General features: G+C 41.2%; 2 protein-coding genes across 4 annotated transcripts; one reads left to right on the plus strand and one right to left on the minus strand.

Annotated features, from left to right (window-relative positions):
- Positions 1–51442: 51442 nt before the first annotated feature.
- tacr1a (tachykinin receptor 1a) lies at positions 51443–120494 on the minus strand. Of its 3 annotated transcripts, none has more exons than XM_085367086.1 (6): positions 119706–120494; positions 100524–100718; positions 69564–69714; positions 66634–66830; positions 62150–62539; positions 51443–53851 (listed from the first exon to the last, which is right to left on the minus strand). In XM_085367086.1, the coding sequence occupies exons 1-5, from the start codon at positions 120107–120109 to the stop codon at positions 62194–62196; spliced, it is 1293 nt and encodes a 430-aa protein (XP_085223212.1). In that variant the 5' UTR covers positions 120110–120494; the 3' UTR covers positions 51443–53851; positions 62150–62193. The 3 variants fall into 3 exon arrangements, with proteins under 3 accessions (XP_085223212.1, XP_085223213.1, XP_085223211.1); XM_085367087.1 differs by lacking the exon at positions 51443–53851 and having other exon boundaries at positions 58292–62539; positions 119706–119871; positions 119954–120013; XM_085367085.1 differs by lacking the exon at positions 51443–53851 and having other exon boundaries at positions 58292–62539.
- On the plus strand, positions 97046–100389 carry LOC146620824 (uncharacterized). The gene is made up of 2 exons (XM_085367667.1): positions 97046–98863; positions 100363–100389. Exons 1-2 carry the CDS (start codon positions 97046–97048, stop codon positions 100387–100389), a joined length of 1845 nt encoding a protein of 614 aa, XP_085223793.1.
- Positions 120495–143035: the final 22541 nt, after the last annotated feature.

Consider the following 143035-nt stretch of genomic DNA (forward strand, 5'->3'; position numbering starts at 1 on the left):
TTATAATTAACTAAGTGGATAATGGTAAAAAAGCTAACATCAGTAAAGAGTTTTGTCAGTATTTATGAATCTATCATGCAACACATAGCTTTTTTTTTAAGTTTTAAAGTGAGAACATATATTTGATGGTTCTTCCTTCTGTGTTTTTGTGTCAGTCCCAGTTTTTTTACTTGATGTTAGATCAGGGGAATTTGCCCCTCCTTTCAGTTGCTAATGTGTCTTCAGTAAAGGTTCACACTAACCTGGAGATTTTACAGGATGCATAAAGCAGCAACAGGTCTGCAGATGTTGCAAAAACTAACACTCACCCTAACAGCCTCAGCTGGAAAAATCAATGCTTATGTTAGGCTCCTCTTCATCAAATTCAGCTCAGCCTTTCACACCACCATTCCCGGTGGAGAGCTGAGGTTGCTCGGGTTGGACACGTGTAAATGGATCCTGGACTTCCTGATTGAGAGGCAGACTATTTGAGTGAGCAGCCGCATATCTGACACAATCTCAGTAAGCAAAGGTTCAACTCAGGGCTGCGTTGTGAGTCTCCTGTTCTTTACCCTGCTGACCCATGTCTGTATGGCCAGTTTCACCACCTTGTTATCATCATGCTGATGAAACTACAGTTGTCCTAACCACCTCTTCCAATGCACAATTGAAAGTGTTATCACCTACTGTATTACATCCTGTCTTTTTGGACATCTGCATGATATCCAAAGAGAAAAAGCTGGAAAAGCCTGTGAAAAACAGCAGGGAAGATCACTTGTCACCCTCACACCCACCCACTCTTCAAATATAGCACACTGTTCACTGTGTGAATATGTGTCCCTTCTAGTGTTGTTCTGCATGCCCCTGTTTTTCTGTCTCTGTGTCAGTATGTACATGTGTGTGTTTACCTTTTCTCCCACCTGGTTTCTGCTTTCTTTGAGTAACTCACCTGTTTGCAATCTGCTGATTAACTCAGCTGCAGCTCATCAGAGGATTAAAGCTGGCTGAGCACCAACTCGTTAGTCACCAGATTGACAAGCCAGGTAACGTGCTCGGCCTCAGTTCTGTCCATCTGTTCATTTTGTGCAAGGTTAACTATTGTTTCTGTCCAGTCCTCTTGTAGTGTGTGTGTGCCTGCCCACGAACAACCTGGCAAACCCCACCACTTCACCCTCAAAACAATGTTAGCTTGTTTTATCCTCTACTTGTAACCGGAAAACATTACCATTGCTCAGCTTTGCTGGTCCATTCTTCAGTCTGTTTGGGATATTTATTTCATATTGTGATGTTTTTACTCTTCTTTTAATATATTTGTACACTCTGTTTAGTGTATGATATGCGGTATTTCATAATGGTAAGTAAATGCAGGAGATATTCAATTTAAATTAGATTTAAGCACCAAAAGAGGGCTGGTGCTTGCAAAAGTCATTAGCTTTATTCCTTTGTTCAGCTCTTACATTTAAATTCTCATCTAATCATTTGGAATTGAAATCCCTGAACTCCATCGGGGGTGCTACACTGACGTCTGCAACCTCTTCTGATTCTGTCTTATTCCTCACCAGCTGCACCTTCTTCACTCATCGAATAGCCGACTGTGCTATCTGTCAGTGCATATGCTTCATGCTACTGTACGTTATTCTGGTTTTTGTTTTGTTTGCCTGGTGTCTTAGACATCATTTATCTTCTCCCTCACCTGTAGATCTGTCTAGTCCTTCTCTAGCCCCCACTTTCCAACCCTTGCTTGGACAGCTCTTCTGCCAATGACTTTAACACTCCAGCTCTCTCTTTTTCATTTCAGCCTAACTCCCTGTTCTCTGAATTTTGCTCTGGTTGGTTTTTTGTAGGAAACCCCTGCTCCGCCTTAACGCATTGCGTGACTTTAACCTCAGGCTTAACTCTCCAGCTGTCAGTTGGAGTTGGCAAGTAAACCGCAGCCACTTTATAATAAACAACATTTTTTCATGCCCTATGATTGTTTGCTCTTGCGTTGATTAGTTCGGTGCTTTGCGTCACAGAGGAAACATTTTAAGTTGTTATAGGCCCACACTTTCTTGTTGTTGTATGCCTACCCTTGCAGTACTCCTGTCTATGTTCTTCATCTACCAGATTATCCCACCTCAAATACTTCCTTTGAAAGTCCCCTTGTCCTCTTTCCTTCTGTCTAGATGATATGCCGAACACCTTCTTAGCAGAACCTATCACAGCTCTGTGCAACATTCTTCCTTATTCTACTTAAACCATCTAATCCGTGGCTTCACCGTCACTCTTTTCCCTTTCTTTTTTACCCCCCAAAATCATCCTACAGACTACCAAGCAATGCTGCCTAGCTATACCCTCCCCTGACATCAACTTGCAATCTAGCTAAATGTTCGCTTCAGTTTTCCCTTTGCCCCTGGTCGTGGTTGTGTTTCTTCCCCATGTGCTCTCAGTCAGCGTTTCCTGGAGTTTAATTATGACTGGATGCATAATTTGATTTTCCCTCATGGATTTACCCAGAAAGCTGATTCTGTTCATCTGGACATTGCACTTTCAGTGGGAGAAGTGTTTCATCATTCATCCAAGGGTCCTCTTAAGTCTTGTGAACTTACTGTGTGGACTTGTGAATTTATGGACTTTACATCAAACACATTAAAAGGTTTGTTGATCTTGTGAATCACCTGCCTTCTTCTTAGAGTCTGCGTTTGGGTAACTCAAGCTCACTTACGTCTTGATGCATGCTCAAACATCTAGGTAAGTAAATCTCCAAAAGTTGATTCAGTTCATCTGGACAGAATCAATTGAAAGAGTGCCCACAACTACAGGCCAGTGGACACTCTTTCAATGATGAGGATGTACACACCCTGGACAGGGAGGAACGCTGGTTTGAGCGCGGAGTCAAAGAGGCCATTTATGTGAAAAGGGAATGACCATCTCTGAATCGAGGAGGGGGCCTAATGGTACATCTTTTGCCATCATACAATGATGTGATTGCAGACATTCCCCAACTCTCTGTGAATGGTACTCATGACCATTGATCAGTGGTCTTTGATCAGTGGTTGTTGATCAATGGTCATGAGAATTTGCATAATTATAATTAAGGAACTGACCTCCCAATCCATTGTTCCTTCAGTGGGCTGGTTTCAGTCATTATGCAAATGTACTGTTTATAAGATCGGGGAAACCTGCAGGCAGCTGAGACTGAAGAAGTCACTTGGATGAGTGACGAAACGTTTCTCCCACTGAAAACGCTACGTCCAGATGAACAGAATCAACCTTTTAGGATTTCCTTTAAAACCTGAAATGATCCTTTAAAAACTGCACTTTGAATTTACTTGGGTATCTTTGACTAATATTATAATTTGCTGATCTACATATGAAAAGTTTACAATAATAGCCATAACTTCATTAATCATTAAGCATGATCATTAGATGAACCAGATGAATAGAATCAACTTAAATCTAACATTTTTTTCTAATTACTATATAGTATAATAAACATATTACCAAGGTTTATGAAAATATTTAATGAATGCTAATATTATGTAAAGAGTTCTTGAACCCAAGAGCAGAATTTCATACCCAGTGAATCAAATCTTCAGTTTCTGTGAAAAGAAACACTTTTTCAAAGAAAAGAGGCTACAGCAGGTCATTAAACTGATCTACTGTAGCCTGATGAGCTACTCTGATCAGTACATGTTGGCGAAATGTCAACATAATGACTGCATGATTAACTCTGGACACCAATAGTATTAAATCAGAAGAAAACTATCCGTGCAGTGTTGAAGTATGCAAGAAGGAAATATCAATCAAAAAGAATGTGGCTAAGTTTTCTTAAAACTTAAAACTTAGCCAGGTCAGCAGACGCAGCATCGAGCATCATCTTCTCCTGAATCAAAGGAGAGGAGCATAGCTCTCAGGTCACTGTTTTTCTGAAAACTGGAGTTGATTAACACTGCCTGTGTGAAGGATCTCTACTCCTTCACTCTGAGCAACCTCCCAGCTGGCCTTTTGTAATCAGGATCACGGTCTTTACCTCTGTATGCCCTCCCACAAGCTATGCTCTTAACGCTGATCGTCAGCATCATCTCCTTGATCTTTTCCTCGCTCTGTGCCGTCTCTGTATTGATCTTAAGTAAAGAAAAACTTTCTCCAAAACTTGTTGGACCTACTGCAGCGATCTGAGATTTAATGGGATGGCAATCTAAGTAATTTCTGCCAACACTTACATCATGTATGCACTAGACAGGTGAACGCTTGCTTGCCCAAAGATCAGCTGTCAATTGGAAATTGAGTCCTTGACTGGCGTCATGTTTTTATTTGTGGCTTCAGCAAATCTATGCGAATGATTCCTTTGAAAGTATCCAGTATAATCACTAACAGGCTCACTGTCAAATTTTTGAGGGACATATTGACACAGCATGTCAGTCTTTGCTTTTATAAGTGAAATTCTTCTTTGCTTCAAGTTTCCCTTCAGCCAGTCACTGCTGTCAGAGAAAACATGCTGCTATTATTGGCTGTCTTGGGGTAGACATAACTGACAGACCTGAACTGATTATAACTCACGTACATCCCAGAAAATGGTACCTGCTGCACATATTTTAAATAAATCTAATGCCAGTCACCCAGCAGCCTAGGGAGGGTTCAGGTCAGCTTACCCAGCTTCAGCTGTAATATTTATTAAAAGGTTCATAGTCACACTGTCACAAACAGTTTAGCTCAGAGCTCCGGGAAATGTTGATGTAAACTCCACTGACCTTTCATAAACATGAATGCAATCAGTGTTGGCAAATGTGATAGTCAACTTGGTATACAGCCAGTGACCATGGTGACCCCTTTGGATACACATAGACAACTGCACTCTGTGTTGACCATGCTCAGAATCTTAGTTGTTTTATTTATTGCACCCCCCCCCAAAAAAAATGTTTTTGTGTTTTTGTACAAATCTAGTTTTTATTTTCCATAATTCCATAGGTCTATCAGAAAATCTGTTAATTCTTTGAAGATTCTAAGATTTATGATCAGCATTTGTACTGCAGCCAGCTGCTGTATACTGGGCTTCACCTTTGCTTATTCAAGTCTGTTAACTGGACACCTTAAGTTGTTTGTACTATTGTTGCCTTTTGGAAAAATGTTCAGTGTAAATATCTGACAGATAATTTGGCAACTCCTCCAAACAGTGTTTAGCTCCAGTTTTGTTAAGAATTTCTCATATTTTATTTGTTACTTTATTTGTTTAGGGGGGGTTGCCCTACTATTGTAGTAGTTGTGGGAGTCTCCTAGTGGGTGCGTGATTCTAGCGGCAGCCATTCCATGCTGCTCATGTTCTGTTTTCAGGTGAAACCATACCGTTGTAACGCATGTATGTACGGACCGAGTAGAGCCGTGGAGGCCTGGCTTGTATGGCTGACAACGAATAAAGGTCTGTTGTTTGATTTAACTGACTGGCTTCAAGTTATCCAGCCAGCCTTCCTCCACACCACATGCCCGCTGGACCTGCTAGCCACTCCTTCCTCGCCAGACTGCTGTTACACTAGCAGGTATCCTTGTCAGTGTTTTGCACTTGCAAACTAAGCTAGCTAGTTGTAGCTGGTAACTTAGCACCACATGTGGCAAAAGTACAGACATTCTGTACTTCAGTAGAAGTACAGATACCTGTGTTAAAAATAGTCCAGTAAAAGTTGATGTACTGAAGCAACTTCTTTACTGAGGTAAGAGTGAAAAAGTACAGGCTCCGCAATGTACTCAAAGTAGGAAAGCACAAAGTAGCTCATTGAGGACAATTATAACCATTTTTGTACAAAGGTAATCAGAACCTTGTAGAATATTAATATAATAATAAAATAATGTTTGTACATGAGAATATAAATGTTATTCAAATCTAAATTCTGATTCTAATGAATGTACTTAGCTTTAATTTTTATATAGGACAGCTGCAGTGAAAGATAATTTAAAAAATAACTATTGTCTGTTGTCTACATGGTAGACTTTGCCTCCACAACTAAACAGTAAAATGAGAACAGGCAGGGGGATTCAGTCGGTGAGCGACCCCTAAGATTTGCGTAGTGGCTCCACGTGGGTGGGGGTGGGGGGTTAGAAATCAATCATTTCTAACGTGAGCTTCAGTAGGTTTTCTTAGTGTATATGTTGTGATCAGCTGACCTTAACACAACTGAATTCAGCCAGATGTATGCAGATGTTTCACTGCTATCTTGGCTGATTTCCATCACCTACACTGACACCACACTGTTTATACTGTCTTTATACTAGACAGTATACAGTTGGAATGAAGCTGGAATTCAGTGAGTTAATCTAAGCATCATCAGATTAATTGCAAATTCATCTCTGATATACTGGATCTAACCTAGCACTGTGCAGCAGTCCAACACAGAGCTTTACTCTGAATTCACCACATTAATGCAAACTAATCTGTTTATCCTGCACAAAACTTCCCAGTATTTTCATGCAACATGTGTTAGTATCACTTCATTTGTTTTGCAGTATGTTTCACAACACGTCATATAGAAATCCAATATATGATTAAAATGATCATATGTAGAATGGTATATTTGTACTTTGTTACTTACCACCTCTGCTTTGCACTACATAATCATACAGTGACTCAAATATGGTGACATTTCACAGTTGCAAATGCAAATAACCTCTCTAGAGATTTGAAAGTTTCCTGTTCTGTTAATTGATTGCGGTTTCTTGTAAAGGTCTCAGTGCATTTCAAAAGAACATTGCATGTGTGTTCTACAGTTTGTCTAGAAAGATTGCACGTCATTGACTCTGAATGACTGAAAGGCTGTCTCGACTTCCCTCCTTGACATCTGTGGCTTGCCGTGTATTTGTTTGTGTGTCAGACACTTTAAGAAAGTCACTTTTATGATGTGCTCGGCTGTACATGTGGGAAGTGGCAAAGGTTGCAGCTTGAAGAATGAAAAACCAAAGCTATTCAGTTTGCCCCTTTGGATGTCTGACCAATTGCTATATAAAGTGGGCATGCTTGTCAGATTGTCTGCTTCAGGAAGGATGATTCAGACGATGTTGAAGCACTTCATAGGCCCTATACTGACATCTTAGCAATCTCTTGTTTCTTTGTGGTGTCAGAAAAGCACTTCTTGTTCAGACTGAAACCCACTTGTTACTGTAAATGACCCATATCATGAATAAGATCTTCCTTCAATCATTCACTGTTCCCAGACATTCTTTTGTATGATTTGTATTAGAGTTTAGCGAGAGATTTTGAACATCTTTCACACCCACGCTTACATACACGCCTTACTTACAGTCCACATTATATTCGCTGCCTTTATTGGGCCCAGCCACTATTTTCCTGTCTCTCCACAGATGTTGTATGGGGTTAGAGCTTTGGCTGGGCCGCTCGCCCCAAACACAAATCATTTTTGGCTCCACTTTCAGATAGCAGATCATCACCTCCCTGTATTTTACTGATTTCACCTGATTGGGCTCATATTTCTGGGTGCCTGGGCTTTGCCTGACATGGTGCTTGAAGTTCTGCACACACGGTTAAATTTTGACCTCGTCAGACTACAAAACATTAAAGGCAAACTCTCAGCACTGTTCGTAGTCAACCAGAAATATTGGGCTGAGAAGAAGACACTGGACACATACACAAATTTAGGAGATTTATTAACAAAGGCAGAATGAAAGTAACAGTAGAGGATGGATATTCTTTCACTCTATTCAATGAAAAATAGAGCAGCGGGCAAGCGCAGGGAAGGATCGTTCAAGTGATGCTGACAGGATGATGGTGGATATATAGAAGAGGATCACAAGAAGAAAAAAGCAAATGTCAGTAAGTCTGATGATAAGCTGCTATTACCATAAAGTGCTTCTAATAATGTGGGTAACTGCGACACATAAACAAAACTGATAAAGATAATTAAACAAACATAATGAGCACATATTAGAACATGGGTAAATGAGACACACTGTTTTATTAGTTGTTTCATTATGACTGGAGTCTGAGTCACATTGTCAGAGGAGCAATACAGCATTGTTTTTTTTTTTTTGTTTTTTTTCTGCCTGTCCCATTTGGTTCTTTAGCCGTCAGAATTGTTGTCTGAAGACCAACAAGGATACCCAATGGATTTACTTTGCCAAATGGATCATCGTGGCATTGCCGTATTGGTCCATTTGGTCGATCTTTGTTTTTATTATTCATTATATTTTATTTTCAGATGTTACAGACGGGACAGACATGAGTGAGGGATAGGAAAGAGAAAGAAAGAGGAAGGAAAGGAAAAACAGAAGGGGAGAGGGACAGTGAGAAAGGGGGGGAGAAAAAAAAATAAAAATCTCCTGGATCACCTGTTGAGAGAAGAATAGAAAACAAGCAAAAAAGACAAAAAAACAACAAAACAAAGCAACATACTAAACACAACACCATCGCATTAATCTAGCTAAGTGTAAACAGCAGTAAATACTAAATATTCAATGTTGTTGTGCAGCACGCAGGACAGATGTGCTTCGAAGTAGCAGCCAAGAAAGGTGTAATTTGGGTCTACGAGCAGTGAACACCCGTGTGCATACCTGTGTGGATCAGCGTGCTTGTATTCCAAAGGTTTCTCCATGTAATACAGCATTGTTGACTGCTGATCTATGAATTTGCAACTATATTGCATGACTTCAGTCAGATGGACTCTGTTGGTTTCTTTTGAAACTTTAAATATTATGTGTTTATGTGACTAAGTTTAAGTCTTGCCAGACAGAAGAAGGCACTTGGATGTGAGATGAAATGTTTCTCACTGAAAACAATATGTTCAGATGAACAGAATCAAGTTGTTGGGATTTCCTTAGCTGGATGATTAGCATGCATCTGCTGATGTTTGTTGAGCTGATAGAAATATTGCATTTGGAATTACATTTAAAAACCATTACTCCCTTTATGCTCGCTCCAGCCAGAAATCAGCAGGAAGACACAATCTCACTGAGTGAAAGGGACAAGCGAGGGAAAAATAGGTATATAGTGCTGGGAAGCATTGTATTCATACAATTCACATTTTGTGAATTTCTCCACGATGCAAACAGATTTTTCATTGGGTTGTGGAACATTTTATAAACAGGACTTTACCCCAAGGAATGGGGTCATTTGGTAGAATCCAACTGAATGATATTTAAACAAAGAGGTTTTTGAGAGTTTATAAGAAAATCAAAGAATATTTCCACATGGTTTCTGCTGCTAGTTGACTTCTTCCACCTCCAAAGTTCTGAATGTATGAATTTGACATCTGCTGTTAGTAAGAAGTGTCTTCCCCATGTATGTTTTTGCAGCGGCACCAGATCTGACATTAATAATCATACCGTAGCTGCACACACTGTATTTCCCTCGTTTTAAAATTAATCAAAGCACTTTGAATTGTAAAGTTAAAGTGAAAAAGCCAATAAAACGTTGAGCTTGACATAAGAGGTGCTTCTGCTGGGTAGCTAATTTATATAATTGGTTCGTGTGTATTTTCCACATCAGTAGAGCACTGTATAATCCTTGGAATTACAATGTAAATGAACAAAAGAATCACCCTAAGATGAGACCTAAGGACTTCAAATGACAGCAGTAGGGGATGCTTCCTTTTAGGCACATTTAAGTTCTGTCACAGTGGAAACCATTAGCAGGCCTGATGCATTTCCATGAAGTCACTGAAAGCTTTTGATTAATGTAATTGGCTTGACTTCACTTGTTGCACTTTTATGAATGTATAATATCAAGGGAAGAGCTGCTGGTTGCTCTAATCCTTCACCAGCTTTTATCAAAAACAATATAATGTATATAGTTTTTTTTAAATAATGAGGTATTTAATTTGTTTTGTTTTATATAAAAACAGATTGTCAGCAGGTATGCTACAATTAGCAGACAGAACTCTCACCAAAAGCCCGGAGTTTAATTGAAACTGTGAGTTCTTTTATTTTCATGATGAGAGTTACATGAAAATACTTCACTATCCTGACACTACAATTATGGCTAATAAGCCTAGTTTAGCATAAATTCAAAAGAGTACGAGCTGGCCTAGCCCTGTCTAGTCAAAGCAGACCTCAGGAAGTCACATGCTTACAGTGTCCAAAGTTTCTTTTTCCCCCAATAGCTACATTATTATCTTACACCTGTTACTTTGTAGTTTTTCACACACTTAGAAGGCTTTAACCTCTGAAATCTAACACATATATATTTAAATAGAGATTGAGAGTGGATTGTGTGTTGTATCTGAGACCATCTGTTACTCCAAGAAGCCTCATTTGGTATCAAACTTCACAGAGGATTGAATTTTTCTAAAGATTTCACAAATTATACACTTCTTCATTTAATGACAGACTGATAATGGATCAATATGTTCTTTGTAGTCTTGCAGGGTAAAAATGAGGACATTCAGTTAAAATCAACAGTCAAAACTGAAATGAAAGGCACGGACTTAGAGCTAAAAGGCAAAATATATTTTTTATTGCTTTTTCTTAGGAAGTACATTTGAGATGATATGGCAGGTGAGGGCCAAAGGTTGAAGGAAGCTGGTGGCTCGCAAAACCGTGCAGAGTGGGGATGAAGAGAGTGTACATGGATGGCGAACTGTCAGGGAGGGAGGCTAGCAGAGAAGCAGGCAGACAAGGAACAAGGGAAACCACAACTTAGACAAAGAGAAAGAGACATGGGGCACAGAACACAGAGCGAAAAGAATAAAAATAAGAGAAACCTGTCAGACACACAGAGAGTGGATTTTCTGCAGTGGTAAATGTGCCGTTTCTTTTTAGTTATTTTTAGAGAGATATTATTTGGATCTGCACTGAATATGAATGGGTGCTCAGCCTTGTAGTTTTTGATTAATTTTGCCTTTGAACCAAAACTGGGAGTGAAAACATACCCCTGCACCTAAGCAGTGACACAAACTGGACTCATGACACATATTTGCACTGTGGGTGGTTTTCATGGCTTTTTAAGATTGCTGGCTTAGGGAAGGTTGGTTAAAGTTTGAAAATGTTATCAGCATTTCTATATCTATTGAATGGAAGGAGGAAAACTCAAGTAAAAGTGAAAAGCGATTCCATGTCCACATTGACACCAGGCGAAATTTTAGACCCTAAAAAAATGCTTTTTGTCATTTATTAACCTTTTTTAAAGTTAGTTTAACCCTCAAACAGGATTTACTGTTTACTGTTGCTAAAAAATAATGAATCTTTATATGAGTGTGAATCATCATTGTTGACCAGTCACATAAGTCATAGTTGCAAAGCTTGTGTCAATTGTTTTCAGTGTGCCATTTTTTCTTACATCAGCCTCCGAGCTTGCAGACGACACGCAGTGGAACACAATTTTAGTCCTCATTTGAAAACTTCATGAAAACCTGCCTACCATGGGTGACAGAGGTGCACAGACCTTTTTACATTCAGAATTCATCTTTGAAGTTTTCCCATTTGCTGCAAATTATTATTTTATTGTCCCCTGGTTTAAATCTGTACTATTTTCACTGCAAATGAGCCTGTAAAATTCACAGTGCTGTAATCTGGGGACCCTGAATTCCAGACAATTCAGGCTCTGTGCTAAATGCAGACTTTACATCATGGCCCTCAGTGCTCCCCCTTCCCTCTTTTCATGTGACTAACCATCTTGAATCTTTTTCCCCTGTATGCAAATTAGTGTGTGCCAGTCCACTTCTCTTTGAGTTGCCATTTCTGTGCTTCTTCACAGTCCTGAAAATACAGGACTAAAATACAGCCTAAAAACTAAACGAGTGACTGGCAGCCTTGTGGTTGTCAAGAGGTTAAACTTCGACAGGAAATACTGGAATTTCATGATTAGTGACCTTATATACATCTCTCCTGAGTCCTAAACCAAAAGGTTATGAGGATTAATTAAAATGTTCCCATTGGATATGTTGGAGTGATATTTAGCATGCTGACTCATTTTTATTTGGCTGAGTTTAAGACATCAAAAAGTATTTAAATTCTTACCCTTTACAGGAAGGAAGTACACCCTCTATAAATGCTGTTTACATATCAGGACATAATAAAAACAGTTTTTCTAGTTTTTAGCAGGTCTTGAAATTTTGTAAATATGATCTCTGATGAACAGCGATATGAGATTTTGCACCATGTCATCATTTATTCAACAGCAATTAAGCCAAAGTGCAGAAGCAGTGTGTGGAAAACATAAATACACCATTACTGTTTCCATAGGACTTCACAGGAAAAACAGTAGCCATATGCTGCTAGTCAAATGCACTTAACTACATATGATTATTAGCATGTGTGACCACCTTGCAATTCTTCCCAGCAAATTCACCACTAGGTCAGACCATATAATGCTCAGAGAAACCAAATGGAAATTAAGAGCAGAAAACCCAGTGAGTCACTTAACTCAAAAGAAATGATGTCATATGAATTAAAGTACAGTTAATTTAATTAAAATTTTCAGCAAAATTCAGAAAAATTAACAAAAATGAAGCACGTGTAATCGAAATACAGAAAAGGTCAACGTCAAGATGTTTATCTTTATTTCATGTGCTTATTTTGAATGTTTGTTAAAAATGATTAAGATAAATGGCTGTAGGTGCAACCATCACAAATGCAGGATCACACATGATGCATTAAATTGCGCTGTGCCAAAAGAATAATCATATAATGTATGAATTCACTGAGAGTAATGCAAGACCAGTTGCTTCCACAGTTAATAGTGCACGTTCTTTTTATGCGCAGCAGATTGAAGAAATTTGTTCTCTGTTCAGGAAATGATTCCATCATGTTCAAGGTGGAGTGCATTACCAGGCTGATATGCAGTAAAAATGCCAATATCAACCTGAAAAATTGCCAGATTTGTATATAAATGATCATAACCCTCTAGTGTGTGCGTGTCCTGGCTAGAATGCGATTATGTCCTCAGCAGGGTGTTCTGCAATGCAGCTGACAGTGAAGTGCAATGATATTCTTTCAGTTTCTCTCTGGAGAGACACCTCCAACACTCAGCACTCTACCACTTATTTTAGCTCTCACACACACACCAGGTAGAGAAAACATGCAGTCACTCAAGGGCATTAGCTCACTTGGAGTTAATGCACAGCCATAAATAAAAGTATTGTGCCTGGGAAAAGCCCTTGAGATTCATCATCTGATTTTCAAGTTGGTCCGACCAAATGTTCATGGACAAAATGGAAATAGATGCACAAGCCACATTTATAATTTAGACTTGTGAGGACACTGTCATGATCCTGGATCGTTGACCTAGCGTTTTTTTTCATTTTGGTTTCATCTTGTGTTTGGTGTTTATTCTGATTCTGTATTAATTCTTTGGGTTGGTGGTCGTGTTTATTATCCCTACCTGTGTCTCCCCTCTGTGCTCCGTTCAGGTCCCTGCGTTTTTTGTTGTAAAACAGTCTGTGTGTTTCCAGTTTTACTTTGTAGGTCTGCTTCTCGTTATGTCCATTAATTTCAGCTGTGTCCACCCCTGCATGTCATCTCCTCATTACCTAGTGTGTATTTATAGTGTGTGTTGGCTTTTGTTCGTCGTCGGATTGTCTGTGTTTCATGGTGTAACGACGGCTCCCTCCCTCCCTCCGTCCACCGCTCAGGTTTGCCCTTTAGTTTTCCCAGTCTAGGTTTTTTCAGTCCTTAGTCATTTCTCACTGCCTGTTCTGTCACTCCACTGTTGTAAATAAACATCACTCTCATCACCAGTCAACTGCCTGCATTTTGAGTCCTTTTCCTCCTACACCACACGGCTCACCCCGCGGGCCGTGACAAACACGCTGCCATTCAGCCACCCTCGGTTAATGAATGTATTCCAAGTCTGCGCAAATGTTTTGCTTCATCGCAGCATGTCAGAAATAAAATGTGAGACCTTCCAGACAATTCCTTAGTTGCACAAGTATAATAATAATTGATCAACAAATCGATTTACTTTGCCTTACAGAAACCTGGTTGCAGCAGGATGATTATGTTAGTTTAAATGAATCTTATCTTAATGACCTTGTAGTACCATATCACCCTATTAGAGCACTTTGCTCTCACACTGCAGGCCTACTTCTTGTTCCTAGAGTATTTAAAAGTAGAATGGGAGGCAGAGCCTTCAGTTTTCAGGCCCCTCTTCTGTGGAACCAGCTTCCAGTTTGGATTCGGGAGACAGACACTATCTCTACTTTTAAGATTAGGCTTAAAACTTTCCTTTTTGCTAAAGCATATAGTTAGGGCTGGACCAGGTGACCCTGAATCCTCCCTTAGTTATGCTGCAATAGACATAGGCTGCCGGGGATTCCCATGATGCATTGAGTTTTTCCTTCACTCACTATGTATTAATAGACCTCTCTGCATTGAATCATATTTGTTATTAACCTCTGTCTCTCTTCCACAGCATGTCTTTCATTCTGTCTTCCTTCTCACAACCCAACCAGCCGCAGCAGATGGCCCCGCCCCTCCCTGAGCCTGGTTCTGCTGGGGGTTTCTTCCTGTTAAAAGGGAATTTTTACTTTCCCACTGTCGCCAAAGTGCTTGCTCATAGGGGGTCATATGATTGTTGGGCTTTTCTCTGTATCTATTATTGTACGATCTACTCTACAATATAAAGCGCCTTGAGGCGACTGTTGTTGTGATTTGGCGCTATATAAATAAAATTGAATCGAATCAAACAAGTAACTAGGTCAAGTCAACCAAGTTGGCAAAATACACAGACCATTATAAACCTGCTGTCTCCCCTGTTAGGAAAGAGCAACATTGAGCTAACAGTGTGTACCTGTAACTTTTAATGCCAAAATGGAACATGGCAGTTGTTGGCTTAAAGGCTTTTTCCAGTCTGGAAGAATTATTTTGTGTAAAGTAAGTATTACTCCATAACACAACTGTAGTCCCAACAATGCTAACACATGGTTTTCTTTCAGGGTGACTGATTCAAGCTAATTACAAGACTCATTAATCACCATGGAAACTTATCACATATTGTGTGTCATGGTCCTTTTGACCCAGCTGTTTGAGTTTCCTGTGTTTTAAAGATTTTTTGTATTATGGTTCATTATTAGTTTAAAGTTAGTTGGTTTTAAGTTTCTTCTATTCCCTGTTTAGTTCTTTGTTTATTAGGTTCCCTTGTGTCTCTGTCCTCTGCGTCCCTCTCTGTGTGTCTGTGTTTGTGCGTGTTCATGTGGGCGTCCCTATGTCTTGTTTCCCTCTTCTATTCCCACATTCCCCTCATCGTGTTCATCCCATCATGTCTCCCTTGTCGTCATGTTCACTCGCTCCCTCTCTTGTCTGCCTTTCCTCCACTCCTGTGTCAAGCTCATGTGTCAGTATCGCATTCCATCATTTCCTGTTTTATTTTGACAGTCTTGCGTCTCATGTTCAGTGTGTCCACTTTGCTTCGTCCTGTCTTGTCACTATGTTCATTATTCCCAGCTGTGTTTCCCGTGTGTTTCCTTCTTCGTCACCCTCACATGTATTTATGTGTTTAGCTATCTGTCATGTCTCTAGGTTTCCTCGTATCCAGCCCAGGTTTTCATTTTTAAGGTTGTCTTGTTTATTTTCTAGTTTTCCCAGTTTAGGTTTAGTTTAGTGTTGAATTGTTTTGCCCTTTGTTTTGGATTCTTTATCAGCCCCAATTAACGGCTCGCCTTCTGTTCCTCCTCACTCACGCCTCAGTGTCTGCATTTGGGTCCTCCTCCTCTCACCACACGATCTGCCATTACAGATCGTGGCATTGTGTCAACATTTCAAGCTCATAAATGTTTATTTTAGGACGTCATAAAGGAGTACACCTGATATTTTAACATATTATGAATCTAACCAAACTCAGTAATGGCAGAAAAATCTACTATGTAATATAAAGTATGATAAATATATTAACATTAAACAAGTTGTACTGGGCCCAGTTCACTAGATTGAAATGCTGCTATCTAAAACTACATGCATGACACTGCAAAAGTCTTAAACCGCCCCATATGTCTTCATATTTTGGTATTTCACCTGACCATTTTTAAAGGAATGTGGTTGTTTTGTTCGTTAAGCCATTTAACACGAGGGATGGGTACCGGTATCCGGTTCTGACATAAGCGGTAGTAACCAGACCGAAAAGCAGCGCACATTTCGGTGCTTTTTTTTTTTTCCTGAGCTGTCATACACTTTGGATTCTAGCCAATCATTTTACCTTTCCAAGGACAGTAGGCGGGCCCAGGTACGTACGTTCTTTTAGAGCAGAGCTACAGATTAAAAATGCCCAAGGCGAAGCGGTCAAAAGTCTGGCTGTACTTCACAGCAAAAGATGAAAACTCAGCAGCCTGCAACAAGTGCTTTAAGGTGATACTGTGCAAAGCAGGTAACACCTCGAGTCTGATGAAACACCTGGTGACGCATAGCGTTTTTTTTAAAAGCCGAGAAATGCACCGTATTTGATAGCTTGCTGCAAGACCGAGCACCGAGTGCGGGTGTGGTGCCTGTTACCGGTGTTGTGCCAAAAACTGATTTCCAATATTTCCGTGTATTTTTTATGTGTAATATCTTTACGTATGTTGGTAAATAGACTTTGGTGAACAGCATTTACAAAGTGGTTATATATAGAATTAAAAAATTATCTGTTTTTTCAAGTATCTTTACAACTCTGTGTTATTGTACTTCCATTATAACCAATCTGGTCCTTTATCCCCAGTTAAAATATTTTTACAGAACTATTTTAATATTTGCTGCCATTTCTGCTGTCCTTCTGGCCAACTTACTCTTACAAAAGACATACTTAATGTTAATGACATTTTTGGTAGACAATCACTTTTTGGCACAACACCGAACCCGGAGTTAGCAACATCCCCCAAGAACCCGAAGAATAGAGTCCTGGCCCCTAGCCCTGCCAGTGTAGCAGAAATGATGATGGAAGAGAGTTAATACCCTACAGCTTATGACAAAATTTGATCCGAAGTGATTGATGGCCCTAATCACGACCTTTTGACCTCCCGCCCCTCCCCCCCGGAAGCGTGTAATGAGCGTGACGAATCGCATCCGGAGAAGGGGGGTGGGAAACCCCCCGCGTGTCGAATTGCATCCTGAGAAGGGAGGGGGGAAACCTCCGGAAGCGCGTCATCTGTTGTTGGAAAAAAAAAGTTTTTAGAGGGAGGGGGAAACCTCCGGAAGCGCGCCATCTGTTGGAGGGGAATAAAAAAGCAGAGAGGTGGAGTCCGTCACAATTTCTAAGGCACAGACACAAGATGGATTTCCTTCTGCAGCCCAGCAGCGTTCCTGTGTCCGATGAGATCTGCTCTCCCAAAGAAGAAGGCTTTGAATATGACATATTCAAATACAGCATATTTACTATGGAAGGCCTCGATCCGGACCTTATGACCCTACCGGAAATACTCCGGAAGTGTCTAGTCATTTTCAGACCTGATGCGTCATGTTCCCTAAGCACAGCGGTGATGCAGCAGATGATTCTGTGATGTATAGAGAGACAGAGCGGATGTAATTTTACTTTCTTAAGCTGCACCGGCGTTTGTAATGGAAATAAAGAGTGACTTCCTGTAGAGATTTCAATAGTATTTTATTTTCCTATAATACAGACGCTGTAAAAAACCTTTAAGATACACCATAGCTTGTGATGAAAAGAAGAACTTTCTATCCGCTTGTAACCTACAGGCTGTCTATGTGTAAAAAACGAATAACTATCCCTTAGTGAATACTACTTTTCCTTTTGAGAGACTGAAAAACAAACCATAATTGCAGCGACAGGCGATCTTGTTTCACACACACACACACCCACACACACACACACACACACACACACACACACACACACACACACACACACACACACACACCCCGCAGGCCAAGGAGGAGTTTTTTTTCTTCAATACTTTAACAATAAGTTTTCTCAATAGATAGAAAATGATGACGCTGAGGAGTCAACATCCGATATTATCATTGCTTGTAACCCGGTAAATAATTTCGTACATCTCCTCCCCATAAAACAAGTCTTAGTGGGAAAAAAGCTCATATTCGAATAAGTTTATTAAAGCACCCCCCTCTGTGGGAAAGAGTCAACCATGAGGCGAGTTTTGTCAACAGGAGACGGGTTTTGTCCATTTGGTAAAACAAATATCCGCCTCAAAGTCGTAATTTTACCCTTGCAGAATGTGGAAAACAGACAGCCCTCACAGGAGGCACCCAGGGGCCCACCTCACACACCATAGTTAAAATATTTAAATTTCAACTAAATTTGTAGTAATGATCGGATTTCCTCACTTATCTACACCACACTCCTTGTCCTTGATTTCTTATCGTTTCTTATCGTTCCTCTGTCCCTTAATAGAAACCACATATATAGAAACTATCCTCCCTTTCAGTTGTCTTTTGCACTTCCATATCGCAAAGCAGTTACTGTAGGTTATTTTCTGCTTATGCATTAATGTAATTAATTAACTTATTTATCCTTAAGTAAGGTAATGACTTGAGTTCTAATGCTTTTTGTCTCTTGAGTTAGCTGTCAATGTGGGATTTTTTTCCCCTTTTGTTCAGTTAAAGCTGCCTTTCATTCTTCAACACAGCTTAAACTCTAATAGGTAAGCTTTCTTGTAATTTCTTAGTTCTGCAGGCTTCTTGAAAGACATCCGAGACTCTTCTTTGGATGCTGGCTGCCTTTTGTTTTGTTTTCTGTCAAGATGATCCCACACCGCTTCGATTATCTTGAGGTTCGAACCCTGGAGAGATCAATCCATGACTGATGCGTTGTTTCATCCAGGCATACTTTGACTACATTGGCAGTATGTTTGCGATCATTGTCGTACTGAAAAATGAAGTTGCTGCCAATCAGACACTACGTGGTAATACATGGTCGATCAAAATCTGGTGGAACTTTTCTACATTCATAATTTGATTAATTTGGATAAGAGCTCCAACAACACTGGCTGAAATCCAGCCTCAAAGCACGGTAGAGTATCCACGCTGTGTTAAAGACGGCTATAGACATTCACTGTTGTATCTCTCTTCGGACCTCTTCCGTGCATATTTCAAATTTGGATTCATTACTCCATAAGCCATATTACAGCTGATTTCTTTTTCCAGTCAATTTCTTGTGTAATTTGGCACACCTCAGCCTTATTTTTCTCTGTTCTCCTTCCTTAAGAATGGCTTATTAACAGTCACCCTTCCAACTCAGATAACTTTTGATGAGGTTTCATGAAATGTTTACAGCACTTGAGTTACTCGCCACGGCCATCCTAAATGCTAAGAACACTAAACTTTAATTCTAAATTACGTAATTAACGTTAACCAGAAAAAACAAGCCAAAGTCGAAATGTTGCTGAGCTGACCTGTGGTATGCTATGTCTTCTAAAGCACGTATAATGTAAACAGAACTGGTCTTTGCACAGAAGCCTGTGGAGCTTCATAATTAACCTCAGTGTGTGAAGAGGACTCTCCATTTAATAATAGCTGTAATAAAATGTTATGGCCGACGGTGTTAAACGCTGCACTTGGGTCTAGCAGGGAAGATTTCAACTTTTCAATACGAATGAAGGCTGAAAACTGATTAGATTAATGTCTGATGATCTTTTCTGTGCTTCTTCAAGTTTGTAACACCAAACATATTAAAGGATGATGTAAGGCTCACAGGAAGAGTTTAATTAGACACACATTTACTATTTTCTTTATACTCTTTCTTTCTTGACATGTTTAATATGCTTACTATCAGAGGAGAAAATGAACCTTGTGTAGTCTAAAAACTTTTTTATTTAATCAAACTGTAATGTTGTTGAACTCTGACGGACGTGTCTTTTAATCTTGTCAACAAATCCTTAATCATCTAAATCTGCCATTTATCATCTTGTAAAATGTTCCCTCTGCTTCTGTTGCACATCTCCCCCCGACACTCTCTGCTTCACCTGTCCTGTGCAGCTGGTTCAACCCCTGCCTGCATCCTTAAACTGGGGTGTTTAAATCTCTTTACCTCTGTTGTGAACTTCACACAAAGTTTGTGGTAACAAAATCAAACTGACGAGGATCTCGTTTGAAAAACACACACACTCACGAGACAAAATAAAAACAGACTGCTCAAAGCAAAAGCAGAGCCCTCACAGCTGGTAGTACAAACACAGTGACAACATGCGTATTAGATACCCTCAGTGCCAAAAGCATAAATATGAAAAAATGTGATCACCAAGAATATCCTAAAAATGGCATTGAGGTGCGTGTTACAGTAAAGAAAAAAAAAAAGTAGCCAAATTTTCATCGGAAAATGTTGAATTTTAGTAAAAACAATGCTCTGTAGTTTGATACTGTCGTTACAGACAAAGCAGATGTTTAAAGCCTTTGGACGCACATTTGAAACGCACTCATTCTCCTTATCAGCTGGAAACATTAAAGCCGTAAAATGACTTTTTCAAACGGATAAAAACTATTGAACAACAGCAATGTTGAGCCTGTTCCAAAATTTGAATGTACATGTGTTGAAGGTGCGGGTCTTGTTGAATTATTAAACATACATTCTTTAATTTTTCGAGCCACAAAAACAACAACTTTTAATTTTCTTCTGCTTGAGTATCGGCCTCGGGTAGCTCTACTTATCATTGCTCAATCAGTTGTCTGTTTGTGCTACTTTTTTTCAAGGAGCAGTGGATTATTGGTAAGGGTGACTTTATGTGTTTAGTTACTTAAGTGGAAGTACTGTGGATAGTTTTACCTTACATACATAGATCTACCAGTACAGCTTCTGGGGTATCTGTTTACAAAATGTTATAATCTATTCAAAGGTTCTTTGCAATTTTACATTGATAAACATTATCCTTAACACATTTGGCCCACATAAAGTACTATGGCCATCACACGGTCATTTAGAATTGTTTAAATAACTCGTGTCTTAAGTCCTTCCATCAAACAGAAAATTTAAAAAAAAAAAAAAACATGGTTCACTTTTACATCACAAAATGTTAGAAATATAAGCCGTTCATAACAACCTGAAAGGTTGGGAGTTTAAAATGCAAACCGATGGAAGCAGAAGTAGAAGACTATAATGTCTCAGAGCACACGGTGTCTATTAATGTGTAGACATGTATAAATAAGAGTTTAATAAAGATGCTTAATTTCTTAAGAAATAAACAGGTGGAGTGATCTTTATCAAAAGTGGATGTTGCATCTGTGGCTAAACCACTGTACCCAAAAAAACTTTAAAAATCTACTGTGTGTGAGGCTGTGTAAGTAAAGCTTGCCCTTCACACCTGCGTGTAATAAACCATTTGTTGGGGGTTGTGGATTTGGCACCTCAGCATTGTGAAAGTGGGGAAACATGTTTCTGGCTGTGCATAAGATTCCTCCTTACAACTTAGAATCTCAGTTCTAAATGAAATTCAGATGTTTTTTTAAGTATGGCTAATGTATTATTTGACTTCTAAGGCACACACACACACACACACACACACACACACACACACACACACACACACACACACACACACACACACACACACACAAGAACAACACAGAGAAGAAGAAGAGGGGGTCGTTTTACTACACATCATAAAAACGCAATCATTCATCTTCCAACTGTATCTTTCTGTTCTGGCTTTAGAATCATAGGTTGTTTACTGAGCCGTACTTTGGGAGTCATACTGTTGTGATACTGAGGAGAAAAGGGTAAGGTTTGATAGACTAAACCATTACACACACAAAACTTGAATAACCTAAAGAGTGTGTGAGACTGCTAGCTGTGTTGTTCAGCATTAAACTCATCTACAAATGTGTTAGTAAAGAGCGACTTGTACTTCTGTCCCATTAAGCAACGGTTTAACAAATTTCACTGCAAACTATAAAAGGAATCTGGATTTATATAGAACATAGTAGTGATGGATTAAGTGCAGGAAACACTAGTATAAGGTGTCTATTGAACAAATCTCCTTCAGCGTTCAAAATGACCAAAGTGAGGCCTACAGGCGTTTCTCTCGGTTGGTTGTGTTCAGGGAAAAAGCAGCTAAATACACTGAGATTGCTCCCCATTGTTAGTGAGTTAACTCTGGATATCTGTAGGTTTTGTCAAACTTGGAGTGAACAAAAGCAGAAAAACAGTAAAAGATGCAGACAGTGAAAGTCTGGTTTATTTCATGAACACAATGAAACATTTTACAGTCCACAGAGCAAAGTAGCATACATGATAAATAGATACACATAACATGAGAAGTAAAACTCGTCGTCTTACCACATGTTATATTCTGTAAACTTAAAATAACCACAGAAATTAGAGTTTAGTGTTTTAAAGTCATTATTAAAAACATGAGTCAACATTACTGAAGTGACGCTTTAACGATGCGTCTTATCACCGTGTTTATGATGATAAAACACGTTCTCTCGTTAGTAGATGTCAGCGCTGTCACTTGTCATGAAAATGTCCAGAGCCAGGGTTCCTCTTTAATCACCATTGATCATTAATAGGGTCACAAAAGATTTGTCACATTATCCCCATAAACAAAATTGCTTTTATAGAAATCATTGTGATACAAATATTTAGATTCTTGATTCACAATGTGCACGAACTCAAAATCTTTAGAGGTTCATATTTATAAAGTATCGCAAATAATACATTTATACCATTGTATGAGCTACACTTCTTGTAAAAACTGATTGAAAAAAGCTCCTGTCGTGACCTTCCTTCTGTGAGGACACACACACACACAGAGAGAGAGAGAGAGAGAGGGGGAAGATCATTAGGATTGGAGGCGTTTTTGGATTTTCACTTATTGTTGGCTTTACAGTCACATAAAATTCATTCCAATTTTTTTGCCTTTGCTTCAATTAAGGTGTTTCTTTAAATCTACAGCAGCTTCCTTTTCAAAAAGTTTACTGACATAGTAAGGAAGTAGCTAGGGAACTCAGTAAGTATGAGCAACAACAGCTTAGGGACTGTTTCTACAATAAAGAGGAATTCATCATCATCTGCAGTTCATCAAAAAAAAAAAAAAAAGTGCCATTAAAAACAATTCAGCAGATCCTCAAAGTATGGATACAATCTGTTTTCAGCTGTAGAGGTACGCTTCATGTACTTATCAACATGCAGTTTAGAGGCTTGCATTAGAGTGCTTTGGTACTTGGGCCTCTTTTATTTAGCACGGTTATACCATTGTGTATTTAGCTATATAAATATGCTCAAGAGTCTATTGTATGTTTGTCATGCAATTAAAAATTCAAAAATATAATTTTTAAATCAGTAACTTTGCAAATTTAGCACGGACCCTCACCCCTCCCTCCGGCTCCCACGGCCCCGCTGTCACCGTAAGACTCATACTCTTCCCCCACGTATGCTGCTATTTCCCCGCGCCCCAATAATTCTTGTCCTTTTTCTGTTGCAGCCTCCCACAGTCCCGTTTTCGGCGTTCCTGCGCAACTCATCTCCCAGTCCCTTGGTTTCTTGAGTTTCACGCGTGTTTTCCTTCTACCCTCCCGGGACACCTTCAGTTAAAATAAAGTTTATTTTCTCGTACTCCTGTGTGTGTTGGCTCTGCTTCTGGGTCCAGCTTGTGCGCTGAACTTCGGTTCATGACACTAATAGTTTTAAATAGAGCACCACAAACAACAGGTTTTCCTTTAGAAATAAACTTTTCTTGTGTTACTTCTAAAAACTACAGATTCTTAACTCTGCAACAGTTAGACAGAGTTGGTTACAGTTAGGCCCTCAACAGTCAGCAAAACAAGTCATAAAACAATAAAAGAGGCTCCCTTATCAAGAGCATCCCAGCACTGTAGTTCCATTACAATCAGTTTCCTTTATTTTATCTTATCATGTCAGAGGCCAACTGAAACCAAGTCCACCTATATAAAAACACCCCATCAGACACACAGTAGTTTCCTCAGCACTTCACAATTCCCCCAAGGTATAGCGTTTTAACTTTTTATTTTTTCGGATCCCAGACACAGCGGTGTGAGGTAGTTAGCACACAGTTTGGACGTGTAGAAAACATTGCTTGTTTGGAACACATCAGCAGAGAGGTAGAGTTCATAGCTGTTCATAAGAGTTTAATTTAATCAAACCTCATTTTACGGATCTAAGTGGCTCCTCATCACTAGCCAATTCACCATTTTATTTAAATATCTGAATTTTCGGAATGAGGATCCAAGCGGGACACAGAGGCTGCTTTAACGCACCAGAATGCAAATATAAATAAAAGCCTGACTATCCTGAGAGCCTAGCTGCAGCGAGACCTTTCTTTCACACAGATTCCTGGATGTGCGTTGGATCCGACTTTGCTACCCACACAGAGCGTTTCTGACAGTCGGGCGCTGCTTATACAATAGAGAAAAGCAACAATACACCGTGTTTCTCTGCTCCAAGGTAAGGATGTCTGTTATACCCAGCGCATAAATGTCTCTGTGTTAACGCTGATTATTCAAACCCTGTTGAAAATGTGACACATTTGTTATCCAAAAACATTTCCTCTAAATTTGCAAAGTTACTGATTTAAAAATTATATTTTTGAATTTTTAATTGCATGACAAACATACAATAGACTCTTGAGCATATTTATATAGCTAAATACACAATGGTATAACCGTGCTAAATAAAAGAGGCCCAAGTACCAAAGCACTCTAATGCAAGCCTCTAAACTGCATGTTGATAAGTACATGAAGCGTACCTCTACAGCTGAAAACAGATTGTATCCATACTTTGAGGATCTGCTGAATTGTTTTTAATGGCACTTTTTTTTTTTTTTTTTGATGAACTGCAGATGATGATGAATTCCTCTTTATTGTAGAAACAGTCCCTAAGCTGTTGTTGCTCATACTTACTGAGTTCCCTAGCTACTTCCTTACTATGTCAGTAAACTTTTTGAAAAGGAAGCTGCTGTAGATTTAAAGAAACACCTTAATTGAAGCAAAGGCAAAAAAATTGGAATGAATTTTATGTGACTGTAAAGCCAACAATAAGTGAAAATCCAAAAACGCCTCCAATCCTAATGATCTTCCCCCTCTCTCTCTCTCTCTCTCTGTGTGTGTGTGTGTCCTCACAGAAGGAAGGTCACGACAGGAGCTTTTTTCAATCAGTTTTTACAAGAAGTGTAGCTCATACAATGGTATAAATGTATTATTTGCGATACTTTATAAATATGAACCTCTAAAGATTTTGAGTTCGTGCACATTGTGAATCAAGAATCTAAATATTTGTATCACAATGATTTCTATAAAAGCAATTTTTTTTATGGGGATAATGTGACAAATCTTTTGTGACCCTATTAATGATCAATGGTGATTAAAGAGGAACCCTGGCTCTGGACATTTTCATGACAAGTGACAGCGCTGACATCTACTAATGAGAGAACATGTTTTATCATCATAAACACGGTGATAAGACGCATCGTTAAAGCGTCACTTCAGTAATGTTGACTCATGTTTTTAATAATGACTTTAAAACACTAAACTCTAATTTCTGTGGTTATTTTAAGTTTACAGAATATAACATGTGGTAAGACGACGAGTTTTACTTCTCATGTTATGTGTATCTATTTATCATGTATGCTACTTTGCTCTGTGGACTGTAAAATGTTTCATTGTGTTCATGAAATAAACCAGACTTTCACTGTCTGCATCTTTTACTGTTTTTCTGCTTTTGTTCACTCCAAGTTTGACAAAACCTACAGATATCCAGAGTTAACTCACTAACAATGGGGAGCAATCTCAGTGTATTTAGCTGCTTTTTCCCTGAACACAACCAACCGAGAGAAACGCCTGTAGGCCTCACTTTGGTCATTTTGAACGCTGAAGGAGATTTGTTCAATAGACACCTTATACTAGTGTTTCCTGCACTTAATCCATCACTACTATGTTCTATATAAATCCAGATTCCTTTTATAGTTTGCAGTGAAATTTGTTAAACCGTTGCTTAATGGGACAGAAGTACAAGTCGCTCTTTACTAACACATTTGTAGATGAGTTTAATGCTGAACAACACAGCTAGCAGTCTCACACACTCTTTAGGTTATTCAAGTTTTGTGTGTGTAATGGTTTAGTCTATCAAACCTTACCCTTTTCTCCTCAGTATCACAACAGTATGACTCCCAAAGTACGGCTCAGTAAACAACCTATGATTCTAAAGCCAGAACAGAAAGATACAGTTGGAAGATGAATGATTGCGTTTTTATGATGTGTAGTAAAACGACCCCTTCTTCTTCTTCTCTGTGTTGTTCTTGTGTGTGTGTGTGTGTGTGTGTGTGTGTGTGTGTGTGTGTGTGTGTGTGCGTGCCTTAGAAGTCAAATAATACATTAGCCATACTTAAAAAAACATCTGAATTTCATTTAGAACTGAGATTCTAAGTTGTAAGGAGGAATCTTATGCACAGCCAGAAACATGTTTCCCCACTTTCACAATGCTGAGGTGCCAAATCCACAACCCCCAACAAATGGTTTATTACACGCAGGTGTGAAGGGCAAGCTTTACTTACACAGCCTCACACACAGTAGATTTTTAAAGTTTTTTTGGGTACAGTGGTTTAGCCACAGATGCAACATCCACTTTTGATAAAGATCACGCCACCTGTTTATTTCTTAAGAAATTAAGCATCTTTATTAAACTCTTATTTATACATGTCTACACATTAATAGACACCGTGTGCTCTGAGACATTATAGTCTTCTACTTCTGCTTCCATCGGTTTGCATTTTAAACTCCCAACCTTTCAGGTTGTTATGAACGGCTTATATTTCTAACATTTTGTGATGTAAAAGTGAACCATGTTTTTTTTTTTTTTTAAATTTTCTGTTTGATGGAAGGACTTAAGACACGAGTTATTTAAACAATTCTAAATGACCGTGTGATGGCCATAGTACTTTATGTGGGCCAAATGTGTTAAGGATAATGTTTATCAATGTAAAATTGCAAAGAACCTTTGAATAGATTATAACATTTTGTAAACAGATACCCCAGAAGCTGTACTGGTAGATCTATGTATGTAAGGTAAAACTATCCACAGTACTTCCACTTAAGTAACTAAACACATAAAGTCACCCTTACCAATAATCCACTGCTCCTTGAAAAAAAGTAGCACAAACAGACAACTGATTGAGCAATGATAAGTAGAGCTACCCGAGGCCGATACTCAAGCAGAAGAAAATTAAAAGTTGTTGTTTTTGTGGCTCGAAAAATTAAAGAATGTATGTTTAATAATTCAACAAGACCCGCACCTTCAACACATGTACATTCAAATTTTGGAACAGGCTCAACATTGCTGTTGTTCAATAGTTTTTATCCGTTTGAAAAAGTCATTTTACGGCTTTAATGTTTCCAGCTGATAAGGAGAATGAGTGCGTTTCAAATGTGCGTCCAAAGGCTTTAAACATCTGCTTTGTCTGTAACGACAGTATCAAACTACAGAGCATTGTTTTTACTAAAATTCAACATTTTCCGATGAAAATTTGGCTACTTTTTTTTTTTCTTTACTGTAACACGCACCTCAATGCCATTTTTAGGATATTCTTGGTGATCACATTTTTTCATATTTATGCTTTTGGCACTGAGGGTATCTAATACGCATGTTGTCACTGTGTTTGTACTACCAGCTGTGAGGGCTCTGCTTTTGCTTTGAGCAGTCTGTTTTTATTTTGTCTCGTGAGTGTGTGTGTTTTTCAAACGAGATCCTCGTCAGTTTGATTTTGTTACCACAAACTTTGTGTGAAGTTCACAACAGAGGTAAAGAGATTTAAACACCCCAGTTTAAGGATGCAGGCAGGGGTTGAACCAGCTGCACAGGACAGGTGAAGCAGAGAGTGTCGGGGGGAGATGTGCAACAGAAGCAGAGGGAACATTTTACAAGATGATAAATGGCAGATTTAGATGATTAAGGATTTGTTGACAAGATTAAAAGACACGTCCGTCAGAGTTCAACAACATTACAGTTTGATTAAATAAAAAAGTTTTTAGACTACACAAGGTTCATTTTCTCCTCTGATAGTAAGCATATTAAACATGTCAAGAAAGAAAGAGTATAAAGAAAATAGTAAATGTGTGTCTAATTAAACTCTTCCTGTGAGCCTTACATCATCCTTTAATATGTTTGGTGTTACAAACTTGAAGAAGCACAGAAAAGATCATCAGACATTAATCTAATCAGTTTTCAGCCTTCATTCGTATTGAAAAGTTGAAATCTTCCCTGCTAGACCCAAGTGCAGCGTTTAACACCGTCGGCCATAACATTTTATTACAGCTATTATTAAATGGAGAGTCCTCTTCACACACTGAGGTTAATTATGAAGCTCCACAGGCTTCTGTGCAAAGACCAGTTCTGTTTACATTATACGTGCTTTAGAAGACATAGCATACCACAGGTCAGCTCAGCAACATTTCGACTTTGGCTTGTTTTTTCTGGTTAACGTTAATTACGTAATTTAGAATTAAAGTTTAGTGTTCTTAGCATTTAGGATGGCCGTGGCGAGTAACTCAAGTGCTGTAAACATTTCATGAAACCTCATCAAAAGTTATCTGAGTTGGAAGGGTGACTGTTAATAAGCCATTCTTAAGGAAGGAGAACAGAGAAAAATAAGGCTGAGGTGTGCCAAATTACACAAGAAATTGACTGGAAAAAGAAATCAGCTGTAATATGGCTTATGGAGTAATGAATCCAAATTTGAAATATGCACGGAAGAGGTCCGAAGAGAGATACAACAGTGAATGTCTATAGCCGTCTTTAACACAGCGTGGATACTCTACCGTGCTTTGAGGCTGGATTTCAGCCAGTGTTGTTGGAGCTCTTATCCAAATTAATCAAATTATGAATGTAGAAAAGTTCCACCAGATTTTGATCGACCATGTATTACCACGTAGTGTCTGATTGGCAGCAACTTCATTTTTCAGTACGACAATGATCGCAAACATACTGCCAATGTAGTCAAAGTATGCCTGGATGAAACAACGCATCAGTCATGGATTGATCTCTCCAGGGTTCGAACCTCAAGATAATCGAAGCGGTGTGGGATCATCTTGACAGAAAACAAAACAAAAGGCAGCCAGCATCCAAAGAAGAGTCTCGGATGTCTTTCAAGAAGCCTGCAGAACTAAGAAATTACAAGAAAGCTTACCTATTAGAGTTTAAGCTGTGTTGAAGAATGAAAGGCAGCTTTAACTGAACAAAAGGGGAAAAAAATCCCACATTGACAGCTAACTCAAGAGACAAAAAGCATTAGAACTCAAGTCATTACCTTACTTAAGGATAAATAAGTTAATTAATTACATTAATGCATAAGCAGAAAATAACCTACAGTAACTGCTTTGCGATATGGAAGTGCAAAAGACAACTGAAAGGGAGGATAGTTTCTATATATGTGGTTTCTATTAAGGGACAGAGGAACGATAAGAAACGATAAGAAATCAAGGACAAGGAGTGTGGTGTAGATAAGTGAGGAAATCCGATCATTACTACAAATTTAGTTGAAATTTAAATATTTTAACTATGGTGTGTGAGGTGGGCCCCTGGGTGCCTCCTGTGAGGGCTGTCTGTTTTCCACATTCTGCAAGGGTAAAATTACGACTTTGAGGCGGATATTTGTTTTACCAAATGGACAAAACCCGTCTCCTGTTGACAAAACTCGCCTCATGGTTGACTCTTTCCCACAGAGGGGGGTGCTTTAATAAACTTATTCGAATATGAGCTTTTTTCCCACTAAGACTTGTTTTATGGGGAGGAGATGTACGAAATTATTTACCGGGTTACAAGCAATGATAATATCGGATGTTGACTCCTCAGCGTCATCATTTTCTATCTATTGAGAAAACTTATTGTTAAAGTATTGAAGAAAAAAACTCCTCCTCGGCCCGCGGTGTGTGTGTGTGTGTGTGTGTGTGTGTGTGTGTGTGTGTGTGTGTGTGTGTGTGTGTGTGTGTGTGTGTGTGAAACAAGATCGCCTGTCGCTGCAATTATGGTTTGTTTTTCAGTCTCTCAAAAGGAAAAGTAGTATTCACTAAGGGATAGTTATTCGTTTTTTACACATAGGCAGCCTGTAGGTTACAAGCGGATAGAAAGTTCTTCTTTTCATCACAAGCTATGGTGTATCTTAAAGGTTTTTTACAGCGTCTGTATTATAGGAAAATAAAATACTATTGAAATCTCTACAGGAAGTCACTCTTTATTTCCATTACAAACGCCGGTGCAGCTTAAGAAAGTAAAATTACATCCGCTCTGTCTCTCTATACATCACAGAATCATCTGCTGCATCACCGCTGTGCTTAGGGAACATGACGCATCAGGTCTGAAAATGACTAGACACTTCCGGAGTATTTCCGGTAGGGTCATAAGGTCCGGATCGAGGCCTTCCATAGTAAATATGCTGTATTTGAATATGTCATATTCAAAGCCTTCTTCTTTGGGAGAGCAGATCTCATCGGACACAGGAACGCTGCTGGGCTGCAGAAGGAAATCCATCTTGTGTCTGTGCCTTAGAAATTGTGACGGACTCCACCTCTCTGCTTTTTTATTCCCCTCCAACAGATGGCGCGCTTCTGGAGGTTTCCCCCTCCCTCTAAAAACTTTTTTTTTCCAACAACAGATGACGCGCTTCCGGAGGTTTCCCCCCTCCCTTCTCAGGATGCAATTCGACACGCTTAGCAACAGATGGCGCGCTTCCGGGGTTCACCCCCCCTTCTCAGGATGCAATTCGACACGCGGGGGGTTTCCCACCCCCCTTCTCCGGATGCGATTCGTCACGCTCATTACACGCTTCCGGGGGGGAGGGGCGGGAGGTCAAAAGGTCGTGATTAGGGCCATCAATCACTTCGGATCAAATTTTGTCATAAGCTGTAGGGTATTAACTCTCTGATGGATGATGACGGCAGCAGCAGCCGTTCTTCTCTGCGTGAGTAGCTTAATGTTGTTCGTGTGTAATTTACGTTGAGTAGGCTAACCACGTTATTACATTAATGCACGTTAGGTGAACTAGCACCGTAGTTACATGCGGCTGTCTTCTTGTTTGATGGCAGATGCTCCCTTCACCCTGGCCAAAAAGGCTAAAATGACCAAAGAAAAAGTGGAAAACAGCTAAACATGAGAGGTTTTTGGACAAAGTTTGTGTCTTTTCCATTGATTAAGCACTGCTTCCAGCCAAGAGTGATACCATATATGCCCTATAGCTGCAGAAAAGGCTAACATTGTTATCTTTTTACAAAAAAACAGCTAAACATGAGAGGTTTTTGGACAAAGTTTGTGTTCTCCATTCTTTAAGTACCAGCACCGTTTCAAAAGTACCGGTTTGGCACCGGTATCAGATAGAACCTAAACGATACCCATCCCTATTTATCACTTAGCTATGAATTATTCAAACATAAAAACGGTACACACTAAGTCAAGGGATGAACCAGTGCTGTGTCTGTGCATAACTTAGCAAAGAATACATTTTAAATTGTGTCTTTAAGCATCTTTTTATCTTTAGTGAACAGAAAAAAGGGCAGCTAACATACAAAGAAGAACTTTGAGTGTATTTTAAGAAGCCCAGAGAACTATTAAGACTGATTAAAGACCTTACTGGAACGCTTCCTAAGAGATTTCAGGCTGTCTTGAAGAACAAAGGTGGTCATACCAAATATTAAATGTCAAGCTCCCTAGAAAGTGAAGAACAAAATGACAAGATTTGCTTTATTGTATTTTTGCATGTTTCTGTAAATTCCTTTACCATGAAAAAAAATCAAGACTTTTGCACAGTTCTGTATTTTAAAGGATTTAATACATGTAACAGATGATGATGGAACAGGTGTCCCAAAGACCATGCACACACACACATGTCACCAGCTGTAAAAGAGGAACGGTTAAAGAGACTCGGGATTTAATGAGCTGTTGGCTGAAGGTGCCACCGGGAACTGATGGAGACCCCAAAGTGTGATAATCACCCTGAGCAAGAGCACTTAACCTCATATTTCTATCTCAATTACATTTCTGGGGAGCTCTATTTCCTCCTAGACAGGCAGCAGGGTGATGCATTGTGTCACATCCAATAAGACAGCAGGAGCTTAAATAAATAAATTGCAGAGATATGTTCATCGGAAGCATATTTGTGGTATTTCAAAAAAAAAAAAAAAAAAGAAGTGAATGAGAAAACAAATACTTTTGCACCGTATGCATCAAATAAATATGTTTTAAAGGTATAATTCAGCACTATGCATGATTTAGACTGAAACCAATTTTGCTCGTGAGAATATTTTTAACATAATTTTACAGGAAGAACATTTTTCACAGCAAAAAATGTTTCTACCACAGAGGTATAATACTGTTGCAATTTTTGCAAATGTATTTACAGTGTTTTACAGTTTCCAGACCTGGGTCTGGGGTTTGCTGAGCCTTGGCCCCTGTGGGACATGGTCATGGAGGAAGAGGTTTCCCTTCACTACCACTGGATGCTGCTGCCCCTCCCTGGGATGCAGGTGCTTGCTGGTTTCAGGGTGCGTGGCTGGATCTTATTTTTAGTAAGGCCAGAAAACATTATTGCATAAGAGTGGTCTGAAAGGAAGTCACAAGCTCCAGAAATGACCTTTATTTCGTCTTTTATACGATACCTTTAAGAGCTGAGAACAACTCAAACGACTTCCTCTTTCATCCACGAACTCCTGGCAGTCATGGGTTGAAAAGACACAGTAAAAAAGAGCTTCTGTAACCACCTTTCCTGTTCTTATTGTGTTTCTTACATAAAGGTTTTGGTAAATTTCTTTACAGTTGCATGTGTCTAAGACAGATTTTTAGTTGAAGGTTCAGACTGATTGTTTCTAAATGTTGTTGTCGGGTAAACTTATTGTCCTTCATTTACCTCATCCATTTTTCTGCTGGGTTTGTTTGCTGTCAGAGTGACAGAAGTATTCCTGAATGTCCTGAAGTATTTTGTGTTGAGCCTTCCTGCCCTTATCTTCTAGAGCTGGATCTTAGATAGTTTTTAGCTTTAGGCTTCTCCCATTGACAGATGGTCTGGGATCAGTGCAATTACCGTCATGTGAAAAAGAAAGTTTTCACAGGACTCTGTGCAATGCTGTGAGTCAATAAGTTGACCATGAACCCCTCTATTCTGGAGTCAAATATGAGACCGTCTGTCTCAATGGCACAAAAAGAAAATAATCAACGTGTAGCATTGACTGAAACCTGATTAAAATGCTGTGTTGGGACCTTATGATGACTGGATATGTAAAGCGCTTTGGGGTCCTTAGGGACTAGTAAAGCGCTATATAAATACAGGCCATTTACCATTTAAGAGAGCTGTGCATAAATGGATGTGCGGAAAACTCAACAAAGCAAAACAAAGCTAGAAAGAGAAGGACAAAATTCCTCCATTGATACATTCATACAGAAAATTTCAAATTATTGCTGCTAAAGGTGGTTCTACAAGCTATTAATAGAGTGTATGCAGTTTGTTAGTGTATTTGTCATGATTCGGCTGTGTGGCAGGCAGGATGAGGACCCAAAATGCAAACTCACGGACTCAGGGGATAAACTCAAAATCACAGCTTTAATGCTGGAAGGCAGATCACAAGAAATACAAAACTTAAACCGGGAACAATAACTAACACTTGCAGAGAGACACAGGGAAATCCACGCAGCTATGAGGGAGACTACAACACAGAACTGAGGGAGACGCAGACATAAATACACAGAGGGTTAACGAGGGAAGTGGGAGCACACGGGGAACACAGCTGACACAGATAATCATAACGAGACAGGGCAGGAGTGAACACAACATGACGCATACTGACGAGAGACTGTCAAAGTAAAACAGGAAGTACAGAGGTTCAGACAGGAGGAGAGAGCACGGGGAGAACACAGACATAACAGGCTGGGGAAAACATGGAATAAAACACGAAAGGGGACAAGGGCTCATGAATACATAGAGGGGCACACAGGGGGTGAGAGTCACAAAGGGAAAGCACACAGGGAACAACATAACAGGGCAACTCCGGAAACAGAACCTAAACAGGGAACTGAATACAAAAAATACAAGAGAAGAATACTGGGCCAACACGGCCCAGGACCATGACAGTATTACGTTTTGCGAAACTTTCTGTTGGTAGTTTTTTAAAGAAGATGATTACAATCTCTAAAAAAAAAGTATCTGTAGTTCTGCTGCAGCGACTTTTGATTCTTCGGTTTTAGGGTTGCCATGCTGGATTGACTTTGATCTGTTCTTTTTTTCAACCTCCATTCAGTTTGACAGTGTTATCAGATTCCAGTGTTAAATCAGTGACCTACTCTGTAAATGTATTATTGTCAGCAGCAACTTCCTGCTGTGCTGAGCTTGGTGTTCCCTCGTGGTTGTGACAGATGCCAAGAAAATTGGGCATACTGTAGTGAACATTTATATATTTATCTGACTGACTAAAATAACTTTGGCATGCGTTTACAGCGCAACTAGCTTTGCATATCTATGACTTATTGTGATAAAGTTATTTTTATGTCCAGGTGACTGATTTAATTTATTATTGTTTTCTTTTTCTTTTTTTCTTTAGAAAATTAAATGTTAAAAAATGTAAAAGTAGAATTTACCATCTGCATTCATCCAGCAGCACTTGGTGAGATACATTTATATTACAATCTAATTAAAATATTGCTTAAAAGCAGGAGTGATGTTTGTCTTTAATATCACAGGGAGTTTCTGGTTATACTGATAGACTGTAGATGTTTCCTCCTTGAATTTCCCTTCCTTGGTTTGGGAAATGACAGGAAGCAGACGCAGTGCAGAAGTGAGCTTCTTAAAGGCTGGCAGCAGATGTGATATTTATGACCGTTTTTTAAAAAATCAGACACTGGCTGTGGTTCTCTACCAGACCACAGGCAGCGCTCAGAGAAGACTATTTCTTTTTTTTTTAAACTTTTTATTTTATTTATTTGAACAACTCACCTGTCCATTACGCATACAGTTTCTTCAGAATAACAGCATACAAAGAGAGTCACAAACTCAAGACAGTGAAATTAGAAAGAAAAAGAAACAAACAAATATATATATATGTATAAAAATATAGACACATATAGAATAATAATTAGAAAAATAAGATAAAGTAAAACAAAAGAAAAAAAAGGAAACATGCCTGTGGTGTCAAACATTTCCATCGTTCATTTCACTTTTTTTTTTGTATGCTCATCTTCATTCAGTTCAGTCTTTTTTTCCCCTTCCGTTGTACGTCAACCATTTTCCCCAGTCCTTCAAAAAGCGTTCTTCCTTTAATTTCAGTTTATATGTAAGGTTCTCCATCTCCATAATGTCCTCCACAATTGCTACCCACTGCTGCTTTCCTGGTGTTTCTGTCTTAAGCCAGTTTTTGGTGATGGCCTTCTTTGCTGCCAAAAGGAGAATCTTAGCCAGGTAACGATCCTTTACATCTACAGTACCTTCCAAGTACAAAACAAGGCAGGTTCTAGGAATAATATAACCTAATATATCACAGAGAGCCGAGTGAATTTTAACCCAGAAAGTGTGAATTTTTCTGCATTTCCAGAAAATGTGTGTATGGTCTGGTTCATCCCATCCACACAGCCTCCAACATTGTTGTTGTGTATTGGTTTGTTTATTTTTAATCTTAGGTGTAATAAAATAGCGAATTTGATTTTTCCAGATGAATTCTCTCCACCTCAATGAGTGAGTTGTATTCTTATGTTCTTTCCATGTTTCATACCACACCCTCTCAGTGATTTCTTCACTCAGCTCTCTTTCCCATTTTACTTTAACATATACAGTTGATTCCTGTCTTGATTCCATCAAACATTTGTATAGGGTGGACACTGTTTTTGGAATAACACTTTTATATGCCAGTATAATTATTTTTATAATAGGATGGATTTTGTCTTCCTCTATTTTTATGTTTTTATTAAAGTAATCTCTCACCTGTAAGTATCTGTAGAAATCCTTGTTTTTTTTTAAGTTGTATTCCCGTTTTAATTCTTCAAAACTTTTAATTTCTCCTTTTTTGATTAATAAACAAATTGCTGTGATTCCCTTTTCATTCCAATTTTTAAAACCAAGATCCAATTTTCCTGGTCTAAATTATTCATCGAAGGCTATCCATTTTAGCAAACCAAGCTCTTTGCCAATCCTGAACTCCTTTACTGTATCATACCATACATTTAATGTAAAGGATATTATCGGGTTCCTATCTTGGTCTTTAGTTACGTTATGCTGGCATTAGGTATTTTCTGTTCTGCAGCAGTTTGCCCTCTAGTGGTTGTTTTTGTGTATTTTTTTTACTCTGTAAGATCTAGCGAGAGGCAGTTTCACCTCCGTTAATCTGTTGCCATCCATGCCTTCACAAGCTGATAAGCGGCATCATCTGTGAGTAATATTGTTTGTTATCACTGAGACAACTTGTGTGCATTATTATTTGTTGTGAAGGCGTGATATAGTTTGTAGTTAGAATTTAATTTGAATGCATGTATAACCTAAGCTATTAAGGTTAAGCTAGCTCATATGTCATGTGGTTTCTTTAACGTTTTGATCATGAGTGTGATTTCATTTGATGTTTTATTCGGGCACTCACTAAGCAGATAAATATTGTGCTCATATTTTTGAATATGTGTTTGTTATACTGTATATTGAGGCAACATTTTTATTGGTTTATTTCTGGTTTTGTCAACAGTTTCACACTTTTTCCTTATTAAATCATCCAACTCAACACATTGGCCTGTTCCCTGGATTTTGATTAGGACAGTGTTTAGCTGTCTGTATAGCTGAGTCTACGTTCACGAGGACAACGCTTAGTGAGGACAGAATCAGAATCAGAATCAGAATACTTTATTGATCCCTGGGGGAAATTATTTTTTGTTACAGTGCTCCATTTTAAACCAACATTAAGACAAGACAGACAATACACTAACTAAGAATAGTACAATATATACATATATATACATACATACATACATAAGTCACTTATAAATAAATATTTGGAAAAGAAACATGTGTAGTTGTAGCAGCAAACAGTGTGTTAAGTGGATGCGTTGTACAGGGAGATGGCCACAGGCAGGAATGATTTCCTGTGTCGTTCAGTGGTGCTTTTCGGTAATCTCAGTCTCTCACTGAACGAGCTCCTGTGACTGACCAACATGTCATGGAGTGGGTGGGAGGTGTTATCCAACATTGTCTTTATCTTGGACAGCATCCGCCTCTCCGACACCACCTTGAGGGAGTCCAGCTCCATCCCCACAACATTGCTGGCCTTACGGATCAGTTTATTAAGTCTGTTGGCATCTGCGACCCTCAGCCTGCTCCCCCAGCATGCAACAGCATAGAGGATCGCACTGGCCACCACAGACTCATAGAAAATCCTCAGCATTTTCTGGCAGATGTTGAAGGACCTCAGTCGCCTCAAAAAATAGAGACGACTCTGGCCCTTCCTGTAAAGTGCTGTGGTGTTTTTAGCCCAGTCCAGTTTATTGTCAATGTGTACTCCAAGGTATTTATAGTCCTCCACAATGTCAACACTGACCCCCTGGATTGAAACAGGGGTCAAGTGTTTCCTGGTCTTCCTGAAGTCCACGATCAGTTCCTTGGTCTTTGCCACGTTGAGCTGCAGATGATTCTGCTCACACCACGTGACAAAGGAGTCGACCACAGCCCGGTACTCTGTCTCATCATCCCTGCTGATGCATCCAACCACCGCAGAGTCATCAGAAAACTTCTGAAGATGGCAGGTCTCTGTGCAGTGGCTGAAGTCTGTGGTGTAGAGGGTGAAGAGGAAGGGGGAGAGGACAGTCCCCTGTGGTGCCCCTGTGTTGCTAATCACCTTGTCAGACACACACTGTGGGAGACGTACATATTGTGGTCTTCCTGTCAGGTAATCAACAATCCAGGACACCAGAGAAGCATCCACCTGCATCGCTGCTAACTTATCACCCAGGAGGGTCGGCCTGATGGTGTTGAAAGCACTGGAAAAGTCAAAAAACATGACCCTCACAGTGCTCGCCGGCTGGTCCAGATGGGTGTAGACACGATTGAGCAGGTAGATGATGGCGTCCTCTGTTCCGAGACGAGGCTGATAAGCGAACTGAAGGGGATCCAGATGTGGTCTTACTATGGGTCGCAGCTGGTCCAGGATGAGCCTTTCCAGGGTCTTCATGATGTGGGAGGTCAGTGCCACGGGCCTGTAATCCTGGGGGCCACTGGGACGAGGCGTCTTTGGTACAGGGACGAGGCATGATGTCTTCCACATCACCGGGACCCTCTGCAGACTCAGACTCAGCATAAACAGTTTATGAAAGACTCCACACAGCTGGGGGGCACAGGCCTTGAGGACAAGGGGACTCACTCCGTCTGGTCCAGCAGACTTGCCTGAGTGAAGTCTCCTCATTTGCATCTCAACCTGGTATTGAGTGAAGGTGATGGGTGGGGGAGGGGTGTCAGGAATCTCACAGGAGGCAACATGTGAAGAGAGAGGCTGGCACAGTGGTGTGGCTCTGGATTCCAGGCTGACTGCAGGTGAGGTTGTGGGGGTGGGAGCAGACACTGTGGTGTCGAATCTATTGAAAAACAGATTCAACTCGTCGGCTCTATTCTCACCTCCCTCAGCTCCCCTGCTGTTGGTTGGCCTGAATCCAGTGATGGTCTTCATGCCCCTCCACACCTCTCTCATGCTGTTCTGCTGGAGTTTCCACTCCAGCTTCCTCCTGTAATTGTCCTTAGCCTCTCTGATCTTGTCCTTTAGTAACACCTGGACCTTCCTCACCTCCTCTTTGTTGCCCCCTCTGAAAGCCCTCTTCTTGTTGTTGAGGAGGGCTTTGATGTCCTTAGTCACCCACGGCTTGTTATTTGGGTAACAATGAACAGTCTGAGCTGGAACAATGGAGTCGGTGCAGAAAGTTATGTAGTCTGTGATACACTCAGTAAGCCCATTGATGTCCTCGGCGTGAGGCTCACAGAGTGTTTCCCAGTCGGTCACCTCGAAACAGCCCTGTAGTTCTGCTATTGCCTCCTCTGACCACCTCCTAACAGTCCTGGTGGTCTGAACATACGTATTCAGGGGTCTTTTTCATACCCATGTTTGTTTGAATTGGGACATTGAGTGTGGAGAGCTCCACATCCTTCCAGCGAGCCCCGTAATCATCACTACACCAATATGTTATCTGTGCAGCACGAAAATATTCTTTTAAAATAGGAAGCGACATTCCTCCTTTCTCCTTAGTAAGCTGTAAAGTAGTGTGACACACTGTAATGTGTGGTCACATCATGTGATTTAATTTTTGTATATCGTATAAGCTTTTAGGTGTAGTTTTGTTAAGGAAGGGCCTTAAGCTTGTGATTTTTGTTGGAGATCCAACATGTTGTGTGATCCTTAGTTACGCCACAAGGGGGCACTTCCGCCCTAGTGAGATGGTTTAGTGTGACTCTACTGCTCGTCTTCAGATCTGGCAGAAGCGAGAGAGGAAACACACTACCTGTCGTCCATCTCATGATTTATCTGTTTTTTTCAGGTTAGTAAGTAATAAGGCCACACATGTGGTCCGCATAATTTACTTGCCAAATAAGGGTAAAACCTGACCAGCAGTTTGTTTCGAGAGTAGGAGCTAGCTTAGCTCGCCACATCCTGGAGTAGCTGTTAGCTTTGTTGTTTTCTAAACTTAAGGCACCCTGTTGTAACAAAAGTACACAACGGCTCCTGTATACTTGAGTTAATGTGTTCGCAGAGACAGTTTGATGTGTTGTCACTGTTATTGTCTAAAGTTAGTGTAATAACCTATAATAATTCTGATCGCTCTGCAATGTTGATGTGGAGATTTCCACTATACAGGTACTCCATTAGTATATGGTACAGTACTGGAATGTTTGCTTTATCAAACTATGTGTGAAAAAAGTGTGATTTATAGCTCTTAGTAACAAACAACAGAGATGACTGTTTAGATTTTTGTTTATACTTTTACTATACTATTTTAGTTTATTCTGATTTTGGGCTTTGGGAATGTGAGACAGAGATGTTAAGAAGTTTTTGCAACCTGTTGTGAACACATGAATGTGTTTAAATAAAGATCTGGCAGAAGCGAGAGAGGAAACACACTACCTGTCGTCCATCTCATGATTTATCTGTTTTTTTCAGAACCAGACATAATCTGTCAGCCGCCCTCTTGCTTGGGGTGTGTTACAGATTCTTGGGGGCTCGTCCGGGATTGGCTCTCCACATTGCCATGAGCTAATCCCACAACCTACAACACCTCGTGCTGGTAAAGCTGACAGCGTGATGCCGGCTGCCCCAAAGTGAGCTGTCTGTGTGAGACAAGCTGAGACCAAGTGAGGAAGAGGGCTGGACCCAAAAGCAACCTACTACGAGAGACTGGGGAAGACGTCGTCATGGCAGACCAGGAGAGGAAAAGCCTGGTATGGGACATCAGGAAAAGCCTACTGTCGCTGTCATCCAACGAACTTTTCCAGATTACTTCTACAGTCAGCCCTGTTCCAGGCAAAGATGCTGCAGAGCTTTCCAGCGGAGACGCAGAGGGATGTTTCGAGTACATCCACGCCTTTATGTACAGTAAGAACTTGTTAGATGCTGAGGATAGGGGCATGGGAGAACTGCTAGCCCTAAAAGATGTTGTCGATGAGGTTGTTCAGTCTCAAAGTAGTGTAATCTTACCTGCTGGGTCAAGTGTAAATACAAAGCCAATGTCCCCACTTATCACTGTCCCACCTACTGCATCAGCCCAACCAGCTAACACTGATGTACTATTTTCTGATGTAACAAATGTAACCACTCCTGTAACAGCAAACGCCAAGCTAATCACTGAGACAACTAATGAACTCAGTTGTGACGTTTTACCAGAGAATGTCCAAAAGATGCTGTTAGACTATGAGGATTTGAGCCAAAAGCTTGGTAGGCTGATGCACATTCCCACACCTCAAGCTACAGCACAACCTACACTCTCAGTCCCACATCACTCTGAGACACAGATGGACGTTTCCAGACACAGAGGACCCGAACAAGTAGTATCATTGAAGGATCTGTCCTACATTCATCGCCGTGAATTCAAAGTTCAAGGAGGCCAAATTGGAGATCACTCATCTGATATCAGCTTTAACAGTGTTTGCAGACAGATAGAGGAGGGGATAAAGGACAATTTCACTGAGTCTGAGATCGTGAGAGGTGTGCTAAGGATAATAAAGCCAGGAGATTTCAAGGACATGCTGGTCAATAAAGAAGACATGACTGTGGCTGAGCTCAAGGGGTTCCTCCAGTCGCACTTAGGTGAGAGGAATAGCACAGAACTATTCCAAGAACTAATGTGTGCCAAACAAAATGAGCATGAAACCCCTCAGCAGTTCCTCTACCGTGTTATTGGACTGAAGCAAAGAATATTGTTTGGTTCAAAACAGCCAGGGACTGATATCAGGTATAGCCCAGACACAGTACAAGATGTCTTCCTACACACAGTGTATCAGGGAATAGGACACAAGTACAATGATATTCGCAGGGAGCTTAAACCTTTACTTTCAGACAACACAGTTACAGATGAGACAATCCTAAAGCATGTCATGAGGGTAACAAGTGATGAAAGTGAACGACAAAGGCGTTTGGGGTCAACACAACGCTCAAGACAAGCTGCTGCACATAGTCTACAGGTTGAGGGAGAACAGGTTAAGCAGGCAAATACAAAGAAAGACATGACAGAGCATAGAGCTAAATCAGATGAAGTACAGAAGCTTGCAGAGAAAATAGATGTGCTCACCAAACTAGTAGACACCCTAGCAGAGAAAGTGGAGAGAAGCCAGTCATACAGCTGTCTACCCCCCAAGCCACAACCAACCAGAAGAGGAAGCCGTTATGGTTGTCCAAAATGTGTGCAGGAGGGGTTACAAGATTGTAAACACTGCTTCTCTTGTGGCGAACAGGGACACAGAGCTGTGGGTTGCCTAAAAAACCCTAAGCAGCAGGGAAACGTGAACCGGTTGCTGTGGGGGGACAAACAGTAACCGGAGTTCTTCCCAAGTCCCAATTCACAGACAGAGGAGCTGAAACAGACACCACCCACAATGTGACGGGGAACAGCAGGTTCAAAACAACTATTGAAACAGCTGCTGTTAACAAAAAGCATAGCCGTGAGAGAACTGCTGCTGACCCCCTAAAAGACACGACGCCTACCAATGAACCTGTTGCCAAATTAATAGGTAGGAAAGCTTTGACTAAGTGTATTCTCAATGGCCTCGCAGTCAATGCTCTCTTGGACACTGGGCCCAAGTCAGCATAATAGACCGCCATTGGAGAGACAAGTACTTACCTGATCTTGACGTTCGTCCCCTGACTGAGTTAATTGAACTCATGGAGGATAAAAAGACACTGGAAGTGTATGCAGTGAATGGAGGGCTAATCCCCTTTGATGGCTGGGTGATCATAACCCTGAACTTACCAGGAAATGAGGACCCAGATTTATCAGTCAGTGTACCCTTCCTGGTGAGCTCGTTGCCTTTAGAAATGCCACTTTTGGGATTCAATGTGGTTGAAGTAGTGATTCAGGGAAAACCAGAAAGGCTAGCTTCCACTTTAAGTCGCCTCCTAGGTGGGGCAATGTCCATCCCTGATGACACAGCAAAGACCATTGTCCATTTTGTGCAGACAAAAAAACCTGTTTCTGCTCAGGGGCGCCTGAGAACAGGTCCGAAAGACAAAGTCATCCCAGCTGGTAGCGTAACCTGGGTAAAATGTAAAGTACCACCACAGTTTGACTCTGGCGACCCTCTAGTGCTGTTCGAACCTGAGGAAAATTGCCCACAGTTACAACAGCTAGATGTGGGTGAGGGCCTCTTAGAAGTTCAGATGGGCAGAACTCCGCATGTAAATTTGCCTTTAGGAAACCAGACAAAACATGACATTATTCTACCCCGAAAAGCTTTGATTGGCAGTATCCAGCCTATCAAGAAAATTGTTGAGACTGACTCACTCCCAAACAGAGACCTGGAGATCCAGAGTCCTACCACTGCACCACCTACTCCAAGTTGTTCCACTCTATTGTGGCATCCACCCGTTGATGTACATCACCTCACAGAGGAGCAGCAGGGAGTTGTAAGGAAAATGCTGTTTGAGGAGTCAGCTACTTTTGCAAAGGATGCTAATGATATAGGCTGTATTACAAGTCTAGAGCTGTCACTAAATCTTAAAGATGACATCCCTGTGCAAAAAGCCTACAGCTCAGTTCCAAAGCCATTATTCAATGAAGTAAAGGAGTACATCCAGGACCTTTTAGCAAAGGGCTGGATAATCAAATCAAAATCTCCTTATGCTGCCCCTGTTGTATGTGTCCGCAAAAAGGATGGCACATTACGCCTGTGCATCGACTACCGGTTACTAAACCAGAAAACCATACCTGATAGGCACCCACTGCCCCGTATCCAAGATCTGATCGATACGCTGGGGGGCCATTGCTGGTTCAGTATTCTTGACCAAGGAAAGGCATACCACCAGGGATTTATAGCAGAGGGCTCAAGGCATCTCACAGCCTTTGTAACTCCCTGGGGGTTGTATGAGTGGGTCAGAATACCCTTCGGCCTCTCCAATGCGCCTGCAGCCTTTCAGAGGAGTATGGAGGAGATGCTGGATGCATTTAGGGATGAATGTTGCATTCTCTACCTAGATGACATCCTCTGCTATGCCAAAACCTTTGAGGAGCATGTTGAGGGCGTCCGCAAAGTTTTGAAAGCACTTCAGCATCACGGTGTGAAGCTAAGGCCTGAAAAGTATGAACTCTTTCGCAGACAAGTAAGATATTTGGGTCGCCTCGTATCAGCAGAGGGTGTGCAAATTGACCCAAAGGATCTAGAGGCTGTGCAGTCACTCAGGGCCAAAACACTGCAGACTGTTGGCGATGTGAGGCGGCTCCTGGGCTTCCTCAGCTATTACCGTAGCTATATTCAGGACTTCTCACGTATCGCAAAGCCTGTGTATGAGCTTCTCCAAGCCAAGTCTGACATTTCACGAGCACCACCTCACCAGAGGAAATCCAAAGGCAGTCAGCTGTCCTCCAATACTCCTGTGGTGTGGACTGGTGAACACCAGGGGGCACTGGAGCGACTCATCGACATGCTCACCCACCCTCCAGTCCTGGCCTACCCAGACTTCCACTTACCTTTCTTGCTACACACAGATGCCTCAGAGCAAGGCCTTGGCGCTGTACTCTAGGGCTGCCACGATTAGTCGACTAGTCACGATTACGTCGACTATCAAAATCGTCGACGACTGATTTAATAGTCGACGCGTCATTTGAAGCTTTGTAAGATCCCAAAAGCAGGAATAAGTAGCAGGATTTAAGAGTGTAATAACGGACTGAAACAGAAGATGGCAGCACTGCATGTACAAGGATGCCAGCTGCCGTTAAACCCCGAAGAAGAAGAAACTGTGTCCCAGAATTCATAGTGCGGCCCAGCGCAGTTGTCAACAATGGCGGCAGCTAGTTAGTTTTAATATTACTCTTATTATTCTTTCTGGGTCACAAAATAAACGTTTAACATATTTTCAGGCGAGAATGTAGCTGTGTAAACCTCAAATATCTGCTCAGTTTATCAAGACACCACATATTTTCAAAAGCGCTCCGACGTTTTCGGAGGCGTCTGTTACCCACTAGCTCGATAGCTAGCCGGGGGCCATGAGAGCACCGGACTCCCGGCAGATCGTTTTCAAACCCACCGCCCTACTCAGGTTAAACATATACAAGTCACTTAGATAACTTAAAAATGTTATTGTTTGGCTTTTTTCAGTATTTTATTTGTTCCTGAGTAAATCGGCTGAGTTTATTAAACTCCACCGAAACAATCTGCACATTTAATTAGAATTCAATTAACTATCATCTTGTCTTTATTTTTAGTTAGCACAGACCTTAAACACTTAAAGCTGTAAGCTAATGATAGTTATATAAGAGCAGATGCTGCTGGTGCAATAAGCTGTACTTTTACGTTCAATGGATGATGATCTGATTAGTCGACTAATCGCAAAAATAATCGGTGACTAGTCGACTATCAAAATAATCGTTTGTGGCAGCCCTACTGTACTCTATCAGCAGCAAGATGGTAAGCTAAGGGTTATTGGGTATGGCTCCAGAACGCTGTCTCCAGCCGAGAAAAACTATTGCCTGCACAGTGGGAAATTAGAATTTCTGGTGCTTAAATGGGCGGTGTGTGAAAAGTTTAGAGACTACCTCTATTATGCCCCACACTTCACCATCTATACTGACAACAACCCTCTGACTTACATAATGAGCACTGCTAAGCTTAATGCTGTTGGGCATCGCTGGGTTGGGGAGTTGTCAGATTTCCGGTTTGAGATAAAATACAGACCAGGAAAGGTAAATATAGATGCTGACACGTTGTCCCGCATGCCCCTTGACATTGAGAAGTACGTGACAGCATGTACTGAGGGGCTCTCTCATGAAGTTGTGCAAACCACATGGGGTGGGGCCAAAGCAGCCCAGGAACACGATGTAGCTTGGGTCGCCATCCTGGCTCTTACTGCTAACACAAACATTGGTACTGACCGAGTACTGGCCCTAGCTAGAGAGAGGTTCTACTGGCCATTTATGAAACAGGAAGTTGAAAACTATGTCACAAGGAAGTGTCCCTGCATAAAACAAAAAAAACCGGTTGGACATGTCCGTGCCCCAATGGGCACAATCACTTCAAACTCACCTTTGGATCTTGTATGCATAGATTACCTGCACCTAGAGCCCAGCCGAGGTGGATATGAATATATCCTGGTCGTAGTAGATCATTTTACAAGGTTTGCTCAAGCATACCCGACCAAAAATAAGTCAGGCAAGACAGCAGCTGAGCGCATCTTTGGTGATTTCATCCAGCGTTTTGGATATCCCGGCAGGCTGCATCACGATCAGGGTCGTGAGTTTGAAAACGAGCTCTTTAGGACTTTAAGAGATAAAGCTGGAATTGGACACTCAAGGACCACACCGTATCACCCCCAATGTAATCCCGCCGAGAGATTTAATCGGACTCTCTTGCAGATGCTTAGGACACTCGGCGACAAAGAAAAGCAATGCTGGAAAGATCACCTTCAGCAAACAGTGCACGCTTACAATTGTACGCGGCACGAGTCAACAGGGTATTCCCCTTACTTTCTGTTGTATGGGCATCACCCCCGTCTCCCAATAGACTTGTTGTTTGGCCTGGTTGGGGAGAAAAAAACTGTGTCTCACAAACATTATGCTGAGAAGTGGGCAGAAAAGATGACTGAGGCGTACAAGATAGCCAGTGACAATAGTAAACTGTCCAGCGCACGAGGCAAATCCTACTATGACAAAAAACTCAGGGGTGTCGTCTTGCATCCTGGGGACAGGGTCCTCGTTAGAAATCTTGGTGAAAGAGGTGGGCCTGGAAAACTCAAGTCATACTGGGAAAAGAGTATCTACGTAGTCAAAGCACAAGTAGGCGACAACCCCGTGTATGTTGTCTACCGAGAAGCAGGAGATAAGGATAAGACTAGAGTGCTTCACCGTAACTTGTTACTACTTGTGAATGACTTGCCAGTTGAGGCTCCACAGCACATTCCTGAACCTACACCAAAAAGACAAACAAAATCAAACAACCTGCCAGGGGACAGAGGCAGGAGAAGGCAACAGACTGAAACAAGTGACTCAGACTCTGAAGAGAGTACTGGAAAACTCTGGTTGAGGCTCCCTGTAAAAGAAAGAGAGCCCATCAGAGGAAAGACTTACCATTGGATATCTACTGCAGAACAGCCCGACCCAGCCTCCGGTGAAGAAAACAGTCATGCGAAGGTACCTGTCAGGGAAGAAAGCTGTATTGGCCGGCCAGTCAGCCAAGATCAAGTCAATCTAGGAGACAACTTTCCAGAGGTGCTTTCACTACATGACCCAGTCCCATCAGAAAACGCAGATGATGAACTGTCAATTCCAAATGAGGATGAACTGTCTGCACGCACCCCTCCACGATGTTCTACTAGCGACATGAGAAGGTCGACTAGGGAGAGGAAACCAAGGCAGATGCTGACATACTAAACACTGGGTGAACCATCGTACCAGCCTCATCCTACAGTTGCAACGCTCTCCTCACCCTACATGCCACCATGGACAGTTCCTTATCATATTCCAACACCCACAGGCTTTACACCTCACCTTCCATATGCTTACACACCTTACATATACACACCTTTGTTATATTGAATAAGTGTATGTGTCAATGTTTTTGAGAAAAATTGAGGTTTGAATGCCAGGAGCCATTCTTATTTTGTCGGGGAGCGTGTGACACACTGTAATGTGTGGTCACATCATGTGATTTAATTTTTGTATATCGTATAAGCTTTTAGGTGTAGTTTTGTTAAGGAAGGGCCTTAAGCTTGTGATTTTTGTTGGAGATCCAACATGTGGTGTGATCCCTAGTTACGCCACAAGGGGGCACTTCCGCCCTAGTGAGATGGTTTAGTGTGACGCTACTGCTCGTCTTCAGATCTGGCAGAAGCGAGAGAGGAAACACACTACCTGTCGTCCATCTCATGATTTATCTGTTTTTTTCAGGTTAGTAAGTAATAAGGCCACACATGTGGTCCGCATAATTTACATGCCAAATAAGGGTAAAACCTGACCAGCAGTTTGTTTTGCTGGGATCTGTATTCGTCTGTTTTGCTCATTGAAATGTGTTACGATCGAGAGTAGGAGCTAGCTTAGCTCGCCACATCCTGGAGTAGCTGTTAGCTTTGTTGTTTTCTAAACTTAAGGCACCCTGTTGTAACAAAAGTACACCACGGCTCCTGTATACTTGAGTTAATGTGTTCGCAGAGACAGTTTGATGTGTTGTCACTGTTATTGTCTAAAGTTAGTGTAATAACCTATAATAATTCTGATCGCTCTGCAATGTTGATGTGGAGATTTCCACTATACAGGTACTCCATTAGTATATGGTACAGTACTGGAATGTTTGCTTTATCAAACTATGTGTGAAAAAAGTGTGATTTATAGCTCTTAGTAACAAACAACAGAGATGACTGTTTAGATTTTTGTTTATACTTTTACTATACTATTTTAGTTTATTCTGATTTTGGGCTTTGGGAATGTGAGACAGAGATGTTAAGACGTTTTTGCAACCTGTTGTGAACACATGAATGTGTTTAAATAAAGATCTGGCAGAAGCGAGAGAGGAAACACACTACCTGTCGTCCATCTCATGATTTATCTGTTTTTTTCAGAACCAGACATAATCTGTCAGCCGCCCTCTTGCTTGGGGTGTGTTACAGTAGTGTATCGTACCCTTGGCCGCTTGCCTTCCCAGACAAATCTAGGTATATACTTATCCCATTCTGAGAATTGGGTTTGAGGTATGCTTATCGGAAGAGAGAGGAATAAATATAGCAATCGTGGTAAGATATTCATCTTTATCACATTTATCCTGTCACTAAATCCTAACGGATATGTATTCCATCTTTCCATATCCTGCCTTATCCTGTTATTTATATGTCCATAGTTACTTTGATATAGTTTGGCATAGTTTTTGGTTATATTTATACCTAAATATTTAAGGGTTTTTGCCTCCCACTTTATTTCCCATTCCTTAAGATTTTGAGTTGGTATACAATTAAACATTAGAACTTGAGTTTTAAGTATATTTACTTTGTAGCCAGAAAGCGTACCAAATTTTCCTAACATTTCTGTAAGCTGCATAAAAGAGTTTGTGGGGTTTTTGAGGGCTATCAACACATCATTAGCAAACAGACTAATTACATGCTCTTGTCGGAGAAGACTATTTCTGTATCTGTGTGTGACCATCACTTCAATCCATAAAAAACCTGCAATAAGCATCCATCACTGTTGCCTAAAGAGCTGCAGGCTTTCACAGGAGACATTACATATCTGAAATGCTCAAAACTCAGTGGGTATAGGCTTTGCTATGTATAGTATTTTATACAAACTAATCTCAACAAGTTACCATGTAATAATTCAGAAGGTTATATGACCATTAGGGATGTTGCAAATCCCATTTTCATGCTTAAACTTGAAATATGAAGTATACAACTATGTAAACTATATGTATTGTTGTGAGCAAAGCAAAGCTGTGATGCAATATACACATGTAGAAAAAACACATCTGAGCATAGCTCTGAATGCTTGTGACTCTGCTTTACTTTTTCTACCTGCTTGCTTAAGTATTGGCAACTATGCAATAGCCTGTCTATCTCCTCCATACTTGTAGGAATCCTGCAGGAAAGCCTGAAGAGTACCTTTCTCACCCCATCTGTCATCACTACTCACCTGCCCTAAAACTCTCAGCATTGGAGCTCTGCCCTGATAGATTACTTACCTAAGGAAGCTCATTTGAACTTTGCTCCCACATTAATCAGCTCTTGACAAAAAGAGAAATAGCTCTGATTCCTGTTTAGTAACCTACCTAAAGACACTTACCTGAAGACTGTTGCTGCCTGTGAACTTTAGGGATTTGCATAAAAACACTAATCAAAGTCATTAACTGGTTAACTTGTGACAGTATCCTGCATTTGGGTCCTTCAGTGAAGTCTTGGCAGAATGCAGAGAAGCCACAAAATGCATAAATTCATCGACTTGATCTCACTCTGCAAGAAAGCTTTCCAAGAGTGCATGTGTGCCTGAAAGCGAGCACATGCCTTTAAAGAGGAGTTGAGATGCTGAGAGAAACTGATGCGTAATTCAGTCCTGATCATTACGGGTAATGTGAGCAAGTCTAGAGGGTGAGAGTGGACATTCGTCCAAGTGCTTGGTGTGGGAAAGAAAACTATTCATCACAAGATAGTGATTGGGTGAAAACAGCTGTCTTGTCCTTAAGTAGCTGCTGAGGGGAAAAATAGCAATCCAGTAAGTGTAGTGGTGAAGAGGAGCAGAGATAGGAGAAGATGGTAGCAGCTAGTGGAAACAGTGCTTCTTACTATTTTATTTCTCCAAGGAAAACAATCACTATTCACACAGATCCCAGAACTAGCAGATCATCAGTAGAGGTTGTATACTGAGCAACCTGGTATTCAACAATAAAATAAGTACAGAATTTTTTACTGTGTCCTCAGCATCCTTTTCTCTCTCACTTACTCTGTCTCACTCTTGCTCTCTCACTCTCTCTCCCAATTCCCTTCAGAGTGATAGTTTCTGTAACTCTGCAAACAGCTCTTATACATACAAAATTTGAACTGAGGTTGCTGTCTGCGTCTAGATCTATATAGTCTTATACCCTGAGTTAATTTATAAATAATCCCATGAACAGTAGAGGTGGACGTAACTATCATGAAGACCTGATTAGTAGATTCAATGTTACTATGTTGGTTTAAAAAATTGGATATGATACCACGGGATGGAAAGGGTGGATCTGACTGTGAAGCTGCTTGCTTACTTGCTGGCTAGAGACTTGCCTGTGTCAATAACCAATGAGCAAACCTTGGATAAACCTCCACTTTGAAACATAACAAGCCAAGATTTACAAAATAGAAATATTTTTTTATTTGATCTAGTGTGAAATGAGTGGCTGAGTTCGTAAACTTCACAGGAAGTTTGATGTGGAAGTTCGTAAACTTCCACATCATTGTCTAGGTTCTTGTTAATTCACAGAAAATGTCCCATTTCTTTTTAAAAAAAAAATTGTAATGTAAATTTTAAAAAAAGAATAAAATTTCTGTCATTTATCTAATACTTGTACTCACTAGCTGGGCCCACGTCCTCATTTTAGGTTTGACAGCATTTTAGTAGGTAAAAGTGAATGCTTTGACATGAATTGAGCTGCGGTTTGGGGAAGGCCTGGAAGGGGACTGGAGACGGCTCCCGGGCCTGGCAGATCCCCATGCACTAAATAGAAATGAAGACGTTAAAGAATTAAGAAGAAGGAGGGAGGGAGGGGCACGTAAACGAGAATGAACAGCTTGCAGAACTGGGGGACCTATATAGATGACGACCGGAATGAGCGTGTTTGGAGGCGTGGTCCCGCTCCCAAATTCCGATACATAATCTCCAATTAATATGAAGGCCTGGAGGAAAGGTCTTTATCAGTAGGGAAAGCCATAAAACCTATGGAAATCCCCCTGGATTGGTTTCTTACGTACTATGTAATAAGATTTAATGTTGCAGCCTCACATGCATGACAGGGAATCTCTTGATGCTGTTATTATTAGCATTGGTAGTGCTACTGGTCAAAAGTTCAGCTGCAGTGTGCTCTTGCTAAAGATCCAGTGCAGCACCTGACATGTTTTTATCTGACATCAACAGCACACTGAGCCTGCTGTTTCTGCTGCTTCTCATTCTTCTTCTTTGTCCTCCTCTCTCTGTCTTATCTGTAAGCTGTCATAGTGCAGGTCAAGACACACACACACACACACACACACACACACACACACACACACACACACACACACACACACACACATATAGTTACACATTGTTCTGCTTGAAATAAGCACAAATTCCCGATGACTTGTAAATTATTCTTTAATTATCCCTTTACATCAAAATTTACACCAAAATTTAGGCAAAAGCACAGATTTAAAACACCTACTGCACATTACACATTAAATGTAACCAAACATAAGGTAGTTAAAACTAGGTAGTAACAGATACACAGTCACCTTATCAGTACTCGCACTGAAAACACATACAAAAGATAAACACTTGTTTTCTGTCTTTTTTAGTAGCGAAACCATGATGGAAACACCAACACAGTGTGGCTGTGTCTGAAAAGTGCTATATCACTACTTACTGTACTTTTCAAATGCATTTCTCAGTTAAAAGTGCAATTTTCAGTCACATATGACCAAAAATACCGGATCAGGTATTTTTTCCACACACACTGTGCAGTTAGCTCTATATTTAATGCTAAAACGCTGACCTTCAGCTTTAAGACAATTTGAAGACTAAAAGAAAAACCCTGGGTAGCAGTAGACATTGTAGTTTTGTACCCTTTAGGGTGAGGGTGATTCAAATAGCTAAAAGCCAAAAGTTCTCAGTCGATTGGATGTGAATGTAATTGCCCTCAAAGTAAAACTGAGTCAGGAGTTTAAAGCATGATGCTATGCTATATTTTTCGTCATGTCAGCTCATCAGAAAAGGGCCATCATCAACAATGTGTTAATCCTTCTTTGCCATGCTGTGCGGGACACGTGGCTAGCCTCAAACTCTTTTGTTTGTCAGAAAAAATAAATGCTGGAAAAACTGGTAAAAAACAATGTACAGTTTAACTTTTAACTTTTAAAATGAGGCTCTGAATTTGGTGTAGATGTGGATCCGATGTGCATGGTTGTCTGTCTCTCTCTGAACACTTAGCAGCACAAGGCTCATGCAGGCTTCATCAACAAAATTTCACCAATGTGGTAGCTACACAAAAGTGGTGATATAAGTTCTCAGACACAGCCTGGCTTCTCTTTTTTTTTTTACCACGGGAAAGATATGTGACCATTTATATTGTAACAGGCACTGGTTCTGTAACACACAGAGCACATCTTTCCCCAGAGTCACATCTCCTCCACGGACACAGTTCAACAACATATGCGGCTGTAATGCTCCGCTGTACATTTTGTGGTGTGTTAAATGACTTTACAACACAACACACACACAGACATCACTATGCCATGGTTCAAGGTGAGTTCTCTTTACAGCTTGTACTCAAAGTGTCACATTGAAAAGGAGATTCACAAAAGAGACCACTGGAGAGGTTGGCATTTGTACAATATGAGAAAAACGCTTAAATTCAAAGCAGCAATAAACGTCTCAACACTGACACTGCAGAGGCGGTCACTGAAGTTTTACTTCCAGATGTGATGATTTCTTCTTTTATTCAGGCACATCTGCCACTATGATCTAATTTCCCCTGGTTGTGCAAACATTCTTATAGATAAGATTCATCATAATGAAGTGCACTGTGATTAATATATATATGTAAATGTAAGGCTTCTTGTATGTAAACCCCCCCAAACCACTTGATCACCGATAAGTACACTAATCTGCTCCCACCTTCATGAGCAAACACACTTGAGCATACACACATGTCACTCTTTTTATTTTATTCCCCCCATTAAGTGAGGAGTCCCACAAGCATTTGCATTGTAAAGTATGTGTGTCTGTGTGTGTGTTTAGATAGTAGCTGTAATTAGCATGATTGGAGAGTGAGGGGTGGTTAGAAACACAGGTAGAGATGGTGCTGATGAGGACATTCACCCTACCGTGTAGCCTGCCATGCGCCTCTCCTCAGCAACAAGCAGGCATCTTTTTGTCTCCATCGCTACAGCTCTCATCAGCAATGGCCGCGTGAGAGCTCTGAGTGTGTGTTGAGAGAGACACTGCGGCGCGCTCGTTTAAGGAGCGCTCGCTGAACAAAGTTGATTACACATTCATTAAAGCCCCGGCCTCTCGTTCACCCACTCCACTTGACCTGTCCAAGTGAGAGGCGGATCAGGGAGCGTACTCTGCATTCAGGACACACTGTGGATTATTTCTGGCTCTGTGCTTATGATTAGGGCACCGCAGTCACATGAAATATAAATAAATAAAAGATGATGATGATGATGATGAGATGATAAGATGGGTTTTGAACTGCAGCCTCCCAGTGCTCACTCCTGCATGCCTCTCTGGCTCAGACAGCTAATGCCACATTATAATGGATACTATGGATTTCTTGCATCCTGTTAGATTTGTGATTTGCCCCATAATTGTGTTTGGAAGGCTTACTTGGGATTTTAATTTAGTTTTCATTTTTACATCGTTAGTTAAACCAAGTTTGCACAACTGAATGGGATCCTCTGCCTACAACTGAGACAGTTCTCTGCACTAAAAAACAAAAGGGAAAAAAAATATTGGATAGTAATTCAGTAAACAGCCAAATCAAATGGACCTCAGACAATCCTTCCAAATGTTTGCAGCACTGTCCTCGTGAGGATCTTGCAATTATAGCCTGAAACGCCTAGCACCAACAAACTGAATCTAACTTATCTTTGAAACTCCTCTGGAGAAGGCCGTCTCTGTTAGAAAATCAAATTTCAGCAGGAGCATGCGGAGATTACCTCTTCACGTTTCGGTCCCCTTGCAAGGGAGACAAAAGATTAAAAGATCACAAGGCGGTTGCAGGAAAATTAAACTAATAAATAAACAAGCACACTTCTGTTACACATAAAGGACACATTCTCTGCTCGGGACTTTTACTCTGTGTTGTTTTGCCTCTTCGGATAAAACAAAATAGCCTCACAAATCACTCTTGAAACGAACTGCCCGCAGCTCACAGACGAGTCACAGGGGGTCAGTTTGTATTAAAGGTTATGAGCAACTGTTGCTAATTGGTTTATTTTCCCAATAGTGAGACTCCAGTAGGGACAGGCTAACTGTAGCCACAGGCTGTAACCACTTTGTGCAAGTGGTGCACCTCTGTAGACTGTATATGAAAGATGTAAGTAGACTCCATGTCTGAGAGGTGAAACCTGCAGTCTCTGGGATTTTGCTAACCAGTCTAAGTACCCCTTGGTATGGCTATGTGCATCTACCACTACATAAAACCAACATGTGATGTCTTATCATGCCCAATATTTAGCAAAAATACTGATATACATATTAATATTGATGGAGTATCTATTCCACTCTAACGGCTTTAAAAATATGTTTTAGCAGGATCTAATAAACTAAACCCTCCTCATAACACTGAATGATCCCCATTGCAGAACAAAAAACCCACAGCACAGGCTGGTTATGGGTAATATGTCCTTGAGATGGTCCTCATTTGTAAACAGAGTAAGAATCTGAGTTGCAGACTTGATCACTTACTGAATGAGCTCATTTGCTTCCAGTATTTTAGCTAAGGAACATTTTCTGCTCACTTCACTCACTCCAAATCATCCAACCAGGGCAGCACACATCAAGGGTGTAGGTCTTGTTTATAAGGTAATCAGGTTACTTTCATCAAATAACATCAGCCATCATGCTCTCATTCACTCCTGGCTAAGTCTGTTTGAGGTTCTTCTCCCAAAATGTAACTATGCTCTTTGGATTGACAATACACCACTGCTACCAGAATACTAAAACACATATTTCATTAAACTTTTATGATAGCATGTGGCATTTGTGGTTATTTCACAAGTTTTTTAAAATTTGCTTTACATTTTCCACATGTTCACCTCAGATGTTGGTGCTGATGAGTGTGAAAATATGACGTTATGAACCTCTGTGCAGAAGATGAATGAATAAAGATTTCCCTGTTCACTGTGAATCTCATGTCATCAGATGTTGCCTACATGTTAGCAGTGCTGTAGTGCAGCGGTCCCCAACCTTTTTTGCGCCACATACCGGTTTAATGTTAGACAATATTTTCACGGACCGGCCTTTAAGGTGTCGCGGATAAATACAACAAAATGAAAAGATACAACCAGATATAAGAATAAATGTGAATTCACTGTGTAATTGTGTAACTTTATTAGCAGCGTCCTCCTGAAATGCACCAACAACACTGAGAGCAACATCCTCCTCTCTGCCCCTTAATGCTCTCTGGTCGCTATGGTAACGCATAAATATTTCTTTCAAATAAGACACACAACTACAACACGGGAAAAGATTCAGGAAAACCGAGTTAACGGTAAAGTCCCTGAAAACCATAAATTTCACACCTGAGCCTCAACTCTCACAGCCCGGTACCAAACGACTCACGGACCAATACCGGATGGTGGCCCGGGGGGTTGGGGACCGCTGCTGTAGTGCACTCTTTAACATACTAGACACACTAGACACTGTATGTATATATGTCTTGTGCTGGACTACATCATTCTTTAAACTTGAAACACTTTAATTCTCAAGGTGAATTTATTTTGCAGCTGCTAGTATCTGATAATGTAAGGAAAGCCAGTTACATGTGAGACATTTCAATATATTGAAGTTTTATGCTTGGCCAATTTAAATGACACAGACTGCTGTCTATGAGAACAGCAGGGATCATGTTCATGTTTGACTTCTATTTTGCATAAGAAAAGTCCCAGAGATCATATAACGCTGATTTCTGGCCTTGACCATGCACACAGATATTTCTTCAGATTCTCAGACTCTGTTGATGATATTATGTACTGTAGATGATGAGATAATCAAAGTCTTCACAGCTTTACATTGACAAACATTATTCTGAAATTGTTTCACAGTTGTTTTGCAGACTGGTGAACCTGTGTGCATCTTTACTTCTGAGGAACTCTGAAGTCATGTTACTGACTTGCTGTCAATTAACCTAATTAGTTGCAAAATATTCCTCCAGCTGATTTTCACACTGCTTATCTTTTCAACCTTTTGTTGCCATCATCCCAACTGTATTTAAAAAAAATATGTTGCTGTCATCAAATTCAAAACAAATTTTCAGGCAATAAAGGCAAGTAAAATAAGTGTTTAAACTATTGAATATATTTGACATTTTACACAGCTTTCCAATTCTCTTTTGTCCTGTCTTCCTTTCCTCCCCCCAACTAGATGCAGCAGATGGCTGTCGGAGGTTGCTACATAAATAAAACTGAACTGAATTGAAATGAAATGAATTCGTTACTTTAGTTGACTCAACAGAGAAACACAATACTTGCAGCTGCAAATTGTAGTTATATCAATTTCCAGAGTGATTTCCAGTTCTTTTTCACTCAGACATGGCAGACTGAGGCCAATTAGTCAACTGATATAATGTTGAGACAGATATTTAGATATTTCAGATATTTAGGCATGGTGACTAAAATTGGCCATTATTTCTTAAAATTCAATTGAATTTTTTTTTCTATTGTGCCAAATCCCTTTAACAGTCACCTCAAAGCCCTTTATATCGTAAGAAAAAGACTATGATAATACAAGCGTGTCATCATTTGGATTTACATTTCTTTCAGTCTAAACATTGCAAGTTTATCACATGACATTTTCTTTAGTGAGAAATAACTGTGCCTGTACTGATCAGATGTAGACACTCCGTGTTGATTCTGTAAATACAGTGGCTTGATAAAGTATTTGGCCCTCTTGAACTTTTCCACATTTTGTCACATTACAGCCACAAACATGAATCAATTTTATTGGAATTCCACGTGAAAGACCAACACAAAGTGGTGTACACGTGAGAAGTGGAACGAAAATCATACATGATTCCAAACATTTTCTACAAATAAATAACTGCAAAGTGAGGTGTGCGTAATTATTCAGCCCCCTAAGTCAATACTTTGTAGAACCACCTTTTGCTGCAATTACAGCTGCCAGTCTTTTAGGGTATGTCTCTACCAGCTTTGCACATATAGAGACTGAAATCCTTGCACATTCTTCTTTGCAAAACAGCTCCAGCTCAGTCAGATTAGATGGACAGCGTTTGTGAACAGCAGTTTTCAGATCTTGCCACAGATTCTCGATTGGATTTAGACACCAGACAGGTCAGGGATAAAGTTATTGAGAAATTTAAAGCAGGCTTAGGCTACAAAAAGATTTCCCAAGCCTTGAACATCCCACGGAGCACTTTTCAAGCGATCCTTCAGAAATGGAAGGAGTATGGCACAACTGTAAACCTACCAAGACAAGGCCGTCCGCCTAAACTCACAGGCCGAACAAGGAGAGCGCTGATCAGAAATGCAGCCAAGAGGCCCATGGTGAATCTGTCCATAGGACAACTATTAGTCGTGCACTGCACAAAGTTGGCCTTTATGGAAGAGTGGCAAGAAGAAAGCCATTGTTAACAAAAAACCACAAGTCCTGTTTGCAGTTTGCCACAAGCAATGTGGGGGACACAGCAAACATGTGGAAGAAGGTGCTCTGGTCAGATGAGACCAAAATGGAACTTTTTGGCCAAAATGCAAAACGCTATGTGTGGTGGAAAAGTAACACTGCACATCACTCTGAACACACCATCCCCACTGTCAAATATGGTGGTGGCAGCATCATGCTCTGGGGGTGCTTCTCTTCAGCAGGGACAGGGAAGCTGGTCAGAGTTGATGGGAAGATGGATGGAGCCAAATACAGAGCAATCCTGGAAGAAAACCTCTTGGAGTCTGCAAAAGACTTGAGACTGGGGCGGAGCTTCAACTTCCAGCAGGACAACGACCCTAAACATAAAGCCAGGGCAACAATGGAACGGTTTAAAACAAAACATATCCATGTGTTCGAATGGCCCAGTCAAAGTCCAGATCTAAATCCAATCGAGAATCTGTGGCAAGATCTGAAAACTGCTGTTCACAAACGCTGTCCATCTAATCTGACTGAGCTGGAGCTGTTTTGCAAAGAAGAATGGGCAAGAATTTCAGTCTCTAGATGTGCAAAGCTGGTAGAGACATACCCTAAAAGACTGGCAGCTGTAATTGCAGCAAAAGGTGGTTCTACAAAGACTCAGGGGGCAGAATAATTATGCACACCCCACTTTGCAGTTATTTATTTGTAAAAAATGTTTGGAATCATGTATGATTTTCGTTCCACTTCTCACATGTACCCCACTTTGTATTGGTCTTTCACGTGGAATTCCAATAAAATTGATTCATGTTTGTGGCTGTAATGTGACAAAATGTGGAAAAGTTCGAGGGGGCCGAATACTTTTGCAAGCCACTGTATATGGCAAGCTGTGAGTAACAATGACATGTAAATGTATAAGTTTTATAATGAATTCTTTCACGTATTAGAGATGATCCATCTTTGGGCAGCACGATGAAGCAGTTAGCAGTAGAAATGTTCCTAGCAACTAAATAAACAGTTATTTAAATGAGAGAAATGATGCCTAGTCTAAAATACAGGAAACTGGGCACATTTTAAATCTAGGAAGTTAATAATTGGCCAAACAAATATTTTGTCTGTATTTTAGGAACAATGTGAAATCGTGTTTCAAATGTCACTGAAATGTACTTTGACTTGACTTGAGCACACACAGGCTCAGATTAGTTTGGCTAACCCTAGCAGTGCTAGCGGCCGCAGCCTGGGTTTCTTCCGTCCTAACCCTCCTATTCAGTGCAGAATATGGTCACACCTGGTTTCTGTTGCTTGGTTACATATCTGCTGTCAGTGCTGGCGGTCGGTTGTATTATTGAACCATCTTTGAATGGTACAACAGCACCTGCCATTGTACTTTTATAAAATAAGAATAATACATCCTGCACCTGTGTTGAACCCCATCACCACCACCACAGTCTAAATTTATCCTTGTTAGGGTAACTGGTGATTCTAAATGGTGTGTCGGTGTGAATGTGAGTACCTCACCAGTGGCTGGACAAGCACGATAATTTAATGGAAAGCTATCCTTCTTTGAATTTTCTTTCTTTTGAGTAGATTTACTAGACTGTCACTCAACATGGCTGTCCGGTATGTGTATATGAAATCTCAAAGCTATTATTCTGATGGTCTTATCACTCAACCGATGCACCTGTCTAGCTATGTTGCGTTTATTACTAGCTGCATTGCCACGGTGAAACATTGGAATGTTACACGTGTGATGACACGTCTGGTATTTGCCTTTCATTTTCCCTCCCCGCACTGAATGTGACCTTCTGTTATTCGTGCACAGTGTCCATGTTAAATGCTGTATGGTTCACTGTCAACAAGACAATGCACTGAAATTGCGATAGAATTTATTGAATCTAATGTAGTTATGTTGCTTCACAACTGCTTCTCACTTTCATGTCAGCTGACACTGGAATTTATAACAACAGGCCTTGTGTGCCGAGAATAGACCAACAATCAGGGGGGAGCATATGAGCGGTATGTGCGTCTGTACGAAAATCATTGATGGGTGTCAGCAGGTGATCACTCTCTTGTCATGTGTGCACATGTTGTGTGCACACACTGAAAACAATATCCATCTTGGAACTATATTTAACCAAGGGCTGCTGCATACTGTGTTCAGTATGTGATAGCAGTGAATTGATTCTCAGTGCAAAGCAAGTAAAAAAAAAAATGCCAATAACGGTTTACTTACTTTCAGTTTTTAAAAAAATCACTGAAATACTTCAAATGGATTCAGTCTTTCTTGCTTTGTGTGTTCTTGTCTGATAAGCGATAGCTCTGCAGTGCTGTGGATGTGCGTATCTGAGGCTGTGTGTTCGCTCTGCATCCAGCAAATATGTAAATTGTTGTGAATTTAGCTGTTAAGCACACTGCAGAATATCTGTATACAAATATCCTGCAGTGTGAACTCTTTCACAGATATAGCAGCAAGAAAACATCTTAAAATTTCATTACAGTTGTTAAAAGTATTTACAGTTTTTCTACTGTGAGAACAGTGTCACCATAGGTTTGCACCTCACTACAATTTGTTATTACAGCAGTTGTTTGTAGACATTTGAGTGTTTACTACTGTAGGAGGTAATGACAGTTTGTCCCTGTGGGCTTTTCATTTCAATTTTATTTATATAGTGACACATCACAACAACAGTTCCCTCAAGGCGCTTTTTATTATAAGGTAATGACCCTACAATAATACAAAAGAAAAGAAAAGAAAAAAAAGAAAACCCTGACAACTTCCCATTATTTGGAAGAAAAAAGGAAAAACCTTTTAACAGGAAGAAACCTCTAGCAGAATCTGTCTCCTGGAAGAGTGGCCGTCTGTCGCGATTATTAGAGGTCAGGGGGGAAGACACGACAAAGAGAGCCAGAGATGAATAATAACTAATAATTAAATGCAGAGAGATGTATAAACACATAGTGAGTGGAGAAGGTGATTGAATGTGCAAAACCCACGTAATGTACCTGATCGAGCCCTAACTATATGCTTTATCGAAAAGGAAAATTTTGTTTTTATGTCTTTTTGGGTTTTGTTTAGTGTGTGTGTGTTTTTGTTTTGTTTCAGACATTATGAAAAGCAGCAAGGCACATCACTGCACATTAAAGAGCCACAGGTAACAAGCTGCACATCCAAGGACAAAAAGTCTGCAAAGAACTTTAAACCTGATACTAACTTGTGTCCTGTTGTAGCTGGATTACATTTTGGACTGACAGCTTAAACAGTATTTGAAACAACTGTCCAGTGACACCTCATGCAAAGGAAGTTAAAGTTCACTTCGCCCATCTTAACAATGGAGCCTACCCATATAATGTACCAGATTCAGCCCAAAACAGTGTAGGGAGAAAACGATAAAGCTAACATAGAAATACAAGAAAATAAAAGACCATAACAGACAAAGTGAAACTAAAGTGGTTTGCTGGATTACCCCAGGGAATGTCCAGAACTGAAAGCCCAATAAATCTGATTTTAAGGTGAACAATTGCTTGAAAAGATCATTTTATGTTGGTGCCAGCTACAAAAAAGTTTTTTAAAAAATGTTTTACACTCTGAAAGCAGTGCCTGTCTTTCAGTTCACCAATGAATCGTTATGTATCTGATGGAGGAGGAGCATGTTAAACAGACTAAAATAATGTACTGGTTCTGCAGAACACTCGATCATTTCTTTTCCAGATTGTGTTGAACAGATTTAATGGTGGGCTCACATCATTTAAGGGTTCATATTGGGCATGTGGGGTTTTTAGCTAAATGTTTGCCTTCTCTTGAAACAGCAGCCTCTTTAGCATCTGAAGCGCCTCTGTTTTTCAGAAATGGTGCTGCCAGCTGCTGAAGTCAATGCGTAGCCTGATGACGGGGGAGTCCTACACTGCTGGTGTTTATGCTGATTGCCAGAACTTTTCAGCAACACCTGCAGAGGATCTTTTGAGCACTTCTTCAATCAGACAGGCGCTTGCTCTGCATGTTGAACTGCTCATGAAGTCCTGCTCAGTGAGACAGAGCTGGCAAGTTCAGAGTAGATTTTCCTTTGTTGTTTACAGTTTTTATCTCCCCTTGTGGGAGACCCTTTGAACTAAAATCCCACATCTGCCTGTGTTTCAGTGTCTGTTAGAGAACTCCTGTGTAAAACAGGTTGCCTTCACTTTTTTCAAAACTTTGTCTCTTCGGAGAAAACCCCTCTGTTAAAAGGAGAAGCCGCCGTTTTTACAGCAGTGTATTGGCATCGTGTGACAGCTTCACTCTAAAATAGACTGTGAGAAGTCACACAGCCTGCGTGATCGAGCATGTGTGAACCTGAGATGACTGGGGTGACATGCAGAAGCTGTGAGCAATGGAGGCGCTAGCGTCGGCTTCAGTTTAGCTTTTTGAAACTGACATGTGCTCTTGTTGTTGAAGCTCGAGCCATTCTGGCACCTGACAAATCCTACGAATGCCAGCTGACCATTAGCTCTGAATTGGATAACTAAGTGAAACTACAGTTCTGTGAACAGGGACAATATTTCCCAGCATTGCATTCCAGCAAAATGGAAATGGAAATGTGTTCATTAAAAACTCACATTCACCAGCAGACAAACTCACATATTCCTGCTGTACTTTTCATAAACACACGCAGGCAAAAGCAGCAACGTGATCGCTCAACTTACATTCTTTTCCTGCTGTCCAGCAAAATGCTGCCTGCACTTGAAGTCTATTCCTCCAGGTTGCTACTGGAGTAGAAACTCGACATCTCTGATACTGTTTTGGAGACACTCCAGGATGATGAACCATTTGAGGTGAGGTCCAGGGAGGAGCTGTGTGGTCTGGCCTCAACCACAGCCCCGCCAGGCCCTGGGCCTCCTATAACTTTCACCTTGGGCTGCTCTACATCGTCCCCAACCTGTAGAATAGTAGACACGGTGGTCTCCATCCTGCTGGCCTTGTAAACACTTGTCTGGGTCTGAAGATAGCGGGTGGACTTGAGTTCGAGGCCTTCATAGGAGCCTTGAGGGACGCAGGGGCAGCAGTGGAATGCTTGTTTAAAACCAGCTCGAAACCTGTGGAGGAAATACACAAATAAATCTGTTCTCCTGTGATTTGGCTGCACGATGACTCAGAGGTTTACACTGTTGCTTCACCCCAAGAGAACCCTGGGTTCAAACCTGGATAGCCCCCTTTCCCTTATTGACATCTATCATCCCCTCATAAATAAAATCATCATTTACAAACTGCATTCTTTACTCTGGTGATCTCTGCCTAATATTAAAATTTGTTTAATAATCTAAAACATGTTAATGTGAAAAAAATAACAAATCAAAACCCTGAAATCTATTATCTGCTATTTTGTTTTAATGTCTGACCAGGAGTGACAACTTGGGAAAGTTACAAAAGAAGATGACAAACATACAAAACTATCACCAGTTTAGCTCTGCAGAGTTTTTTCATCTTCAGCTAACTGTTTGCAAATGGCCTGGTTTTGTTTGATCCCTGTGTGTGGATGAAGCCAGGAGTACAGTGCCAGGCAGTGGCAGCACAGTAAGCAGGGTGGTGTTATAACTGAGACACTCAGAGTCAAACTGGTGTTGTAACTATTCAACGTTACCTCTCTGTGAAGCCCCAGTAAAAACTCAGTGAAGCATTTAGCAGCTAAAGAGATATTTCCACACAGGAGTTGGTTAGAGAGTGAATATTAGACCTAAATTGGTCAGATGGACTGAGAAACAGCTCTAAATAGAAGCTAATGAAGCTCTCTGTGGATTCTGGTTGTGTAAACAGAACGGTGACACATTACTCATTCCAACTTTATAATGAAATTTGTGTAGCTTGTTGTACAGCCTCCAAGTAAACAAAAAGTCATTTAATGCAGGTTTAAAGGACACAGCTGGTTCATTTTTTCCTCATCTTCTTACTGGTAAACTACAGTACAACAATAACATCCATCCATGAAACCCATATGCTCTAGATATTTTAAATGTAAAGGAAACTGTAAATCTGAGTTATTAACATTTTATCTGTGGTACAATTGTATGCCAAAGACACTAGAACATCATGTGTGTGTACAAACAAAAGATCATCTGTCAATGGCACTTCGGGCATGAAGCTAACAGCAGATGTAAAACTGTAACAGTTTAACACACATGCGCAGTGAACGTCCAAATGTTACTGTTCATTAACACATTTGCAGGTGTTACAAAAAAGACTAAAAATAAATCAAAACACTGACAGAAGACACGATGGAAGTATTTTGCGATTTAGATGAGAAAAGCCTGACATGAAACATCTTCAGTAGACAAACACAACCAAATGTGAAGCCAAGACAGAGAGAGAAGAATGAAGGGAAAGGCAACATGTCTGTCGCTGAGAGCGAGCGATAAGAAAGAGACTGATAAAAAAACACTCACATTGGTTATGCATATGAGCTCAGGGAGACAAAAACCACCAGTGACTAAATCAGAATCAGAGAATCAGAAAGGGGTTTATTGCCAAATGTTGAGCAGGTTTACAACATTAGGAAATTGCTGCGGTGCTTCAGTGCAAACATAGTGTCATAAAAATATAAAAATAAGAATAAGAATTAAAAGTGCTACGTAGAAAGATATGTGCATGAGATATACATGAGATATATACATGAGAATAAGAATTAAGAGTGCTACGTAGAAAGATATATACATTAGTGCAGGTGGTGATCAGTGCCAAACATGGAATGATGCAGTGACACAGCGTAGGGTCATGTGATAGTGGCGGGGACAGTCATATGGTTATTGTTCATGTGTCCAACAGCAGAGGGGAAGAAACTGTTCTTATGGCGAGAGGTTCTGGTGCGAATGGACCGGAGCCTCCTGCCTGAGGGGAGCAGGTCAAACAGACTGTGTCCAGGGTGAGAAGGGTCAGCTGAGATCCGAGCTGCACGCCGCAATGTCCTGGAGGTGTACAGGTCCTGCAGAGATGGGAGTCTGCAGCCAATCACCTTCTCAGCAGAGCGCACAACACACTGCAGTCTCTGTTTGTCCCTGATAGTGGCTCCAGCGTACCACACGGTGATGGAGGAGGTGAGGATGGACTCGATGATAGCAGTGTAGAATTGCATCATCGTCCGTGTTGGCAGGTTGAATTTCTTCAGCTGCCTCAGGAAGTACATCCTCTGCTGGGCTTTCTTGATGACGGAGGTGATGGTGGGCTCCCACTTCAGGTCCTGGGTGATGGTGGTACCCAGGAAGCGGAATGAGTCCACAGAGGTGATGGGGGTGTCAGTCAGGATGATGGGGGGGAGTGGGGCTGTGTGCTTCCTGAAGTCCACAATAATCTCCACTGTCTTCTGGGCATTCAGCACCAGGTTGTTGTGGCTGCACCAGGACACCAGACGTTCAACCTCTCTCCTGTAGGCAGACTCATCCCCGTCCGAGATGAGCCCAATAATGGTGGTGTCATCTGCAAACTTGATTAGCTTGACAGACTGGTGGGTGGAGGTGCAGCAGTTGGTGTACAGGGAGAAGAGCAGAGGAGAAAGAACACAGCCCTGAGGGGAGCCGGTGCTGATGGTCCGGGAGTCTGAGACATTCTTTCCCAGCCTCACATGCTGCTTCCTGTCCGTCAGGAAGTCAGTGATCCACCGGCAGATGGGATCAGGCACATTCATCTGGTAAAGCTTGCCTCGGAGATGGTCTGGAAGGATGGTGTTGAAGGCAGAGCTGAAGTCCACAAACAGGATCCTGGCGTAGGTTCCTGGGGAGTCCAGATGCTGAAGGATGAAGTGTAGGGCCATGTTAATGGCGTCGTCTACAGACCTGTTGGCTCTATATGCAAACTGTAGGGGATCCAGGAGGGGGGCCGTGAGGGTCTTGAGATGGGAGAGAACTAGGCGCTCAAATGACTTCATGACCACAGATGTCAGAGCCACGGGTCTGTAGTCATTTAGTCCAGTGATCCTAGGTTTCTTGGGGACAGGGATTATGGTAGAGGACTTGAAGCAGGCAGGCACATGACATGCCTGCAGTGAAAAGTTGAAAATGCCAGAAAACACTGGGGCCAGCTCGTTTGCACAGTGTCTGAGGGTGGCAGGAGACACACCGTCTGGGCCGGGAGCTTTCCGAGCATTCAGATTCTTAAACTGCTTCCTCACATCTGCTTCATGAATATGAAGAGTTGTGGTGGGAGGAGGTGGTGTGAAATCCTCTTTTTAGAGGATTAAACCTATAAACCTCACCTCAGCCCACACATTTTCATTTTTGGGACTTGGGAGGTAAAATACTCAAGTGTGAAATCGCATTTCTCTGAAAGCTCAAAGGCAATTAGCAGGTTACAGCAATGGCGGACAATGGAAGATGCTTCATTAAAGAAGCATCTTCCACTGTCTTTGTGAATGATGATTCATTCGCAAAGTCAAATATTTTAGATCGATAGAAAAGATAGGATAGCTTATTTCGAACATGTCAATGTAAGTAAAATAACAAGAGAGAAGCCAGGAGTACCAGGCAGTGTTAACCAGCAAAAACTGCTATAAACTTAAAAATTGTTGACAGTCACATTAGCTTAAGTGTGTACCATTATAAAGGAGTGTCTGGTGTTTAAAATTTGCTATGTTTTTTGATGAGGTTTATTGCCCATACTAAGTAATTTTGATATAAAAATAATGTAGCCTGAGCTTTTCAAAAATCCAAAGCCTACATTGTCATGGGGGGCTTATTGTTTTTTCCCTTATTTTCTCAAACTTTTTGGTTAAGTTGCACGTGGAGTTTTAACTCCATCCCTTGGAGCTGTGATCCTTCTGTGATGCTTAAAACTCTAAGTTTTCAATCTCAATTGGGCTAGATAATGGCTTAGAGCAGACTAACGAGGCATTAATGGAAAAAACAAAAGCTGTTTAGAACGCACTGTGTGCTACTCTTGTCAGCCACATCTCAATCCAAATCAATGACTTTAATGTACTTGAATAAGAAAATTGCATTATGAGGTTGCTGTCCACAAGTTTGAAGCAAAAGATGGATGCTGTCATGTCAGTCTTAACCAGAATCTTTGAGGAATGTCTCACAGCTGAGCCTATGACAGGAAAAATAAAGACAGTTCTAAACCTCAGTATTTGATATGTGGAACTAATAAGATGCCCTGTTGGTGAAGTAGTTGCATGCATAATGGTTTGGAGGTGCTAACTAACCTGTCATTTAAGCAGCAGTAGATAATGGGGTTGTACATGGTAGAGCTCATGGCCAACCACATGATACCAAGGTAGACCTGCTGGATGTATGTTTCCTCAAACATTTCGGGGAAGAACTGGTGCAGCAGGAAGTAGACATGGTAGGGCAGCCAGCAGATGGCAAAAGTACATACCACCACAATCATCATCTTCACCACCTGTTGAATACATGATTACGCAGTTATGTTTTGTAGATTTCTCCAGTGTGAACATGATTCTCAGTCAGACAAAGATTAATGTCAGACCAATTACAAATTGGTATCCTTAAGGAGCCTTAAGGTCATTATTATTAAAATAAGATTTCAGCAAAAATCATCCATTCATCTAAAAAGGAACCCCAGGTTACTCACGATGAATGTATCATGAGTAACTTGGGGTTCATTTTCTTGTTCAATGACACAAAGGAATGGAGGAGCCAGAGATCATTCCATTAACCTCCCAATTGATAGATGTTCTTTGGGCCAAAGCTCATTTAAGATAGAGCAGAAAATTTGTCTGTGGACAGAAGAATCAAAATTCAACATTCATTTTTGGAAAAATGCCTGTGAGAGGAACCATCTGACGTGGTCTCTATTCAAAAGCCTATATTTCTGATGGTATGAGGGTACATAAGTCCCTATGACAGGGGTCGGCAACCTGCGGCTCCCGAGCCGCATGCAGCTCTTTAGTCCTTATAGTGCGGCTCTGCGTGGTTTGGGAAAATAAATTAGAAGCATTTAGCTGAAGTGTATTTTATTTATGTTAGTTCATTTTTAACTTGTAGTTCTAAATTGGAAGATTATTGTGATATTGAAATATAAAAATAAAATTATATTCTATTATTTTTTTCATCGCTCAAAATAAGCGTCACACTCGCGAAAGCCGGTTTACCCGCCGAAACGCCGTGCATTTATCGAGACTTTCAACCCCAGGTAGGCCAATTATGGAGCTTCGGATCCACATTATGTCAGCAGCTGTTCTCCACCGTGAACTATGTTAAAAACAAACGCCACTCACGCCTCACAGATGACAGCTTACAGTCCTGCGTAAAGATGAAAGTGACTTCGTACAGCCCCGATTTGCAGACGCTGTGCGCAGAGGTTCAGGAGCAGAAGTCCCATTGCAAACATATCACGGCAGACCCGACGATGTTTCCATGAACATGCTTTTCAGCATCTCTTTACTGACCACTTTTCACACGGTTGCTGTACGCACACAGCCGGCTGTAGCTTTTCAGCTCACAGCCCGACACACACCAACACAACAGCAGAGAGAGCACAGACGTTAAGGCAGCGAGGCGTGATTGCGGGTGCCGCTCAGGTGCGTCCGCCTCCCCTGCAGCGGTGTTGCACACCACACCTCGCCACACACATTAACCAATTAAAATACATATTTAGGCAGAATTTTGCAAATATCTATTTTTCATTTTTCAGCAGCATAGTGCTTTTTTTTTCCAATTATTTTTTAAAAGTCAGGTCAAGGCTCCAAAAGCCCAAAGGCGATATAAGGGTGGCGGCTCACAACAGTTTTTGTTTGCTACATGGATCATTTTAGTTCAGCTGGGTGTCTTTCCTTTTGTTATATTTCTTTAAGAGTTCAAAATGTGTTAATTACATAAATAAAATGTAATTTTCTCTGTAGCACTTCATGGATTTCATAAGCAACACACCTTAGTTGTTCACACAAAGCATAAAGGTAAAAAACAATATATACAGTGTTATCTTCATTTTAGATGTAGTATAGTAAAGTATTTGCGGCTCCGAGTGTTTTCTTTTGCGTGGAAACCGGGTCCAAATGGCTCTTTGGGTGTTAAAGGTTGCTGACCCCTGCCCTATGACATTGAAAGCTTGCACATTTAATACATTTTATATGTTCTAGTGTGAATTAAATTTGAGTTTTTGCGATTAGCAAATCGCCACATTCTGATTTTATCGATATTTTACACAGTGTAGTAACTTTTGAGAATTTTGAGTTTATAGAGTCATAGATGAACTCAATATGCTGTCTAACACCCAGAGGAAATCCACACAGACACCCCCATTGAGGCTCCCCATGATTAGCAAGAGCAGTTCCCCAAATAAGAGAGTGAGCCAGTAAAACGTGTCTCAGAAAACCAGTACTCACAACAGTGTTACAGCAGGTATTGTCAGTTTCCGGCTTCATTTGTTATCTCTTAATGATGAGATTACAAACTGCACTGCATCGATTGTTTCCACTGAGAACTCAGCATTCACCAATGTCATTTTAACAAGACATTGGCCAGCAGAGCCAACAAATCTGTTTGTGCAGAAAATTCTGAGCTACTTTGAAATCTTTCTGGGGCAAAATAAAAATATAATAGATCATGAGACACGGTCAGCGCTGCCAAGACAGACAGTGCTCACTGGCATTTAAGAGAGAATAAACAGATGATAATTTGACACATTAATCACTCTCTATTTTAAAAAATGCCAACTCTAGCATATGCACTGCTAGCATGCTAAACTTTAGCAGAAGTTGGCACTGACCACAAAGAACTCCTGAGGGTGTAGTTATTGAGAATGCAATTAGCTCAGCAGGTTTTGGAGAAATGAAAGTGATCTCATATTTGCTGTTAAAGACGGTGGCTCACCAAAGTGACAAAAGAATTTACCGCGGAGGAGTCGTGGTTTTCTACACCTAATGAGCAAGAAGAAGAGCTAATGGTGAAAAGAGTGGATTAAGAGACTGCAGTTGGTTAAATTAGCAAAAAGTGGTCTGAAAAAAAAAAACAGTCTAAGATAGAAGAAAGGACTGAGAACTCAGATTCAGGTGTGTGATGCTATGATGATTTTTTTTATTACACGAGGAGACATCAGTCACATCCTGCTCAGGGCTGCAGAGCACAAAAATATTCTGATTACATTAGTGGTGAAATCCAGTAGGCAGGTTACCTTGCGTTTGGCAGTCAGCTGCTCCTTGTAGCGGTCAGAGGAGTCCCCAGGGATCTCACTGGCCCAGAGTGTCAGTCCCACCACCAGGTAAGCACAACCCATCAGCAGCAGTGGAAATGAATATATGAGGATGACCACACACACGTAGTACCTACAAACACATATTCTATATTATTACAAAAATATTTATCTATTCAAATAAAGTCAATAAGTAAATGCATTTGTAAAAGCAGACACATTGGCATGTATTGCATGGTAAATGGAAAAACTGTAGAGCAGCCAGGATTAAAGTATGACTAACTGACTCCCAGCCACTCCAGCACAAATTAGTCAAGACAAGGCACAAGATGTGATACCATATGCTGAACTCATATGTTTTATCAATCAGTCAACAATTCAATTTCAGTTCAATTCAATTTTATTTATACAGAGCCAAAACACAACAACAGTCGTGTCAAGGTGTTTTATATTGTAGGTTAGACCCTAGAACATAGGTGTCAAACTCTGGCCCGCGGGCCAAATTTGGCCCGCAGCCTAATTACATTTGGCCCGCGAAGCCATACCAAATTACTATTAGAGCTGGCCTACTGGTATTATACAGCTAATATATATATTGTTTAGTATTAAGCTTTGCTTGTTCCATATTCAGGTTTCCAGCAAAACGTATTTGAGTCCATAAGAAAATATTCATTCTTATATCTGGAGGAAGATTTTTTTTTCAATAAATATTAATGTTAGCCCACGACTTTGTTCCAGTTTTGGCCCACTGTGTATTTGAGTTTGACACCCCTGCCCTAGAATAATACATAGAGTCAACAGCAGTCAATACTCCAGAAACTTGCACTTTGAAGTAGGATTTGGAGCAAGAACTTCATCTTATGCTGCATAACTAACCTGCCCTGGTACCTGTTGGATCAAAAAGTGAAAGAACTGGATTTTGTAATCTGACTTAGTCCTAGACTCTGGCATGCGGGTGCAGAGTCACATAAGTGTACCTTTTGGATGCACTTATTCAGACCAATTCTTTGTGCTGTCCTTGCCTAAAGAGTTTGAAGCTGGCAGCTCTGTTCTTGGAATGGACTCGAAAGCTTTATTTGTATCAACAGACAAAGTAGTGCTCAATTTGTGCATTATTCCAGAGTGAGGCTTGAAGTGAACCCATTACTACTGTTGGTGAATTAAAATAATTTCCCTTAAAAAAAAAAAAGGTTATAAGAGTCCATAAGAGTGCAGCTCAAGGAACACCTAAGATGCTGCTCAGTAGCCTCAAACTCCCAGGCCTCTAGTAGAGGACCAGAGATTGAGGAGTACAGACATAGAGATGCAATCGCCCACTTCTCATCAGCCAAAGTAATGGCTATGACTGTCAACCTGCTGAAGTTCAAACTGAGCATCAGATTGGGGAAGAAAGGTGACTTAAATAACTCTAGACTCTGCATGGTTGTTGGTGCCTGACGAGCTGGTCTGAATATTTCAGAAACTGCTGACCTACTGTGACTTTTCCACAAAATCATCCCAAAGTTTACAGAGACTGGTCTGAAAAAGAGGAAATAGCTCCCTGGGTGAAAATGCCTCGTTGGTGTTAGAGCCTGGAGACGAATGGCCAGATAAGAAGGCAACAGCAGCTGAAACAACTTGTTTCTCCCAGTTTATACATACATTTAACAGGAAACAAGATAATGTATAATAGGTCCTGTTTCACAGCTTAAGTTACCTCCTTTGGTTTGCAAGAGTCAGGAGTTGATGTTACAAATATATCTTTTAATGAAATCCTGCCTTCATGCACCACCTGTCTTTCCTTAAATGTTCTTTAATTTATCATGAAACTGGTACACAGCTGCTGTTAAAGTGAATTGTTAAATGTTGTCATTTTTATGCTTACCACCTCTACATTGTTTCAAACTCTGTGATCAAGGCATTCCTTTGTCCCCCTCCCCAGCCTCTCGATGTTCTGGGGGGAGGCTGTAGTGTTTTATTACAAGCACATCCCATGTGAAGGATTTGGGCTAGAGGCAGGTGATGAGCATTATGCTCCACCGCCTGGTTCTGACCAAGGCTTCCCTCGTTAGTGAGTTAAAGACCGGTTGAAGATGTTCTGTTATGTCTTGTGTTCTTCATGAGGAATAAGTCTCTAAACTAGCGGGGCATATGGAAACACAGACCCAACATTTATTTAGCCATTATATCTCGAGCATGCAGCTATCCGTGAGTTCAGTTTCTTCTTCGCACCTCATATGGGCAACAGCTTTTCTGCATCCTGATTCATGTGTGTGAGACTTTTGTAACATCAGCATCATATTTTTGTTTTGGCGAAAAGCAGGTGATTGTGTCTGACGTCCTGGTGTGTGTGAGTTACAGAGAGGTGTGAAAGTATGTGAGTGAAGCGGTATCCAGCTGGGGCAGACATGATTCTGCAGGTCACCTGCCCAGTGGACAAAAGAAATAAAATAGTTGTGTTGATGAAATATGAATGATAACATGAAGAGTGTTTGGTGTTTCTCAGCCTGAAGCAACTGCAATGCTACTTTCTGTTTTTAAGGAAGGATAGTTTAAAAAAAAAGAAAGACAGAGATGTGTGTTGTTTAAACAGTGATGAGAATAATGAAAACATGATGAGAGAGGTACATAAAACACACACAAACAGAAAATGCATTAACCATACTAACCCTACATGCATGTATATATACAATGAAACTCATGAAGACCAGACAGCATCTTAAGCATGAGATTCTGTTTGTCATCTTGTCCAAGTCACTAGTAAGATGAAAATGATACATAGAGTAGTGGACTGAATATTATAGGAGCACAGATGTTTGCACCACATAGGGAGAAATCAGAATGCTCATGAGGGGTCTTGAATGAGTGAGCTGAGTGAGCTGATTGTTGAGTTTCTGGTGTGTGAAGAAGTTTTAACATGGCGCACATTTGGTTACATGAGAAGAAACTTATTATGTGATGAGACAACAGGGTTATGCTGTATGTTGTGTGTGGCTGATTGGATGAATGTTTGAGATTAAACTGGTTGATGAATTAGGATTGGTATGATTCCCCCCCTCCCGAGATGAAGAACACGTGTCATGATTTAACAAGGCCTTTCCTTTCTTTTCCTGTCTTTTCTTTTCTTTCTTTTATTGTTTTTATTTTGTTACTTTCATAGTGCACTGAAAGTTTTGTTTAATTTCTCTGTCATCTAAGCAGATCTGAACATTGAATAGGAAGAACTACTACATGTTGTTGCGAACGGTTGCAAAGTGAGTTTCTCCAAAATTAAAATGGGCTCAGGAGAAAGCCACTTATTTGGGACAATTAGGAAGCGAGTCCCTTTTTCTATAAGGATTCAACGAGGAAATCCAGTATAAATTTTTTTCTTTTCGAAAGGTCGTCATTTTGCTGAAGGTGGAAACGAAATGCGACGATAGATTCCGCTATCAGCAAAGAAAGAATTAATGAATTAATGATGAGTGAAAATAAAAAAGATGGGGAACTGACTGACTGATAAAAGCTGACAAAAGCTGACAAGAATTGACTGACTTAACACCACTATGTGAACTTAACCCCCACGCTGATGTGACAAAGGTGTGGATGTATCTCTGTGTGTGTCTCTTATTGCAGGAGCAATAGGAGACCACAGGAGGAAACCTGGGTCACATGACTATGTGAACTCTGCAAATTTAACCTTTTTAGTTGTAATTTTTCTGGGTTTTTGAATTTATCAAGGGTGTTATTCACCACCTTGTGTTGCTCACAGAGCTCACTGTGAGAAAGAGTGTATACACCTGCGCAGCGATAACATTTACATTTCTTTTCTACAGTAGAGGATTAATCATGTGATTTGATCATGTGATTTACAGCAGGACACGCAACTTAATGTTTTTCTACTACAGGATTACTGAGTTTTTGTGTGAAGAAAACTGTGGTTACAGGCTATTTGTTGGTGATGAAATTACACTGTGTTGTTGAGAAAATGTTGTGAATGTTACAGGGGAGAAGTGAATACAGTGTGACACATACTGTGTTTAAAACCAGTGTTACTTCTTTTTACAGCAGAGTGTTAACTTTATGACCTTTTACAGTACCTCTGTAATCTGGATGGCCTACACCTGACCACCAGTATAATGTTGTTTGTTTTTGTTGTTCTAATGTTTGTTTTTCCTTTAAGAGCGCTTGTAAAGGATTCAGCACAGACAGACAAGTGATAATTGAACAGATGTGCAGTGGTTACAGAATAGTTACATGGGGCTCATTATCTGACCACTATTGAACTTATGGTGAGTGACAAACTTAAGGAAAGTCACTGATTACAATGTGGAATGACGTTGAGATTACAATGATTTGGAGCAAATTATGGAAAAAGTAGGGGTTTAATGAGTTTAGAATAAACCTGCAATGATACTTGTCTCTGTGATGCTGAATACTTTATTACACTTATGAGCTACAGTTGGTTGCAAATGTGAAGTTTGTTTTAACTTAAAGACTTTGTCTTCTAGGATACAGGCTCCGGGTGGAGCTGGGAGTTAAATAAGTTTAACATTTAACCACTGACTAATGTTTTGAAACAGAAAAACTTGAGGAAGATAACTAAGGTGTACGACGTGCTCTGCCTTAAATCATCCGCGGCGTTGGAACATGAGAAACTGAGGGATGAAGGGAGTGTGCCAAGCTCCAAAAGTGACAGCGCAGAGGAGGTCCAGCGATGGACTTGTGGTTCTGTGAACAGCACAAATGCCGGTGACTGTGAAATAACTAACAGCACTTTTCCCAAAAATGAAGCCAGTAACTTACTATCCTAAAAGATTAGCTCTAGTTGCTTATGCTTTACCTCCGTGTGTGAGATCAGTATGTGCAGCAGCTCAAGCTGTACAATGTTCTGGAAAATAGTTTTATTTTACCCTTTTGACACTGTTAGTTCTACACGAAGTAGATGTCTACTACTGCAGACTAAAATTACATTTCTGTCAGCTGCAAGACACTTGTCTTTAATGTTACTGCTACTCTTACAACCGCACATAACCATAAAGCGGTGCACAATTCTGAATCCGTCAACCCTTTTGCCAACGAAGGAAGTGTAGAGAGCACGTGGAGACGGAGTGTAAGCCAAGAAATGACTTAATAGATGTGCCACTTGTTGAGGGAAAGGTTTGGTTTGTTGATGGTTTGAGCTTTACAACAGCAGAGTGACAGGCTAAAATAGGTTTTATTGTAGTAGACAGCAGAGGTGTGGACTCGAGTCACATGACTTGGACTCGAGTCAGACTCGAGTCATTAATTTTATGACTTTAGACTTGACTTGAAAAAATGTTCTAAGACTTGTGACTTGACTTGGACTTTTACACCAATGACTTGGGACTTGAATTGGACTTGAACCGGTTTACTTGAAAAGACTTGATATTTTACCCCAAATATAAAATTTAACTTGCATATTATATAGAGATTGAAAATGTGACGTCATTCACGGGTAGAACCGCAAAGGATTCTGGGAACTCGTGGCAAGCGGTACTAGCGCACGCTTTCAATTAAAATCAGTTATACAGCGATAAAAAGAAACACAAAAATGTCAAGAAGCTGTTGTATTATTAACTGCAATAGCCGGTCGCATGACAGCCACGAGAAGCCGACGGGTAAAGAGATCGGTTGTTATCGGATTACGTCGTTGAAGAGAAATTGTTCAAGCCATGTTTCCGAAGTAACAAAGACGCGACTGGATTGCAGCCATTCAAAGATCAAATATAACGTCCCAGAACACTCCAGCTCACAGGTTAGTCTGCTCCAAGCATTTACACAAAGGTCAGTCTGCTGTTGTAGTTAATACGTCATTTTTCTTAGCATAATTGGTGATATAGGTTACAAGCAAGTCTGGCGCTGAACAGAAATTGTCGCGCTATGCTCCTTTATTTATTGTGCATAAATAGTAAATTATCCTGACACAATATTGCGTTTCGCTTCTGTTATTATGGTACACTGACAAAAACATATACTTTTATTCACAGGATAAAACAGGTTTTTTGTATCACCAATTGTCCAGTACGATTACAGCATACAGTATTATTGTCACTGCTACATTTCTGTGATGCTACCAGAAATTATTTCCACTACTAATTAATTACCGTTGAGCTCAAAGGTCCTATTAATAAACGGTTAACGAATGTGTATTTATGACGACAATTTGTGAGACTGGTAAACTTATGATACGTACGATGGTCTTTCGTTCTACACGGTGCATTTCAAGGTCCTGTACCCATCCGTCGGTAAACTGTACCTGGGCTTGTTGCAGTGACCTGAAGTTACTAAACTTCATGAGTGTATGCACTCACTCCAAGAACCGTATGATTATAAATATGCATATAAATATGCTAAGATGAGATAGCTGACTTCATCTAACTAGCAAATGTTGTCCAGGCTACGTTGGTGATACAGTTTTTTTTAATGTGTATGATATTTTTGTCATGCGATTTTAAAGCTGGTCCTACAACCGCATCCAAGAATAACATGCAGCTTATCTCAGAACTGTCGGTGAAAATTATTCTTGGAGCTAGGTTTAATTGAGCTGCATTTTAAAGAGGTGCAATTTCACAATTTGTGTATATTTTCTAAGTTCACTATTTTGTCATGTGTTGAGAAAAACACAGATTTTAAAATTACACTGTCTAATATTTACATTTAGCATATAACTGCAACATTATTTTTTCGTTGTTTTTTTTTAAAGACTCGAAAGGACTTGAAATTCAAAGTTTCAGACTTGTGACTTGACTCGGACTTTTACACCAGTGACTTGAGACTCGATTCTGACTTGCCTGACATTACTTGAGACTTGACTTGAGACTTGAGGATAAAGACTTGAGACTTACTTGAGACTTGCAAAACAATGACTTGGTCCCACCTCTGGTAGACAGTGAGAAAGTTATCTGTGCAGGACAATTAGCATGTTTCATATCTGCTCAAGCAGCAGAAATAGTAATTTTTACAGAAGCGTTTAAAGCTGCAGAGAGACAAATTGTGACAATATACACTGATAGCCAATATGCATTTGCTACATTACATTTCTTTGCAGCGCAGTGGGCAAGACAAGGTATGACAGCCTAGAACATGCCAAATTCTTGCAAAATCTGCTGGAAGCAATAATATTGCCCAGTAGAATTGCCATTTGTAATTGTGCAGCACACACATGAGGGAAAGATCCAGTTGCATTAGGGAATGCTTTTGCAGATAAGATTGCAAAAGAGACAGTTTTAGGAGCACATGGCGTTCACATTTTTGCAGTGCAACACCGGCAGACATTGCCTATTATACGAGATGCATTGGCAGACATGCAGGCCCACTGCAGGCCCACCAGCTTGCAGGATGATGTTTATTATCTGTGTGATAAACCAATACTGCCTAAGAATTTATATAGGACTGCTTCTATTTTGAGCCATGGGCCGTGCCATGTCCCAACAGGAGGGATGATGGGAGAAGTAGAGCAACATTTTCATATTCTAGGATTTAATGCTTTAAAAAAAATTGCAGGTCATGTATGATATGTTGCAAGCACAATTCTCAGGGTAATTTGAGACCTAAGAGAGGGAAATTCCCCAGACCCAGTCACCCATTTCAAGTTATTCACAAGGACTTTATAGAGCTGTCCAACTGTAATAACTGTAAGTACTGTCTAGTGATAGTGTGCCCTTTTTCAAAGTGGGAAAGGGAAGCAGATGCCATTTCGGTTGCCAAAAGCAATATGTAAGAATATCGTCCCGGGACATGGGATTCCAGAGACTATTTATAGTGATAATGGCCCACACTTTGTAAATGAAATGATTGGGTTAATGACACAGCATCTAAAACATCATTGTTCATATCACCCACAAAGTGCAGGGTTGTTAGAGAGAACTAATGGGATAGTAAAGCTAAGACTTAGGGAAACAATGGAAGAGACAGGCAGGACATGGTTAGACTGTATAGAATTAGTTAAGATGTGCATGAGGATTACTCCAACATAGAACGGTCTGACACTCTTTGAGATTATATATGGTAGACTATTTAGGGCTCCAGTTTTCAGTAGTGATGATAGAAAAGCAGAAGAAAGAGCACATTAGCAGATTGGATGCTTAAAATGTTAAAAAGTGAAGAAGTCATGAGAACAAATGATCTGCCAGATGATTCTGTTTCTCCACAGGAACAGAGTCTGAAGTCTGGAGATTGGATGCTGATAAAGGCCATGGAGAGGAAGTGTTGATCCAGTCCACGGTGGGAAGGTCCCTATCAGGTGCTGCTGACGACGCCCACAGCAGTGAAGATTGCAGAGAGAAACACTTGGATACATCAAGCGCACTGCAAGAAGGTAACACACTTCCTGGCCGACTTTGGGTAATGGTGAAAAGTCCAGGGTACAAAGGGGGGAGAATATCTCTAGGACCTCTCGTCTCAATCCTGGTGAAGAAACCAACAGATCCAGAATCCAACTTAGAATGGCTAAGGAATGTGCTGTGCACCTTCTTGAGCCTGTTGACCCTGAGTGGATTAACAGGAGCGCACTGGTAAATGGTAAATGGCCTGTATTTATATAGCGCTTTACTAGTCCCTAAGGACCCCAAAGCGCTTTACATATCCAGTCATCCACCCATTCACACACACATTCACACACTGGTGATGGCAAGCTACATTGTAGCCACAGCCACCCTGGGGCGCACTGACAGAGGCGAGGCTGCCGCACACTGGCGCCACCGGGCCCTCTGACCACCACCAGTAGGCAACGGGTGAAGTGTCTTGCCCAAGGACACAACGACCAAGACTGTCCAAGCCAGGGCTCGAACCGGCAACCTTCCGATTACAAGGTGAACTCCCAAATCTTGAGCCACGATCGCCCCGCCACTGGGACAGAGCAAACCACACCCAGTACCCACATGGGTTTTCAACCAACTACTGGTGGCAGTTTATGAACACAACTGCTCACATAAACAAGAAGACCAATTATTATGCTTGTGATGCCACTGTCTACACATTCTTCTGGGCTGTGGCCAAGGCTGGACTGGGACAAAAAATCGGCCCGGGCATTTTGACTAGAGACCGGCCCACCAGGATAAAGATTGAAAATGTGACGTCATTCAGGGGTAAAACCGCAAAGGATTCTGGGAACTTGTGGCAAGCGGTACTAGCGCACGCAGGCTTTCAATTGAGCTCAGTTACACAGCGATAAAAAGAAACCCAAAAAATGGCAAGAAGCTGTTGTGTTATTAACTGCAATAGCCGGTCGCATGACAGCCACGGGAAGCCGACGGGTAAAGAGATCGTTTTTTTTTATCGGATTACGTCGTTGAAGAGAAATTTTTTAAGCCATGTTTCCGAAGTAAGAGCCGACGGATGGTCTGGATATACCAAATATAACGTCTCAGAACACTCCAGCTCACATGTTAGTCTGCTCCAAGCATTTCCACAGAGGTCAGTCTTCTGTTGTAGTTAATACGTCATTTTTCTTAACATAATTGGTGATATAGGTTACAAGCAAGTCTGGCGCTGAACAGAAATTGTCGCGCTATGCTCCTTTATTTATTGTGCATAATTAGTGAATTGTCCTGACACAATATTGCGTTTTGCTTCTGTTATTACCATGGTACATTGACAAAAACATATGCTTTTATTCACAGGATAAAACAGTTGTTTTGTATCACTAATTGTCCAGTACGATTACAGCATACAATATTATTGTCACTGCTACATTTCTGTAATGCTACCAGAAATTATTTCCATTACTAATTAATTGCGGTTGAGCTCAAAGGTTATATTAATAAACGGTTAACGAATGTGTATTTATGACGACGATTTGTGAGACTGGTAAACTTACCTTTGTTCGTACGATGGTCTTTCATTCTACACGGTGCATTTCAAGGTCCTGTACCCATCCGTCGGTAAACTGTACCTGGGCTTGTTGCAGTGACCTGAAGTTACTAAACTTCATGAGTGTATGCACTCACTCCAAGAACCATATAATTATAAATCTGAGCGTGGTGAAAGTTGGGCAGCACGCTAACGTCTTTGGTCCACTCTGTGTGCTCGTAAGGGTCTGACCCTTTCACTCCTTTGATTTTTTCCTCGTATCTTTTCTTTGTCTTTTCGTCGAGTCTGTCTTTGTACGGACCGGCATTGTTCTCCTTTTGTTTTGTACATTCCTTTTTTGTGCGGCAAAGAAAAAACAAGAAGGCATTGAAACCGGAGAATGAACGTTTTGCGGTGCTGCAAATGCTTGCATTTGATGCGGTCGTTGGATTGTTTTGCCACGAGTTCCCGGCATGCAATGCGCGAAAATCACGTGATTGTTAAACAAGCGGGAGGGTGCATCCGGCCTCCTCGGCTGTAATTGGTCCAGCCCAGAGTCGATCATGACTAATTGGCCAATCCAACACCTTTCATTATATATACCCTGAAAAAAAAAATCCATCGGCCCATAAAAACAAAAAATTGTCAGCGGCCCACCGGGCAAATGCCCGGTATGCCCGATGGCCAGTCCAGCTATGGCTGTGGCCATATAGCATCACAGAGAGAGAGATAGTTTGTTTGCTTGCCTTAGCAACACACCCAGTACAAGGCTCTAGAGTGCGACCAATTTGGTCGCAAATGCGACCAAATTTTTCAGTGGTGCGACTAAACAAAAATTTTTGGTTGCACCTGTGCGACCAACTGTTCGGATAGCAAAAAAAAAAAAAAATCTGCAACCTTCCCTGTGGTCAACAACAGACACACATTTTGCCCCTATCGTGGACTAAACCAATCAGAGATAGTCAGGGGCGGGACCTCTCTGATTGACCGTGGTCCAGTTGAAAGTGCAGGTGGAAGTGGGAGGTGAGTAGCTTGAATAAAGCGATATCAATTCATTAAATCCTGAATCGACTTTTAAATATAACTGTGTTTTGCCAGAAACGCCAGATTCTCAGATTAAAGCTCACAAAACCATTTCAACAACAACCAAACAGCAAATGAGAGCAGGTACACGGATTCCACACAAAGACGTAAAGACAGAACGGACAGACGCAACTTTGTCTTTCTCGGCTTTCTCACCCGACGGCCTGTAGACGGACACACAGTCGGAGCTTAGCGATCCTGATGCGTCCGGTCCGCGCTGTGTTTACGTCTTTTTGCGCTGATTCTGAGCTGCAGGTTTTGTCTCTCTCCAACCAAAATTTACCGAGCCAACAGCAAAAGAAGCAGCAAACTGCGCTTCACATTTGATCAATGTCGTCATGAATTTTGCTGTTTTGCTTCCACGACTTCATGCACAGCTAGCTCTCGCTCTACAGTGGGGCAAAAAAGTATTTAGTCAGCCACCGATTGTGCAAGTTCCCCCACTTAAAATGATGACAGAGGTCAGTAATTTGCACCAGAGGTACACTTCAACTGTGAGAGACAGAATGTGAAAAAAAAATCCATGAATTCACATGGTAGGATTTGTAAAGAATTTATTCGTAAATTAGGGTGGAAAATAAGTATTTGGTCACCTCAAACAAGGAAAATCTCTGGCTCTCACAGACCTGTAACGTCTTCTGTAAGAAGCTTTTCTGTCCCCCACTCGTTACCTGTATGAATGGCACCTGTTTGAACTCATCATCTGTATAAAAGACACCTGTCCACAGCCTCAAACAGACTCCAAACTCCGCCATGGCCAAGACCAAAGAGCTTTCGAAGGACACCAGGAAAAGTATTGTAGACCTGCACCAGACTGGGAAGAGTGAATCTACAATAGGCAAGCAGCTTGGTGTGAAAAAGGAGCAATCATCAGAAAATGGAAGACATACAAGACCACTGATAATCTCCCTCGATCTGGGGCTCCACGCAAGATCTCATCCCGTGGGGTCAAAATGATCATGAGAACGGTGAGCAAAGATCCCAGAACCACACGGGGGGACCTGGTGAATGACCAGCAGACAGCTGGGACCAAAGTAACAAAGGTCACCATCAGTAACACACTACAACGGCAGGGAATCAAATCCCGCAGTGCCAGACGTGTTCCGCTGCTGAAGCCAGTGCATGTCCAGGCCCGTCTGAAGTTTGCCAGAGAGCACATGGATGATACAGCAGAGTATTGGGAGAATGTCATGTGGTCAGATGAAACCAAAGTAGAACTTTTTGGTATAAACTCAACTCGTCGTGTTTGGAGGAAGAAGAATACTGAGTTGCATCCCAAGAACACCATACCTACTGTGAAGCATGGGGGTGGAAACATCATGCTATGGGGCTGTTTTTCTGCCAAGGGGACAGGACGACTGATCCGTGTTAAGGACAGAATGAATGGGGCCATGTATCGTGAGATTTTGACCCAAAACCTCCTTCCATCAGTGAGAACTTTGAAGATGAAACGAGGCTGGGTCTTCCAACATGACAATGATCCAAAACACACCGCCCGGGCAACAAAGGAGTGGCTCCGTAAGAAGCATTTGAAAGTCCTGGAGTGGCCTAGCCAGTCTCCAGACCTCAACCCCATAGAAAATCTGTGGCGGGAGTTGAAAGTCCGTGTTGCTCGGCGACAGCCCCAAAACATCACTGCTCTCGAGAAGATCTGCATGGAGGAATGGGCCAAAATACCAGCTACTGTGTGTGCAAACCTGGTAAAGACCTATAGTAAACGTTTGACCTCTGTTATTGCCAACAAAGGTTATGTTACAAAGTATTGAGTTGTATTTTTGTTATTGACCAAATACTTATTTTCCACCCTGATTTACGAATAAATTCTTTACAAATCCTACCATGTGGATTCATGGATTTTTTTTTCACATTCTGTCTCTCACAGTTGAAGTGTACCTCTGGTGCAAATTACTGACCTCTGTCATCATTTTAGGTGGGGGAACTTGCACAATCGGTGGCTGACTAAATACTTTTTTGCCCCACTGTATCTCTCTCTGTACTTCAAGAACAGCTTCCCGTCTCCAATCTCTGTTTTCTGTATTATTCATTCGCTTATTACCCACCAGTCTACCGTTGTTTACAGCGCTGTGGCTGCTGTCTTTTTCTTTTCTTTTTTTCACTTAAATGACCTCAGACAAGAAAGCCTATTTTTTCTGTTATTCAATACTGAAGAAATTTAAACTTTATATGCAGAACATTGTAGAATATTTTTAAGGTTATCTGCTATAAAAAGCCAGACCAGGAAAATCTCCTTCATGTTTTTCTGTGTTTTATTCTCAGTTACTTTCACACAAAGGCATCTGCTGTGATGTTCACAATTCTGAAGAAGTCAGTACTGATAAATGATCAGAATTATAATATTTCTGACTGTCTGAGGCTAAGTTGAATTGAATCGGGACTTTGAAAACCAGAATCGAATGGATTATAGAAATCAGTGATGATACCCAGCCCTAGAGAGCAGCCTAGGCACGACAGAAGTGGATGTAGCTGTAATAGGAAAAGAACTGTTGCTAACTTTTCTGTTAAGTTAAGGCCTGATCCTTCTGAAATTCATAGCCAGTGCTCTGACACGGTGTCATCAATCTTTGAATGCTGAAAAAGCACAGTGTATCCAGAAAATACAGGGTGGGCCATATAAATGGCCCACCCTGTATATAGCGCCAAATCACAGCAACAGTTGCCTCAAAGTACTTTATAGTGCAAGATACCATCATATTTTGGTGAATACAGACGTAAACACATGAAATATTTCCTCTGCTTATTATGTCTGGCGTCAGTTCTCGATTTTTTGAGCATAATAGCTTGCTAAATCCCTGAATGAAAATGCATGTTAAAGGTAATAATCATTTCTAAATCATAAGGTAACTATCTTTACATATCTGTTTGAACAAGGCAAAATTCAATTAAAATTCACATATTAAAATTTACAGCCTCTCTTTAGCTATAATGTCATAAGCATTCACGTCAGTAAGACTTGTCAGTGCCACCCTGGGTAAAGATGTCAAGGTGAGCTTTCTGACTCACAGACGTAAATGGCCTCCCATTGTGTTTCAAAACTGTCTTCATGTGGTGCTTTTTTATTCAAAGAGCCTTGGCCTCCCATTGTGTTTCAAAACTGTCTTCATGTGGTGCTTTTTTATTCAAAGAGCCTTCAGAGACTTTACATCATTGCCAAAAATGGCACCAGATGCATATGGCATATGCACTCATTCTGAAGCGGTCCTTCATACGGTCTCCCCTCTCTAGACAATGAATTATGATGCAGACATGTAAAGCAAGCAAGGATCTGACTGAATCACTCACTTAAGCTTCAGATTAGCATACTTGAAATGGCTTTAAATTTATTACTACATCCAGCTTCACAGAAAAAAAAGCTTCCTATGCTTACATTTTGGCTCTACATTGTGTAAATAACCAGTGTAGTGAAATGTAATGAAATCACTCAATGAAATAAAATGACTCAAGCAATCCACTAATGTTAATGTCAAATGTGGTGGTCGGAGGGCCCGGTGGCGCCAGTGTCCGGCAGCCTCGCCTCAGTCAGTGCGCTCTAGGGCAGCTGCGGCTACAGTGTAGCCAGTGTGTGAATGTGTGTGTGAATGGGTGGATGACTGAATGTAGTGTAAAGCGCTTTGGGGTCCATAGAGACTAAGTAAAGCGCTATACAAATACAGGCCTTTTTTTTAACCATTTAATAAATGAGAGTCCACAGAGACATAATTTAGATACCCAAAACTAACAAAGTAGCTACACAAAGTCAGGTTTATCCATTAAAGCTGATTTTACTTTTCTGTTTATTTTTGAACTTCTTAGTTTTCATTTTTTAAAATGTTTGGTCTTTTTTCACTATGATGATTTTCCCTCATCACCACATTCAAACCTTCTCATTTCTTGTATGCTTATGATTATGGTCATGATTCTTGTTGAATCCCTAGCTATTACTGTTCCAGTGACACTGGCTGGCGATACCCTGTTAACCAACAGCTTTTAGCACAAGGAATATTTCCCGAAACGATTGCATGTGGTTGCTCAAGACGTCTGGCAGTCGATGTGAAATCGACAGCTAAAGACTCAGTAATAGGGACCTAGAGATTGTTTAAGTGAGTATTTTTTTCTGGAGGTCACCATGGGGTTGCTAGCTGGTCTTCAGGCCTATGTGACTAGGTTTTTTTCCTGTTAGCTTCCAAACTGAAGGTAAGAAATAAAGTCATAACATGCTTAAAACTAGCTTAAATAGCTACTACAGACTATGTACAAAAGAAAACATAAGAATATGGAGAATAAAGCTAAAGCATAAGTGCCTTATAACTGAATTATGTCTAAACAGAGATGTACCTGTTAGAAAAGAAGACCGACTGTGCAGATGGTTTATGGGAATTTACCATTTGGCTTACTTGATCCTTAGCCCCAGTTAAACCTTTTCTGATTATTATTGCTAGGTTAAAGTCTTAGTGGATAATGTTTGGATCTTCAGAGTCAAAAGAGATGGCAATGTTAGTTTTGTACTGTCTCAGTGTGGAGTGTCCTTTGGTTTCACAGTGAAGAGCCACCCTCAATTTATCACACCCTCTTTCAAAACACTAAAACACTTTAAGACAGAGGACTGAAGTGAACTACTATGCGAGAACTATTTCTATCATTGAAATTTATGGCTTCCACAATTTGAACACAGTTCAGCTTTTACATCTCTAGTCTGTCCTACTGGTGTTAGGGAAAAGTGTTAAAAGGTTACTTTAATTAAACAATCTTCTTTATATCTGGACATGTTGGAATTGTGTAACTAACTTCATAATATTCATTCTTTTACATTTATATTTTCTGTCAAACTGGGGCCTAACATGGAGGCTACATTAGCTTTAGAAAGCTGCAAATGTAATTTTAATGATTTTGTCCATTTTATATTAAAGAAAACAGTGAATACTCAGTAGCTGATATATAGACTCACGAATCCACACGTTGCATGGTTCTGTCATTCTGCACCATTTTGGCTTTGATGAATACACCACAAGATTTTAGAAAATTAACTTACAGTTTGATATTTATGTCCAGTGCTCAGAGCAGAAGTAATTATCTGGTTAATAGTTGTGTAATTCTGGCAGGTGAACCAACTGTGGGTCAGCGTTTAAAACCTCCCCACGTGTTAATATGTTGTGGTATTTTCCCCCATTTTAGATTTCTTTTCACTCAGTTACAGAATGGTAAATGGCCTGTATTTGTATAGCGCTTTACTTGGTCCCTAAGGGCCCCAAAGCGCTTTACACATTCAGTCATCCACCCATTCACGCACGCATTCACACACTGGTGATGGCAAGCTACATTGTAGCCACATCCACCCTGGGGTGCACTGACAGAGGCCGGACACTGGCGCCACCGGGCCCTCTGACCACCACCAGTAGGCAACGGGTGAAGTAAATAACCGAGACTGTCCAAACCGGGGCTCGAACCCGGCAACCTTCGGGCAACCTTCTGATTACAAGACGAACTGCCAAATCTTGAGCCACGGTCAAGATTGTGTTCATTGCAATGGCTGCCGACAAATCACAAAAGAAAATCGGTGTCGATATTCCAGAAATAAAATCATTTGTGTGGCTTAAATGCTCATTGTTGGCTGGTTTTTTGCTGCAGACAGGAAGGAAAAAATCTGTCTGTGACATCATTTCTTGACACACATATTCTCTAAAGGTGTGAAAGCTTGTGCTGGTGCTCACAAACACCAGCTACTATCTATGTGTGCTGTTGCTGTTTATATATTGCAGTTATCTGGGCATTATCGACTTAGTATTTCAGCAGCAGTAATAGATAAATGTTGTGGGTTCTGAGGAGAGTCTTATAGCAGAAAGCCGCCAAGATTAAGCAGCATTACACACATAATGGAAATGTCTGATATACACTCAGTGCATATGCTCCTTTATCGGGTCAGTAAAATATTTAACAGGCCTGGTTCTCTCTGTGTTGCCAGATTTTGTATTTTGGTTTTTCTTTGTTTCTGTTCCCCCTGATCTTTGGTTGTTTTACCTTCTGTCTTTGTGGTTGAGGAACTGTAAGCAGCGACCCCAGAACTGTGTATATTTGCAGTAACATGACTCAGGAAAGGTGATTTAGTGCTTCATTTATTATCTCTTGTTGCGGAGGACACACTGAAGCATCTCTTATGAACATGAAGGAGGTAATGCAGTCCCACAATTCATAACATCAATTAATACTCAACAGTAAATCACAAAAAGTGTTGCAAGTCGTGCCACTCTGCCGCTGAGGTTTTGAACCTTCAGCAGCAGGTAACATTAAACCCACAGGTGTACCTTGAACATTGAAAAATTGAAAAAGCAGTTGCTCCCTAAACCTAATAATTGGTTGGGCTTCAGTCAAGCGTTTATGATAACTGTCAGTGAGTCTTTCCTCTGACTGTGAAGGAACTATGGCCCACTTTTCTTTGCACATTTCTTTTAAGTCACACTGGTTTTCAAGCAGGAATAAACCGTTTAAAGTTACACCAAAGCATCTTAATTGGATATAACTCCAGACTTTGACTAGACCACTCCAAAAGATGAATTTTGTTTTATTTTTTTTAGCCATTCATGTGTTTTGGTGTACTACATGTACTTGAGCTGTCAGACATTCTCCCTCAGGATGTTGTGGTAGAAAGAAGAACTCTTAATCTCAGCAGGTTATCCTGAAGCAGCAAAGCAGACCCAGACCATCACACCACCATGTTTGACTGTTGGTATGATCTCCTTTTTATGAAATGCTATGTTAGTTTTATGCCAGATGTAACGAGACTCAAACCTTCCAAAAAGTTCAACTTTTTGCCAACTATTTTCCCCAAAGTCTTGGGGTTCCTCAAGATGATCAGCAAATGTGAGACAAGCTTTTTTGTTCTTTTTATCTCATGGATACCATTTTTGTCCAGTGAACACTCAGTCTAACTGAGACTGAGAATTTCCAAGCATAATTGTGGTTGGTCACAGTTAACTCATAATTTAACAAGACTGGGGCTATTTCACAGGGTGAGGTAGGTTTGAATAGCCGCTTTTCTTTAAAAAGTCTTGATGCATGCTCAATCATCCAGGTAAGTAAATCCTAAAAGGTTGATTCTGTTCATCTGGACGTAGCGTTTTCAGTGGGAGAAACGTTTCATCACTCATCCAAGTGACTTCTTCAGTCTCAGCTGATTGCACGTTTCCCCAACCTTATAAACAGTACATTGCACAATGATACTTGATAATTAGACATCAGGGAAACCAAATAACCTCTGGCTAAATGGATGGCACAACACAGAAGAGCTATCTCGTCAGGCCAGGACTCTGCAGTCTATTTACACCTACAGGCCAGTGGACACTCTTTCAATGATGAGGATGTACACATCCTGAATGGGGAGAAACCCTGGTTTGAGTGCAGAGTCAAGGAGGCCATTTACGTGAAAAGGGAAAGACCATCTCTGAATCGAGGAGGGGGCCTAAGCGTACATCTTTCGCCATCTTAAAATGCTGTGATTGTAGCCATTCCCCAACTCGCTGTGAATGGTACTCATGGCCATTGATCAGTGGTCTTTGATCAGTGGTTGTTGATCAATGGTCATGACGATTTGCATATTAATGATCAACCTTTTAGGATTTCCTTTAAAACCTGAAATGATCCTTTAAAAACTGCACTTTGAATTTACTTGGGTATCTTTGACTAATATTATAATTTGCTGATCTACATATGAAAAGTTTACAATAATAGCCATAGCTTCATTAATCATTAAGCATGATCATTAATCAAGTTCAACTTTAGTCACAAAAAGCCCAAATAAATGGCAGGATTTACACTGGATCATCTCTACATGAAGGTAGAGAAGGAAAGAAGATACGACGAACAAATAATCTAGAAATAAATATGAAATCTTTTTTACTTTGACCTTGTGAGAACCTATGGACTAAACACATCTTTTTTTTTTTTGACTATTTCATTTATTTTTCAGCTTCTGCAATTCCCTGAATGTTTCTACCTGTTTCTCATTTCCCAATCATCGCTATAGTCTTTTCCTTCTTTGACAGATTATCTGTGGTTTTTCTCTTCTCAGTATTTGGTACTTTTGTTGTCATTTGTATTCTCTGTGAAACTTCTTATAGGTTCTTGCTTTGTACTGTATGTGAGTCTGTGCTTGTGTGCCAGTGTTTCCAAATATGATTTCAAATATCCAGTTATTTAAGCTCCTGTTTTGTTGACAAAGCAGCTCTCCAGTCACTAACATTCGTGTATAATCAGTCTTGGCTGGCAGTTTTGTAGCATTACTCTAAAATTCTACACTTCCTACAAACTCAAATGCCATTAAAATACAGCTTCACTGAGATGAAAGCCATCTCCACAAATCAGATTAATGAGCACAGTCGTAGTTCTGAAAAAAAAAAAGCTGGAGGTTTGTTTCTTGCTCGCAGCTGTTTTCCTCCACCTGAGTTGACCACATTCCTAAAGGAGGAGCATTTCCAATGCCAGCACGTTTTACAGTTCATAATGGTTGTTATGGCCTCGTATTTGGGTGTATTTGAGTTTCTCCGACTTGTTAGTTTTGTTGATATTTGTAAAAAAATAAAATAAAATACATTGAATATATAGAGCACTTAGTAGCTGTGTGGTTAGTAAAATGTTCTTTTTGTAGTAGTTTAGAAGCTTAGTTAGAGACTCATTTGATCACATTTCCTGCTGCAGAAGTTCACGATTGATTATGGAACTTCTTTTGTTGATATTAACAGACTTCCTCACTGAGATTTGGTTCACACTGTGGAACAGGCCTTTCTAGAAAGAGTGGTCGAGTAACACAGGATGTTATGTCTAGATTTCTACTGGAGCTGCGACATGACACTTACCAGATCGACTCCTTGACAGAGTCATTCTGCTCAGAGGGCCCGAGCAGGCTCTTATTTCTAAGTGATGAATGACGCTTTAGGGAAAGGAAGCTGCAATATATCACCTAACTGACATACAAGCAAAATCAATAAAACCTCACTCAGTGGAGGTCACAGCTGCACTGACAAATTACACACAGTAATTTATATATACAGGTTAATGTGTGTGTGTGCATGTGTGTCTTTAAATGCATAATAATTAATGAATATGGAATACATTTTTAACACATGGGAACAAATGGATGCATGCCTGTTGTTCAATAGTAGCGTTCATATAAATATAAATATAAATACATAAATAAATATATCTATATATAGATATATAGATAGATAACTTTATAGATATATATGGAAGGAAGGTCAGCTGTTTTTTGACTTTTCTTGCTAACAGAGGCAAAAGATTACTGGAGGTAACAGGAGGACAACTCCAGACTGCTTCACTGTCACTAATGACAGGCTCATGTCGTGCAATTTTGCAATGCCCAAAACATGCTGTAGCATGTTAAGGGGGAATAGTTTGTAAGCTGTCAGTGAAAGCATGCAGTAACATCTATTAATACCCACCTATGAGACCTTGCATACTAATTCCCACTGACTGCAAAGTCAAAGCGTTGGGCTTTAATCACAAGTGTCATTTACAGTCTTGTTAGCTCAGCTTAGTAACTGTTTTCTCACTCAGCTCCGGCATGTCACTGATTATGGTTTCATTAAAAAAATAATAAGTGTAGCAGGCACCCCATCATGAACAATGAAATTGCTGTTGTGATGTTCATAATAAGCTATATTTCCATGGAGAAATGTGGGAGAATATGGGGACGGCAGTGGCAGACTGGCACCGAAGCAGAGTAAACATCGCTGCTGATGAGCTGAGAGGGTGCCATCAGTGGGGCTGCGATCAGCCTGTGTTTGTGTGTCATTGTGTGGGTGTTTTTCTGTGTTAACATTTGTAGAATCTACCTGTGTTATTGGCATCATATGTGGTATTGGACAGTCATCCCACTAGGATTACAAGAAGACAAGCAGGAGAAACTGCAGGTCACTGGGGTGGTGTAAAGTGGGGATTCGTCCTTTTTAGATATGCTGTGTTTATCCAGCTTTGGCTAAAGCACCTTCTGAAGTTTGTATAACACAGCAAGGTGTCCGTGTGTGCAGAGAGAAGATTAACAGGCGCATTTGCACAACAATACATTTCTTTGCCTTTTCTTTGATCTCAGATCACGGGGTGAGGGGAAATGCATTTGGAGCACTTCGACAGAAGTGACAGCTTTTGCTGTTTCCTCTGCTCAGGCAATGCATAAATATGGTGTTAAAATGATTCATGTTAATGTTCACTCACTGCCTTGATATGAAAGCTCTTTGGTCCTATTTTAGCAACCAGAGGAAACATGATAATTGGAGGAAAGGGTGCTGACTGGTCATGCCTGAATGAACTGCCTGACCAGGCTCACATAGTAGTAGTAAACCATTTGAAGAGCCTGTTTTAACCTTCTTTAACTTGCAGCATCTCTCATCCAAATATCTGCCACACATCTTGTCAAACCTCTGCAGCACTCACACAGTTTCATATAATACATGATGAGAGTACTCAAATCTGCCAGTGGATAACATCAGGCATTAGTTCAAGCAGACCACAAAGTCAAGCACAGCACCAATCTCAACAGGTGAGCTCATCTCAACACCAAGCCATTGGCCGGTGGGTCCATCCAATCCAAATCTCAGATAGGGCACAATATTTAAGCTGCTGCACCCTGCCCACAGTTGTTGCTGCCCATCTGCGATCCACTCTGAAACACAAATCCACCCCAGCTCCTCCTTTCATGTTTTTCTGACTTAATATCATTTAGTACTCTGTTTACTACTAGGTTTTTGCAGCTTTTAGTGATATTATTTTTCTGTTTAAATGCTGTTTCACTTAAGGTCCACATCTACTTCTCTAAGGGTGTGTTGTTTGGGTTTTGCCTTCTGTCTTCAGAAGAATAAACACAGTCTGATGCTAAAAGATTTTGGCACTAAAGGCTCTTTGAAATCAGCCTAAACTGGAAAATACAGATAATTTAGGGAGCCAGTCGGTAGCCCGGACTTCCAACAGTATGATTAGGATGTGAAAACTTCAGCAGAAAACAATAGTTGCTTCCATCAAACTTCTCCATAAGACAGACTTAAGTAATTAAAAGATATTCAACTAACTAATTAGTTTCCACCATTTAACTAACAAAAACTCCAAAGTTTCTGACCTACACATTTGAAGTGATATTCTTGATTTTTGCATTTATTAGTATTTTAAATTAGCCATTAAATCATAACTGTCATGGTCCTGGGCCGTGTTGGCCCAGTATTCTTAGTTCTCTTGTATTTTTGTATTCAGTTCCCTGTTTAGGTTCTGTTTCCTGAGTTGCCCTGTTATGTTGTTCCCTGTGTGCTTTCCCTTTGTGACTCTCACCCCCTGTGTGCCCCTCTATGTATTCATGAGCCCTTGTCCCCTTTCGTGTTTTATTCCATGTTTTCCCCAGCCTGTTATGTCTGTGTTCTCCCCGTGCTCTCTCCTCCTGTCTGAACCTCTGTACTTCCTGTTTGACTCTGCCCGTCTCCCGTCAGTGTTATGTTCACCCCGCCCTGTCTCGTTATGGTTATCTGTGTCAGCTGTGTTCCCCGTGTGTTCCCACTTTCCTCGTTAACCCTCTGTGTATTTCTGTCTGCGTCTCCCTCTGTTCGGCGTCGCGTTCTCCCTCATGTTGTGTGTTATTCTCCCCGTGGTTCCTGGTACATCTCATGTTTAGTTTTTCCAGTTTAGTTCAGTACTGTTTTGTGTTTCACCATTAAGCCAGCATTAAAACTGTGATCTGTAAGTTTATCCCCGTGTCTGTGAGTCTGCATCTTGGGTCCTTCTCCTGCCTGCCACACAACGAATCATGACAGAAGAACGCGACCACGAACTGGACCCAGCAGCTCACAACCCCTCCGCGGACCTCCAGGAAGACTTGGTCTACACGGTGGAATACCACTGTGAGGAATGGGCGACGCTGCCTAGAGGTGAATACCGGGAGACCGTAGCCGTCCGTCTTCAGCGGATGGTGTCCGGGCTCCCGTGGCTATTCGGCGCGCTGCGCCCCCACATCCGGGACTTTCTTGTGTCCGCCGTGGGCATCCGCCCGGGGCAGCTGTCCCAGAAAGAACCGGAAACGGTCAGGATCGGGACCATGGGGCTCACCACCGTTACGCCGCCTGTTTGCTTCTCATCGGCTTCTACATCTTCGCCACCGCCTGTCTACACTACGTGGCGCACGGAGATGCCAGAGGCCAGCGACTTCGGTGAAGAGGAGCAGCAGCAGGTGTTACGGGCGTATCGGGAGGACGAGCTCCGTTGGAAGCCCTGGCTTATCACCGAGGAGGAGCTCTCGTCAGCTGTCCCACCACAGACCGACCACCCACCCTCGCCGCCGCGATCGGGCTACTCGTCTCCTGCTTCCTGCCTGGCACGGATGTGGTCTGAGGGCGAGGAGCCGGTCGCCACGGAAGGCCAGGCTGAGCCCACAGCCGCCCCTAAGAGGAAACGGCGTTCCCGCCGCTGTCGCGCACCGCCACGGCCCGTTCTGCCCTCCACTGAGCAACACGAGGTGGCTGTGGGGGGCGCGGATTCCGACCTCGAGGAGCGGCAGCAACTGGAGGAAGAGCTACGAGAGGAGCCATGGCTCGCTCCCCCCTACGATGAGGTTTTCCGCGGGACACGGCTAGCCCTTGGGGGCCCCCGGAGTTGCCTGGGACTCCCGCCTGCCACTCCGCTTACTACCGCCTCCTCAGCCGCTGCGACGCCTCAGGAGCCTCCATCTCCCACGTCTACGGGGCCCACGGCCAAAAGAAAACGGCGTTCGCGTCGCCACCGCATCGCCCGACGCTCGGAGGTGAGTGAAACTGTCCAGTCGCTCCAAGTTACCTCTGAGCGGAAGGCATGTGAGGAGGCTACGGACTTAGCCGGTGAGGTGGCTAGCAATGAGCCATTCACCGAGCCGCAGGCCAGAGACAGTTCCGCTCCCGCTTCACTCAACCCGGCAGGGACCACAGACTCGATTCACAGACTGACAAGGTTTCCCACTGCCTTTGGTTTTAATAACGGTAGGGAGGTGTTTCCTTTGGTGTCTCTTTCCGTGTCTGCAGTTCCAACTAAATCTGAGTTGCCTGTGGTTTCTCTCTTCCCTCCTGAGCCGGCCCTGCTCCTCCATCAGTGGGCAACGAAAGCATAGCTAGTGCTCTGGTGTGCCCAGCTACACTTGCTTTTCACGAACCAGAGACTGTGAACACTGGTCATGAACCCCTAGCATGTTACCAAGATGCACACATAACAGCAGATCATGGTGACCAGGACACTGTAATGTCACAACACGTCTCCTGTCTCCCCATAGGTAATAAACCAGGTGGTTCTGAACTGTTTTGCTCCAGCACCATAACCACCACTCAGGAGATGGAAGCTGGGGTCAGGCTTTATGTGACACCATTTTCTCCTGCCTCTATGAACTCGTCACTAGATAGGGTTTTGGCCCCGAACAATGTCGTAACCACCCTCTCTCAGCCTGAAGTGTCACCTGCTTCAGTTAATGGTTCACGTACCGTTTCACCTGTATCTGTCTCTCCACTCAATAGGGTTAGCACTCTGAAGCCACAGATCACTGCAGGTACGGGTTCCAACAAACACATCCATCCAACACACCACAGTCATGCTACCACGGTGCCATTGGTTAGGTCCATATCTGTGTATTTACCGTTTTTCCAGGAGTCAGCTCCTGATGATCTAAGCTTTGTTTTTGTGGATCGAGTGGTGGTTCTTGTTTTCCGTATGGTCGAACCAGCTCCTCTGAGCCGCACACTACCACCGGTTGAGTCCAACCAGCTTATGTTGACCTCTCCTAGGACTACACAGACTGGGCTAGTAACCTCTGAGCCACTTTGGACTGATGCAGACTGTGGGAACCTAATGAATGCTGGCTCAGAACTGGTGGTCCCTACCACTGTCCACTTCATGGTTTCTTGTGTTAAGATGTTAAGCCCTATAGACTGTTTTTTACCTGCTCTCTCTCTCTCTGGGTTTGTGCCTCAGCAGCCTGTGTTTCCTCAGCTCCTAGTCCAGCCAGGGGCCTTCATAACTGTTTGTCCTGCGTCTGCTGTTGGACTCCCAGGTGTGCCTATCCGGCACCCTGCGGTGACGCCACCGCTTCGCGTCACGTCAGCTGGAGGGCCCGAGGGGCCCGTTCAGCCTCCTGTCTCCGCTGGAGGGTCCGAGGGGCCCGTTCAGCCTCCTGTCTCCGCTGGAGGGTCCGAGGGGCCCGTTCAGCCTCCATCAGCCTCTGCAGCTCCGCCTGGTCCAGCCTCAGCCTCAGAGTCTTCGTCCTCGTCTGGCCCCGCCTCAGAGTCTTCGTCCTCGTCTGGCCCCGCCTCAGAGTCCTCGTCCTCGTCTGGCCCAGCCTCTGAGTCTCCTGCTTCGACTGGTCCCGCCTCGACTGGTCCTGTGCCCACCGGGCCTCGGCCAGTGCGCCTGACACTGGAGAGCCGCCGCTGCCTTCCGCGCGGCCGGCCTCCTGAACTGCTCCGTCGTCTCCTTCGCCGCCGCCGCTGCCTTCCGCGCAGCCGGCCCCCTGAACTGCTCCGTCGTCTCCTTCGCCGCCGCCGCTGCCTTCCGCGCGGCCGGCCCCCTGAACTGCTCCGTCGTCTCCTTCGCCGCCGCCGCTGCCTTCCGTGCGGCCGGTCCCCTGAACTGCTCCGTCGTCTCCTTCGTCGCCGCCGCTGCCTTCCGCGCGGCCGGCCTCCGGACCAGCTCTGTCACCTGTGCCACCCGCCCGGTCGGCCCCCCGACCGTGTGACCCGTGAACTTTTGTGCCGGTGGGCTCTGGGTCGGCCCCCTGAACTTTATTTGAACTATGGTCTTGTGCTCCTGTGTTTTCTGCTGTTCGTTTTTGTTTTTTGTTCCGAGCCCTCCGTCCTGGGCCCCCGCCGCCCGCCCTGGGTTGTTTTCTGTTTGGTTTTTGTTTTCCTGTGTTTGGGCTGTCTGGAGCCTGGGGGGGGGGGGGTGATGTCATGGTCCTGGGCCGTGTTGGCCCAGTATTCTTAGTTCTCTTGTATTTTTGTATTCAGTTCCCTGTTTAGGTTCTGTTTCCTGAGTTGCCCTGTTATGTTGTTCCCTGTGTGCTTTCCCTTTGTGACTCTCACCCCCTGTGTGCCCCTCTATGTATTCATGAGCCCTTGTCCCCTTTCGTGTTTTATTCCATGTTTTCCCCAGCCTGTTATGTCTGTGTTCTCCCCGTGCTCTCTCCTCCTGTCTGAACCTCTGTACTTCCTGTTTGACTCTGCCCGTCTCCCGTCAGTGTTATGTTCACCCCGCCCTGTCTCGTTATGGTTATCTGTGTCAGCTGTGTTCCCCGTGTGTTCCCACTTTCCTCGTTAACCCTCTGTGTATTTCTGTCTGCGTCTCCCTCTGTTCGGCGTCGCGTTCTCCCTCATGTTGTGTGTTATTCTCCCCGTGGTTCCTGGTACATCTCATGTTTAGTTTTTCCAGTTTAGTTCAGTACTGTTTTGTGTTTCACCATTAAGCCAGCATTAAAACTGTGATCTGTAAGTTTATCCCCGTGTCTGTGAGTCTGCATCTTGGGTCCTTCTCCTGCCTGCCACACAACGAATCATGACAATAACTTCATGTTTGTTATTGTATTATTGAGTAAAATACCTATTCCTCTTTTTGCCAATTGTCATAAAACCTAAAAGCAGCCTGGTTTATAAAAATGTGACAGTAATAGGCTGTAGCAGTGCATTAAAACTGGTTAAATGTGTAAATGTGTAGTGTCTGCCAGGCAGATGTTTCTTCCAAATGTTCCCCAGTAAAGAGAACATTAATGAAAAGGTGTTTTTGCTGCATGAGAGACAATGACCACTTTTAAATAAAAATCACAGCAAAGTGCTGAAAAGAAGAAAATGAGCTACTGAATATTCAGCAGTATAAGAGAGAAGACTTTGACTCCACATGTCACGGTCCTGGGTCTCCTGACCCAGCGTTTTTAGTTCTTTGTGATTTTTGTATTATTGTACTTGTGTGTGATTTATTCTATGGCTTCTAGTTTTGATCCCTTGCCCTTCATGTCTCTCTGTGTCCCCTCTGTTCTGTGTAATTGTGTGTCTTTGCATGTTTGAGTTTCTTGTTTTCTGTCACTCTGCATTGTGCATTATGTTCTCATGGTTGGTTTTTTGTTACTCTCTCTAGTCTAGTCTCTTGTGTTCCCAGCTGAGTATTTCCCTGTGTATTTTGGTTCTTAGACCTCTGCCTTATGGTTTATGTCTCTGTATTTCTTAGTTGCTGTCTCCACTGTGTCAAGTTCGCGTCTCTGTGTGATACTTCCTGTTTTACTTTGATGGTCCGTGTCTCATGTGAATGCGTCCTGCTTTGCTTGTCTCGTCAGTCCTGATTTCTCCCAGCTGTGCCCTCCTTCTGTGTCTCATTCCCCTCATTACTTCCCAGTGTATTTAAACCCTGTGTTTCTCTGAGTCAGTGTCGCGTCGTCCCTCATGCTGTGTGGATCTCCCTGTGTGTCTCTCTGTGAGTTTTCCAAGTTAGATTAGTTTGTATGTTTTTTCCCTGCCAGCAAATAAAGCTGAGTTTTGAGTTCACCTCCCTGAGTCTGTGAGTCCTGCACTTTGGGTCCAACTCCTGCCTGCCGCACAGCGATTCATGACAGTACGACGCGACCAGATATGGACCCAGCAGCACTCAACCCACCAGAAGAACTGCGTCTGGACATTATCTACTCCGTGGAAAGACTCCTGCATCTGTGGCTCGAACATGAGGGGAAGGAATTTCGCCGTGCTGTGGAAACCAAACTACAGCGTTTAATCTCTGGTCTTCCCTGGCTACTCAGTGCGCTCCACCCACTCGAACAGGATTTAATCCACAACGAGCTCCACCTTCATCCCCCAGCTGCTACTACCCACCTGCCTGAAGGGCCGGATGTGGAGCCGCTCGGCCCGTCAGAGCCATCATCAAAAAAGAAACGACGATCACGCCGCCAGCGCACCACCCCACAGCCGGACATTCAGACTTGTACATCGCCGGCTGTGGTGAGTAAGGACTCTTTTTCTGTGTCGAACCGTGGGACTATTCGTTCAGGGGCTGTGTTTTGTGCTACGGATGGTAATGTGAACAGTTTATCAGCTGCCCAGCCTCCTGAAGCTCTCTTAGCTGCCCAGCTACAAGCTGCGTCTCCTGTGTCCCCGCTAGCACAGCCATTAACTCCACCACACGCTCCATTTTCACCTCTACCATCGCTTCAGTCATCAGTTCGGTCTGCCACTCAGTCGCCCTTAGTTCCGTCATCCACACTACCACCTGTTTCCCTTCCACCACCACCATCACTACACCCAGCCATTCAGGCTGCTACTCAGTCAGACATTCAACCCATAGCCCTGCCGTTAATATACTCTGTAGCTGAGCCACTAGCCGCCCGACCCACAGCCACTTCAGCCACTCCTCCACCCGTTACACCTCCACTACAACCATCACTGCAGTCTCTAGCGCAGTCTCCTGCAGCTCTGCTTTCCCCAGTGCAGTCTCCAGTGTCCCCAGTGCAGTCTCCAGTGTCCCCAGTGCAGTCTCCAGTGTCCCCAGTGCAGCATCCCTTAGCACAGTCATCCACTCAATCACCAGCTCCACTTTCCCCTCAACTATCACTACCACCTCTAGCTCAGTCTCCTGTGCACTCACCTCTGGTTCATTCTCCTGTGAAGTCATCAACTCCACTGCCTACTCCACTCTCACCACCTCCGTTACAACAGACATCAGTTCAGTCCCCTGTGCCAGTGCAGACGCCCTCAGTTCAGTCTCCCGTGCAGTTATCTACTTCACCACCATCAGTAGCTCAGCTCCCACTCTCATCCGCATCTCCAGTAGCTCAGCTCGCACCTGAACCATTGGCCCAGTCCCCGATAGCAATACGGTCTTCTGTTCGGCTTAACATTCAGCCAGGGGTCCCAAACCTCTCTGGCTCTACATCAGCTCCTGCTGGAAGCTCGGATGAGCTCATCCAGGACTCCGCGGCTCCCACGCCGCCATCTACCTCGTCCGCTGGGGGTTCCAGTGAGCCCGGCCAGCACCTCCTCGTCTCCGCTGAAGGGCCCGAGGGGCCCGTTCAGCCACCTGTCTCCGCTGGAGGGCCCGAGGAGCCCGTTCAGCCACCTGTCTCCGCTGGAGGGCCCGAGGAGCCCGTTCAGCCACCTGTCTCCGCTGGAGGGCCCGAGGAGCCCGTTCAGCCACCTGTCTCCGCTGGAGGGCCCGAGGAGCCCGTTCAGCCACCTGTCTCCGCTGGAGGGCCCGAGGAGCCCGTTCAGCCACCTGTCTCCGCTGGAGGGCCCGAGGAGCCCGTTCAGCCACCTGTCTCCGCTGGAGGGCCCGAGGAGCCCGTTCAGCCACCTGTCTCCGCTGGAGGGCCCGAGGAGCCCGTTCAGCCACCTGTCTCCGCTGGAGGGCCCGAGGAGCCCGTTCAGCCTTCTGCCTGGTCCGGCCTCCGCATCGCCACCGTCTGGTCCTGCCTCGTCTGGTCCTGTGCCCACCAGGCCATGGCCAGCACGCCTGAGACTGGAGGGCCGCCGCTGCCTTCCGCGCGGTCGGCCCCCTGAACTGCTCCGTTGTCTCCTTCGCCGCCGCCGTTGCCTTGCGCACGGCCGGCCTCCTGAACTGTTTCCGCATCGCCGCCGTTGCCTTGCGCACGGTCGGCCCCCTGAACTGGTTCCACGTCTCCGCCGTTGCCTTCCGCATGGTCGGCCCCCTGAACTGCTCTGTGTTTGGGTTGTTTTCTTGGGCTCCGGTGTTTGCTGTGCTCTTCTTTTGTTTTCTGTTCCGAGCCCTCCGTCCTGGGCCCCCGCCGCCCGCCCTGGGTTGTTTTCTGTTTGGTTTTGTTTTTCTGTGTTTGGGCTGTCTGGAGCCAGCCCTTGAGGGGGGGGTACTGTCACGGTCCTGGGTCTCCTGACCCAGCGTTTTTAGTTCTTTGTGATTTTTGTATTATTGTACTTGTGTGTGATTTATTCTATGGCTTCTAGTTTTGATCCCTTGCCCTTCATGTCTCTCTGTGTCCCCTCTGTTCTGTGTAATTGTGTGTCTTTGCATGTTTGAGTTTCTTGTTTTCTGTCACTCTGCATTGTGCATTATGTTCTCATGGTTGGTTTTTTGTTACTCTCTCTAGTCTAGTCTCTTGTGTTCCCAGCTGAGTATTTCCCTGTGTATTTTGGTTCTTAGACCTCTGCCTTATGGTTTATGGCTCTGTATTTCTTAGTTGCTGTCTCCACTGTGTCAAGTTCGCGTCTCTGTGTGATACTTCCTGTTTTACTTTGATGGTCCGTGTCTCATGTGAATGCGTCCTGCTTTGCTTGTCTCGTCAGTCCTGATTTCTCCCAGCTGTGCCCTCCTTCTGTGTCTCATTCCCCTCGTTACTTCCCAGTGTATTTAAACCCTGTGTTTCTCTGAGTCAGTGTCGCGTCGTCCCTCATGCTGTGTGGATCTCCCTGTGTGTCTCTCTGTGAGTTTTCCAAGTTCCCAGTTTAGATTAGTTTGTATGTTTTTTCCCTGCCAGCAAATAAAGCTGAGTTTTGAGTTCACCTCCCTGAGTCTGTGAGTCCTGCACTTTGGGTCCAACTCCTGCCTGCCGCACAGCGATTCATGACACCACATGACTGAATTAGAAACCTCAGGAGTAAAATTTCCTTGAATGCTGGTAATAACTCTATTTTGAATTCTGTGTGACCCTCTGGCTTAACTCTCTTAATCTGTCGCATTTCAGATAACAAAATAAAAAATAAATCAAGTCCACATTTGGCTACTTAAGTTGATGACTGAACAGGCTCTTTCATTTATAGAATTGAGGCTGGCTTTTAGACAAGCTGGAATCAATAGCTCAGCAAGGGCACTTGTCCAAAATGCACCACATGCAGTCAGTCTTCTGTGGTTTAATAAACAGCCAAATGAGGCCGTAGGTTCTGTTTACATTAGGCTTTTGAGTCAGCTCTTTTTTGTTGTCCCACAGGCGGTTTGTCTGAGTGCTGTCACTTGACTTACTTTGAAAGCTTTAATCATTTTCACTGAATACACACAAATTTCACAAACCTCCCAAATTTGTTGTTGATGGGAAAATAATTAGCTAGGCTTGTTGACTTGAATAGCTGCTTGCCAGAGAGACTCACTCACATCTTTTTGAAGTCAAACACAGTGTATTCTGGCCAGTCGATGTAACACACCACACGGCCAGGGACCTCAGCCGTGTTGGAATAGTAGTACTGAGGAAAAGCCAGGAGCAGAGCCAGAACCCAGATCACACCCACCACCACCTTGGTCTCTGTGGAGGACATGCGCTGCTGCAGAGGGTGGATGATGGCCATGTACCTGCAGGGACACAAATGCTTCATGGTTTACATGAAAGAAGAATATAGGACAGAATAAAGAGCTTTACAGATAGAAGTTTTTTTTTTTTTTAGCATGGGATCACAAGTTATTTAAGTCCTTGACGTGGGCAAAGAGTAAAAACACTCACAGAAATAGAGTTTCTTGAGAGTAACTTGAACATGACCTCTGGGATGTGAATATTCACACGTACTTGCCCACTCAGCACCAGTAAAAACATGACCTTTTTTCTTTCATATTTACAGGTTGAAAATCACATGACGTTTTCATTTGTTCAAAAATTATTTAGACTTTGAAGATGATTTTTTTCTGCATGGGATCGTGAAACTATGCTCCCTAGAGAGTAGGGCTGCTACGATTAGTGGTCTAGTCACGATTACGTCGACAATCAAAATCATTGACGACTGATTTTATAGTCGACGCGTCGATTGAAGCTTTGTAAGATCACAAAAGACGCATGAATAAGTAGTAGGATTTAAGAGTGTAATAACGGACTGAAACAGAAGATGGCAGCACTGCATGTACAAGGATGCCAGCTGCCGTTAAACCCCGAAGAAGAAGAAGTAGCTCTGTCCCAGAATTCATAGCGCAGCCCAGCTCAGTTTCCAATAATGGCGGCAGCTGGTTAGTTTTAATGTTACTCTTATTATTCTTTCTGGTTCACAAAATAAAGTTTAACATATTTTCAAGCAAGAATGTAGCTGTGTAAACCTCAAATATCTGCTCAGTTTATCAAGACACCACATATTTTCAAAAGCGCTCCGACATCTGTTACCCACTAGCTCGATAGCTAGCCGGGGGCAAAGCTCACTAGAGCCGGTGAGAACCCCGGACTCCGGGCAAATCGTTTTCAAACCCACCGCTGTCTTTCGCTACTCAGGTTAAACATATATAAGTCACTTAGATAACTTAAAAATTTTATTGTTTGGCTTTTTTTTAGTATTTTATTTATTCCTGAGTAAATCTGTTTGGCTGAGATTAAAGTTATAGTTTTTACACAGCTAAATAAACGTCAAGCAGACAACTGATTATCAGAAGTGTGAGATGCTGGAGAATATACTCCGGTGTCCTGTTATATTTTAGATAGCAAGGAGTTTATTAAACTTCACCGAAACAATCTGCAAATTTCATTAAAATTTAATAAAATGGTAAATGGCCTGTATTTATATAGCGCTTTACTAGTCCCTAAGGACCCCAAAGCGCTTTACATATCCAGCCATATCCAGTCATCTACCCATTCACACACAGGTGATGGCAAGCTACATTGTAGCCACCTTGGGGCGCACTGACAGAGGCACCGGGCCCTCTGACCACCACCAGTAGGCAACGGGTGAAGTGTCTTGCCCAAGGACACAACAACGAGACTGTCCAAGCCGGGGGTCGAACCGGCAACCTTCCGATTACAAGGCGAACTCCCAACTCTTGAGCCACGATTGCCCCTCAACTAAACTATCATCTTGCCTTTATTTTTAGTTAGCACATACCTTAAACACTTAAAGCTGTAAGCTAATGATAGTTATATAAGAGCAGATGCATGCTGGTGCAATAAGCTGTACGTTTTACGTCCAATGGATGCATGATCTGATTAGTCGACTAATCGCAAAAATAATCGTTGACTAGTCGACTATCAAAATAATCGTTTGTGGCAGCACTACTAGAGAGACACTGGAATTACAACATAAAAGTGTTTCATAAAATGTGTGAAGGATTCCCATCAGGCTCCCTCGACGTTTCCGTAGTGATTTCACACTGCCATGTTCATGCTCCTCATCAGAGACGAAGAGGTGCAGGAATCACTTAAAATGACCTTGCACATCATTGACACTGAGCTTCATTACAAAGTCCATCTAAAGTCATTTTTCTGTTGGATCTCATTTCTCCTCATTGAAAATACAATACTTCAGGGAGAGAAAGAAATAATTATCAACTCCCCATCAGTTCTTATTTTAAACCTCTGTATAGATTTTTGACTTACATTTATTAGAGATTTGGTTGTATTGACTGAGTTGCACTTTAATTCATGTTTTTCCTGCTAGCTCCATAATCTTGAAGGTATGCTTATCTGGTGAAGTGTTTTCTTTATGGAAGTCATTTCTCAAGGATTTTCAGTTTCAATTACTAAATTCCCACACTATGTGAAAAGCCTATAATGTTGATATTTTTGTTGTACACAGTATACTGTTACTAATTTTCGTCTCTTTTCAGAAAAGCTCTCCAGCCAAATGCCATCCTGAGCCAAAGAGGTCTAATTAAAGGCTTAATCCCACTAATAACCCAAATGAATCTGCTAAATGGATATTCTCACTCTAATTATATCAAGCACAAGAGCAGGCTTTTAAAATCAAATGCTCCCTGCAGTCCACTGAAAGCGGGAGATCAGTACCTCGGCTTTACCTTAGCTCTACTTCAAAAGGCTCTGGCAGCCATGTGGCTTTTCCTTCATGTAGGTGAGTCATATTTAAGCTGGTGATGTCAGATTCAAACACACACCTGCAGAGAACAGTGGTCCGCTTGCCCAAAAGCCCAAATCACCATTATTATCCCTACTGGCATGCAAACTGGACACCAAACTACACTTGCCTTCACCCTCCGCATGTTCTCGAGTTCTTCTCTCGGCCCTTGGTTTTTCTTGAGCTTTTCATGTTCCTTCCTCCTGATGTTGCCCCAATTCAGTATAGCTACATTTATTACTACAACCATCTTCCTCTACTTGTCTACCACTATCATTTCTGGTTGGTAAGCCATCACCAGTGGGTCTTACTGTATTTGGAAGTCCCACAGGATCTTAGCTTGGTCACTCTCAACCACCCTAGGGGGAGTGTGTCTCATATTGACCTTGGGACTTAGGCCACACTCCGTACAGATGTTCTTGTACACTATGTCAGCCACTTGGTTATGGCGTTCCATGTATGCTTTGCCTGCTAGCATCTTGCACCCTGCTTTTATGTGCTGTATTGTCTCAGGGGCATCTTCACACAGCCTGCACCTGGGGCCTGGTTCTGTTAGATTAATCTTCTCCTGCAGTTACAAAAAATAAAAAATAAAAAACACATTCAGACACAGACACACTTCTTTACCTGAAAGTAATTTCATTTTCATGGATTTGCTGGTAGAGATCTTAGCACCCCTGTGTTTCCCTCCCCTTCATTCATATCTTGGTAAACACACCCTTGAGACTTTGTACTTCAAACATCTGTCTGTAGGCAATATCTGATTCCTCGCAATAGGATTCCCTCTCACAAGGTAGCAGGTAGCTTGGGCAGTAAATACTGGATGTCATGTCTGACATACACCTCCAGTTATCCACAAATTGAACCTAAAACTGCAATGGCAATGCAGTGGTTCAATATAAACACCATGAACCTGCTGCAGAGTTTTCCTGTAATGTAAGTGATTAAGAATGAGACAGTAAAGGTGATTGATTAATTATTTATTTTATTTTTTTCAGAAATTGTATTTGAATGTAGGCGGTGGTAATTGTATTGTTAATCTATTTCTTGTGGTCCTTCATCTTTTTTTGGTTTACTATTTCTTTTTGCAGCAAATTACGTAAATTTCCATCTGTAGCTGGAAGCTGGATGATGGTAGCAAAGCTTGTGTGTGTTTCTGTATGTGAGAGTTCATTGTGTTTGTGAGATGTAATTTGAAGTATTGCATCTGTTGTTGCCATTATAGACTCTTTGCATACCTGTAAATCCTTCAGCCACCACTCACTCATGCAAAACCAATAGGAGCAGTCCACAGGGACTTCCCTGAATAGAAACCAGTTACCATCCCAGCAGCAGACATCCAAGAAAGTGTCTCAAGTATGATGAGTTGGACAGCACCATTCACACTTACTGGCTAAAGAAACGAACTGCACTCAATGAGCACGACAGCACAAATGAACCAGCTGCTACTGGATGAGATGCGAAATCGCAGAAATGGCAAATGAGGATTGATGAGGATTTCAGGGACGTGGCAACACTAAAGGCCAACTTCAAACCAATTACGAAAGTCACCATTAACCTCCTAAGACCCGAACTCTTCCACGACATGCATTTTACCTTATTTTTGTTTTTATGAAAAATCAGAGCCACATATGAAGGTATTCATTTAAATTTTGATAGAACAGTAGCAGTATAATGTCCTCGTAAGTAGATATCAGGCCCTTGTAGAGCAAAATTTAGTATTTTGGTCTAAATAACGCACAATGTGATGTCCACATATGTGGACGCCAGGTCCTAGAAGGTTAAGTGTTGGATTTACCAAGGAGATGCCCCCCTGTCCCATATATTGCTATGCATAGGCACGAATCCCCTCAAAATGGAGAAAAATTAGCCTCCTCATCTACATAGATGACATCTAGTTGTGACCCAGTTTGTGTAATTCTGGTTTAAGTTATATTCTTTGATTTATTGTTTGTCATGGGTTTGGTTCTTTTTATTGTTTTCTGCTTGTGTCATATTTATAGTTCCTAGTTCACTGTCCCTTCCCTGTGTTTTACATTTACAGGGAGTGCAGAATTATTAGGCAAATGAGTATTTTGTCCACATCATCCTCTTCATGCATGTTGTCTTACTCCAAGCTGTATAGGCTCGAAACAATCAAGCGTTTCATTCAAAATAGTCAACAGGGTCACAAGAAGCGTGTGGAAAAACCAAGGCGCAAAATAACTGCCCATGAACTGAGAAAAGTCAAGCGTGCACCTGCCAAGATGCCACTTGCCACCAGTTTGCCCATATTTCAGAGCTTCAACATCACTGGAGTGCCCAAAAGCACAAGATGTGCAATACTCAGAGACATGGCCAAGGTAAGAATGGCTGAAAAACGACCACCACTGAACAAGACACACAAGCTGAAACGTCAAGACTGGGCCAAGAAATATCTCAAGACTGGTTTTTCTAAGGTTTTATGGACTGATGAAATGAGAGTGAGTCTTGATGGGCCAGATGGATGGGCCCGTGGCTGGATTGGTAAAGGGCAGAGAGCTCCAGTCCGACTCAGACTCAGGCTTTTGAGTGTCCTTGCAAAGAAAGGTGGCTATATTGGTCGCTGATTTGTTTTTGTTTTGTTTTTGAATGTCAGAAATGTATATTTGTGAATGTGGAGATGTTATATTGGTGTCACTGGTAAAAAAAAAATTGAAATAGGTATATATTTGTTTTTTGTTAAGTTGCCTACTAATTATGCACAGTAATAGTCACCTGCACACACAGATATCCCCCTAAAATAGCTAAAACTAAAAGCAAACTAAAAACTACTTCCAAAAACATTCAGCTTTGATATTGAGTTTTTTGGCTTCATTGAGAACATGGTTGTTGTTCAATAATGAAATTATTCCTCAAAAATACAACTTGCCTAATAATTCTGCACTCCCTGTATAAGAAAAACTAAATACTGTCAAAATTTGCAGTCCTATGTGGCCTTATAATAATGGAGCCAAAGTTAAGCTAGTAATTTAAATTACTTCAGCACCACCACACTCAATTATCTTGTAGCTTATTTTTTTTTTAACTTCCTATACAGACACCAAATTAAATAATAACATTAATAACAGCAGCCACCAGTCAGCTAAGTGCCCTCAATTAGACACATCCAGTCTCATGGCTGTTTTTTCCAAGCTCTAACCTGAGTAGATTTTGTTCAGTGACAGGAAATGACAAGTGTTAAAATCAGTATTTATTTTTTTTTTTTTGCTCAGAGGTGACATGGCTCTGTGGCACCTTTTCAAAATTATCTAAACGTCTGAGACTAAATGATGCATGTGCATTTACCGAAGATCTGAGAGCGACTTGTCTTTTGAAATATTTGCAGCACATAAAATAACAATGTTTTTTTTTGTTTCAATGAGATCATGTTTGCGAACGTATATGATGGTATCTCCTCTCACCACTAATTAATTATAATGATATAACTCTTCTATATTTCTATATTCTTCTATATTAGGTGTTTTGTGGCCGACATGCCCTTGACTTCTCAAATGAGTAACCATAGTAACACTTCATATCAGCGTTTAACAGCAAATCAGCAGCTCAAACAGCACTTTGCTACATTTGTGCGAGTCCTTGTACGTTAGCAATGTCTGATTACTGGTGACTAAAACATGACCACACATTTTACTGTATCTATGATAGGAAAGGACAAAACATGCTCTTCCTGCTTTCCTCCTAGTGCTCTCATCATGAGGTGTGGATGACTGTTGTTGGGAAGAATGAAATTTAATTTAGCTAAACAAATCAGCTTAGCTACATCTTGTTGCAACTTCCTGATCGATCAGCTATAATCATATTTAACGATTAGCTTGATCACAACAACTAGTAGACCCTACAGTTTCCTTGGTTTTTGAAGAGCCATATGACAATTCAAGCTTAGGATAAGCATCAACAGGTTGATGTTTTAACAACTGCATAACTGCAAAGCATACCCTACCTAATAAACAGAGTGAGGCACGCTGTCAGTACCATGGCATGAGATAAGCCACTACCATAACCAAATCATCAGTTAGAATACTGAATGTTGCTAACAAGGTTATGTTTTTGGTAGTGTTTGCATGTGTGTGTGCGCGTATGTCATCATTCTGTTTGCAAACATAGAAGCTTAAAAAGCTTTGAATGATTTCTGATAAAACTTTGTAACGGTGTAGAGTGGGGTCATGTTAACAGTTTGTTAAAATTTGGCTTATATCCACCAAAGTCAGCAAAATGATTTATTGGTTGAAAATCGACCAATTTAGAAACTATCCTTACAAGTGTGTTTGTGTATTGACAGCATATAGAAGAAACTGTATAAAGATTTAAAATATTATGTAATTTGAACTCTGACCTCTCTTTCAAGGTCAATAGTGTCATGGTTCTGGGTTATTTTGACCCAGCTTTTTCTGTTTCTTATGTTTTGGTGTGTTTCTGATTATGATTTATGTTCTGATTATTTAGTGATACTGTTTTGATTATGGTTATTATTTTTGTAGGTTTAGTTCCGTGTCAAGTCTGTCTCACTCTGTCTAGTCCGTGTCTTAGTAAAGTGTTTTACTTTGAAGGTTCATGTTCATGCCTGATGTCAATGTGTTCAGTTGTACTTTTCCCCTCGTTAGCCTAGTTTCTCCCAGCTGTGTCTCCCTCCTGTTGCCCATTTCCTGATCACCGCCCTGTGTATATGAGCCCTGTGTATTCCTGTGCTCTCTGTCGTGTCGTCTGCGTTACTCTGTGTAACCCTGCATTACGCTGTGTAACCCGGTGGTCTTTCTGCATCTCTCTGCCATCTTTCTCTGTGCATTTTGCGCCTCCTCCTGTGAGTGTTTGGTTTCAGGTTAGTCTTATGTCCTTGTCTAGTCTCGTGTTTTTGTATTACTTTTCCCTGGAACACTCTCTCACAGTCTGTTCTCTAAAACCTAAAGGAGGAATTATGGATTTGATCTACTGGTCCCTAAATGCAATTGACACCCCTTTCTCAACGAGAAGTTTGGGCTTGGGTGAGCCTGAGTGCTGAAGATATCTACCTATTCGGAACCATGGTAACAGGGTTCTTGCCGATCGGAGCTGGCTTGGCCCTGACTTATCGAAGAATTAAGAAAGCGGAACCGGCTGTTCAAACCCCCACAAGGCTGCCCACTGGGATTGAAATGATGGGACAAGGCGTGAGTTTCTCAAAATGGGCTCATTGAGTGCAGCACGGATAAGATCTTGGAGAACGCATGGCTGCCGTGAATAGTCAGAATAAGATCTCTGAGTGCAGACTGGATACATCTTGGAGGGGCTCGCTCGGAATAACATCTCTGAGCGCAAATTGGATGACATCTTGGGGAGGCTCGCTGTGGTAGTGAGTTCTCAGAATCGGCTCTTTGAGCACAAGAATGACAACATCACAGAGCGCAAGTTTGATAACATCATGGAGAAGCTCACGGCTCTCCAACGGGAGATTGAGAGACCAGTGTTGGACTGTTAGAACAGCTTTGAAATTCATATGAGCTGTTCGCACTAAAGTAAAAAGCACCATCACTTCATGCGGATACCCTTTCGGCGCCAGCTGCGGTCGCAAGGCTGGAGCCGAACAAAAACACCCTGATAACGACTGTGTTTAGTCTGTTCCTTCCCATTCCATGCAAGGGCACCTGGGTTGGCTGGAAGACTGTTTACTTAGCCTGGCAGGGCGAAGGACACTGTCTCAGCTGAACTCTGGACACGCACACACATACATACATACACACTGATATCCACACACTCATCCCCCCTCCCTTTCCAAATGCCTTCGATGCTTGTTCCCTCCTGGGAACAAGGCGGGTCTGAGCCCGGAATGGTATGGCCCGCGCTGGAATGGTAGCGCTGGGCAGGATGGCTGCTGTGTTCGCTTCGGATTACTCCTCAACCCCCACCCGACCCTGTGGCTTGTCACGTGTTCCATAATGTTGTGCTGTGGACATTTATGTGCTCTTTTGTGCAGAGGAGTTTTTCTGTTTCCTGTTCTCATGCTGTCCTCCCACAGGAACCCAGCATGAGTAGAGGTCTCTTTTTTTTCCTCTTGTACTTTCCCATTGCAGTGTATATTTCAGTGTTGTTTTTTTTGTTTTGTTTTGTTTTGTTTTTTGTTTTGTTTCTTTTTCTGTAACGTTACCGATCTCCGACGTGTGTGTGTGTGTGTGTGTGTGTGTGTGTGAGTGAGGTCGGGGGGGGGTCTTATTTCACTGCAGGGCAACATGCATGTGGCGAATAAAGCCTTGATTGTTTTTGTCACTTCTGTAAATAAACACTCACTCGCACCCCAGCCAGTACCTGCATTTTGGCTCCTTTTCTCAATACACCACACGACTGCTGCCCCAGCTGTGACAAATAGATTTATATGATAGTCAAAGTAATCATAATAAGTGAAAATTGTGTTTCTTACGGCCATTGTTGTCTACTAAAAACATATAGCCATATATTTAAATGGGAAAAACACAAGGGTCTGTACTTTGCTCTGCAATTTGGAGCGACTGTGGTTCAGGGTGTTGGGAAGCTCATCTTGTAACCGGATAGTTATCGGTTCGATGCCCTGCTCTGTCTGTCTTGGTCGTTGTGTCCTTGGGCAAGACACTTCACCTACCGCCTACTGGTGTTGGCCAGAGGGGCCGATGGCACGATATGGCGACCTCATTTCTGTCAGTCTGCCCCAGGGCAGCTGTGGCTACAACTGTAGCTTGCCTCCACCATTGTGTGAATGTGAGAGTGAATAAATGAAGGTATATTTTTTGGTCACTAATTGCACAGAGCTATTCTTACTACAGGCATACCATATTCAGAGGTACAGTACTTGTACCTAACTGTAGGATAAAGTGATAAAGCATTTTTACCGTTCCCTGTAACGCTGCTGTACCCCGAGTTCTCTTTGTGCATTAGAGGTGCAGTCCATATCTGCCTCAATAAACATAATATAGCAGGTTTCTAGGTTTCACTAGCATGGCTATTTAGCATGTTTATTTCATCAGCTTGTTTCACTATTCTGTTTTAATCTCCCAGTTTGTTGTTGTATCAGCATTATTCTTACTTACCCTGATTAATAAAATGAACTTGATGTTTCAATTTTGTGGAGTGCCTAATTGGATATTGAATTAGATTGTGGTTTTGCATATTATTTTAACAAATAAAACAAATTGGATTAAATTTGTGCATAGTTTGGGAACTCAAATGGGGAAAAACTTAATAGCATCAAATGAAAATTCTGTGCTAATATTCATGCTAATTTGCAAAGCAAAGCAATGCTCTGTCAGCATTTTTCCTGATTAGTCACGTCAGAGAATCCTCTCGTGAGGAGTGATCCCTTTCTTCCCATTTTTTATGTACAAGGCATGAATCATGGAGAAGCAGAAGGGAGGAAGAAGCCAGAATAACTTCCCTTGATGGTCCCTCTGGATATAGCAGACAGAACAGGAAGGGAAGATGTGGAAATTGGAGGAAGGACATGAGATGGAGAGGAGAACACATTAAGCTGTAGTGGGTTAGCAGCAAATAAACCCCTCCTAAGACCTGCTTTTCCTGGTGTAAGCTGTCCTCCAGCTATAGTAGGTAAATATAAAAAGTACTTCATCTCCTTTGATCCAGTCTCAGCTGGTGATTTTTCATTTCTTTGTTTACTCCTCAGTCATATTGATTGTTGATTAAGTGGCACCCTTAAAGGATTCCTTTATGAAAGAACGTGGCATTATCACAACACATGGATGGCAACAGAAATTGTTACAACTTTAAAATGTACAGTTTGTTTGATTCAGATTCATATCATTCAGCAACTATTGAAGTACCTCCTAGAAGTTGATGCTTGTCAATTCTGGGTTGAAAAATGAAACTGCCACACAAGTGTAAAAACTGCAGTTCCTTCAATGGCCACTTCAAGTTACAAAAACCCATCAGTTGTCATAGATCTCCCTAAGGCTCAATGTTACAGCAGAAATGAATGTATTTAACTCTGGTCTAAGAGAAAGAGCTATGCCTTATTTTTCATGACAGCTGGTGGGAGTGGGAAGATTTTTATTGTTTAAATAGTTTTAAAGGTGAAGTTAAATGATGTAAGTGCTTTTCTGTCATCTACTAAAAGGCACTCTAAAGAGTAGCTCTTTACTTTGTTCTGGTACAACAGCTTAGTTTTAATCCTGTTCTTTACCAGCCAACATTACCAGTTAATAATAACATCACAATGAGTTTTTGCAAGCACCTAGCTAACCATGCTAGCTAGCTGTCTTTAGTATTAGCTGACAAATAACCAGCTCTACTGTTTCTACTAGGGTGACCAACCGTCCTCTTTTCCCCGGACATTTCCACTTTTCACGTTCTGTCCGGGGGGATTTTCGAGATGGATGAAAAAGGTTTTCCTATAGGCTTACAGAGGACCCATATGTGCAACTTCGTCCCCGAACTGCTGCGTTGTAAGTGGTTGTTCCGCGCTCACAGACGGGACAGAGTGCGCAGTGGCGCGCTGAAAAGATGCTACAAGATGCCAAAGCGCAAGTGCATCTTTTCAGACAAACTGCAAAACAAATTTCCCTTGTACCATCCCTCAGAATAAATGGGAGGTGGAGTCCACTGTGTGCAGAGGTGGTAAATACATTTGTGTGTCTAACAAAGGTTTAAAAACGTATAAACAGTGGTGCATATAAGTGGTCCGCAGGTGCGCATTCGCTGTCAAAATAAAAGACGCGCACCAGATAAGAAGTTGCAACGCGCGTTCGCGTACATATAAAAGGCACTGTTTTTGTTCGCTAGAGTGGGATTTTCACGGCATATTCTGCACCAAATCTTTGTGCGTTCATCATTTGTTTGAAGCCAGCTCACCTCCTGCAACCACTTTTCCGAGAATACGCGAATACGAGGTTCGGACTCCTTCTGACATTTCTTTGGAGGTGGAGGAACACCAAAGTAATTGCTTAAAGGAGCTTGCTTCTTCGACATCTTTAAGAGTTCTAAACAAATGTCTGTCTTCCTCCAGAAAATCTTATGTACGCAAACGTGCGTTGCAACTTCTTATCTGGTGCGCGCCTTTTATTTTGACAGCGATTGCGCACCTGCGGACCACTTATATGCACCCTGTATATAAAGGCTGTGCGAGGCGAAAATTCATCTAGTAAGTTGACTGAGTTCTTTGTTACACCTGGGAAAAACAAGGATGTTGTTGTGTCTGCAGCAGAAGGTGCACTGGCATTTCATACTATGAAGCGTCACAATAGCTACAGATTCATGGATTGCACTTGTGTGTTGCTAAAAAAAAAAGAAGCGTTTCCAGATTTTAACAAAGCAAAAAAGTGCCTGCACCAAGACTGAAGCTATTGTCAATGGTGTCATAGTGCTACATTCAGTTGAAGTCACTCTTTGAGCTCTTAATAAAATCCAGTACTGTGGCATTTCTCAGACTTACCAGAGAATATATTTCCAATCATACTTTGACTGGAAGAATGGTGGCGTGCAAAGAAAATTAATTGAGGTTAGAAACGCGAAATGAGACAGCAGAAACCATTGCGCAATACCTCATTGGTCATTTTTCTTATACAAATGAGGCATTATTTCTGTAACGTTATTTAATTCTAGAGGTTTTTAAAATATTTTTTTGCACTTGTTGACTTGTAAGAACCTTTAAGACATTTTTTAATTTCACCATTCATTTACCGCACAGAGAAGGCATTATTTTAATATGTTAAAATTTTATTTAAGCAAACAGTATTATTAAAATTCCTCATGACTGTGCCAAGTGTCCTCTTTTTTGGAAATCAAAATATGGTCACCCTATTTCTACCAAATAAAATAATTAAATAAATGAGTAACATAATAAAATTATAATTTAAAAAACAAACAAACATATAAACAAAAACAATGGTCAAATCGTCAAACTCATGTCTTTAACCTCCTAGGACCTGGACATCACATTTTGGGTTATTTAGACCAAAATACTCAATTTTGCTCTACAAGGGCCTGATATCCACTTATGAGGACATTATACTGCTACTGTTCTATCGAAATTTTAAATGAATATCCTCATATGTGGCTCTCATTTTTCTTAGAAACAAAAATTAGGTAAAAAATAAATAAATATAAATTTTGCTAATTCTTTGTTTTTACATTCATCAGGTCCCAATCTGTCATGGTCCTGGGCCATGTTGGCCCAGTATTCTTAGTTTTCGTGTCTTTTGTATTTTGTTCTTTATTTATGCCGTGGTTCCTAGGTTGTTCTGTTAAGATGTTCCTTATTTGATTACCCCCTGTGTGGCCCTCTGTGTATCTGTGAGCCCTCGTTTCCCCTCCTTGTGTTTTATTCCATGTTTTCCCCAGCCCATTATGTCTGTGCTCTCCCCGTGCTCTCTCTCCTCCTGGCTGAACCTCTGTGTACTTCCTGTTTTACTTTGACAGTCTCTCGTCAGTATGCGTCATGTTGTGTTCACTACTGCCCTGTGTCATTACGATTATCTGTCAGCTGTGTTCCCCGTGTGCTCCCACTTCCCTTGTTAACCCTCTGTGTATTTATGTCCACGTCCCCCTCAGTTCAGTGTCGCGTTCTCCCTCATGACTGTGTGCCCCTCCGTGTGTTTCCTTGTGAGTCAGTTCCTTTATGACTTCCCAGTTTGGTTTTATATTATGTAGGAGCCTACATGCAGTTTAATTTGAAATGTATGCTTTTATTTTGATGGTGCAGAGAGGGCAGGAAGTTGGGTGAGAGGAGAGTGGAGCCACATGGTTTTTTGACCTCGCAATCTCTCTTCATCCATTTTGAATTGAGCTTTATAAGTTTTCATAATTTGGAATTTTGTTGCTGTGTACCTCATTGGACTTTTGAAGTAAATATTGAGAAACTATCAAGGACTGTTGTTTTTTTTGGATATGGAAAGAGGGACTAAGCGGAGCGTCAAGCTAAGGCTCCATTCGCAGGAAACCTACATATTATTTTGTATCGCCTATTTTGTATCACCAGTTGTTTCTCTGCTCTCAGCAGAGAAATAACTGGAACCTGTAAGAAGAGAAGTGGGAGCCATTGTTACTGTTGTGCTGCTATTCTTGGCATCATTTTCTAATTTGGCACCTAATGTGCTCCAGCTGGTAGCTGTAATTGATTACTAATAACAGATTTACAATTTCTTAGTGTTCTGTAGAACAGATACAAGTACACTCATTGGTCACACCTTGCTAGTACTGGGTTAAACCCCGTTTTGCCTAAAGAGCTGTTTTAATTCTCTGTGGCCAAGACTGAGATCTGGTAACAGTGTAGGCCATTTGATTACATTGAACAGTGTCATGTTCAATGAGCCACTTTGAGATTACATTTTTCAAAGAACAAGTTGTAGAAAAGCCAAAAAGCTGGCATGAAATGGAAACATTTTGGCAAACACTAAAAGTGAAAACCATAAACTAAAATTCAGTACAACATCATATTGGACTATTCATTTGTTGTCTGTAAGCAGTAGTCGCTGATCTGCTGGATAGCATGTTTATTGATGACCATCACATAATTTCATAATTATGTGAGGAGTTTAGAAGTGTTTTGCTGAATCTGAGAGCTGAATAAAATGAATAAGCTGAAATATCCTAAGACGCTCTGATTTAGACGGGAATATCAAAGTTGGCTGTTTAATGGCTTTGAGTTTGTAATTGTAAAAACGTTTTAATTCTCTACTTTTCCTCAGCAATAAATATCCCTTTATTTTCCAGGCAAAACTGCAGCATGTAAAACTTTACCATCACCGAAATCTCTTGAAAGTCAGTTGTTAATGCTACTGACCAAACAGAAAGCACTTTAAAGAGGAGCTACAGTCTGATGCCTTAGAGAGCAAATTCTTTCTTCTTCAGGAATGCTGCTGCCTGTTCAGGTAAACTAACTGAAGCATTACCCTGCAGGGCCAACTGAACTACATCTTATTTCATTTCAGCTCCTGTTCCCATAATGACGTCAAATCTGGCCTTGCTCTTAGGTAAGGTTAAGAGGTTCCTTAGTTTCGTTAAATAACTTTTAGCTGATCCATTAATAGCTTAGAAAATATTAGGCTAATTTCCCTTTAATGCATATACATGAAGCTAATTGGCATATAGTGTCTGTCTGGCTCATTCTGTCCAATCAGTAGATTAAGAGTTTCTTTAGACTAATGGGCACTTGAACATGCATACTTATGCCTCCACACTGGCTGATTCAAAATCCTTGATGTTCATAATTGCAACCTATCGACTCAGAGTAAACCACTCATTACTACATACCAGCAGCTCTTAAGAATGAACATGAGGGAAAATTATCATCAGGGAGTGAAACAAGACGAAACAGCTATCTGCGACGACAGAAACAAAATGGAAGAGAAATATGGCTGATAGAGACAATAAGAATTTTCTGTCACCACCTCCATGCTGCAGTGAGCACAGTGATTACAAGTACACTGAATACTATTGAACAATATTCAGCAATGGATTTTCTGCACTCTCTAACCTCTGCAAGCTGGAGTATATTCCTTGATGCCTTATGCAAAGTGGCTGTTGAAAGGCCAGTACATTCTGCATATTTGTTTTTATATAAACACATAAATTTAATCAGATGAAGTTAAGGACATCTGTTTTATAAGTATCGTAAAATATTGCTTTAAACTCTCAATTATTTGAAATCTCCAATAGTGAATTACAGAGCTGATTTCAAACAAAGACTTCTTATACTTTTTCATCATCACCATCAACTGTTGTTGAAAAACTGATGTTTTTGGCACTTTGTAAAATGTGGCCTGTTGCATTTTGTTTGTTTGCAGTAAGCAGGAAGTACATTTTATCCCATTACAACCTTTTGGAGAGCATTGTATCTATAATCTTGCACACTCAGAATGTGGATACTTAATAATATCAATCCATCATCCATCCTGGAAAAACACTGTGCACTGTGTTGCTTTATATAGTAACTAATCTTGATGAATGGAGAGTTTTGAGTTTAAGAGGCTGAGCTTTCACATAAACACAGAGACCCACACAAATATAGTGTTTCCATTGCAGTTTATTTAGAAGGGTTTCTACTTCCTAACCACACCTTTCTATTCAAAGAAATTATCAACATATGATCACACCTGGTGCATAAAAGATGGGAGCTTTCCATCCGATCGGTTCTACAAAAAAATTCATTTCTTGAGGATTCATGTGCACACAAACCCCCCCTCTGCTGGTCAAAACCTTTGTTGCCATTTCAACTATTTGTAAGCGTCAGCATGGGAATAATCACTGGCTAGAATAGAAATAAAAATAGCTTAATCTGATTTTCTTTTTATTATTAATGTGTGAGTAATGGTAACAGAAGTCTATAGATGACAAAACAAAAAAACCTTGTCAGTGTTTAAATAAATCCAACAGGACATGAGACGTTTATGTTAAAACTGTTGCAGTGTTTTCAAATGATGAGACAGTGATTGTACTTGTGAATACTGGGGTGATGGTAACTTCATTTTTATTGGGAAATATTTTTTTCCACTTTACTTTGCTCAGTTGGTTTCTATTTTTGGTATCAACCTCTCCGCCTTTGGAGAAAACCCTGTCATGGGGTACTGAAGAGGCACGGATCTACGAGTATCTCACAGCAACCCCATAAAGGCTCCTATATATCCACTTATCCACGATATATCAGGTGTTTTTGTATCCAAGTTGCTAGACACACAACAAAAACCACACCAGGGAATTAAAAACAAAACACAGACTTGAATATTATAGTAGTAACATATTTCATTATTTACAGGATTACACTTTATTGGGAGAGATCAGCTCAAAGAGTTGCCATACCAGGGGAAACCCTCCTCCTTTGAGTAGGCTCCAGGATGTCACAGGTGAAACTCAACTAACGCATAAATTTTGTAGGAATCCACTTTATAAACTTTACTTTTAAGACCATCTATCTTTTATATACAGTTTACATAACTATGTCAGCTACCCATTACTAACTTAATAATAATAATAATAATAATTATTATTAAGTTAGTAATGGGTAGCTGACATAATAATAATTATTATTATTATTATTATAATAAAATACAAATGATTCCCAAATATAAGACTTCAAAAGTTTAGTACACAAGACAGTTTTCTTCAGTTTATCTAATGTCAAATGGGGAGAGGTGGAGTACAACCTGCAGAGGTCACCAGTCACAGACAGACAACAATTCATGCTCACATTAACACCTACTAGTTAGAATATGAACTGAACAAGCTTTATTTTGGACTATGGGAGGAAGCCAGAGTGTCCAAACGTCACACAGCTAGCCCCCAAGCTCACCTATGGATTCAAATATACGACCTTCTTGGTTAAAGGCAACAGTGCTAACCACTGCACCACCATCGCCAGTGAAATACCATCCATCCATTCTCTTCAACTTATTCTTTTCAGGGTCAGCTGTCTTAGGGAGAGAGGCAGGGTACACCCTGGGTAGGTCACCAGTCTAACACATAGAGACAGATAACCATTCGCACTCACATTCACACCTATGGGCAATTTAGAATTACCAATTAACCTATCCCCATTAACTGCATGTCTTTGGAATGTGGGAGGAAGCCAGAGTACCCAGAGAGAACCCACACAAACACGGGGAGAACATGCAAATTACACACAGAAAGACCCTAGCCTGATGGTGGACTTGAACTCAGGACCTTCTTGCTGTGCAGCAACAGTGCTAACCATGAATTTTGATCAAATGTAATCATCAAAATACTGAAGAATCAATTCATGTGTTATAGTCTTTTTCCCACTACAGTAATCAGAGGTTTTAGATTTGTACTGCTTTGCCACTTTGACAAATTCTCTTAATTCCCTCTACCCACAATCCAGGGCGAAAGAAATTGAAAACTCCATTTTATAAAGGACCCAATGAATCCACATACAGCCCCAGTAGATTTTTCTACAGCTGAGTTTGTTTTGTTTTTTACCAATTACCTCAATACAGTCAGCATTGGAGCAGCACACTGATCTCAGCACGCAGCTGTACTGCTGATCTGTGGGCAGTGCAGTGCAAGAGCACCCCAGAAATGATGAGGAAAAGGATGGAGATAAGAAAAGGAACGTCTTATCAGCTACAGCAACACTGCGCTACCTCCCCTATTTAACACATTCATCAAACATACGATCAACAGACAGAAATTATTTTATATCTATGTCATTAAGAGATGAAATGTTAACTGTGAAGGTACTGCTGTTTGTGAATGATGGGTCACAGTGGGTGTCTACCTCCAGCTTAATCATCCACATCTCTGAAATATTCTGAAATACTATCTTTTCCTGGCTGCATACATATGGGGCTGTCAAGGTAAAGTTAATGTTCCTTTACAGGGATTTTAATATCATGGTTGTGTTGTGTGGATGCACGTGGATAGCTAGATTATATATCCCCTGATTGGCAAACTCTCATAACAGTATGTTTTCAGTGAGCAGACTGAATGTAGCATGTGTTGTCGCTTCCCTTTTGTGCTCTGTTCAGCTATAACCAAATCTCTCACTTAATCTTGGAAAGTTCAGATTAATGGTGTTCCACAGTGAGACAATTAGTGGCTAACATGTCCTGAGATGCAGAAAATACAGAGCTGCAAACACAGCTTCATGTGGTTAAGCAGGAAAATGAATGTCTCAAATGTACACCCACCCACATCCACCCACACTTACACATAACACATATAAATGTGTTTCGAACTGAGCAATGCACATATCTTCACACACTCCTTCCTGCACACAGAGATATTTACCTACATGGAAATATTGATAGATACTTCACAGATTTATATATACAACACAACACACAAGGACAACAACACACATTTATCACTCACACAAACACCTACTCAAATAGAGCAGGGCTTTCTATGCATTCATTTTCATTCAGGATTATTATGCTGTGTGTGTGTTCCTACACAAGGTTGCTCATTAAGAGTGAGCAAAGACTTAGAAATGAAGAAATATTTTCCCCCAAATGCTATATTTTCAGTAACAGGAGTATACATGAAGACATAAAATGAATGCACAAAACTTTTAACAACAGCTTGCTTTCCTTTTTTTCTTATTTGACAAGGGTTTGAGCCAGAAGGCAATGAACCATTAACCATTAACTGTTTATTGCGCTTCCTGTGCGTCACGCGTTGTTTCGCCACATGCAAACAAAGGAGGCAGCGAAGGAAAACAAATACTGTCAATAGTGCTTTTACACCAACTAGTGAATGAAGTTTCTTATGTAATTTAAAACCTTTTTTCCCCAAAGAGTCAGTAATATTTAACCAAACAAAAACAATGTGAAAGCATTTGCACCTCTTTTTTTAACCACACCTATACGCTCTTAGAAACCAATAGTAGTCTGTTTTCATAATGATCGATATGTATGGATGTACTCTAAGCTTTCGTGGAATTTTGAAACATAAACTGTACCGTGAATGGGCAAATTACATTAGACGGTCTCGGGTGTTTACGGGTGTTTTCCAATACCAAACACTTGGGGCACACTGATCATTTCTCGTGTATTCTGAAAGCAGGCTGGCTGTGAAAACAGAAGCTTACCTGTCCAGAGCGATGGCAGTCATTGAATAGATGCTGGCAAACACAGCCGCGATCGGAAAGAAGTTGTGGAAGCGGCAGTAGTCGAGTCCAAAGTACCACTCGTTGTGCATCCCGTAGGTGAAGTTGATCACCGTGTTGAATGCAGACATGGACGCTTCGGCGAACGCTAGGTTCAGGAGAAAATAATTGGTGACAGTCCTCATGCGTTTGTGCGCCACAATAATCCAGATGACTGTGATGTTACCTACAACGGACACGATAACTATACAGCTGTAGGCAATGGCCCAGAGGACGATTTTCCAGACCGGCTGCACAAACTGGTTCCTGTAAATGGTCCCGTTATTGGTATCATTGGAGCTGCTGGTCCAATTTGGCGCATTGGTAGCACTGAATAAAGGATCCATTTTACTGTTTAGAAGCGAAAATGTCACTAAACCGGCCGCGATAACCCCAATTAATTACACGACTAAGTTAACGATTCCAAACGCAAGTGAATGTTGGAAAGTTTCCGAAAGCGTCACGCTCGTTTCTAAGTGTACAGTTGTAGTCTGCGGAGAGTCCGCTCTCCTACAAATAATAAAGTCAACGAACCAGAAAAAGTATTTGATGTCGAAACTTCCATATCAATCTTTGCACGTTTCCCCCCTTTTTTCTTTTTTTTCCTTTTTTTTTTTGCTGTGCGTAAAAACAGAAAGGCGTCTTTTACGCGCACCAGAACGAGTCTGGCAATGGTAACAGCTCAGCTCCGTCTGTGTCTCTCTCCGTGTCTGTGTGCTGTCCTCCTGCTGCTCCTCTACTCTGACTGAGCGGCTGCACACCAGCTTTTGAAGAGAGCTTCTGCGCTCCCGTCCAACATGCTCGCTGTGTAATTATGATTACGGATGAATCCAGGTGACTTGATTACTACGCCTAAATACTTAATTTAATGTAATTTTACTATAATTCCTTCATGGACAGTTACAGTTATGATGTACAAAATAATAATATATACAATCTTTTTTGGCATTGTTGGTGCAATTTAAAAATAAAAGACAGACACCACTTGTGAAAATATGTTACGTCATAATTACAATGTAAGATAAGGAAACATTGTTTGACTTCGTTTCAAATGCCCTCAAATTTATGCATTACATAAAATTACTTAGTGCATAAGTTGTGTCTCTCTTAACACTCATGTATTTTTACGGTATTGTTAAATTTATTACTTCTTGGTTCTGGGTTACATTAAGAAGGTGCTGCTAAAAATGACTTTTTGTAGTGCTTGTAGTGTAGAGTGATGGGGTGCCATAATGAACACCCAGGTCCTCTACCCCCTCTTGTGGTCTTGGATTCTGGACTGGAGTGGTTTGATTGAAGATTGATTGCTTCACAGGATATAAATGAAAAATCTGCAGTCCTGTCATTCTTTTCACAAGGCTCTTCTTACAGTCCTTATATATGATCACATCATATCATAACATATCATATCATATCGTATGATGAGATGATCACATATATATTGCTAAGATAATGTACCAATACAGCGTCTAATGACAATGAGACAGATGTGGGCATTGTCCTGTGTTTATATCTATCCAGAAAGGTGTGTCTTTAGGTCTGTCAGGAAAAGTAATGTGAGAGAATGAATGAACTCATTAAGAGGACTTCTTTGCAGGTTGCCATCGAACAATTTATGGTACTGAAAGACTGGAGAGTGTGACATGAATGAACCATCACTCCTATCACTGGAATGAGGGAGTCTTTAGTGCCAAAAATGTTGTAGCTGTGATAAATATGTTAAGCTTCTGGCATTTATACAGTGCTTCTCTAGTCTTACTCTTACTCTCAACGGTCTTCATATTACGAGCCATATTTACATTACTGAATTGATTTTAACATTTTTTGATTCATAATATAATACAGTATTTACTCCTGCTTTAAATTATTTAGAGGATTCTCTTTTCGTTTATATTCGGTTTTCTTTTTTACTGAGGAAAGTTCTTTGAGCTGCTTCAGCACGCAGTTATTCACTCAATAAGATGCTTGTATGACTTGACTATCTCTGAGCTTGTCTTATAGACATCAAATATAATTCCATGAACAGTCTGTACCTTCCAAATGTGATAAGACTCATCTCTTCATTTAAAGCCAGAAATTCGAGGCCACCAGGTCTTACTATAATAGAAATATAGTGATTACCACAATAATACTGCATTCTTATGAATGTATTCACAACTTTGATACTCCAGTATTTTCAACCTTTATTACCACTGATCCTTTCATTGCTTTCTTGAATGCTCACTCTGTGTGAATGCTAACTACTCAGCACCTAGCTGGGTATTTATGTAGCCCACTAGGGCCCATTTTTTTTATTGCCTTATTAAGAAAAAAAGAGGTTATTTGTATTTTGACTACCTTCAGTCGTTTATTAGCTATACATTCTAAAGAAATTAGTATTTTATTCTAGTGGTATCAGGTCAGGACTACTCCTTGAGGCTTTGCCCCATGGTAGTTCTAGAGGCCATATTTCACAAAGTCTTTAATCAGTTAATTCCCCCTGAACAAGTTGTCCTCTATTCCCTAGAAGGCCCTTCTAAAGTGTCCGTGGACATTACACTGTTGCTCTCTTGTGCTGAGTTTAACTTCTATAGTCACATTAGCCATGATTTGCTCCTGCTGTGTCCTGCTGTGTCTCCCACCTGTTTGCCCCTTGCCTCATTGCTGTGTGTATAAATTGTCTGAGTCTCTAATTGCCATTTGTCATGTCATCCGGTTTCCCGCAGCCTGTTTCCAGCTTCCAATTCAACTCAATTCATTTAAATAGCACCAAATCACAACAACAGTTCCCTCAAGACACGTTATATTGTAAAGACGCTACAATTATAAAAGTTCCAGTTTCTGTTACTTTACATCCTGTGGTGTGTACTCCTGTAGCTTTCCTAGCTCCCAGTGTTTACCCCATGTTCCCGCTTTTCCTACTGGATTTTTGATTTATATTAAATAAAAGCTTGTTTTCGTTTAACATTTGTCCATGAGTCTGCATTTGGGGTCCTCAGTCTACATGACATATGACACTAACCAGTTTATCCTGCCCTAAATATCCCCAGTTTTCCATGCAACCCTTGAATAACGCAAAAATTGGTATAATTCAAGAACACAATTAAGCAACACATCATGTATATATCCAGTTATCTAATTTTAAAACTCCAAACTTAATTAGGACATTATAAGTAATCTTTAAATTTCCATTTTATCAAAAGTCACTTGTTGAGCGATCCTTACCTTTGAAAATAATATTTCATTTTTCTCTCCTGTCTTCGCTTTCTTACTTTCTCCACCTACCAGGATACAATATCTGACAATGCATTTCAATTTACTTCATGTCCCCCCTTCATGTTCACTTGTAGCAGTAGCTCACCCTAATCTCCATACTGGAATATTATTTGTCTTTTTTGTAGAGTTACAATACTGTAGTGTACAGCACGAGCCTTTGAAGGCTTGCGTTAAAGGTGTACTACTATTATATATATATATATATATATATATATATATATATATATATATATATATATATATATATATATATATATATATATATATATATAGGGAGTGCAGAATTATTAGGCAAGTTGTATTTTTGAGGAATAATTTTATTATTGAACAACAACCATGTTCTCAATGAACCCAAAAAACTCATTAATATCAAAGCTGAATGTTTTTGGAAGTAGTTTTTAGTTTGTTTTTAGTTTTAGCTATTTTAGGGGGATATCTGTGTGTGCAGGTGACTATTACTGTGCATAATTATTAGGCAACTTAACAAAAAACAAATATATACCCATTTCAATTATTTATTTTTACCAGTGAAACCAATATAACATCTCCACATTCACAAATATACATTTCTGACATTCAAAAACAAAACAAAAACAAATCAGCGACCAATATAGCCACCTTTCTTTGCAAGGACACTCAAAAGCCTGCCATCCATGGATTCTGTCAGTGTTTTGATCTGTTCACCATCAACATTGCGTGCAGCAGCAACCACAGCCTCCCAGACACTGTTCAGAGAGGTGTACTGTTTTCCCTCCTTGTAAATCTCACATTTGATGATGGACCACAGGTTCTCAATGGGGTCCAGATCAGGTGAACAAGGTGGCCATGTCATTAGTTTTTCTTCTTTTATACCCTTTCTTGCCAGCCACGCTGTGGAGTACTTGGATGCGTGTGATGGAGCATTGTCCTGCATGAAAATCATTTTCTTGAAGGATGCAGACTTCTTCCTGTACCACTGCTTGAAGAAGGTGTCTTCCAGAAACTGGCAGTAGGACTGGGAGTTGAGCTTGACTCCATCCTCAACCCAAAAAGGCCCCACAAGCTCATCTTTGATGATACCAGCCCAAACCAGTACTCCACCTCCACCTTGCTGGCGTCTGAGTCGGACTGGAGCTCTCTGCCCTTTACCAATCCAACCACGGGCCCATCCATCTGGCCCATCAAGACTCACTCTCATTTCATCAGTCCATAAAACCTTAGAAAAATCAGTCTTGAGATATTTCTTGGCCCAGTCTTGACGTTTCAGCTTGTGTGTCTTGTTCAGTGGTGGTCGTCTTTCAGCCTTTCTTACCTTGGCCATGTCTCTGAGTATTGCACACCTTGTGCTTTTGGGCACTCCAGTGATGTTGCAGCTCTGAAATATGGCCAAACTGGTGGCAAGTGGCATCTTGGCAGCTGCACGCTTGACTTTTCCCAGTTAATGGGCAGTTATTTTGCGCCTTGGTTTTTCCACACGCTTCTTGCGACCCTGTTGACTATTTTGAATGAAACGCTTGATTGTTCGATGATCACGCTTCAGAAGCTTTGCAATTTTGAGACTGCTGCATCCCTCTGCAAGATATCTCACTATTTTTGACTTTTCTGAGCCTGTCAAGTCCTTCTTTTGACCCATTTTGCCAAAGGAAAGGAAGTTGCCTAATAACTATGCACACCTGATATAGGGTGTTGATGTCATTAGACCACACCCCTTCTCATTACAGAGATGCACATCACCTAATATGCTTAATTGGTAGTAGGCTTTCGAGCCTATACAGCTTGGAGTAAGACAACATGCATGAAGAGGATGATGTGGACAAAATACTCATTTGCCTAATAATTCTGCACTCCCTGTATATAGTGCAGGGAGTGCAACCTGTGCACTGCCTGGATTATTGGTCGGTAGTTGGATGGGACCGGTCCCTTCTTGGGGTCCTTGGGGATCAGGACCGTCCGACCTTCGGTTAGCAATTCCGGGTGTCTCTCGTTAACTGGCAGCCGGTTCATGGCTGCCTGATATATATATATATATATATATATATATATATATATATATATATATATATATATATATATATATATATATACACATATATATTAGGGGTGCAACGATACACAAAATTCACGGTTCGGTTCGGTTCGATACTTTGGTGTCACGGTTCGATATTTTTTCGATACAAAAAAATGTTCATGCATTTTTAATTTGTCATTTATTAAAATTATAAATATATATTTTAACTCAAAAGTACAGTTTTTAAATTTAACCCTAACCCTTGTGCGTGTTTTTTATTTTGACAGCGAATGCGCACCTGCGGACCACTTATGTGCAGCCCTGGTTATTTAGCTCATCATATTGCAGCCACAGAAATTCTTTTGTCCATGAAACCATAAAGCTGCACTTTCTTTTTGCCTCATAGTCTGATTTGTCATAACTTCTCCGTTTTGTGGTAAGCTTTTCTTTGGCTGTCACTTCTTCACCCTGACCTGTCTTATTTGGCTCAGAAGAAATGAAATATATATCCTCCTGCTTTTACACACTCACTCACATAAGCTCAGCGATTCTCTGCGCGATCAACCTCTCACATGTTTAAGCTTGCTGCGGGAGATTTCACTTGTCATGTTTGCATAGTAAGCTAACGATTAATAAGACGATGTCAGAGGAATTGGTGCACAAATTATCATCACTCACAGATCAGTGCTGTGGCGCTCTATACACAGTTCGCACGATTGCAAAGTGAAAGCAAAAAAACAAGCGCAAATTCAAACGCGACTTCAATATGTCACATATTGACAGTAGCTCACCGATGCCAATGACATAATTACCCAGCTACATTTCCGAAAGAATGCAAAAGCATTGACATATATTTTTCCTACAATAGCCCGACGGGCAGGGAAGAGATAGATTTTGGTAGCCCGACTGAAAAAATCGCTAGCTCCGGGACGTCGGGCTAGCGATATTGCAAGCCCTGTATCTGATTGAGGAATCACTCATCTTTGGAAAAGAGAGTTTATTACAGAGAAATGTCTCTTTCTAATATAAAAGCTATACTATCCGCTTCTTCTGGGCTATATTCTCAGCAGCATAAGGAGAATCATGTGCTAACAGCTGTCTAAATGACTCGGCTAAAGTTAGTAGCATGCTTGCTTTTTTTTGTCTGCTTCCACTTGTCTTTGCACTACGATGATGTCGGCGTAAATGTGCAGTCATATTCGTTGTGTTCCCACTAGTGCTTTCAGGTTAATCTCGTTGAAATGACCTTAACGCCACAACACGGCAAATCTCCGTTAACGAGCTACCGCCGATCACTCCGTGCATGGAGCTAGACGGCCAACACGTTAACGAGCTAACTGCGCTAACACACTAGTTCACACCAATGTAATTGAGCATTGCATGGCACATTCAACATACTGTTTTACTTTAGTCCATGACTCGCTTACCTTCAGGGTCATACGTCACATGAAAACCAAAATAATTCCAAACGCCAGATCTGAATGACGTTCAATTTGCCTGTTGCAAGGAGAGCTTAACTTCTGTCTCGCTAGCTTGCCCTGCGCTCTTCCTTCTGACTATGCTGTCTGTGTTGAGCGCTCAGTGGATCTGCGCTCGACAGTGCAGCCTAGGCGGAGTAGTCGAACACAGATTCACTGAGCGCTCAACACAGACAGCATCGTCAGAAGGAAAATTGATAAAATAAATTACAAATGTTGTATTGTTCGATACATATGCGTACCGAACCGAAAGCACTGTATCGAACGGTTCAATATCGATACGAATATCGTTGCACCCCTGATATATATATATATATATATATATATATATATATATATATATATATATATATATATATATATATATGTATATATGATATAGATATATATATGATATAGATATATATATATAGATATATATAGATATATATATATATATATATCAGGCAGCCATGAACCGGCTGCCAGTTAACGAGAGACACCCGGAATTGCTAACTGAAGGTCGGACGGTCCTGATCCTCAAGGACCCCAAGAAGGGACCGGTCCCATCCAACTACCGACCAATAACCTGCCTCAGTACTACATGGAAGCTCCTGTCAGGCATCATATCGGCTAAGATGAACAGGCACATGGGTTAATACATGAGCGGGGCACAGAAAGGGATGGGCAAGAATACCAGAGGCGCAAAACACCAGCTACTGGTAGACAGAACAGTCAGCCGAGACTGCAAGACCAGACTGACCAACCTGTGCACTGCCTGGATTGATTACAAGAAGGCCTATGACTCAATGCCCCACAGCTGGATACTGGAATGCTTAGAATTGTACAAGATCAACAGGACCCTAAGAGCCTTCATCAGGAACTCAATGGGGATGTGGCATACAACACTAGAGGCCAACTCCAAGCCCATAGCACAAGTAACCATCAAGTGCGGGATCTACCAAGGAGATGCTCTGTCCCCACTGCTGTTCTGCATAGGCCTGAACCCCCTCAGTGAGATCATTAACAAGACTGGCTACGGATACCGACTACGGAACGGAGCAGTTGTCAGCCACCTCCTGTACATGGATGACATCAAGCTGTATGCCAAGAGTGAACGAGACATCGATTCACTGATCCACACTACCAGGCTATACAGCAATGACATTGGAATGTCGTTCGGACTGGAGAAGTGTAGTCGGATGGTAACAAAGAGAGGGAAGGTAGTCAGAACTGAGGGGATTGAACTACCAGAAGGCAACATTGCAGACATAGAGGACAGTTACAAGTACCTGGGGATCCCGCAGGCGAATGGGAACCATGAAGAGGCCGCTAGAAAGGCTGCAACCACCAAGTACCTGCAGAGGGTCAGGCAAGTCCTGAGGAGTCAGCTTAACAGTAAGAACAAGATCCAGGCCATCAACACCTACGCCCTGCCCGTGATCAGGTACCCTGCTGGGGTAATAGGCTGGCCAAAGGAGGAGATAGAAGCCACTGACATAAAGACAAGAAAGCTCCTTACCATGCATGGAGGGTTTCACCCCAAGTCCAGCACCCTGAGGCTGTACGCTAAGCGGAAGGAAAAGGGCCGGGGACTGGTGAGTGTCAGCACCACAGTCCAGGATGAGACAACGAACATCCAAGAATACATTGGGAAGATGGCCCCAACTGACCGAGTGCTCAGTGAATACCTCAGTCAGCAGAAACCCAAGAAAGAGGAGGGAGACGAGGAACCATCATGGAAGGACAGGCCCCTGCATGGTATGTATCACCGGCAGATAGAGGAGGTGGCTGATATCCAGAAATCCTACCAGTGGCTGGACAAAGCTGGACTGAAAGACAGCACAGAGGCACTAATCATGGCAGCACAAGAACAAGCTCTGAGTACAAGATCCATAGAGGCTGGGGTCTATCACACCAGGCAAGACCCCAGGTGCAGGCTGTGTAAAGATGCCCCAGAGACAATCCAGCACATAACAGCAAGATGCTAGCAGGCAGGCATACATGGAACGCCATAACCAAGTGGCATAGTGTACAGGAACATCTGTGTCGAGTATAACCTGGAAGTCCCGAGGTCAAAATGGGAGATGCCCCCAAGGGTGGTGGAGAATGACCGAGCTAAGATCCTGTGGGACTTCCAGATACAGACGGACAAAATGGTGGTGGCTAACCAACCGGACATAGTGGTGGTAGACAAACAGAAGAAGACGGCCGTAGTGATCGATGTAGCGGTTCCGAATGACAGCAATATCAGGAAGAAGGAACACGAGAAGCTGGAGAAATACCAAGGGCTCAGAGAAGAGCTCGAGAGGATGTGGAGGGTGAAGGTAACAGTGGTCCCCGTGGCAATCGGAGCACTAGGTGCGGTGACTCCCAAGGTAGGCGAGTGGCTCCAGCAGATCCCAGGAACAACATCGGAGATCTCTGTTCAGAAGAGCGCAGTCCTGGGAACAGCTAAGATACTGCGCAGGACCCTCAAGCTCCCAGGCCTCTGGTAGAGGACCCGAGCTTGAAGGATGAACCTCCCGCAGGGGCGTGCTGGGTGTTAAATCATTTTAGAAATGAAATCTAAAGTGATTTCCTTTCATTTTAGAAATGAAATCTTGATGTCATGTCAATAATACACACATGCAAAGACGTGCATCAGCTGGACACCCATAGTTTACAATAACATGACGTTAAACAGAGTATACAGGACAAGTGTTTATGAAGTATTTGCCCTTGTAGACAAAGATCCTTCTTTTGAAGCATGTTAGTATTACTGTACCGCCACTTTTAGTTTAATATCATTGAATTGTGGCCAAACTGGGCCAAAAGTTCCTCAGTGACACCAGCAACATAATAATTAAAAAAAAAAAGATATTCTCTGAAAATAAATTATTGATAGCATTCAACTGTGTCAATTTTGCTCCTGCTCAAGGACATTGCAGTTGTCTCCAGGGAAGCTTCGATCCCCTCTTAATTGTCCACTTCATCACAACAGTCAGAGCACCATCCTGGAGAATAAAGGTGTGAGAAGAAGCCACAGCTATGAATGATAACAGACTGGCATGCACAACAGTTAAATATTCCTACTCATTTCCAGCCCCATCCACATTTGACTGCACAGCCCTAGCCATGAAATTACCAGGTCAGTCCCAATAACCTTCCCTTCTAAGGCATGCATGCAGGATGGGAAATGTACTTCTATGTATATAAATATATAGTCCTCTATATTCATTAAAGGTGTGTGCACTAAAATATCTTACTTGTAATTAAATTAGGTTGTAAATGAATCAGTTGATTAGCTGGAATTGTATAAAAAGTGAATATTTACTTTCTGGGCACATCCCTCTATGTTTTCTCCCGTAAAATATTCAGCATGGTACTACTGCTGAGTTTTCATTGGAGCTTTTATAATTAATTTGCTAATGCTTGAATTTTTAGCAGAACAAAAACAAGTTTGTTTCTTTAATTTAACCTGCAGGCATGCCAATATTTCGCATTAGCACCCGTTAAGGCTGATGTAATAGTATTGGTTTTGCAGGTATGTAGTTAAAAAAAAAAAAAAAACTGCAGTTAGCTCCATAATTTACAGGACAAAGACATAATTAATGTAGTTTTCCTCTTATCTTACCAAAGTGGATCTAAAATCAAGATGCTATTGAAGTTTAGACTTTTAGCTTTAAGTCAAAGAGTTTCACAAAAGTATTAACTGATTAGTAATAATGGGCATTTTCTATACACATTCCCCTAGTTTTGGAGGCTCAAAGTTAATCAGTCAATTGACTTTTAAGCAGTTTAATGACCAGGTGAGGCCTGTTCCCATACAATTCCAACTCAGAAACACCAAAAGACCTTAAAAGACAGATAAAGTGTATGATGAGAGAATTCTTTCCTTGGTTAAGGGAAAAAACTTCATTACATGTACCAAGTCAAGAACACAAGAGGTTGGCAAATAATTGTCAAAGTCAACAGTCGAGAGACACCTTCATGAATGTAAATATAGAGGGTCTACAACAAGGTGCAAACCACTGGTTATACTCAGGGACGAGAAGTTCAGATTAGACTTTGTCAGAAAACGTCTAAAAGAGCCAGATCAGTTCTGCCTGGTTTGTTTGTATCTTTAAATACATGAAAGTGGGGCTGCTCAATTATGGCAAAAAGGATAATCACGATTATTTTCACTGAAATTGAGATCTCGATTATTTGACGATATTTATTTAACAATAACAATGTATTGAATAATGGCTTTAAAAATTGTCATAAAATAATATAAAATAGTGTGCAAATACTGATAACAGTGCAAATGTTTGCAATATAAAAAATAAATGAAAAATGTTTATGTCATCTATGTTTAGTGAACTTCAAAATACTGCATAATATTTATGCATACAAATAACCAAACATCAAGGCAAGCTGTGTAGCCACACAATGCACAATTGTATCAAACTGACATTGAGGTATGTCAATTTGTAGTCTTGCTCTGTGGTGCAGCTATGACACCGTAGCAAAGTTTACACGCTATGTCTACTTGATCCACGTCTGACTCCGCGAACCCATAATGTTTCCACACCACTGAAGTCGTTTTACCTCTCTTTTCAACCAACGGCATTCTTTCTTCAGCAGCCATTATCTTCTCCTCTCCAATTAACTTCTGCTGAGTTTTCCGAGCTTTCTGAGCTTCCCTCGGGTCCTCTTAATTGTTGTGACACGTGTTCGAAACGCAGAGAGGTGCGCTCGATTTGCCACACGGAGCAGCGCGAGAGTAAAGCACGAGGGAGGTGGTAATAATCGGCTCAGTCATTTTTAATGATCGTTGAAAGCCCAGATCGTAATTTAAATTAAAATTAATAATTAATTGAGCAGCCCTACATGAAAGTGCGGAAACGGATAGGAAGAGCTGATCCAAAGAACACAGCATCATCTGTCGTGACAGAGTCAATGCTAAGGCATGAGCGTTTATGACTGACAGTGGAAGTCATACCCATTAGTGTCTGTTAATAAATTCTGAAGTCTACAGGGCTACACTATACAGACTCATCCAATGATCCAACAATAATGACTCAAAGCATTCGGACCCAGGACCCAAGAGTTTCTCATGGATAAAACTCGGGTTTCTCATCAACGAAATGGTATATTCTTCAATGCTCACGACTGTCACCTAATCTCAGCCCAATAGAGCATGCTTCTTCGTAATTAAAGACAAGTCTGAATGCAGAGAGATCCAGCAGCAAATAAAGGTGGCTGGAAAAACAGGCCTGGCAGAAGGAAAAAACACAGCATTTGGATATCAGTGGGTTCTAAACTACAGACAGTCATACTCTGCAAACGATTTTCATCCATCCTTACATTTAAAATTATGTCAGTAGACCCAATTAATTTTGAGGATTATGTAAACAATGACTGTAATTCTAGCAGTTAATGTAAAAAAAAAAAAAAAACTCCTTGGATTAAAGCTAAAAGTCTTTACTGATATCATGTCTTGATTATTTGGATTAAAATCCACTGTAGTGGTCTACAGAGGCAAAATTATATAAAAATGAGCCTTTGTCCAACATATAGCGCTAACTATAAGTAAATTCTATCAAATCAGTTGAAGTGGTTAAAAGCCAGAGAATTATCTCAATAACAACAACAACAATAATAATAACAATTATTATTATTATTATTATTATTATTATTATTATTATTATTATTATCATTGGCTTCCAATATATCTGGGTAAATATAAGAGGAGGATTCATCTGTTATCAAATAAAGTGCAAGGTTATTTTAGTCAACAAAAACTAAACTGAAAAGCAAAACTAGATGTGAAAAGGCATTTTTAGTTAACTAAAATAAAAATAAAAACTATTTGAAAGGATTTTGTGAATTTTGAAAACTGCCCAGAATAAAGTTCAAATTTAGAATAATAATGGATTGCATTTATACAGCGCTTTTCAGAACCCCTCAAAGCGCTTTACAATACCACTATTCATTCACTCTCACATTCATACACTGGTGGAGGCAGCTACAGTTGTAGCCACAGCTGCCCTGGGGCAGACTGACAGAGGCGAGGCTGCCATATCGCGCCATCGGCCCCTCTGGCCAACACCAGTAGGTGAAGTGTCTCGCCCAAGGACACAACGACCGAGACTGTCTGAGCCGGGGCTCGAACCGGCAACCGTCCGATTACAAGACGAACACCCAACTCTTGAGCCACAATCGCCCTGTAGAAGCAATATTCTTAGTTTTAGTATTTGTTACTTGGGCAAAACATTTATTATGCTTATTTTTATTGAGACTCGGGATGTCTAGAAGACTGGGAGCCAACAGATTTTAACAAGCTTTGAATTTTTCTAAATCTGGCCCTGACATCTGCTGTGGATCCAGTAATGATTAAAAAGACAGGGAGATGAACACTGAGAGTAATAAAAATGAAAATAAAATTAAACAATAAAAACTGAACTGAAATAAGAAAATTAAATCTGGAAACTGAAATTAAATTGAATTAAAAACAAACCAAAAAAATCACAATGAAATAAAAACAAAAACTAATTAGAAGAACTATAATAACTCTGCCAGTAAGGGCCAGATTTACTAACACCAACACAAACTAGGTTTTAGCATAAAGAAAAAATAATGAAAAAGAAAAGTACTGTTTACAACGAGAGCGCAGTGATTGTATGTAAGTGAGGGAACTCAAAGATTTTGCATATGTTTTTATGCGAGTTACTTTCCCAGGGTGAAAAATATAAGAAGAAGAATGTTTGAGTTAATTCATTCACTAACGTTTGCGACACTCAATTTTTACTCATAATTATGTGTTACTTACATTAAAGTGTTACTTTTTGTCAGGGGCTGGGTCTTATTGTTTTATTTGTGAATTCTTAGGTAGATGGAAAGGATTTTTAGTTCTTGTATTATTCTCAGGTTGAGTTTCAAGTTTAGTTTAGGCTATTCTGTGTATTCCTTGTTATGAGTCTGTTTCTATTCTCTTTATTATATGGCCTGTCTTGCCCTCAGTGTTTTTCTTTCTGTATGTTTTAGTCTTCCTTCTCAGTGCGTCGTGTGGAGTCTGCATGCGTTAGTCGGTCATGTTTCATGTTATCTTGCTTGTGTCATGTCTGTGTCCTGTTAGGCTTCCTGTTTTATTTTGAAGAGGTCTTGTGTTCTGTGTTCATTGTTTTAGTTTCACTTTCTCCTGGTGGTGTCATCATGTTAATTTGTGTCAGCTGTTTCCCCATGTGTTTCCCTTCCCCTCATCACCTCCTGTGTATTTAGTCTGTGTTTTTCCATTCGTTCCTCGTGACGTCGTCTGAGTTATGTTCCCCCACGTTTTGTCATAGAAGTCATAGTTTTCATAGTAATCATAGTTGTTTCACAGTACCTCAGTCTCGTTTCTCTTGTCTTAGTTATTTGGTTTTCCCAGTTAGGTTTTCAGTTTGCTTTTGCCCCTTTTCACTTTTGTTCGAATTTTGATGTTCATGTTCATCAGCCACAATAAAAGGCTCGCTTTTATTTTGAAACTGAGTTCCAAAACAAAAGTGTGTCAACACTTAGGTTCTCCTCACACACCCCACACGGTCTGCGGGACACTTTTTGTGCTTGATATTAAAAACTCCTTGTAAACAGATAAAGCTAACCACATATTGCAAATGTGTTATGCAAATGTATTTTTTATTGAACGTCTTTAATAGATCCTATAAAACTAGTGAACTTTTTTATGAGGGGGGGGTCTTTATTATTTATTTATTTATTTTGGAATATCAGATATTGTAGAGAGACAGGAGATATCCCTATATAAAATGAGATGATTAGGTTGCATAAACCACACATACGCCACTGTTAAACAAACTGTTTTATACTTTAATGAAAAATCTCTCGGTGGACAGACTGGCAGCACTGCTTAAACACACAAAGTAATTATTTTCTGATTTAAACTTAAAAGCAACGCAAAGCTATAAAGCCACACTGGCAACTATTTGTTGATCTTTCCCTTCCTCTTTTAATTAGACACACAAAAATCCATCATCTCCTGACTGAATGAAAATGCCAGTTGCAATACTTCCTGACATTACATATATTAACTGCCAACACACATATTTCCCACAAGGTCAGTGAGAGCACTGACCAAATTACACAGAGGTCAAATCAATTTTGCATCCTACATCCTGCAAATGACTGAGTTCTAATAGGCAGTTTGAGGATGACGGACCAGGCCCAGGACATATTTAGAAGAATTAGTATTGGATCGCTGGGGGCATTCAACAATCCAGCTTTTTATTGTCTTTATTTTGAAAGTTTATAGTTGCACTTTAAATAAAACTTAAGTGAAAAGTAATGTTCCCCGATGTCCATGTTTCAGAGTAACAACAATTGGGCTGTTACTGCACGAAAAAATAACCAGGAGAAATATTAAAATATAATATGGATCCAATGTTAAGGAAATACTTTATGTCAAGGAAAAGAGAGATACAACAGCTGGCTGTCATTGATGACTCTTTTAATACTTTTTTATTTAAGGTGGATCCATGTGAACACATCAAAGATGCACAGACTGAGATGTAAATGAAAAAAGTAATTAATAATTTAACAATAACTCTGCTAAATTATCAGGCAGGTTAGTACAAAGTAAAGCTATTGCAGATGATTAATTTAGCAAGTTGTTTATATCATACAATCCAGCCTCGGTCATGTGAAGCAGCTGGTGAAACTGAAGCTATTTCCTTCTCTCTTTTTTTTAATCAGAAAAAATATTTGCCAGTCACGTCTGATTTTCAGCTTGAAAGAATAGTTTTGCCTTAGCTTCTAACAGCTGACATCAGTGCATCTCTCCACGGCAGCCGGTGCCTTCTTAAACCCAACCGCTGTAATGGAAAGAGGTGTTGCGTGAGTTTGATGTGAATATAATAGCACCAGTCAGTCAGAGTGAAAAGTGGCATAATGTTGTAAGCAATGTGAGCAATAAAAGTGTGACAAATACTTTTGGTTGTAATGGAAACAGCAAAATGATATAAAATGGCTCTCATTCATTCACCTGTGTAACAGAGGCGGAGGCAGACATTTGATACACCCGGGGCTTAGCCCTAAAGGGTAGTATGCATGTGGGATTGGGGGTGGAAATGACTGAAAGATTAATAGGCTCTGTTTTGAATTTTGTTCAAAAAAGAATGACTTCATATAGGGAAAAATATATATCACATGTGCAGGACACCTTAAACTAGTTTTTTAATTAAGCAGCAAGGCAGAACAAAGTCGGGGCTGCATCAAGACACGAGGACTAAACCCCAATTCAACCAGACCCAGAACTGATCCAGAATTAAAACAGGACTACACCAGTTCAAAATCAGGACTACTTAAGATTTAACCAAGAAAGAATCAGAATCAGAACTAGATAATAGTAGAACTAAAAATCATCATAGACCTGCACTACACTTATTTTTTAAATTCTACCAAAGTCCACTATTTAGATTGAGAAAAGTTTATATAATTATTTAGCCTTGTTGTACAAACAAGCCTGCATAAATGTAGAATCTGAAAAATAACAAACCTCGAAAGAAACACTAGGTACGAGATACATGAGGACCTATGATACGGTGATACTTCTGGTAAACAACCATTTGACTAACATGTGTGTCTCACCTGCTCTTGTTCCACCTCTGTTCTGTCCTCATTCTCCTCTCTCTCCCTCTCTGTTCCTCTCTCAAGCCAAACACCAACATCATCAAATATACAGTTGAAACCAGATATTTACAAACTCTTCAGATAAAAACACAAAACTTTTTTAATTGTAACATCAAATCAGACTAAATGTTTATTTTTTTAGATTGATAAATATAAAAACATATTTGTTAACTTTAAGAGTAAAGAGAGAAACTATCTGTATTTCTTAATTGCAAATGGTACCAAATTGTATTAAAACTTGAGCCACACTTATGGAGCTCCACAGTTCTTTTTCTGGTGTTTTGGTTGACATCTCTTGATTTTCCCATGTCAAAGAAACAGGCTCTGTGTTTTGCCTTATATGCATCCACAGCTGTGCCACCAATTTACTCACATGGACTCTACTAACCTATCAGAAGCTTCTTCAGCTCAGAATGGAATCGTCTGGAGTTTTCTTGTTAATTAACAATAAACTTAGCATATATGTACTCCTACATTTGGTGAAAAGGATAAAAAAAAAATAGACAGCTCTGTCTCTCTTTATTCTGACATTTAAATAATTCAAAAGATATTTCAATATTTATTTATCCAAAACAAAACCAGTTTACTCTAAATTGATGTTGTACAGTAAAAAAAAATTTTATTGTGTTTTCCATAAAGTGTATGTAAATATCTGGTTTCAACTGTGGATATACTGCTGTGTATTGAAGTTCCTCTTGTTTTGCATAGAAATATACTGAACAACATACAAAGCATAATATATAAAATAACATCTACCACTTTTTCTTTGGAAGAAGCTCCTTATCTCCATTCTTGTGTCTCAGTACATTACCGCAACCGATTTATTTAGCCGTGGAGGGTAACAACTGAAAATATGAAATAAACACATGTAAGCTAAGACTCTCCAAAGAAACAGCATTGTTGTTGTTCGGCTTTTCATTTCGCCAATTGTTGATTCACTTGAAGAACAAGTAACGTAATATGGGTCAAGTGATCAGTTTGACATCAATCTTTCGTGATACAACGTTATATTTAAATTATTTGTACAGTACGAATGATTTGCTTTGGTACCTGGTTAAACTTCAGTTCTCATCTGTCTGCCTCGCTGCGCTTCTCCAACAGCGCACTCGCAGGCAGCAGCTGTCCCGCCCCCTCGCTCAGTGGCTTAGTGCCTGAGCTCGGATCATACCAATATTAGGGGGGGTTTACGCACAGTCGTAAATTCCCACAGTGTGCACTATGTGCTTCGAATATTGTGTGTAGTTTTTTGTTTTATACACTTGTCAGCCAGGCATCCGACTATGAAAAAATTACACTCCAAAAGATCCTGGGCTTCTGAAAAAACAACCTGGGCTTAAGCCCAGTAAGCCACCCTGCTCCGCCACTGCTGTGCACATCATCAATGGAAACATGGCATTTTATAGTCATATAAACATTATGCAAAATGAATTGATCACTTGTTTATTGCAAGAGATACTAAAACACTAGGCATGATATTACTTTCAGAAATAAGCTGTTTAGGCAAACAATACACACAACTTGGGTTCCTCCCTGCGGGCATTTAACAGTCATATCAATTCTTGATTCCACTGGGCTTTAAGCACAGATATGACTATATGGTTTGAGCAGTGCGGTTTGAGCAGCCAGGACAGAAACAAGGCAATCTTGTCTGATAAATGCATTTAAGTGATGAGAAGTGCCAAGTTAAGTTCCTCATCTTTTTACCTAGTCAGCAAACTTTTTGTGTTGATTCAAAAGTCTTAAATGAAGAATGTGGAGGAGGTTTAACATGTACATCCACCTCTGCACTCACCACTGAAATGGTTTACCTTCAACAGCATCTCCAAGTGAAGAATGGCTTGTCAAGCTCATATCCACTTTAAATAAATCAGGCTAAAGTGTATGAAGAAGCCATTAACTAATTGCACAAGTTCATTTTTTGCTGTTTTTATATGATGAAGGTTAAATAGCAAAAACTAAGAGTTGTGCTTAACAGATGCACTTCAAGCCATGCTGTAGAATGGTGAACTGTCCAGGGTGTATGACAACCATGATTAACGGATGCACCAGAAAACCAAAATTAGAAAAGTGGTTAAGAAGCTTTATGTACGGACGGATGCACCACACACACCTGCATCTCTCTGCACTTGCTTGCAAAGGGCGTCCACACAGAAAGAGACTGACAGCAACATGGTGACCAGAGAACACAAAGATGGTCACAGTCTGTGATTTCAGGCAGCAAAGGGATAAATAACTACTAGTGATCCGAAGTAGTGACCATCTTGTCTCAACTTCAAGGTTAGCAATGAGAGCGAGGACGCCTCTGACTGACATGTCACAGGGTGGTAAAATGGGGGTTACCTAGGCAAGAGACAATTGCAGTATATAGAACAGCTTTATTGATCAGTGCATTCTGTCATATGGCCTTGATGATGACCCCAGTGAAGGCCACTAGCTGACATACATGGATTCAGCATTGCCCTGTTGGACTTACCACAGACAGTAATGTGTGTGTGTGTGTGTGTGTGTGTGTGTGTGTGTGTGTGTGTGTGTGTATATATATATATATATATATAGGATTCAGTATGTATTTGTAGGAGTATCTGGGATTTAGTTTTCAGATGTTGTCAAAGCAGTTGATTAAAGCCAAGCCAAGCAGCTGTGGCTCAGGAGGTAGTGAAGGTCATCTACAAAATGCATCTACAAATTGGAAGGCTGCTGCTCTAGTCTGCATTTTAAAGTATCCACAGTGTCCTCTAGCAGTACATACATACTTTGCATTACAAGGGCTGCAAAATTGATTGCTGTGGATGAGAAGGAGAGCTCTGTTAGTTGCTGAACACAGGTCAGGACAGTGTGTGTGCTATAGCTATTGACGGTGAAAAATCCAGCAAGGGCATAATATCAATGTACTCTATCAGCTAAACTGAAAGATCCTTTTCTCACCTCATCTCAGGTGAGGAAAAATGTATCTGAACAGATAATGATATGATTGATATGACAAATTGTTAAAAGAACAGGTCACATGCATCTGATTGTATTGTTGTCTTTGATTGAAATTCACAATTCACTGCATAAAATAGAGCAAATATGGACAATATAAACTATTATATGCTATATGATACAATGAATTACAACGTATAGTAGGAGAGTATGTCCCTTGGAGCTTATTGTCATCATAAAAGGCAGTTTCGGTGAGTGTGAGTGCACTGATGGTTTAAAGCAGGTTGGCAGAGAAAGTGCTGGATTCAGATGACTTAACACAAGCAATGAGCTGAGCTGAAACTCGGTTCTACTCCTGCAAACTGTCTTCCAGTCTCATCCTGAGGTATCGTAGAGACATGAAAACATTTCTGATTTCTTTTTTTCTGAACTTTTAGATGTTTTGGTTTTTCAGAGGTTTTGCCATAAAGCTACTCCTACCCATCACGGAGAATGCGATCTCAATTATTTGTGGAAGATGTGAGATTTTTTGTGTTTCCTTTTATAAACTGCTGACACCAAAGAATTCAGAACATATGCAGACAAGAATGATATATTTATTTAATTCAATATAGATCAATACATATCCTAATAAGAAGCAGCTGGAAAGATGAGGGCTGTCAGTGGGAACTTATCAGAGCACTACCATTCATTCTTACCTTTGTCCACTAATTTGTGGTGATTGCCCATGTATTCAGTGGAGATAAGCTTCCTTTCATTTGCAGTGCTTGGTAACATAATTATTTATTGATCTCTAAGGAAAATTCCCCCTTTTCATTTCCCCCTTTTATTCTGAGATCAGAAGACAAGGGCAGACATGGAAAAACCACGTCCTACTTAGAGAGTGATATGGCACTAGGATGGGTATCGTTTAGGTTTTATCCGATACCAGTACCAAACCGGTACTTTTGAAACGGTGCCGGTGCTTAAATGGTACTCGAACCGGTGCTTAAAGAATGGAGAACACACACTTTGTCCAAAAACCTCTCATGTTCAGCTGTTTTTTGTAAAAAGATAACAATGTTAGCCTTTTCTGCAGCTATAGGGCATATATGGTATCACTCTTGGCTGGAAGCAGTGCTTAATCAATAGGAAAAACACCAATTTTGTCTAAAAACCTCTCATGTTTAGTGGTTTCCCACTTTTTCTTTGGTCATTTTAGCCTTTTTGGCCAGGGTGAAGGGAGTATCTGCCATCAAACAAGAAGACAGCCGCATGTAACTACGATGGTGTTTGCTAGTTCACCTTACATGCATTAATTTAATAACATGGTTAGCCTACTCAGCGTAAATTACACACGAACAACATTAAGCTACTCACACAGAGAAGAACGGCTGTTGCTGCCATCATCATCCGTCATCATTTCTGCTACAATGGCAGGGATAGGGGCCAGGACTCTCCTCTTCGGGTTTCTGGGGGTTGTTGCTAACTCCGGGTCCGATAACAGGCAACCCACCCGCAGTAGATGTGCACGGTGTGAGGTCTCGCAGCAAGCTATCAAATACAGCGCATTTCTCGGCTTTTAACAAAACGCTATGCGTCGCCAGGTGTTTCATCAGATTTGAGGTGTTACCTCCTTTGCACAGTATCACAGTATCACCTTAAAGCACTTGTTGCAGGCAGCTGAGTTTGCATCTTTTGCTGTGAAGTACAGCCAGACTTTTGACCGCTTCGCCTTGGGCATTTTTAATCTGTAGCTCTGCTCTAAAAGAACATACGTACCTGGGCCCGCCTACTACGCTTGCAAAGGTAAAATGATTGGCTAGAATCCAAAGTGTATGACATCTCAGGAAATAAAAGCACCGAAATAAAACACCGAAATGTGCGCTGCTTTTCGGTCTGGTTAGTACCGTTTATGTCAGAACCGGTGCCATTATGGCACAAGGATTGCAATAATTGATTACATTTAAAATTAGTATGACTCATGCAAGCTGAGGCCTTACTGTGGAACATACAAAGCGGTGCATACACAGCAGGTAAGGCTGCACATCATCTAAAAATCCAACACAGCTATATGATTGTCCCGCTAATAAAGAACTGAAAAAATAAAAGACAGAGATAAAACATCTATTAAAGGTGATAATCTCAGAAAAAGAAATGGCTGTGATAATATACCTTTAATCTATTTGTGAATGCGTAAGCAATTTCATAAAAGCAAGCCAAACACAGCATGACCAACAAGTAACAAGTGGAGGCAACAAATGACGCAATGTAAAGCAAGAGCTGGGATTAGCTGCAAGTCATTTCAAGGCATTACAAATACTCATAGCAGCTTGTTTCTTCCCTGAACTGTTTGCACACACGCTCCAATTTCTTTTACATACATAGACACACGTTCATTTCAATATCTTTCATTTATTATATAATTTTTTTATCATTTAAAAGAAATGCAACATACACTCATGGCCACTTTATCAGTTACAGTGGGGCAAAAAAGTATTTAGTCAGCCACCGATTGTGCAAGTTCCCCCACCTAAAATGATGACAGAGGTCAGTAATTTGCACCAGAGGTACACTTCAACTGTGAGAGACAGAATGTGAAAAAAAAATCCATGAATCCACATGGTAGGATTTGTAAAGAATTTATTCGTAAATCAGGGTGGAAAATAAGTATTTGGTCAATAACAAAAATACAACTCAATACTTTGTAACATAACCTTTGTTGGCAATAACAGAGGTCAAACGTTTACTATAGGTCTTTACCAGGTTTGCACACACAGTAGCTGGTATTTTGGCCCATTCCTCCATGCAGATCTTCTCGAGAGCAGTGATGTTTTGGGGCTGTCGCCGAGCAACATGGACTTTCAACTCCCGCCACAGATTTTCTATGGGGTTGAGGTCTGGAGACTGGCTAGGCCACTCCAGGACTTTCAAATGCTTCTTACGGAGCCACTCCTTTGTTGCCCGGGCGGTGTGTTTTGGATCATTGTCATGTTGGAAGACCCAGCCTCGTTTCATCTTCAAAGTTCTCACTGATGGAAGGAGGTTTTGGCTCAAAATCTCACGATACATGGCCCCATTCATTCTGTCCTTAACACGGATCAGTCGTCCTGTCCCCTTGGCAGAAAAACAGCCCCATAGCATGATGTTTCCACCCCCATGCTTCACAGTAGGTATGGTGTTCTTGGGATGCAACTCAGTATTCTTCTTCCTCCAAACACGACGAGTTGAGTTTATACCAAAAAGTTCTACTTTGGTTTCATCTGACCACATGACATTCTCCCAATCCTCTGCTGTATCATCCATGTGCCCTCTGGCAAACTTCAGACGGGCCTGGACATGCACTGGCTTCAGCAGCGGAACACGTCTGGCACTGCGGGATTTGATTCCCTGCCGTTGTAGTGTGTTACTGATGGTGACCTTTGTTACTTTGGTCCCAGCTCTCTGCAGGTCATTCACCAGGTCCCCCCGTGTGGTTCTGGGATCTTTGCTCACCGTTCTCATGATCATTTTGACCCCACGGGATGAGATCTTGCGTGGAGCCCCAGATCGAGGGAGATTATCAGTGGTCTTGTATGTCTTCCATTTTCTGATGATTGCTCCCACAGTTGATTTTTTCACACCAAGCTGCTTGCCTATTGTAGATTCACTCTTCCCAGTCTGGTGCAGGTCTACAATACTTTTCCTGGTGTCCTTCAAAAGCTCTTTGGTCTTGGCCATGGCGGAGTTTGGAGTCTGACTGTTTGAGGCTGTGGACAGGTGTCTTTTATACAGATGATGAGTTCAAACAGGTGCCATTCATACAGGTCACGAGTGGGGGACAGAAAAGCTTCTTACAGAAGACGTTACAGGTCTGTGAGAGCCAGAGATTTTCCTTGTTTGAGGTGACCAAATACTTATTTTCCACCCTAATTTACGAATAAATTCTTTACAAATCCTACCATGTGAATTCATGGATTTTTTTTTTCACATTCTGTCTCTCACAGTTGAAGTGTACCTCTGGTGCAAATTATTGACCTCTGTCA

The sequence above is a fragment of the Diplotaxodon limnothrissa genome, linkage group LG12, assembly GCF_057381915.1.
Source record: "Diplotaxodon limnothrissa isolate DT_005_m linkage group LG12, D_limnothrissa_male_GT1.1, whole genome shotgun sequence".
NCBI classification, from domain to species: domain Eukaryota; kingdom Metazoa; phylum Chordata; class Actinopteri; order Cichliformes; family Cichlidae; genus Diplotaxodon; species Diplotaxodon limnothrissa.

What these genes read in the sequence shown, in the direction of transcription:
- LOC146620824 (XM_085367667.1), top strand. Translation starts at nt 97,046, where the DNA reads ATGGACCCAGCAGCACTCAACCCACCAGAAGAACTGCGTCTGGACATT. An exon ending in CCGGCCTCCGCATCGCCACC is followed by an intron (nt 98,864 to 100,362) that starts GTCTGGTCCTGC and finishes GTTGTCCCACAG; the next exon opens with GCGGTTTGTCTGAGTGCTGT.
- tacr1a (XM_085367086.1), bottom strand. Translation starts at nt 120,109, where the DNA reads ATGGATCCTTTATTCAGTGCTACCAATGCGCCAAATTGGACCAGCAGC. An exon ending in ACTGCCATCGCTCTGGACAG is followed by an intron (nt 100,719 to 119,705) that starts GTAAGCTTCTGT and finishes GTGTCCCTGCAG; the next exon opens with GTACATGGCCATCATCCACC. An exon ending in TACTGCTGCTTAAATGACAG is followed by an intron (nt 62,540 to 66,633) that starts GTTAGTTAGCAC and finishes TTTCCTCCACAG; the next exon opens with GTTTCGAGCTGGTTTTAAAC.